General features: G+C 40.8%; 1 protein-coding gene and 1 pseudogene across 2 annotated transcripts; one reads left to right on the forward strand and one right to left on the reverse strand.

Moving 5' to 3' along the window:
- Positions 1-27,448: 27,448 nt before the first annotated feature.
- On the reverse strand, positions 27,449-33,456 carry LOC129852890 (peptidyl-prolyl cis-trans isomerase C-like; annotated as a pseudogene).
- Positions 33,457-44,048: 10,592 nt separating this feature from the next.
- Positions 44,049-99,264, forward strand: prdm6 (PR domain containing 6). 2 transcript variants are annotated; one of them, XM_055920453.1, is made up of 8 exons: positions 44,049-44,215; positions 44,642-45,146; positions 47,522-47,829; positions 76,071-76,198; positions 80,470-80,594; positions 82,872-83,214; positions 93,328-93,504; positions 97,317-99,264. In XM_055920453.1, the coding sequence occupies exons 2-8, from the start codon at positions 44,654-44,656 to the stop codon at positions 97,432-97,434; spliced, it is 1,692 nt and encodes a 563-aa protein (XP_055776428.1). In that variant the 5' UTR covers positions 44,049-44,215; positions 44,642-44,653; the 3' UTR covers positions 97,435-99,264. The 2 variants fall into 2 exon arrangements, with proteins under 2 accessions (XP_055776428.1, XP_055776429.1); XM_055920454.1 differs by having other exon boundaries at positions 93,328-93,514; positions 97,317-97,407.
- The last annotated feature ends 1,861 nt before the right edge of the window (positions 99,265-101,125 follow it).

The raw sequence follows: 101,125 nt of genomic DNA on the forward strand, positions 1-101,125 counted from the left end.
ATTGCAAATGGAATTAATTTAATTGTGAGAGGGTGCAGCTGGCAGTGTCAAATGGCTTGGGCTGGAGTTCTTCCCATTTCATTAACTGGCCACGTTCCAATTCCTGGCCCTGTAAATGCACTGTGACATCCAAGCATTTAGTATGCAGGAGATTATGAATGGGCACGATTATCAGTTAATAGCTCTGATGTGCTAGGAAGCCGCTCCCATCGACACCTTTACAAACCAATCAGCAGGGTCTTTAAAATGATATAAATACAAGTGGCGTGATGTAATGAAGTTGTGTTCTTTAAAGCACTCTGGTGGGCAGCATAATGTCTTGGTTGGTAAGTGCCTATCTCAGATATAACCTCATCTGCTCCCTTGAATAGTTTTACACTGATCAATAAACAGTTTCCCCTGGCCTTTCACTGGTGTCACTTGACATTGAGGGATGGAAATTTATGTCAGAAACTAGCTTGACAGTTTTCCTTTTGCTACTTTGGAAATTACTCAAACGGTGACGGCTACTGCGGAGGTCATTTTCAAACACAAAGTTCCTTCCCACTGGGCCCAAACTAGTTGAATCAACGTTTATTCGTCAATGTATTGTGGTAGTGGAATCTACATAGAAAATACATTGGATTTGAAAAAAAGTAATCTGTTGTTTTGAGGGTGAAATTTCAAACACAGGAGAATGTCATCATGGTAACCAAATTTCAACACAGACAAAGCTTGTATAAAATATGTTGAATTTGTACATTTAAAACAACGTCAGATCTTCATAGTTGTAACCACAAGTGGAGGCTGCTGACGGGAGGACGGCTCATAATAATGGCTGGCAAGGAGCGAATGGAGTGGCATCAAACACATGTAAACCATGTGTATGATATATTTGATACCATTTCACTTATTCCACTCCAGCCATTACCACGAGCCAATTAAGGTGTCCCCAACCTCCTGTGATATTCACTATGAGAAAATGAACAACGACAGGCTGGGCAGCACCTCCTACTGGATAATTGATCTATCTACAGCCACCCTTTGGTCTTCTATCCAGGGTTTTAACCAGGCCCAGCCCAGCTATGATATTTGTCACAGGCTATTACCAATGTGCGATCATGAGAATGACTGAGAACTAATTAGACCACTTAAAAACGAAATAGAGTCACTTTTGCTATCAAAGTATATCCAAAGGGTATAGGTTTAATAGATACATTAAATGTGACCATACTTTATCACTCATATGTAATCAATGATGCTATTTAGGCCTACAGTTCCTTCAGAAAGTATTCACACCCCTTGACTTGTTCCACATTTTGTTGTCTTAAAGCCTGAATCTAAAATTGATTAAATTGTGGTTATTTGTCACTAGCCTAAACACAATACCCCATAATGTCAAAGTGAAATGATGTTTTTCAAAATGTTTAAAAAATGAATTAAAATTGAACCCTTTGTTGTGGCAAGCCTAAATAAGTTCAGGAGTCAAATTTTGCTTAACAAGTCACATATAAGTTGTATGGACTCACTCTGTGTGCAATAATAGTATTTAACAGGATTTTTTAATCTCTGTACCCAACACATACAATTATCTGTAAAGTCCCACTGTCAAGCACTGTATTTCAAACAGATTCAACCACAAAGACTAGGGAGGTTTCACAATGCCTCGCAAAGAAGGGCACCTATTGGTAGATGGGTAATAATATATATTTTTAAAGCAAACATTGAATATCCCTTTGACACCGAGTCACTCAGTTGCTTGAGAGGATGGAAACCGCTGAGCGATTTCTCCATGATGCCAATAATGACTTTACAACAGTTACAGAGTTTAATGGCAGTGACAGGAGAAAACTGAGGATGGATCAACAACATTGTAGTTACTCCACAATACTAACCTAATTGACAGAGTGAAAAGAAGAAAGCCTGTACAGAATACAAATATTCCAAAACATGCATCCTGTTTGCAACAAGGCACTGAAGTAATACTGCAAACAAAATTGGCAAAGCAATTAACTTTTGTCAAAAATACAAAGTGTTATGTTTGGGGCAAATCCAATACAACACGTTACTGAGTACCATTCTACATATTTTCAAGCATAGTGGTGGCTGCATCATGTTATGGGTATGTTTGTAATCGTTAAGGACTGGGGAGTTTTTCAGAATTAAAAATAAACTGAATGGAGCTAAGCACAGGTGTAACAGATTTCGTCGTCTGAAGAAGAGGAATCGGACCAAAGCGCAGCGTGGTAGGTGTTCATGCTTTTTATTGAAAACTGAACACTAATACAAAATAACAAAGAGAATAACCGAAACCGAAACAGTCCTGTAAGGTGCAAAACACTAAACAGAAAATAACTACCCACAAAACACAGGTGGGAAAGGCTACCTAAGTATGGTTCTCAATCAGAGACAATGATAGACAGCTGCCTCTGATTGAGAACCACACCCGGCCAAACACAAAGAAATGCAAAACATAGAAAATGAACATAGAATGCCCACCCAAATCACACCCTGACCAAACCAAAATAGAGACATAAAAAGCTCTCTACGGTCAGGGCGTGACAACAGGCAAAATCGTAGAGGAAAACCTGATTCAGTCTGCTTTCCACCAGACACTGGGAGATTAATTCACCTTTCAGCAGGACAATAACCTAAAACCCAAAGCCAAATCTATACTGGAGTATTTCTTTTCACCTTTATTTAACCAGGTAGGCTAGTTGAGAACAAGTTCTCATTTACAACTGTGACCTGGCCAAGATAAAGCAAAGCAGTGCGACACAAACAACAACACAGAGTTACACATGGAATAAACAAGTGCACAATCAATAACACAATATAAAAATAAAAATAAAGTCTATATACAGTGTGTGCAAAAGGCGTGAGGAGGTAAGGCGATAAATAGGCCATAGTAGCGAAGTAATTACAATTCAGCAAATTAACACTGGAGTGATAGATAAGCAGATGGTGATGTGCAAGTAGAAATACTGGTGTGTAAAAGAGCAGAAATGTAAATAAAAACAATATGGGGATGCGGTAGGTAGATTGGGTGGGCTATTTACAGATGGGCTATGTACAGCTGCAGTGATCGGTTAGCTGCTCGGACAGCTGATGTTTAAAGTTAATGATGGAAATATAAGTCTCCAGCTTCAGAGATTTTTGCAATTCGTTCCAGTCATGGGTAGCAGAGAACTGGAAGGAAAGGCGGCCAAGGGAGGTGTTGGCTTTGGGGATGACCAGTGAGATATACCTGCTGGAGCACGTGCTACGGGTGGGTGTTGTTATCGTGACCAGTGAGCTGAGATAAGACAGAGCTTAACCTAGCATAGACTTATAGATGACCTGGAGCCAGTGTGTCTGGTGACGAATATGTAACGATGGCCAGCCTACTGCAGGTCGCAGTGGTGGGTGGTATGAGGGGCTTTGGTGACAAAATGGATGGCACTGTGATAGACTGCATCCAGTTGGCTGAGTAGAGTATTGGAAGCTATTTTGTAGATGACATCGCCGAAGTCGAGGATCGGTAGGATAGTCAGTTTTACGAGGGTATGTTTCGCGGCGTGAGTGAAGGAGGCTTTGTTGCAGAATAGGAAGCTGATTCTAGATTTAATTTTGGATTGGAGATGTTTAATATAAGTCTGGAAGGAGAGTGTACAGTCTAGCCAGACACCTAGGTATTTGTAGTTTCCCACATGTTCTAAGTCAGAACCGTCCAGAGTAGTGATGCTAGTCGGGTGGGCAGCGAACGGTTGAAGAGCATGCATTTGGTTTTCCTAGCATTTAAGAGCAGTTGGAAGCCACGGAAGGAGTGTTGTATGGCATTGAAGCTCATTTGGAGGTTAGTTAACACAGTGTTCAAAGAAGGGCCAGATGTATACAGAATGGTGTCGTCTGCGTAGAGGTTGATCAGGGAATCACCCGCAGCAAGAGCGACATCGTTGATATATAGAGAGAAGAGAGTCGGCCCGAGAATTGAACCCTGTGGCACCCCCATAGAGACTGCCAGAGGTCCCGGACAACAGGCCCTCCGATTTGACACACTGAACTCTGTCTGAGAAGCAGTTGGTGAACCAGGTGAGGCAGCCATTTGAAAATCCAAGGCTGTTGAGTCTGCCGATAAGAATGAGGTGATTGACAGAGTCGAAAGCCTTGGCCAGGTCGATGAAGACAGCTGCACAGTACTGTCTTTTATCGATGGCGGTTATGAGTTACCAACAAGACAGGGAATGTTTCTGAGCGGTCGAGTTATAGTTTTGACTTAAATCTACTTGAAAATCTATGGCAAAACCTGAAAATGATTGTCTTGCAATGATCAATAACCAATTTTACAGAGCTTGAATAATTTTGAAAAGAATAATGGCAACTTTTGCACAATCCAGGTGTGGAAAGCTCTTAGAGACTTACCCAGAGAAACTCACAGCTGTAATCGCTACTAAAGGTGTTTCTACAAAGTATTGACTCAGGGGTATGAATACTTATTGTATGTAAATTAGACGGTTCTGTATTGTATTTTCAATGAATTTGCTAAAAGTTGTAAAAGCGTGTTTTCACTTTGTCATTATGGGGTATTGTGTGTACATGGTTGAGAGAAAAAAGGAATTGAATCAATTTAGAATTCAGACTGTAACACAACAACATGTGGAATAAATATCAACATTTTAATGAGTTGTAGACAAATCCAGTTTGTTAACAAATTAATAATTTATATCTCTCCATCTCAGAGTTTGATTTGAATTAGTCCTATTCTTTGACTTAGATTTTTGGTTGAGATGGAGATCGTGAATCCAACCCATCAAACTGGAATTAAAGCCAGATTAAGTCAGTGGCACAGATTAAACTTTCTAAGCAGAAGATAAATCTCCTTCAAATGTTTAGTTTTGGTTGACAACCAAACACAATATCACTTTTTAAATACAATAAATAGCCTAAAGTGAAAGCTATTTTACAAACAAATGTACCATTGAACCTTAAAATGAGTAACACAACCATGGCTAAATTTTGAGGTTACTGCAACTATACATTTCTTCTTATGTAATCATATAAAGCATGTTCAAGATAGCATGCATAGGTCATCGCAGGTCTGTGGAGATCTTCACAATTGCTGTAATAATCTGTGCAGAATCTCGAATGGCATTGATCACTCGTACCATGTACTTTTACTGTAATCCAGGTCATTTGGTTCTGCTATTAGATTGATCTGTTGTATAAATAAACAAAACATCTGACATTGTATTCCCATTCGGAATTTGGTTGTGCTTTTAGAATTGATAACACATTGGAAATTCAACAAACGTTTTGTCTGTCTTTTTAAGTGGGTGAATATAGATTGTTGATCAGCGTCTCAACCAAATATTACCCAATTATCCACGTTGAAATTACATGGTGTGCCCAGTGGGTAGTCTCTGTCGATGGCAGCAAAGGTCTTAGAAGTGCATGACATGACAAATCAACACCTTGCACATAAAGCGTATGAAAATGTCTACCTCAGTATCAGAACATGAATGATGTGATGTTGTGAATGATGTATATTGAGAGACATAATATCATAAATGAAAATCTGAGCTGTAGTCAACATAAAGTGCCTACCATTCCTCATAGATGAGACTTGTGGTCTAGAGAGAAGATGTATACATTTTTGTAGGGAGGACCAAGGCAGTACCAAGCATCTATTTTAAATGTGGTACAATTGCTTGAGTTTACTGTAGTGTAGATAGCTTCGTGGTATCATCCCCACTGTATTGACTAAAACAATACTGTCTCAAGTCAAAGACTTGAAGACCCACTGAAATGGCGTCATTCCCAGCCAGTTTTGCCCACTGGGTCAGAGGAAGAACCATGCTCAGACCACCTCAACTCATCAGGAGATTGGACCTGACCAGCAGAGGAACATTTCACTACACTCGCATTAACATCTGCTAACCATGTGTATGTGACCAATACATTTGATTTGATTTGATCTTGAGGGGGTTCAGGGGTAACACATTTTTTAAATGTTTGTTTGTCTTGTCTCAGGACTTTTTTCTTTCCTTTTCTTTTCATGCTGTTTTTGTTGTACCCATTTAGTTTGTAAGTGTTGTATGTTCTGTTGTCTTAGCGCATAAATAGGATTGTACATACAGTTGTATACTTGGATGACAATGCTTCGTGAAAAAAGAGCCGATTTCTGGTCTCTCTCCATCCCTGATTGTTTGCAATACTTTTACATGTTGCTCTAATAAATTAATTTGCATCTCTTGCAGTTCAATACTGCAGTAATCGGTAGATGCCAGTCTGAGTTTATCCTTTCATACAGTAACATTTAATTGTAAATGTTTGACCAATAAATTGACCAATAAATTTGACCAAACGTCATGCAATGTAATATAGCTATTGCTTTCACATCATCGGTTGGCTTATTATTGAATTTTTTTTTTTTTTTGTAAATACCCTTAAACGCTAAATTTGAGTAACATAAATTGATAGTGCCAGGTGATAACAAGGCTAGCAGGGAATTGTACCATCGTATTGTGTTCTCCACACCCCATTCTGTCTGCTTATTAAGATTTCAAAGATACGAACACTAGTTCAGTAATTGCTTTCTTGAATCTGCCTTTAATAATTACACTTAGAAAAGCTGTAGTGAAAATTAGAGAGGCAGAGACTAATGGAAAACTAGATTTTTTCACTGAATTAGAGAGCAAGACAATCCATATATTGACAATCCATCAAGATGAAAGAGATCAGGAAAAGTGTTTTAGACTGTCCGAGAGAGGAAGGCAAACTGGTTCTGATGCAGTGTGGCATCTGCTGTGAGGCTCGCCGCCCGGGAGAGGAGGAGAGGAGATTCAGTGCAGATCAGACAGAGGAGGCATCAGTGTGTGTCTCACATCGTTCACCGAGCCACTTCAAGGGCCGCCATTCTCATCTTGGCCCAGATTGCAAAGTGTTCAGGGTGGGTGGGGTGTGTCGGTGGGCGGGAGGGGTGGGGGGGGGGGGGGGGGGGGCGCTGATTGAACCTGATTGAACCTTTTGTTTGATGATTCTCCTATTAGAAATCTAAATGAAAATGTAAATGTGGTTGTTAAGAAAGTGCATTTCTCTGGCTATTAATAATTAACTAAGTTCTTGGCAAATGATGGCTTACGTCAGGGATCATCAACTAGATTCAGCCGTGGGCCGATTTTTTTCTTGAACGGATGGTCAGAGGGAACGGAACATAATGAAAAATAATTTATTGACTGCAAATTGACCTCAATAATCCCAATTAGATATAATATTTGACTAAAACATCATCATTTCAAACCTTGCTCACATTTATATACGATCATCTCTCTATTATGCTTGGGAATACTTTGGAACAGATTTCCCAAATTGAAATAATTTGGAGCTGGGGTTTTTACGTTCTTTTATGGCCAACAATTTGAAAAAGTATATATATATATACTTATATACATATATTATCTTTGTTTGCTCAGAAAACTTGGGGGGCCAAATAAAATCATATTTGGGACCAGTTTGGGAACCCTGGCTTAAGCTTAAATTCACACATCTTTACAATAAATATCAGACAAAAATGTAGCAAACATTTAAAACGTATACAATCGACAGGGATAAATTATAGTCATTTTCTACTTCAGAATGTTGGACAAAGGAAGGAAAATAATAAATACAATATTATAATATGCTGAAACAAAAACAGACACTACGATTTTGAGTTATGTATATGTCACTGTTCCTCTTTCTTCAAACAGTGTTTTTGTTTGGAAGCCATCCATCATTTTCAGATGTGTATTTTTTTCTACCAGTAACATACTGAAGACAAAACGCAGATAGACAGTATATTGTGACTTACAGTCATGTCAAATTCATTGAGAAAAGGAAAACGGACATGAACAGACCAAATAAAGACCAATATTTTCATTGTGTAAACCAATTTCAATAGAGGATATACTGTAGAACCCTATACATTAGGGCCTACAGACTTTTTGTTCTCAGTGTGTCATTGTTAGACACAAGAGTCGGTCCGTACCCTTACAGGTAAATGTCTGTTTTGAAACTCCTGTACATCTGTTGTGGCAAGGTTACAAATTAAGTGATTATGATGTATCATGTATTAGAGAAAGTCTCTTTGTTCGGGGAAAAAATCAATACCAAAGCTCCTGGAGCAGCCCTTTTCCCTTTTAAATGTCCAGATAGGATGGGTCTGGAATTGCTGATTCCACATTTAGAATGACAGTGATTCATACCATGGTGCTGTCCGGTTAGGCCTCTAACTTATACCTGAGGGTCTGCCGCTGACATTTCATCTGCAACTTTGGGAAAGGTTAAGGGCTGGGGGTCTGGAAGCTGGCGGAAAGCAGGGAACCTTTACTATTGACTTATTTTTAGATTCTACAGTAGGAGAGAGTAGGAAAATAGTTTTCATACTGAGGAAGAAGTGAAGCTGATCATCTACAGAAATGATACGAGGGTTTTCTTTTTCTCAATCATGACAAGTGATATACAACATATGCAGGAGTATATAGGTCTTTAGACAGTTGCTGTATGGGGAATGCAAAATCTTGTGAAAAAGCTCTTAATGGCAACATAGCTAGCACCCAGAGATCAGACGATACAGTAGCAATTTCAAATGAAACCAATAGAATTTTTGAAACCGAAAAAAAGACGTCTTGCCTTCCTCTTCAAACATTGTTGATCCTTAACCTAAGGATCTATTGTGACATCGATTTGAATACAATTTGATATTAGATCAAGTACACAAAGTACTCCGAATATCGGCCTTATGAGTACTATTCAACGGAACAGAAGATAATCCGATATCTAAACTAATCAAGTCACGAAGTCATTGAATACACTGACTGTGTGGGGGACATTGATTCATGAATATCTGCACCAGATATCAACATCAATGTATCAGTATCTTACAAGTTAATGATAAACACCTCTACCAAAGTCTTGTATATCAGAGAGGTATGCACTAGACATCAATGGACATTAGGTGCAGACTGCAACCCTTTCTAGGCACCCCCACTCTGATTTTGACCTCTGACCCTGCAACCCCAGTGGCTCTTGAGTGGCATGGCTTTGGGTCATAATTAGGGTGGCCTAGGGGTTCCTATCTTGACCTTGGTCCCCGAACAGACAGGAACCACAAATACTACAGCTACTGTAGCAGAGAATCCCTCTTTGAGATTTAATTGGCAAGGGGTGTCGAAAACCATCCAAAATAGTGCCCTTGTTCCTCTGGATGTAACTGCATGGAGGAGCAGGGGGTGCATTGTGTTTCTCTTATCAAAAACAGCTTTAAACCTAGCATTTGCCCAACTTGATATAACATTTAGTTGATTAGTTGTTTTTTTAAGCAGGCAGGAGCATCCTTGTAATACAATATTCTAAATGTAAATATTGAAAATATTGGGGTTTGTAGTGTGTACTGTAGGTATCCAGAGTGCCCAAATAATAAAATCACAAGTGAAAAGGGAGATTGTATCTGCTGCTTTACTTCCATTTTCGTCCTGCTTTACGACCGAATTGGCGAGTTGATGGAATTGAAGTAGCTCAGTACCTTGAGTCGTTCTTGGGGACAGAATCTTGCCAGTCTATGATATTGTTTTTCTTTTTTGCCACCATTTCTTTCACCTGAAGGTATACTAATGAGCTACTATGGTACATTCCATCTAGGGCTAAAGAAGGTGAGTTCATAGTGGCCCCTTCCCCCAGCGTCTGGTCTGGCTATAGGAGGTGGTGGGCGGAGGCTGTGCAGAGCACAAGAGGTTGTACATCATGGACTGAAGGGTCACCCTGTGAGTATTTATCTTGTAAGCAGCTTAGCCCTACTGGAAACTGGCCTTGTCTACCGTTTGTCTTCATTCAGCACCAGCCATTGTTAATGACTGTCACCGGCCACACTACCTGTCCAGATACCTCAGGGTAGCCAAAGTGGGTGGAAAATACGGAAAATTACCAAGGCTGACAATGTAAAATATACAACCTATACAACCTAAGGTGAGAAAGCCATAACCATGCAACATTATGGGACGGTTTCTCAGACACAGATTAAGCCTAGTCCTGCGCTAAAAACCTATTTCAATGGAAAATCTCCATTGAGCATGCTTTTTAGTCCAGGACTAGGCTTAATCTGTGTCCGGGAAACTGGCTCTATGTGCCTGTCCTTTATTGGGATTTTTGCAACCTGCTATTTAAACAGGGGTACTCCATATAGTGATCAATTGAGAGGATGAGCAGACATTATTCTCCAAGGCACAGCTCCTGGTGTGTCTGACCTTATGTAGATATAGACATTCTAAGAATCAAACTTGGGTTTTTCAGCTGTCATGGTTTTAAAGGTGCATTAATCTGAGGTTTTCTGATGAGCTGAGGAGCTGACCCCGTCGTTTGGTGAAGCGGGGGAAACTGACAGAAATGTGACGAACATTTTCACAGAATGATGGGAGAGTGCTGATCCCTATCACTGACAAGAGAACATCAAGTCTTTGTCATATAGTACCCTAGTCCAGTCTTAGGGTACCCATCTTTATAGATCTGTAGCAAGATGCAACCTTTTAGCTATCTGGTTAGACATGTCATTATTAAGTATTTCACACACAAAAATTGGTTGGTAGTTTTTGCTTTCAAATTATTCAACATACTGTACCAGCACTATCTATTACGTATGTCACTAGTTTTGATCTGTTAATTTGTTGTGTTTTATGAATTTCCTTTTTATGTGAAACTTTTTTTCATTTGATTAAATGTAGTCAACATATTCTGTCTGTGCTACAACCTTTTACCTTTCTTATAGAAGCAATGTTTGTCCCAATGATGAAGCATTATATTTTTTTAACTATAATGTTAGGTTCTTCCCAATAAAACTTCCATGAGATATTATACAACAGTTCTGTATTTGAACTTGAGAGGATGTGTGGATGGGTCTGGAGGAGGCAGCGGGAAGATTACACATGGATACGTCCCAAATGGCACCCTATTCCCTACGTAGTGCACTACCCTTATGGGCCCTAGTCAAAAGTAGTGCACTACACAGGGAATAGGGTGCCATTTGGAACAGACACACAGTGAGCTGAGAGGAACACACAGTTTTTCTTCTTCATTAGGCTCTGTGAGAAGAGTGTTAAATAATATTAATGACCGGGATAGTCATTACTTACCTCCGTTTGTACCGGCTCAAGTGATTTTATCGATCACTGGGGAATGCAGCACAGTACAGAAGATTATTCTGCCTGATATTATCACAGGCTTAAATAAGTTGATTAGCACACCCACTATCTTTAAATAGATCTAGATGATGATGTTGATTGGAAGAAGCAGAGCACCATCCATCTTTTTGATCTGCTAATAACTGAAATCCATCACTGTTTCTATCAGGCCCAGGCTCTCTCCCTCTCCCGAGTCCACAGGTTTTGGAGAGCGGGCAGGCCCGGAATGTAGGACAACACAGACTGGACTATTATTTGTCAATGGGCTGTGAAACTATAGTTGCCATGGCCCTATATACTGTACTTGCAATTGACAAGGAGAAAAGTGAAATTATACTGAACAAAAATATAAATGTAACATGCAACAATTTCAAAGATTTTACTGAGTTACAGTTCATATAAGGAAATCAGTTTAAATAAATAAATTAGGCCCTAATCTACTGATTTCACATGACTGGGAATACAGATATACATACCTTTAAAAAAGACGTGGATCAGAAAACCAGTCAGTATCTGGTGTGACCACCATTTGCCTCATTCAGCGCAACAAATCACCTTTGCATAGAGATGATCAGGCTGTTGATTGTGGCCTGTGTAATGTTGTCCCACTCCTCTTCAATGGCTGTGCGAAGTTTCCGGATATTGGCGGGAACTATAGCACGCTGTCGTACACGTTATTCCAGAGCATCCCAAACATGCTCAATGGGTGCATGTCTGGTGAGTATGCAGGCCATGGAAGAACTGGGACATTTTCAGCTTCCAAGATTTGTGTACAGATCCTTGCGACATGGGGCTGTGCATTATGCTGAAACATGAGGTGACTGTGAATGAATGGCACGACAATGGGCCTCAGGATCTCGTCACGGTATCTCTGTGCATTCAAATTGCCATCAATAAAATCAATTGTGTTCATTGTTCGTAGCTTATGCCTGCCCATACCATAACTCCACCGCAACCACGGGGCACGCTGTTCACAACATTGACATCAGCAAACCGCTTTATATTTTTGTTCAGTATAAATTCCAATGTACCTGTCCAGTTTCATCATTTGAATCCTCTCTGTGTACAATCCTACAGGTATCCCACTATTTGTTGGGATCCAAAACAGATATTGGAAAACGATTGAAGAGTAAGAAAGAATGAAAAACTAGATCATTTTTTTTCTTCAGTTCATCAAAAATTAAACAACATTTTGGGACATACGGTATATGCAAAACAGCAGTCCATTTGACTAGTATTGCCCAACACTTGTATTGATATTTTGGGTCACTGAACCACAGGAGTCTTTGTTCTGAACCAGAGGAGGTTTTTGCTGCCAAGCCAACTGTGAACAGGGGGGCTTGCTTTTATCTTATTAAACACTTTGTTACTTGTAGCAATTAATGTAATGTTCTCCAGAAAAAATTGTCCAAAGCTTGCCGCATCTAATATGGCCAGCCCTGCTTGATTATGCACTTGTTGATTGGTCATTTTCACTGATGGTTGCTAGGGTGATGTTATTAGAAGGGTAAGCTCGCTGTTGGACGTAAAATCTCTGCAGAGCATGGCCGCTCAGTCGAGTCCATTTATTCCCAGGCCAAGTCTAATTACTCTGCCTGGCCTGCCAGAGGTACGGGCCGCCTTGATCCAAGCGCCACAGCTGCCCCAACACAGAACCAATAGGAAAAGATTAATTGTTTGCTTTGTTTTGTCCCCCAAGGGACCCGGGTCACTTAATAAAGAAAAATAATTCCTTCTTCTTCTTGATTCGCCTGCTATTCTGAAATTATTCCAGAGTGCAGACAAGGAGGAGGGAAAGCTTTGTTCTCGTTACCGGGTGGCCTGTTACTTTCAAACCGGCCAGAAAGCCTGAAAACAAATCTAGTTAATAAAGGGGGAAATGGATGAGGGTTGCAGGACATTGTTCGGTGAGAGTTGTATCATCATTTGCAGAGCCTATTTCCTCTAGATGACTCATTAGAGAGACCAAATTAACGCCACCCTCCCACTTGTTCTTAATTTGTAAAGCAAGCAGAATGGCAAAGGGAAAGGGTGCTGAATGGATGTGCAATTAGCAAGCATGGTTAATTGACCCTCTGTGCTACATCTGCTGAGTGAACACATCACAGCCTGAAACACATTAATGGCATGCAGTCAGGACACTGCAACTGAAGGTCAATAGAGTGTACACTTAAATGCAAATGGCACTGTAACCTGCCACAGAAAGCCACCTTTGTGTGGGAAAGAAGGACAGATTCTCAGGCTCATTCAGTAGCTTTGGAATGATAGTTGCAACTAATACTAAGACATTTCCCACGAGTGCATAATAAAAATAAATAAACATATCATAGCTAGTCCTGCTGACCACATGGTAATATAGAAAACATCCAACTATTTTTTACGCTCAATTTACAATACAGTTACAGCCTCCGAGAATGTATATCAAGTGCTATCTTAGAAACCACCGAAAACAGTCATGTTTCACACAAACTATAGGCCTACTCTATAGTACAGTATAGACACAGGACATTTTAAATGATATACAGTATGGTATACATACTGTATTGAATGTTTAATATCTAGCTATGTTGGTAACAAATGCAGTAATAATTCAACATTCTGTAATGTGTTTGGTCAATACAGCAGTCTGCTGGTTTTCTGTGGGCGATCAAAGAAGATCGATGCGACACTGGGAGGTCTATGACAGTGTAATGCGTTGTGGCATGCTAGTTGGGTTTATTAGCAGAACGTTTTTATTTTTCCTCTGCTGAATGGGGGCCTAAGTGCAGATAGGTCCGTGATAAATGCAGTCTTACACCGTTGATCCAATTCATTTGTCAACAGCGTGAAAAAGGTTAATCAGTATTCTCCAGCCAGGTTATAGTGGTCTCTCTTTTCTCCAGAGTAATTGTGCCTCTCTGCGCCCCCTATCAACCCGGGCCTCACCGGCAAGGAAAGCGGAGCAAGGCTTCACTGCAGACCAGCCATAACTAATTATCTGTGATTGCACAGAGATTATATTTCTCACTAAGGGCAAAAATACAGAACAAAAATCACAAATATTGTCAGCTCTCCCTCACAATTTATACAGAGAGGTTATTTAAATGTTTATACAAGTAACAGAATGACCATGAGAGAAATCTATTATTGCTTTGGAAGGTGCTCGCACAGTCTCACGTCAAAATTAGACGTTAATCAATGTTTCTAAAACTTAAAATTTCGAAGTTGTTCCCATCGTCCTATTTCAAAGTTAAGATTAAGTTCAGGCCTTAACTCTAATTCTTAGGCATTAACTTCCATTTTTTAAGGCAACGGTTAAAGTTTGGGATAGGCTTAAAACAAAAATAACTTTCTATTGCTGGATTTGAACTTGCAACCTTTAGAATCAGAGGCAGATGCCCATCCCAGTCCACAATGCCCTAACAAAACCGAAACCTACTTGACGATAACAGCGCTCACTGTTGCTCCTTGTGGCCGGTTTCCACGTCCTCTCCTGACATCCTCAGACATGGATGGACGTCGAATACTGACTTATATCACAGGTGACCTGGCTGGCCTTCCCACAGCGCACACTACGCCATTTCAACGTGAGTAATTGGGTAATATTCGGTTGAGACGTTGATCAATGAGATTACAACCTATATTCACCCACTCAAAAAGACAGCAAAAAGTTAGTTGAATTTCCAATGTGTTATCACTATATGTTCAAGCATCTAAAACCACAACAAAGCCTCCCGAGTGGTGTTCTAAGGCACTGCATTGCAATGCTTGAGGCATCACTACAGCCCTGGGTTTGATCCCAGACTGTGTCGTGACCAAAGAGGTGGTGCACAATTGGCCCAGTGTTGTCTGGGTTAGAGAAGGGTTTGGCTGACCGGTATTTTTTTGTCCCAATGCACTCTAGCGACTCCTTGTGGTGGGCCGGGCGCCTGCAAGCTGACATTGGTGTGGCTGGCATCCGGGTTAAGTGAGCAGTGTGTCAAGAAGCAGTGCGGCTTGGCAAGGTCGTGTTTCGGAGGGTGCATGGCTCTTGACCTTCGCCTCTCCCGTGTCCGTAGGGGAGTTGCGGCGATGGGACAAGATTGTAACTACCAATTGGGGAGAAAAAGGGCTACAAGTAAAAAATAATTATAATAAAGCACAACAAAATTCCAATGGAAGAACAATGTTTGATTTTTGGTTTAGTTGTCAAACAAGTGTCTATCACTACGCTTTCAACCATTTAAAAGCCCAGCAGTTCAAATGGGAATACAATGTCAGATCATTTGTTTATTTATACAACAGATTAATGTGTTATCACTGTTCTTCATCTAATAGCAGAACCAAATGACCTGGATCGAAGTTGAGATGACATTAAAATCAGCCTACATGTTGCAAGTGATAAATGCAGTTTGAGATTCTGCAAGATTATTACAGCAATTGTAAAGATCTCCACAGACCTGGCATGACCTTTGCATGCTATCTTGAACATGCACGTTTTATATGATTACATAAAAGTATAATATACTATATATATATATTATATCTCAGTTAAAGAATAGGACTAAATCAAATCAAACTTTAAATGCAATTTAAATAAAGTTTGATTTGATTTATTCCTATTCTTTTACATAGATTTTTTGGTTGAGATGGAGACCTGAATCAAACATATCAATTATGAATTTGTAGCCAAACTGGAATTAAAGCCATGCTAAGTAAGTGGCACGTATGAACTATCCAAGCAGAAGATACATCTCCTTCAAATGTTGACATTTGGTTGCGTTGACAACCAAACACAAGTCAATATCACTAAATATCATTCAATTTGAAATCAAGCAGTGCTGGAAACCCTAGCCTATTGTATTGTCTATTTTCAGTTGAATTCTGGGAGGAATTCAAACAATTGCCGTTGATGACTTTGCAAGTGCTACCCACTGGGCACAGACGTCAGTTCAATGTCTAGTTTTGATTTACATTTGGTTGTTGTTTGGAGTTGTCAACTAACGGGAATTGAATGTGAAATCAACAAAACATTTCACCATATCATTGGATTTAGGTTAATAGTCTGGTGAAAAAAATATGAAATTCCCCTACGTTGATGGCTTTTTGAAAATCCAATCAGTTTTCCATGTTGATTCAACGTCATCAGATTGATTTGTTTTGTTGAAATGACGTGGAAACAACATTGATTTAACCAGTTTTTGCTCAAATAGCATCATTGATGATTAATAAAGTATAGTTACATTTAATTTGCTCTGTTAACCCTACCCTTTGGAATTACTTCTATAGAAACGGTGAATCTATTTAGTTTTTAAGTGGAGATCTCTCAACAATCATTCTCACGATAGCACATTGGTAATAGTCAGAGACAAATACTATGGCTGAGCTTCATTAAAACCTTGGATGGGAAACCAGAGGGTAGCTCTAGCTAGATCGATTCACCAGTAGGAGGTGCTGCCCGGCCTATTGGTTTTTTTTCTGATAGTGGATATACTGTTGAAAATCTGACGTTGTTTTAAAGCTACAAATTCAACATATTGTATACAATGTTTGTTGATGTTGACATTTGGTTACCATGATGACATAATCTAGTGGTTGAAATGTCACCCTCTAAACAACAGTTAACAAATCAATTGTATTTTTCACGTTGATTCCACGTCACAATACGTTGATAAATTACAATGAAACAACATTGATTCAACCAGTTTGTGCCCAGTGGGTTACAATGGAGACTGGAGAACAAGGTCTTATTTCTACTCTATACTCCATTCTGCCTACCCCCTGACCTAACGCCTTTCCTTTTTAACAGCTATCGCCGCTGGAAATAAGGAGTTGGTTGTCAAGACAATTGCATGATTTTTTTTCTCTTACTTGACAACGTTCTATCATCTGTGAAGTTATCGATTTGCCAGTGTTTTAACCATCAAACTGGATCTATTTGAGTGACCCTGGTTTTTAAACAATTTCTTGGACAGGCGAGGCGTCACAGCAATTGGGTGCTTTTAAAGACAGTATTTCAATTTGTAGACAGTACTTCAAACTGCACTACCCCCTTTGAAGGGGAATCAGCCTTGTTTAGACCCCGTGGTGGACAGAGTTGTCATAGTGGGGGAGAAAAAAGAGCCGGTTTGCTTTATAGATTGCTGTTAGGTCAACAAAACTTTGGCAGCATTGATTAACTTGACAGTGAATACACCAGTACATTTATCACTAATGGCTGTGCTGTAGAAAATCTAATAAGAGGCGAACAATCCCCTGTGGAGCTGTAACAGGTTCAGTGTGGCCAGCAGAGCGTGTGCTGGAAATATCTGTCTCCCTCGACGCCTGTGTTGTGTGTCAGACAGGCAAGATCACAGCGATGATGCCCCCAAACACACGCATCATCTCGTCATGCCGCTCACTCGCTTGTTTCTTTACTAAACCCCCTCCACTGTAACCCTGCAGGGATTAAAGCACCACCAGACAGACAGCAGAATGGTGCCACTGGCCCATGGAACTGCTAAAGCAAAGGTGAGATAGAGAAGTTCATTCCAAAGGGGACCATTTTTTTTTTTTTTTTTTTTTTTGTAATACCTGAACATTACCACTCTGCTCTTTGTCTGTGGCGTATCTCTATGAAATGCAATACATCTTGATCTTCTCCACGTTGGTCTACATTGTTTGCAGGTTTAAGGCATGTTCGGAATGACAAAACATTTTCAACATTTGGAGGAGAGTTGAGCATAATTTGCATCTCCGGCTATAAAACACCCTGACCGTATGTCAGAGTTTAGTGGTCGGGGGAATCGATTTGCCATCACCTGGGCGTCAGGTTTGCTCTTAGGATTAAATTCCCCCCCCCCCCCCTCCGTTTTGCATAATGTATTGATCGGGCGCGGTAAACGAGCATCAAGCATGCGGCCAGAGGATGAATTGTTTACTCGCATAAAAATAACCTTTCAATAGGGGAAGATGCATGGCGTGGACCTCTGGTGGCATTCTGCTGCCCCAAGCAGATGGCATTCAGCTGTTATTGATCTGAGGCCTGCAGGCGAGTGGGGGGCAGGCTGGGCTGGGCGGGCACCAATACTGGGCCCCTCCATCCCCACTGATATCCTCCCATAGGCTACAGCCAGCTAAACAAAGGGAAACAACAGGGGGGAAGTTCACTATTTCGCACTAAGTTTTCATTAGAAAAACGATATACGTGGCCAGGAAGAGACAGGTGTGTGAAATCACAATTACTTTGGCCTGCCTTCCTCCTTCCCCATTGACATTGGGTACCAGAGGGCCATCACACACAACCCACAGCGGAAATTAAAATGTTGCCATGATAATATCACCATGGAACTACGCAACGCAACCTCTAAGGCAAACTGAAAGAGTTGTCATAACTGAGTGTGTTGCCGTTTTAATTACGGCGTTTGTTGCGGTCTGTTTACTAACCTCGAGGGTTAAGTTTAGGCATTAAATCAGAGTGATTGAACCCGTGATGTTCAGAGCCATAACTTGCAGTTTATGGTTAGGGGCTACACGAGCCCCTCCCCAGGTTCAGCCCATGTTTACCAACCTCGACGGTTAAGTTTAGGCATTAATTCAGAGTAGTTGTTAAAGTTTGGATTAAGTTTCGGCACTAGGGTTAAGTTTAGGCATTAAATCAGAGTGATTGAACCCGTGATGTTCAGAGCCATAACTTGCAGTTTATGGTTAGGGGCTACGCGAGCCCCTCCCCAGGTTTAGCCCATCCCTAGGTTAGGGGCTACTGTACGCGAGTTACGGCTCCGAACATCGCGGGTTCAATCCTGGTGCTAGGCACTTTCTTTTTTCTGTTCTAACCCTAACCCAAACTTTAGCCTGAACCTTCACAGTTTTAGCCCATCCTCACCCCCATCCCCAGCTCCATAGCTCGTCACGAGCCTACTAGATGGTAACTCCACCTTTTACCATTCTAATAATGCCTGGACAGTGCATAATCCACTGGAGTTTGAGCTGAGACTAACCACTATAATGGAATATTAGCTAAGTTTTAAAAAAAAGAGCAAATAACAGCAGAGATAATGAACATCTTTGTCTACTTCCTCCATGCTACAAAAATAAATTGCATATGTAATCCATCAGTTATGACAGATTTTTCTGATAGTTGTACAATATTTTAATCCAGTCGATGAAATATGGACCTATTTGTCACGATCGTGTGGGGGATTGACGGACCAAAACGCAGCAGTTGGAAAATAAGCCATCTTCCTTTTATTATGAAGAAGGCAAAAACAAAACAAAACACTGACACACTATACAAAACAAGAAAACGACCGTGAAGCTACTAACGTCGTGCACACACAAGCTACAAACGTTTAACATAGACAATTACCCACAACCAATGAGAGCCTATGGCTACCCTAAATAAGGCTCCCAATCAGAGACAACCGAAATCAGCTGTCTCTAATTGGGAACTCATTCAGGTAACCATAGACTCTCCTAGATAACTAAACATACATAGACAACGCTAGACATCTACACTCAACACAAAACCATATACTACATCCCATAACCCCTTTACCATATAAACACCCAAAACCAACAAAACATAAACATTCCCCATGTCACACCCTGACCTAACTAAAATAATAAAGAAAACAAAGAATACTAAGGCCAGGGCGTGACACTATTCCAAAGTGGTCTCCTTCACTAATGTAATATCAAATACATACTAAACTATGAACATACAGTATGTATTGTTTCAATTAAATCTGAATATTGACCAGCTTCCATTGGCAATCTGGGGGCAAAAGCAGTGTAAATGGAAATGATCCTCTAATGATATGGCTGTAATGAGGCCTTGATGCTCAGATAAGTTGGACACGGTGGAGTATCCATTGTCTCTCGGCTGAGTGGGCTTCCAGGGTTGAGAGAGAGCTCACCCGCAGCCCTCTGTGTCTCATCGTCACTCCTCTCCCAGCCCTTCGCTTCTCCCTGCACTCCCCTCCTTGCCTTCCCAGTTAATTAGTTTCAGAGGGAGCGGAGGGCTCCTTACTCCAAGCACAGGCCACACAGTGTATGACTGCAGAGAAGAAACATTAGTGAGACAAATACTGCCGGAAAATAGCAGCAGCACCATTCTGGTGAGGATGCAGAGAATATTCTCAGTCCTAGTAGTTGGCTGTTATAAACTGGTTGTTTCAGTGTGTTCAACAAATGCTGTTGTGTTAAAACCTTTTTAGAACCTTATACGTCTCTGGTTAGGACCAAAATAAAATATAGCAGGAGTTAATTTGGTCTGAGAAAAAATGCCCTATGTACTCCATATAAGATTATGCAGAAGCTGTTCATAATTTATTCACCTTTAATAGTAATAGAATTGCTGTGGATACTTTAGATGTTATGAATGCTTTGCTGTTGTTTTATTTGTGCACGGTTATCAGTGATCTGTTACGCACTGAGATAGTTTACACATGCACTGTACCCACAGGTTATCAGTGAAGTGGTGAGTGGTGGTGTGGAGAAGAGAACCTCTACTCTCTCAATGCTTTCAAGTGGAAAGCACTTACAGCTCAGTATCTCCTGATTTATTAAGCAGCTTTTCTTTTCTGCATTCTGAGCCTGGAATCCAGCTTATGATAAATGTGGCGCGATGCATAAATTTAACACAATGGCTCCCGCGCCAACCTTTCGTCTTAATGATTAAACATTGCAGTGATCGTCCGCCTAACTTTTTTCCTCCATCTTCCTCCATAAACTCAGTTTTTTCCAAAAGATATTCAAGTTTTTAGTAAACAGGAAGAATTTTTCAAATACATATTTTTGTTTGTTCATGTATTCCCATCCATTGGAGAGTGGGGGGAAAAGGTTGTGGGTATTTGTTCTGTCTGGCAGCTGGCAAAAAAGCCCTATTACATGGAGGTGTGATCTGGAGCTGCTGTGAAGAATCCTCTATTCATTTCTAAATAGCTCCTCAGGGCATGGTGGCCCTGAAGTCTGTGCAGTGTGGCCTGTTTGGCATTGTACACAGTCATAATCTCAGAAGGTTAGTGGCTCTCTCGTCCCAAGATGTGAGTGCGCTCTTCCGTTACTGCGGTAATTGGCTGATGAGGAAGCCCAAGTTGAAAAGGGAGTGTCAGTGTTCGATTTCCCCGAGAGCCTAAGTGAGGATATGTCACCATTTATGCTGCTTTCTGTGACACTGCTCCTAGGCAGAAACTCAGGGGAAATCATTAGGCTGTTTATACCTCTCCCCTGTCGAGTTCGCTTGCCTTTGATATTTTCACAATGTTTTCCACCGAGTGATGGTACCTCGCTGGGGTCAAGAGAGAACAAGTCCCTTTTGTAAATTTGTGACCAAATTTTAACTGTGGAAAGAGAAAAATCCAGACAATTGGTGAACATGGTGGTAAGGTGCTGAGAGAACCTGAGAGGCTGTCAATGCCGTCCACCTGGTGTCCTACTCACAATTTAAAGAGATGGAAACGTAATGATTTTATGTGTATGTTCCGCCACATTCTCAGTGTGAACTGAAAGCTAATGGAAACGGGGCTGAAATGCTTATACTCACAGGGTTTTAAACACTTTTTAACCACAAGTATGTTTTCAAATCAATATATGTTGAAGTGATAGTTCAACGATACATTTGCATAATCTTAAAAACACATAGAAAGTAGTCCATGTATGAACCAGGAGAGTTAGTGAGCCATTATTTAGGTTTGATAACTTAGCATTGCAGAACAATGGGGAGTGGTAGAGCGGATACAAAAGTGGACAAAATGATGGCTCTGGAATCACCAGAAAGGTGTTTTGAATCTTGTCAAAATATTTTCCCTTGCTTTGGACAACGACCTGCAATTTTGCTTAATTTAATTGCTCAAAGTGTACTTACTGATGCTTATAGCTCTGCCACAGTAACTCTTCATACTATCTGATAGTGCTGTCAAAAGGCTGTCAGAAGTGTCAATATGATAATACAGAGCATAATTGTAGCCTGGTGGACTAGGAGCGGTTGGTGATAATTGTCAGTGTATAACAGGGTGAGACACTGTCATTACTAAGAAGTCAATATGGCTGACACTGAGAAGAGATCTGTAAATGATTTCACTGTCAGAAATCAGTAGAGGGACATAAAAAAAAGCTTTTCAATAGCCCACTCTCAGTGAGTTTATTCAATGCTTGACAACGCAGTGAAATGAAACCTAGCCATGAGGGCCTTTCACAGGAACTCTATGTCACTGTTATACAGAAGGGACATGTTAGTGAAAACTAATGTGTATAGTATATGAGTATAGTTGTATTGCCTTGTATAAGCTTTACGAGAATGAAGACTGTGGAATATGACAGTGATTATCTGGCCCCGGCATAATCTTATAATAGACACATTCATACTGTACATTTCTCTGCTTTACAGTATAGCCTACAAAACCAGTTGTGTTTTTAATTCTGTGGCATGTGAAATCCACACATTAACAATATAATCAGATATCACTATTTGGTTTCATTTGAGCAGGGGGTGAACATTTCACATGAGAGTATACAGTACTGTAATTCCTAACTATCTTGATTAAAAGATACGAAGTAGATCTGTATAATTGATAGGCCATGTATTTGCGGGCAGAAAGTTGCACTGGTCTGTATGGTTTTATGGTTCTATCAGGCTTTCATTCTGCGATGCTGATTTGTCTGCGCTTGACCTTTCTAGCGTACTGTCCCATCATCCTGCACTGAGGGTCCTGTGGGAGCACTGCATGCTGCCCAGTATTGTTGCTAATGAAGCCTGTCATCCCTTCACAGCCTCTCCAAGCCCTGCAATGGACAGAGAGCCAACTTTTAGCCCATCTTCCATTGATCCTCTCATATATTCCCAACCAGCTCTGGACTGCTCTTACCCAGTTACCGAACTGGACTATTTTCCACTCTTGTGGACACGCTGCATGGTCAGACCTCTCATTACATGCCCAACCACTGAGATATGGTTCAGACTACAGATACACTACACACATCATGTATATGACTACCTGGAGTGAAGTACAGAAAAATACACTGGAACAGTTTTCAATGTAGATGCACTGTTGTGTTGAGGCCATTGTATACAGGTAGAAGTCATTGCATATGAAGATACCATGCGTTCAGGAATGGTAACTTTTCATTTCAGCTGGAGTGGAAAGATGGAGGGAGATGGAGAATACAGACGTTGTGTGTGTGTGTGTGTGTGTGTGTGTGTGTGTGTGTGTGTGTGTGTGTGTGTGTGTGTGTGTGTGTGTGTGTGTGTGTGTGTGTGTGTGTGTGTGTGTGTGTGTGTGTGTGTGCGTGTGCGTGTGCGTGTGCGTGTGTGTGTGTGCGTGTGTGTGTGTGTGCGTGTGCGTGCGTTCCATGGTGTTCTCATGAGATGTATCCTCTTGCTCTGACCTTTGTGTCCATGGCTGTTTTCTTCCTCTAGCCCTGGCAGTGTGGAGACATGGGAGTGAAGAAAACATATCACACTGTGTTCTCATTAGTTCACAGTGTTGTCAACTTACGCAAATCACCTGTCAACCCCAACACTTGCACTTGACCATTCATTTCAAATGTCTGGGTTTTCTACTGGCCCCCCAGAATGTATTATTTCATACATACCATATTTAGCCCATGAATGGATTTGTCCCCTAGCGACTCATTGATATACTGCAGTATTTCTTCAAGGCAGAACAACCCATTCCCATTGTATTCATTGATGACCAGTAATTATCTTGAGGTTGGAAAAATACCAATGCAAACAAACACTAGAACACATACTAAAACCACTTGAGACAGGTCCATAGAGAAGAAAATAACAACCCGTACAAATACAGAAATTCTAACAATAGCATTTTATTGTAGAAAATGCCCTTGCTGACACTTTCCTTTACTTTTACTGCATTGCAATAATTCATGATATGATATGATTGGATGGACTGTTTCTGATACATATATGAATTCCATGCAAACAGAAATTAGTCATTAGGACGTCCCCGGAACATCTCGAAATGAAGTCGACATGACATTGTGCCATTGTTCTATGTACATTTTGTCTAGTTCCCAGGTTGTTCCCGGGACATCCCCAGGGACAGTTTTAAGATGTTTTCGGAATGGTGTGTCATGGTCCTGTAGAGGTTTTATCTAGTCCCCGGTTTGTTGAAGGGATATCCCGAAGGACAATTCTCAGAACGTTGTGTCATGGTCTTGTGAAGGTTTTTGTCTAGGTTCCGGTTTGTTTCCGGGAACTTCCCCAAGGATGTTTATAGGACGTTCTTAGAACGATCTGTCATGGTCCCTTGGAAGTTTTTGTCGAGTACACGCTTAGAAAAAAGGATTCCAAAAGGGTTTTTCAACTGTAGAAGAACCCTTTTTGGTTCCAGGTAGAACCCTCTGTGGAAAGGGTTCTATATGGAACCCAAAAGGGTTATACCTGGAACCAAAAACGTTCTACCTGGAACAAAAAATTGTTCTTCAAAGGGTTCTCCTATGTGGACAACTGACTAAGCCTTTTGGGTTCCTTTTTTTCTAAGAGTGTACGCGGTTTGTTCCAGGGTGGCGTTTATAGGATGCTCTTGGAATGTTCTGTGATTGTCTCCTGGATGTTTTTGTTTAGTACCCGGTTTGTTCCGGGACACCCCCAAGGATGTTTATAGGATGCTCTTAGAACGTTCTGTCATAGTCCCTGGAGGTTTTGTTCCGAGAACGTCACCTGATGGTTGCAAAGATACGTTCTACCCCCCAAAAAGCTATACCCCTTGTTACTGTTGCCGAGGCCATCAAGATACACTCAAGAAAAACAATTGTATTTTTCATAGTGATTCAGGAGTAACATTGAAACAGAATAAAATGTGTCACCAACATTAGACCACTATATGGAAAACTCTGTAAATAAGTAAATGAAATCAATGATGAAGAGAATAGTCACATTAATTTATAACTAAAATACAAGTGCAGATGTCACTATTTTGCTTAGTGCAGAGATGTGTTATACAGTGCATTCGGAAAGTATTCAGACTTTTTCTACTTTTTGTTAAATTACAGCTTTATTCGAAAAATGATTTTTTTTTAATACTCATCAATCTACACACAATACACCATGATGACAAAATGAAAACAGGTTTTCAGAATGTTTTTGCTAATTTATTAAAAATAAAAAACAGAAATACCTTATTTACATAAGTATTCAAACCCTTTACTATGACACTCAAAATTGAGCTCAGATGCATCCTGTTTCCATTTAGGATCCTTGAGATGTTTCTACAATTGTGGTCCACCTGTGGTAGATTCAATTGATTGGATATGATTTGGAAAGGCACACACCTGTCTATATAAGGTCCCACAGTTGACAGTGAATGTCAGAGCAAAAACCAAGCCATGAGGTCGAAGGAATTGTCCATTAACCCCCGAGACAGGATTGTGTCGAGGTACAGATCTGGGGAAGGGTACCAAAAAATGTATGTTAACATTGAAGGTCCCCAAGAACAGTGGCCTCCATCATTCTTAAATGGAAGAAGTTTGGAACCGCCAATAATCTTCCTAGAGCTGGCCACCTGGCCAAACTGAGCAACTGGGAGAGAAGAGCCTTGGTCAGGGAGGTGACCAGGAACCTGATGGTCACTCTGACAGAGCTCCAGAGTTCCTCTGTATAGATGTGAGAACTTTCCAGAAGGACAACCATCTCTGCAGCAATCAGGCCTTTATGGTAAAGTGGCCAGATGGAAGACACTCCTCAGTAAAAGGCACATTGGAGTTTGCCAAAAGCCCCCTAAAGGACTCTCAAATCGTGAGAAACAAGATTCTCTGGTCTGATGAAACCAAGATTGAACTCTTTGGCCTGAATGCCAAGCGTCACGTCTGGAGGAAACCTGGCACCATCCCTACGGTGAAGCATGATGGTGGCAGCATCATGATATTGGGATGTTTTTCAGCGGCAGGGACTGGGAGACTAGTCAGTATTGAGGGAAAGATGAATGGAGCAAAGTACAGAGAGTTGAATGATGAAAACCTGCCCCAGAGCGCTCAGGACCTCAGACTGGGGTGACGGTTCACCTTCCAACAGGACAACGACCCTAACCACACAGCCAAGACAATGCAGGAGTGACTTTGAGGCATGTTCTTGAGTGGCCCAGCCAGAGCCTGGATTTGAACCCTGTTTTTTTTGTCATTAAAAGGTATTGTGTGTAGATTGTTGAGAATTAAAAATAAAAACATTTTTAGAATAAGGCTGTAACGTAACCAAATGTGGAAAACATCAAGGGGTCTGAATACTTTCCGAATGCACTGTAGGTAATGCACGTGTAGGTGACTTCTGAAAATGCTACAGACTTTGTGGCGCAGCAGAAAGATCAGCGTAATCCAAATTCAAAGGTTGTGATTTCATATCCCAGGGTGGTCACAATGAAAGGTCAGTACTAAGTGATTATGTCAAATGTAATCATATTGTCTTTGATTAAAGATTTGTACACTATTTTAGTTGAAAAGCATACCACTTATCTTAAAAGCCCCATAACATTTCATTACTTTAATTATAATGGTTTGGGACATCTGGGACCATCATGTGACGTCCTGACAACTGGCAAAACAAATGTTTTGAGAACATCTTACAAATGTCCTAACATGGTCCTCAATGACTTCCTGTTAATGTAACATGTGTGATATGAACCCTGGTCCACCTTGTGAGAAACCAACATCTTAACCAAAAGACCAAGAGGATTTCCCTTTTGGTCTGAGGGCCGACACTGATTTTGAAGTCACAGGTGGGGTTACCAATCACATGACCTTGAGCAACCATGAGTAACTCATGTCCGCTACAATAACTTACAGGGAACTACATGTAGGTCCACCAGAGAACGTTCCCTTGGGACCATCACGCTGCTTACTGCCCTGCTAACAAAAATGTGCCGTTAAGACATCCCCAGAATGTCATGAAATGGTTTCCTAAAGTGGTCAGGATGTTGTGTCATGGTGCCCTGGAGGTTCCCGGTTTGTTCCCGGTTTGTTCCAGGGACATCTTTGAGGAAGTATTTTTAGAATGTTATTTGGTTGTTGTGTCATGGTCCCCTGGCGGTTCTTGTCTAGTTCCTGTTTTGTTCCAGGGACAAAGGATGTCCTCTTATGGTCCTGAGGTTTTAATGTTCCTAGAACGTTCTCTGAACGTCAGTGGGATACCGTCTCACTGAACCCTCAAAGGGACCTAATAGGAACATTGCCTAATGCAATTGTGCACAATAATTTTTTATATTCATAATTTTGCAGCCTGCTAACTATTACATTTTCCTGATTAATCCTGAAAATGTGATATCTCATAGAGAAAATAAAAATGTTATGACCATAACAACGCAACATACTTTATTCACAAAGGGGACCTTATTAACACATTCAAATGCATTTAACGACATACAGCTGCTGTGATGACATTTGATGCATAGCATACAGTATGTGATAATGTGTGAAGTATTGCAGACATTGTTTATTTGTATCAACAATGTGAGAGAAAAAAGTTGTTTCAGCTTAGCATGACAAAGTGCTGAGTGAATAGTGCAAATGACTTACTGATCATTTGACAATTCGTGTAGAACAAACAACAAATTACGCCCAACAGTTTTAACATATTCATTATAAATTACATTTTCTCACGAATTAAGTATTTATTTTGTTAATAGTTAGTATACTCATTAGAGAGCCACGGATATGCTCTAGTAATAAATAAACATAAACAACAACTGCATAATATTTCTCTAGTGAAAGTGTAGTGATAACCTTCCCAACCCTCCACCTCCACAATAAATGGCTTTTTGACTTCAGTCTTCCCACTGTTGACAATGACACACTGTATAGGGCAGGTTTCGGTCATTTGTGTCTTGGAGCTCGATGGTGTGAACCACAGACTGAAAAGAGAAGATTAGAATATATACTAGCGATTCATTGTACCACTGTGTGCGTGCGTGCGTGCGTGCGTGCGTGCGTGCATTCATGTGTATGTATGTGTGAGTGACAAATTATTTTCCAATGTCAGTGGCCACAAAAAATGTTCAAACTCTAAAAACAAATTGTTTGCCTCCACTTACCATAACCTCCAGCATCTTCCCAAACACCACGTGCCTTCCCGTCCAGCCTAGGAGCCCTGGCCGCAGTGATAAAAAGAACTAGGAGCCGTTGGTGTCTGGGCCCGTGTTGGCAATACTGGCCCAACTGCTCCCAGTTGCTTCAGCTTGAAGTTCTCATCAGCAAATTGGTTGCGTAAATGCTTCTACCTGTGGCAACAAATGAGGAAACAGCATTTAGGGACTGTGTAGGGACGGATGAAGAGACTGGGACTGGAGACTATGGGTTCTGTTCAAACGTAGTGCACAATATAGGGAATAGGTGCCCTCTGGGATGGGCCCACTGAGAACTTTGGGGGAGTGTACGTAACCACCTTCTCTGCTTTGTTGATATACTATTCCCAACATTCACTATAAGATCAAATGTCTAAGACAGGTCAAATTCTATGTGATCTTTCTTACCTCCAATCGCATCTCCAGCTGGAAGTCAACGTTCAACATGAGATCAAATGTCTAAGACAGGTCAAACTCTATGTGATCTTTCTTACCTCCAGTCCCATCTCCAGCTGTGAAGTCACCGCCTTGGATCATGAAGTCCTTGATTGCCCGATGAAACTTACTTCCTTTGTAACCATAACCTTTCTGCAAAGACAATGATTTTGGAAATTCACATGACTGTATCACCTATCCATTTGCAAATGTGCAAGAGATATGCAGTTGTGTCAGAATATAGGCTACTTTAGATGCTATGTTCAGTCTACACTTTAAGAACAACATCATGTCAACAGTTAAATGGGAAGTTCAGGATTTTACAACTTGTGTTAGATGGTTCCTCACACTGAAGGATAAACTGTAATCTATGGGCCAGGAGAAACTGTAATCCATGGTTCGGTTTTCTCTAAACAGCCATGATCATAGACCTATGATCTATGGATGGATAATTGGTATTCTGATGCTTTCCTGTCTTGTTTACTCACACCACAATAACAACTTTTACACGGACAGCGTACAGTGGCCTACCTCCCCTGGTGCAAGACCCACAAAGGTATTCACAATCAGTGGAAGAAGGTCTTCAAACAGGCCAATCACAATCCTGCCAACCTCATGGCCTGTCACAGTGACATCAAACAACACCTGAAATAGGGAAACAAACACAGGAACTAATTATATAACTAAATAATAGAATAGATTGAATGGGAGTGGAATGTAATATAATGATTTTTCTTCTCACATTAACTTCAGTAATTGATTAATATACAGTAGAGTTCTTTTGAAACGTAAAACAGAAGTGATCATATTTAATTATTGTGGTGATATATTGAGCTGTGAACTGAAGAAAACTGTAAAGTAGGCATACATACAGTAGGGCCACATTTTATTTATACACTACTGCTAATGGATGATGAGTCATTACAAACATTTGAACGGCTGAGCTCTCTCATAAACATAAGCCTGAACTCAGGCTTTTTATAAAGTATATTTTCCTATATGGTGCATGCCAGGGGAGTGAGTGTAGCTTATTATGTAGACGATATAAGCTACTAGTCTACAGTAGTCCTACTCCTCCATTCCAGCCTAGCCAATTTGAATAAGTTTATTACAAAAACAGGCTATTTTTAGATCCATCTCCAGTGAACTAATGCTAGCTCCTAAAATTGTACAAGATTATAACGACACAAGGTGAGACCCAGATGCAGACACAGGAGGCAGATGGTTTGAGCTCTGATATTTATTATAATCCAAGGGGTAGCCAAAAGGCAGGTCAGGGACAGGCAAGAGTTCATAGCCAGGGCAGAGTCCAAAAACTCTGATACCTCATGGAGCACTCGAAAGGGGAGAGTCCCGTGGCCCAACAGGGAAGAGTGTTCCGGGCATACTCCACCCAGACCAGTTGTCGGCTCCAGGTAGTGGGGTTGGTCGAGACGAGGCATCTTAAGGTTGTTTCCAGGTCATGGTTGGCTCACTCCTACTGGCCGTTGGATTGGGGATGGAATCCGGATGACAGGCTGGCCGACGACCCAATAAGGGTGCAGAAAGAAGAGAACTGATGACCCTGGTCGGAGACCATGTCCACCGGGAGGCCGTGGATCCGGATCCGGACTAGGAAAAACCAGGAGCTAAGTGACAACCGCTGGTTGACTTGGCAAACAAGACGAACTGGCACAGACAGACAGAAAACACAGGTATAAATAAACAGGGGATAATGGGGAAGATGGGCGACACCTGGAGGAGGGTGGAGACAAGCACAAGGACAGGTGAAACAGATCAGGAAGTGACACAAGATATGTCGATAAATGTACCAAGACGTTCAACGTTAGAATGGGATAAATGCAATGTGCTGTTATTGCCCTATACACGTTATGAACTATGCCTAGTTAAATAAAGGTTTTTTAAATAATAAAAATGAAAATGTAGACTCTCGTTGACTCTTGTACCAGTATGTATTCAACACAGTAGCTGTTCGTTCATGAAGGCTTCCATCAAATTCCCTCTTGAGGCAGCCTGGGTTAGTGTGCGTAGATCTACGTGCATGCGTGCTCTTGGGTAGAGTCCGATTTTTTTGGAGCAACACGCACCTTTTGTAACATGATACCCTCGCAGGCCCATGTGTTCCTAATCCTCCGAATATCAACATACACAAGGTGGCGATAGCAGAGATTTTCTTGTTGTTCTCTTCCCATTTGTGGTAAAAGCAAAGAAGAATCACATTTAAAACATCATCACCACTGTTAGCTTATTTAAATGAAAACCAACTGCATATTTGAATAATGGCTACATGTAATGAAAGTTTAGGTTTGTTTTACATTATCTTGTGTGCCTGCCGGTTGCCTGCCAGTTGGCTGTAGGCTATGCCGCTAGCAGTTTGCTAGCTATCTGGCTAAAAACAGCAAGCAAGCTGGCCTTTTAGCTTCCCACGTGTGAGATAATCTGATTTATAATTGAATCATATGGCCCGGCAAATATTCTTCACTTGCCAGTGTAACCTATAACACTATCCCAGTATAATATGCTACTTGAATGTATTCTCTCCCATATCAGCTAAAAATAGAATGCCATCATTTTTGCTCAGAGAAAAAGCACATGGCATGGGGCTGTTTTTAGGTAGTCAATCAGGTAGTTATTACTTCTAAACAAAATACATTTTGGGGGCATTCTAATAAGGCTACACTGTTGTTTGGTTTATTGTTTGAACAGTCACAGAGATTATATTTGGTTATCAATGGAAAATGTTACATTTACATTTTAGTCATTTGCATTTACAGTAGTTGACTGCATACATTTTTGATAGGCTTTTTATTGAATGGCAAGCTAAACCAAGACAGCAATCTTGAAGTTGAGGTGATTTGGAAGTTGATTAGCTTCCCACATAGCCATGTGAAATAATCAGATACGAAATTCCCTTGCCCAGTGGGTATAGATCAGATCAAGGAATCAAGCAAGTTGAACTGCCTACACAACACTGCTACGCAATGAATGATATGGCGCGTTACAAACGTAATGTTGCACAGGAGTACATCGAATGTCAGAAGATACTACAGGTAGCCGCCCCTTTTGTGACGAAAAACGACATTGCGACACTACGCTACTCTCCGTAGGGTATAAACAGCCCTAGAATGTAGACCAACATACTTCAGCTCAGTGAGAAATGGCGGAAAGATAGATGCGCAGGAGCGAGCGCTCTACAACCCGACAGTGCATCCTGTGTAATTTCGAGCATTGCGAAACCATCATTTTAGGCATTATAAGGTGGAAGGCTATAGTGGGCTTCAGCCATGGTCATTATCTCTAGGCTATTTATTACACATTAGTTATTTAGGCTATTGTTCATAGGTCTACCTGCTGATTAGGCCTAGAAATTTGTTATAATGAAACGGCTTGAAGAGAGCTATTTATAGTTTTCAGTTTGTCGTGTTCTTGGAGTTTTCAGTTTGTCAATGCACTTGATTTCAATATCTTCCTGTGGGTTGAAGAATTTCAGCAGTGGCACATGCAGTGGAGATGGGTTTTTTTCAATTTCCAGTGCTGCTTGTTGTTCTGGGTGCTACTGCCATGCCATGTCCTTCCTGAAGAAGATTCTGAGTGGCTTCATCTGGGATATACTGGGTTAGGAAACGTGTCATGCCCAGTAGCCTCTGTAGATATGTTCTGTCTTCTAGTGGGGGCATCTTTGTGATTGCTGACACCTTGCTTAAACCCCATCTGTGCTGATGATGTGCCCCATGTATTTCACTTCACTCACCATGCACTGTATCTTGTCATCATTGAACTTCACATTCAGACGGATGGCTCTGTCCATTGCCTGCTGTAGAATGCGGTCATGCTCTTCTTTAAAAAACGATCTGAGTTAATCTGCTGAAATACCCTCGCTGGCACTTTTTTTTGCCATAGGATAAGCGATTAAACTGTTACCTCCCCTATGGGTTATTGAATGTGCAGAGAGCGGCTGATTCCGCATCCAACTTGATTTGCCAATACACATCCTTCTCATCTAGAATAGTGAAGACCTTATTGCTTGTTGGTTTGCATTGCACATCCTCTGGCGTGGGTATGGAGAAGTGTTGATGCTGTATGGACGTAGTCAGGTCCTTAGGGTCCAAGCATACCCTAACAGAGACATCTTTCTTTTCAGTTATGACTAGACTGCTCACCCACGCTTTTGGTTTTGTTACTTTGCTGACCACACCCTTCTGCTCTTGGTTGTCCAATGTCTCTTTCAGCCTGTCAAGCACAGCATATGGGATTTTCCTACATCCATGAACAACGGGAGAGACTTTTGAATCAATGTAGATGTGGTGCTGGCCTGGAAACTCACATAGTCCTTTGAACACAGATGCGTAGCGCTTGCGGACTGCGGTGTGCAACTGTTTCAACTTTTCTGATGAGGTCAAGCTGTACACAGACCTCTCTGCCTAGTAGTCAGATGCAGCTGTAACATAGACCTTTAGCTTGTTTGTGCAGTGTGCACTTACAATGTCATTACGCCCTTTGGTTTTATGCAGGTGCCTCCATGGGATATGAATACAGTCTCAGTCTCTTTTAATTTGAATGACTTGGTACATTTTTCTGCTAACACTGTCTGTGATGCTAAACACAATTGTCTCCTTTAGCATTAGATCCTCAATGTCTCTGAACTCACAGTTGCGTGCTCTCAGCCTCAGTTCGGTTATAAACGTGTCAATACCTGCTTTTCATTGAACTTGTGTTCCTAAAACGGATCTCTCCAACAGCATTCCTCCGTGGTGCACAATATTTTTCAAGCGCTTGCTCACCTCTGCCATTTTCTTGTCCTGTGGATCAGCATATGGAATCTCCATCATGTTGTAGATCTCCATCGCATCCTCGCCGATGCAGTGTAGAAAAACTGCTATTTTCCACCGGCTTGTCATTTAGCCCACTGGCTATGTAATACAGGTTCAGCCTTGTTCCCATTTCCACCAATTGTCAGTTATGTAAATGACTGCATTGCTGCTCATCCCAAGCTCATATCAAAGTATTTATGTTTCACTCACGTCCATTAGCGTTAGTAGTCTGCTGGCAAAGTCCACATTCTCACTCATGCAGCTAGCTACTGGAATTTTTTTCTCCCTCCATTTTTGATTGAAGATAATGTCCAATTACATCCACTCTTCTGACACTTCTGACCCCCCGGAGAATAAATCACTTTTTCCCGGGTAACCGGCTATTTCCCGCCAAAACCAGAAGTGTCCTTCAAAAGCATTATAAAGCATATAAATGGGCCTATGTCTGGATTTGATTAGAGCTTTGATCGAAAATTCAAGCCTGATTCTTCCTAAGCCTGATGAGCCATACATTAAATACATTTAATGAGCCCAAGCCCAAACAAGACCAAATGATTGTGCTGTTATCGAATACATGTAAGATACAGGCTACTGCACATGACCCACGACAGGAAAACATAAAAGCCAATAGATGTAGCTAGCTACACTTGAAGTCAGAAGTTTACATACACTTAGGTTAGAGTCATTAAAACTAGTTTTTCAACCACTCCACAAATTTCTTGTTAACAAACTATAGTTTTGGCAAGTCAGTAAGGACATCTACTTTGTGCATGACACGAGTTATTTTTCCAACAATTGTTTACAGACAGATTATTTCACTGTATCACAATTCCAGTGGTTCAGAAGTTTACATACACTAAGTTGACTGTGCCTTTAAACAGCTTGGAAAATTCCAGATACTGATGTCATGGCTGTAACGGGATTCTTCCATCTCTTCATCCGAAGAGGAGTAGCAAGGATTGGACCAAAGTGCAGCGCGGCTAGTGTTCAACATGTTTAATAAAATAACAAGTGAAACACTACAAACAACATACAAAATAACAAAATGTGCAGAAACCGAGACAGACCTATCTGGTGCAGACAATCACAGAGACAGGAAACAAACACCCACAAAATCCCAACACAAAACAAGCCTCCTATATATGAGTCTCAATCAGAGACAACGACTACCATCTGTCTCTGATTGAGAACCCACACTAGGCTGACATAGAAACAAACAAACTAGACACACAACATAGAATTCCCACCCAGCTCACGTCCTGACCAACTAAACACATACAAAACAACAGAAAACAGGTCAGGAACGTGACAGAACCCCCCTCAAGGTGCGAACTCCGGGCGCACCCCTAAAACTCAAGGGGAGGGTCTGGGTGGGCATCTGTCCGCGGTGGCGGCTCCGGCGGTGGACGAGGGCACCACTCCACCATTGTCTTTGTCCACCTCCTTAGCGTCCCTTGAGTGGCGACCCTCGCCCCCGACCATGGTCCAGGAACCTTCACCAACTCCCCTCTACAATAGAGGAGACAACTCAGGACAGAGAGGTAGTTCAGGACAAAGAGGTAGCTCAGGACAGAGAGGTAGCCCAGGACAGAGAGGTAGCTCAGGACAGAGGGACAACTCCGGACTAGTGGCAGCTCCGGACTGAGTGGCAGCTCCGGACTGAGTGGCAGCTCCGGACTGAGTGGCAGCTCCAGACTGAGTGGCAGCTCCGGACTGAGTGGCAGCTCCGGACAGAGTGGCAGCTCATGACTGGAGGGCAGCTCATGACTGGAGGGCAGCTCCGGACAGAGTGGCAGCTCATGACTGGAGGGCAGCTCATGACTGGAGGGCAGCTCATGACTGGAGGGCAGCTCATGACTGGAGGGCAGCTCATGACTGGAGGGCAGCTCATGACTGGAGGGCAGCTCATGACTGGAGGGCAGCTCATGACTGGAGGGCAGCTCCTGACTGGAGGGCAGCTCCTGACTGGCTGGCGTCTCTGGCAGCTCCTGACTGGCTGGCGTCTCTGGCAGCTCCTGACTGGCTGGCGTCTCTGGCAGCTCCTGACTGGCTGGCGTCTCTGGCAGCTCCTGACTGGCTGGCGTCTCTGGCAGCTCCTGACTGGCTGGCGTCTCTGGCAGCTCCTGACTGGCTGGCGTCTCTGGCAGCTCCTGACTGGCTGGCGTCTCTGGCAGCTCCTGACTGGCTGGCGTCTCTGGCAGCTCCTGACTGGCTGGCGTCTCTGGCAGCTCCTGACTGGCTGGCGTCTCTGGCAGCTCCTGACTGGCTGGCGTCTCTGGCAGCTCCTGACTGGCTGGCGTCTCTGGCGGCTCCTGACTGACGGACGGCTCTAGCGGCTCCTGACTGACGGACGGCTCTAATGGCTCGGGACAGACGGACGGCTCTAATGGCTCGTGGCAGACGGATGACTCAGACGGCGCTGGGCAGACAGATGGCTCAGACGGCGCTGGGCAGACGGATGGCTCAGACGGCGCTGGGCAGACGGATGGCTCAGACGGCGCTGGGCAGACGGATGGCTCAGACGGCGCTGGGCAGACGGACGGCTCAGACGGCGCTGGGCAGACGGACGGCTCAGACGGCGCTGGGCAGACGGACGGCTCAGACGGCGCTGGGCAGACGGACGGCTCAGACGGCGCTGGGCAGACGGACGGCTCAGACGGCGCTGGGCAGACGGACGGCTCAGACGGCGCTGGGCAGACGGACGGCTCAGACGGCGCTGGGCAGACGGACGGCTCAGACGGCGCTGGGCAGACGGACGGCTCAGGCACCGCTGGGCAGACGGCAGACTCTGGCCGGCTGAGACGCACTATAGGCCTGATGCGTGGCACCGGATATACCGGACCGTGAAGGAGGACACGCGCTCTTGAGCACCGAGCCTCTCCAACCTTACCAGGTTGAATGGTCCCCGTAGCCCTGCCAGTGCGGCGAGGTGGAACAACCCGCACTGGGCTATGCAGGCGAACCGGGGACACCACCTGTAAGGCTGGTGCCATGTACGCCGGCCCGAGGAGACGTACTGGAGGCCAGATACGTTGGGCCGGCTTCATGACATCCAGCTCGATGCCCAACCTAGCCCTCCCAGTGCGGCAAGGTGGAATAGCCCGCACTGGCTAAGCACGCGTACTGGGGACACCGTGCGCTTTACCGCATAACACGGTGTCTGACCAGTACGACGCCCTCTCACTCCACGGTAAGCCCGGGGAGTTGGCTCAGGTATCCAACCCGGCTTCGCCAAACGCCCCTTTAGCCCCCCCCCCCGAAGAAATTTTTGGGTGAGCCTCTCAGGCTTCCAGCCTCTCTTACGTGCTGCCTCCTCAATCCAGTGCTCCTGGGCTGTGGCTGCCTCCTTCTCCTCCCAAGAGTGGCAATTCTCTCCCACCTTTGCCCAGGGTCCTTTTCCGTTTATGATTTCCTCCCATGACCATTCCTCCTGGCACCGCTGCTGCCCGTTGCCACGCTGCTTGGTCCGGGTTTGGTGGGTGTTTCTGTAACGGGATTCTTCCATCTCTTCATCCGAAGAGGAGTAGCAAGGATTGGACCAAAGTGCAGCACGGCTAGTGTTCAACATGTTTAATAAAATAACAAGTGAAACACTACAAACAACATACAAAAAAACAAAATGTGCAGAAACCGAGACAGACCTATCTGGTGCAGACAATCACAGAGACAGGAAACAAACACCCACAAAATCCCAACACAAAACAAGCCTCCTATATATGAGTCTCAATCAGAGACAACGACTACCATCTGTCTCTGATTGAGAACCCACACTAGGCTGACATAGAAACAAACAAACTAGACACACAACATAGAATTCCCACCCAGCTCACGTCCTGACCAACTAAACACATACAAAACAACAGAAAACAGGTCAGGAACGTGACAATGGCTTTAGAAGCTTCTATAGGCTAATTGACATAATTTGAGTCAATTGGAGGTGTATCTTTGGATGTATTTCAAGGCCTACCTTCAAACTCAGTGCCTCTTTGCTTGACATCATGGGAAAATCAAAAGAAATCAGCCAAGACCTCAGAAAAAAAATTGTAGACCTCCACAAGTCTGGTTCATCCTTGGTAGAAATTTCCAAATGCCTGAAGGTACCACTTTCATCTGTACAAACAATAGTACACAAGTATAAACACCATAGGACCATGTAGCCGTCATACCGCTCAGGAAGGAGACGTGTTCTGTCTCCTAGAGATGAACGTACTTTGGTGCGAAAAGTGCAAATCAATCCCAGAACAACAGCAAAGGACCTTGTGAAGATGTTGGAGGAAACAGGTATATATATCAACAGTAAAACGAGTCCTATTTCAATCAAATTGATTTATATAGCCCTTCTTACATCAGCTGATATCTCAAAGTGCTGTACAGACACCCAGCATAAAACCCCAAACAGCAAGCAATGCAGGTGTAGAAGCACGGTGGCTAGGAAAAACTCCCTAGAAAGGCCAAAACCTATGAAGAAACCTAGAGAGGAACCAGGCTATGAGGGGTGGCCAGTCCTATATCGACATAACCTGAAAGGCTGCTCAGGAAGGGAGAAGCCACTGCTCCAAAACCACCATAAAAAAGTCAGACTACGGTTTGCAACTGCACATGGGGACAAAGATCGTATTTTTTGGAGAATTGTCCTCTGGTCTTATGAAACAAAAATAGAACTGTTTGGCCATAATGACCATTGTTATATTTGGAGGAAAACGGGGGAGGCTTGCAAGCCGAAGGACACCATCCCAACCGTGAAGCACGGGGGTGGCAGCATCATGTTGTGGGGGTGCTTTGCTGCAGGAGGGACTGGTGCACTTCACAAAATAGATGGCATCATGAGGCAGGAAAATTATGTGGATTTATTGAAGCAACATCTCAAGAAATCAGTCAGGAAGTTAAAGCTTGGTCGCAAATGGGTCTTCCAAATGGACAATGACCCCAAGCATACTTCCAAAGTTGTGGCAAAATGGCTTAAGGACAACGAAGTCAAGGTATTGGAGTGGCCATCACAAAGCCCTGACCTCAATCTTATAGAAAATTTGGGGGCAGAACTGAAAAAGTGTGTGCGAGCAAGGAGGCCTACAAACCTGACTCGGTTACACCAGCTCTGTCAGGAGGAATTGGCCAAAATTCACCCAACTTATTGTGGGAAGCTTGTGGAAGGCTACCCAAAACGTTTGACCCAAGTTAAACAATTTAAAGGCAACGCTACCAAATACTAATTGTGTGTATGTAAACTTCTAACCCACTGGGAATGTGATGAAAGAAATAAAAGATGAAATAAATCATTCTCCCTACTATTATTCTGACATGTAACATTTCACACACATTTTAAAATAGAATCAGGCCTATTTGTATAATTAGTAGGCTGATGCATATATATCTTTTATAATATTTCCCCTAATGTTATTAGCCTACCTCCTCTTTCTCTTTCTATTGTTGCTTAATTCGTTCCTTGCTTTCAACAGTTAAATTAAATACCTTTTGTTGTTCTTATCTTCATCATTTTAATGACATTCTTGAATAATATTGGACTGGAAATAGATGCAGAAGGCTTTACCATCTCTTTTACGAAGATTGAATGGTTATGGGTCTGATGAAATAGGCCTAATTGCAATAGCTTACCGCCATTGCATGTTCACTCTTCTTTCAAACTACCTGCAAGTTCTATTGGCTGCATTGTTTAACATTTAGCAAGCTAGAGCTTGTGTCCCTCCTCCCATAGGCTATTGGTATAAGATATGGTATAAAAGTAATATCCAGAAGCTATTCTAGTCTAGCTTTTCCTGCATGGGACTCCAAGAGCGAAGGAGCATTTTTTAAGGAGATAGGCCAGAAGAGCACTGGTGCAGTGCGTATTATTCAAGAGACAGAGGCTGCAAGTTAGAAGCTTACTATACATAACCAACCCTTCATGAATTAGCTAAATATAAGGTTAATACTGCATTTAATGTATTACCTGAAAGAGGTAGACTAGGACATCTAGGGCTATATCAATCTAGAACCGGATTATCTACACTGAACAAAACAAATCAAATCAACATGCAATAATTTTAACTGTTTTACTGCGTTGCAGTTCATATAAGGAAATCAGTCAATTAGAAATAAATTCAGTAGGCCATAATCTATGGGTTTCACATGGCTGGGCAGGTGCGCACGATGTGCGTTCCCAGTGCGCACGCATAGCCCGGTGCGCTACATCGCAGCTCCTCGAATCGGCCGGGCTAGAGTGGGCATCGAGCCAGGAGGGATGATGCCGGCTCAGCACAGTCGCCCTCCTGTCCGGGGCCCGCTGCTAGGGTCCCCAGTCTGGGGTCGGTGGCGAGGGTCCCCGCTCTAGAGGCGCCACCTAAGTGGGCCAAGCCAGAGGTGGAGCGGGGTCTACGTCCCGCACCAGAGCCACCATCGCTGTGAAATGCCCACCCAGACCCTCCCCTATAGGTTCAGGCTTTGCGGCCGGAGTCCGCACCTTTGGGGGGGGGGGCAGTACTGTCACGAGTTGGGGTGGGCATTCTATGTTTTGTTCTGTGTGTTGTATTTCTATGTGTTTGTTCTGGTATGGTTCCCAATCAGAGGCAGCTGTCAGAGGCAGCTGTCAATCGTTGTCTCTGATTGAGAACCATACTTAGGTAGCCTGTTCCGACCTGTGTTTGTGGGTAGTTGTTTTCTGTTTTGTGTATTGCACCTTGCAGAACTGTTCGTTTGTGGTTTTGTTGTTTTTTTGTTCAAGTATTCGTATTTATTAGAAGTATTATGAGTACTTACCACGCTGCACCTTGGTCTTCTCCTTCTCCCGACAACAGCCGTTTCACTGGGGAGCCAGGCCCAGCCAATCAAAATAAGTTTTTCCCCATAGAAAGGCTTTATTACAGACCTAAATACTCCTCTGTTTCATCAGCTGTCCGGGTGACTGGTCTCAGACGATCCCGCAGATGTAGAAGCTGGATATGGAGGTCCTGGCATGGCGTGGTTACACGTGGTCTGCGGTTGTAAGGCCAGTTAGACATACTGCCAAATTCTCTGAAACAATGTTGGAGGCGACTATATGGTAGAGTTATTAACATTTATTTCTCTGGCAACAGCTCTGGAGGACATTCCTGCAGTCAGCATATCAATTGCACGCTCCCTCAAAACTTGAGACATCTGTGACATTGTGTTGTGTGACAAAACTGAACATTTCAGAGTGGCATTTTATTGTCCCCAGCACAAGGTGCACCTGTGGACTGGTCATGCTGTTGAGTCAGCTTCTTATACCACACCTGTCAGGTGGCTGGATTATTTTGGGAAACGAGATATCCTCACTAACAGGGATGTAAACAAATTTGTGTTTACCATTTGAGGGAAATAAGCTTTTTGTGCGTTTGTAACATTTCTGGAATCTTTTATTTCAGCTCATGAAACATGGTACCAACACATGTTGTGTTTACATTTTTGTTCAATATATATTTTTTGAGTTGATGGAAAGAGAGAAAGACTGCGAGAGAGTGCTCATGCGTGTACTGATTTAAAGCAAGGATATTGGCGTGATAGCCTGTTTTAAAACTCTGCAGCTGCATTAAAACATTTAAAAAATCTTTACAATAAAAAAAAGGTAACCCCTGGAAGCCAGATGGAGATGGGTAAATTATATTATATTACCGTAGCATAGACTATGCTGCAGCAAATGCAGGCTACCTGCCACAAGAACAAAAGTTACCATGATGAGATGCTAGATCTACATGCATTGTGAACCATGCTCCATACTGAGATGGGCTGTCTGTCCCCACCCTGAACATTGATGATTTCTCATGCAGAGGCCGTAGAGAAGCCAGATTTAGACAAAGCATGTCATTTAACAGGTCATATAAATAATGTATTATAATTTACCGGTTTCTCGCAGTTATTTATCCCAGAAAAGGGGAGTGGTTTTGGGCGGTAAATTCCGGTAAATCTGGTTCGTGCCATTCAACCCTAGTCTGGACCAGGCATCTACTGCGCCCTTTTGCAACTTTTGGGACATCACAATTGTTCTGCGGTTTGAGGTTACACATCCAATATCTGCAGCCCTTGAATTGAGACTATACTTATACTCTCATTGCCTTTGGCTATTGTTTATTTTCCTGTATACAAACAAATGGAGAGTTGCGATTTATGTCTGTGAAGAGACAGCGAATAAGCTACAGAATTCAGGACATGGGTAGGCTATTTAGGCTATTTGATATTGACAGAATACATGTGTTTATGTTTTTATGCCCATGAAGACCAAAATGATCAAACTTCTTTGAACTAATCTCCAGTTCCATCTGAGATGGATTCAATAGGCCTAATCAAAATAGCCTACCTATATCGAAACGTGGAAATCCAAAAGCATGAATGAAGAAAATACTTCCTCCTACATTTCCCATGTTGAAAGTAATGCCTAGGGAAATATATAGCCTAGGCAACACCACCAATGAGAGCAAGCACTCAAATCGTGTATTGTGTCATGACTGCAGAGCTTGTTCATTGAAACAAATTAGCACTTTCAAGTATACAGTTTGTAAGAAATACTATAAATATGGGGAGGCTGTGGGCAATTGTAACACCTTGCATTTCTCCAATCGGAAAACGAGATGATGACACAGTACATGCCCATTTAGGTTATCTCCCTGCTTGAAAAGTCACAGACAAGTATCTCACCATTTGCACGTTTAATTGACAATGTTTTTTTTTTTTTTGTGAAAGTCGTTTTTTCAACTGGCGGTATTGTTCTTATACTGCCTTGAGCATGAATGTCCAATAATTAAAAATAGCATAATTTTCATCCCTGTATTTTGGCTATATAATTTAGTCGTCCTAAATATTAAGTAGCTACACATTTCTCAAAACACTTATAGGCCTGCTTGGGTGTCGAATAAGTTGAAATAAAGAGACTAACTCCCATCTGAATATACGTCCATATTAATGAATTATATACTCAGCAACCCGTGACCTTAGAGCCAAGATCAGGAGACACTTGGGGCATGGGGAGAGGTTGGCGAATTCTTTATCGGACTTCTGTCAAAGACGGCCGTCCATTTGTCTTGCATTCATCAGGCGAATTAATTAACAAGAAATGTAAACGTTTTAATTGAATGTCAAACAGAATACACTATGCAAATGAGAGCACAACAGTAGGCTATAGCCTGCTTTCAAATCAAGGTTACATAAATATATAAATAATATTTTCTATAGGCCTATGTCCAAATAATTAGCTTTTGTCATAGAACATGATTAATTTTGGCAGTTAATTTATTGATCCGGGCCCCTACTCCAATGTGCTTTACTTTAGGAAGCATTAATCAATGAATGAAAACACCAATGCTCTCCTTGTGTAGGCTACGCTTTGCTCTAGAAACGACGTTGCAGCTCAATTAAAAATCCAAGCATAGGACAATATCAATGATTTGGTCATGCTTATAGCAAACAACAACAACATGCCTACATAATAACCATTCAATAGGCGTATAACATGAGTTCATTATTATTATTTATAATTATTATAGTAATTATGATTATTATTATGAATACTATTAATAATATCCCTTTAATCATGCAACACCCCATTCATAATACCCCATTCATAATATTCTGAATGGCTGTTAAATGTATTGATAGGTTTGAGTGCTTCAGTGAGCTTGAGAGGGCTTATTAGTGCTCCAAACCTGATTGATGCATAAATAACTGACTTATTCCCATGTTGTAAAGTTGAGTTTGATGATTGGAGTTGAGGTAAATAGGCCTACTGGTGTGCAAAAATAAGGGGTTGAGGTTCGAATCAGTTTTTGTGTGTATAGCCTACATGAGCTAGGCTATTCGTCCCTCATGAAATCCCTCAATCAGTCCGTTTGGAGGGCTGTGTTATTTTTCACATTCTTTTACAGTGAAATTGCGCTTTTGTAGACAAGAGTTCATTTTCAGACGATTATGTTGGTGTTTTTCTTCGTTATCAATCTACAGAGGTCTCGAGATGACAAATGGCCTTGTCAAAATCACGCCAGTCAAAACATTTTACCACCCCTCTGGAAGGAATTGTGTAAAATGCCCTACATTTAGATAGGCTATACAGACACTGTACAAACAGTAATAACTTTCTCAAGCTCATGTGAAACGGTGGGAAACACGCTCTGGATAACAAGTGAAAGGAACAATACCATGAGGCAGTCTACATTATCTTGAGGTGCACCTATTTATTGAATCAATCGGCAAATGTCATGAAAAAGGGAAAGGTATATATGAATACATATGCCTAAGTAGCCCTTGCACACCTTGAACCCCAATGAAATTAAAACTTTCAAAACATGATTAACAAACGTTCGTATTCCTCATTAGCATAATATGTTTGTTCCTTATTCATGTGGTTGAAAATAAATCAAAGGTGCATGACTGCATGCCTCAGATCATTAGTTAAATACGCACCCTAATAGGCTATATATGCTAATACTGTTGGTCATGGGCGTTATCTATTTGAATTTCTAATTTAACTAAAAACTGTCCCACTTTCAACTATTTCAAGCCTAAAATCCAAGAATAGTTTTGGCAAAGAGATGCGGCAATACAATTTCGGGCCAGTGTGAACTTTTTCCTCCCCTGTGTTTTATGCTGTCGTAAAACCCACGTGCAGTTGCTCTGATCCTGCGAGTGCTCAGAGGAGAGGGGGCAAGAGCGGGAGGAGATAATATTGTACTTCAGACATAGAGCTTGAAACATACGCCGCGTATCCGAAGTCATACTATTATGGTGTAGGAGTCTGGGAAATACTATTGGAATCACCTTCGAGGACCAATCCCCTTTTTCACGCAACAGAGTAAGTCTTGTTAGGTCGATGCTCCCACTTGCCATTTCGTTGAAAAGAACATTGCTCGTAAACTCTGAAAAGTAGCAGACTGTCTACCATTGCCTTAGCGCAAGGATGAGTAGCCTATGTGATGGGAGGTTCACAGACCTGAAAAACTAATGAGGTTGACTTCCATTTACATTTTAGTGTTTGTACTGGTAAATTGCTTTTGGTCAGGTCAACTCGCTGTGTTAATTTATTTTACTTTCAAAATTGATTACACATGTTCATGCAATGTGTAAACTGTGCGTAAAGTGCGATTGTTAGATATTTTGCTTCTTTTACATATGTTGTATTGTGTAATAATTCACGTATTTCAAAGCAACATCATTTGAATGCTCAACTTGTCTCTTTCAAGTAGACTAAGTTAGGCCTACTGCTTACTGTCTCCTCTAGCTCCTGTTTGAGATGTTAAAACCCGGTGACCCTAGCGGATCTGCTTTCTTGAAAGTGGACCCGACGTACATGCAACACTGGCAGCAGCTCTTCCCTCAAAGCCAGTTGAAGAATGGAGGCATTACGCAGCTGCAGCCGCCGGACAGGGTAGCTGTTCCGGTGGAAAGTCTCCGTCAGCGGCCGAACCTGATCTCCTCCACATCATCATCGTCGGCTTTAACACCTTCCTCCACATCTTCATCGACTCCATCCGTTTCATCATTGGCAGGCTTATCTCAACTATCTGTGCCACAAATTGCACTTTTTGGACAAACTCTCTCTTCTGACATTGTCTCGTCAGACAACACCAACCTCCAAGCGAAAGAACTTTGTATATCCTCCAGCTTTAAGAATGACAAAGGGTCCAGATTTAAACTGACCTCCGATGAGTTAGACTACTACCTCTACGGACAGCAGAGAATGGAGATTATCCCATTGAACAATCACACCGGAGACCACAACAATCGTATGTATGAATGCCACACACATACTATTCCAGTGGAAATATTGTTTTCCCTTTATTTAAAGGGGGCATTATTTAACGAGGCTATACAGCTGTTAAAAGGTGACCTCATTTTAGGCCTATTAGAAAATGTGATTTGACTCTATGCTCGCAATTGAACAAATACACTTCAATAATTTTAATCTCGCTCCGCCCCATCACTCATTATCAGACTTTATGGGCTAATATAAACTAAGCTAGGCCTAGCTAGGCTTTCTATTGCCTTTTAATCAAGGGTCCTCGAGCACACCAAACTTCTGTTTTGGCCCATTAAAGTCATGCTTCTCAGCACTTACCATCAGCAAGTGCCCCGCGCGTGTATGGGTAGTATGGGTCAATTAGGCGTATGCATGGTTCACTAACTCTGATCATCTATATTCACACCAATTTATGTGTAGACTATACCACTGATGAACAAATATAGTATTTTTCATGTGTTTAACTGCAGCACAACTTGCAAGGGAGACAAATGTATTAGCTATAGCCCATTTACAACCGTTGATATAGGCTTTAACAATAGCCCACATGTCCTTATTTGTCTATGATTCCAATTTATAGACAGTTAAAGGGATTCCACAAATAATCATATTCTGATAAATATGATAAATAAGAAATAACACTGAGCTCGTCATTGATAGGCTAATATTAGGCCTTTAGGCTAAGTAAAAAAAGGCTTTTATCAATTTGTTTTCTTATTAGTGCCCAATAAAACAATCATTTTCTCTTTTCATTTTCTTCAAATAAACATCATCACATTATTTATATTTATTATTCAATTGATTTTGACATCAGAAAATCCGTCTGCGTTCTTCATCAGTCTTTTATTTTTTTTGCTTGAAGAATTTTAGCTTTTACATTATCGGGTGGAAATAGACGTCGAGGACAACCATCTCTATATTAAAGCGAAGTTTGAAATGGTGGTGTTTATTTAAGGTGATAAAACGGCCCATCAGCAGTAATCTCCATCGATATGTGCCACAAGGAGATGAGGGATGGGGGGACAAGCCACAATTAATTGCTGTATAGTTTTGTAGAAGAGAGTGGACTGAGTGTGGATCAGAGATCGATCTTTTCCATCGGCCGCTATTCATCATCCGAACATGGTATATGGAAGTCTCCCGGGGACAGCGAGACTGCTTTATCTACATTCGGTATTCTCTCCCCCATATTTCAAACCAATGCTATGTCGGTCATTTATAAAATAGCTGAAGTGTGTATTACACAAGGAAACATACATTTCCATTTACTTCATAATTTGTGTAATTACACCGACAGCCAGATAGGTTTTAATGTGTAGGCCCTACTTGAGTTTAGGCTATGTGTAACCTGTTAATAGGCTAAACTGTTTTTCTAGCTCAGAAGCCCTAACAGGACTTTTGGGGGTACTTAACACTTGAAGACAATTATATTAATCAGTCAAAAAGGTGTTGGTTTGTCTTAAGCCATTTCGCCAAATATTTCGGCCGTGTTGAAATTAAACTTTTTTACTGCATGACCAACGAAGCATGTTGCTGGTGCTGTTCAGGTATTTGAATGACTGTAACATATAGGCAAGTAGTCTACATTTTTTAACTTTATTATTTAAATGAAATTCATTACGTATTGCATGGGGAACAGTCTTGGAGTAGCCTACGATTCCAGTTTACTCCATTCATGTTTGTAAAACAGCCCCAATTTATCGCCAAAATTAACATATCAACAACATGACAACATCGGTGGGATATGTATGGTCTTGACTTGAGTTGCACACCTCTTTCAGTTCCAAAATGAATCCCCCCAGTATCATGACTCATGCCGCTATGACAGCAAGGAGCAAGGCCACACCATAGTCGCACCCTATTCTTAAGTTGATTTAGATATAACTTTTTTATTCATTTAGTGACAGAAGGTGCAATGTTTTTCAATCCCTCTGTAAACCCAATTAGGCATATATTTAACATAATTATGTTTGGTTATGCATAAACATTATTGTGGCCTCTTAAATGAGCAATACAGTATAACCAAATTATAATTTTCAAACAATGCAGAAGATTTGCATGAAAATCTTTTCAAAACATGTCACAAAATACTTATGTTGAATGATTGCTTAAAAATGTGTGTACTTCCTCCCTTCCTCCTGACCAATGACTCTTCTACCCATATATATATATATACATATATACAAGTACAATAAAGTAAAAACATATTTATATACATATATATCAAAATGCAAATAAGTTATACTTATTACACATACATATTTTTTTCCTTGTCAAAGTGTTAGTACATGTGATAGTAACCCATGTGTACCATGTGAGATGAGTTGCTGGTAACCCCCCTCTACCTGCTGTGCCCTGCAGGGTGTGACATGTGTGCAGATAACCGTAACGGAGAGTGCCCCATGCACGGGCCCCTGCACTCGCTGCGGCGCTTGGTGGGGACAAGCAGTGCAGCGCCGGCCGTGCCGCCCCCAGATGTCCCTGACTGGCTGCGGGACCTGCCCCGTGAGGTGTGCCTCTGCACCAGCACTGTGCCCGGCCTTGGCTACGGCATCTGTGCCGCCCAGCGTATCCCACAGGGCACCTGGATCGGCCCCTTTGCGGGAGTCCCCCTCCTCCTGGATAAGTTGCAGTCAGGAGGGGTGCGGAACACAAGGCACTTATGGGAGGTAAGTTCATGGTTCATGATGATGAAATTAAAATTGTGTAACATCACTCCAGGTACTGTAACAGTACACATGCGCAGGATTGGGTTGTGAAGTTTTGGACACATCCACTCGATTTTGTCTTTAAAGTGTGGCCCCGTGATATGGGTACTTGAAATGACCCTGAAGTGTTTCAGTATAGGAATAATGTCATGATGTAAGTGCTGCATACACTGATTGAAAGTGATTCAATGTGTATACAGTTCAAGGGAAAATTCAATGTCCTGTATACTGTAAGTATGAATACCTGCATTAGCATTTGGCGGTATGCTAATGATTTGAATCGGTTTTGTGTGGCAAGTGAAATTGATAGATAACTCCCATGAGGTAGTGGTGATAAAGGTCACTGTTTCCTCAGCTGACCAAAGATCATTCTCACCCGTTAACCACATCAACGGATATTTGAGGCTGAGAATTCAGAGCACGGGAGAAGGCCACGATACAGTGTACCTGCCAAAAGAGGTGCCTTTTAAACTAACTGACGCAAATTCGTTTTTTTCCCTCTAACATCCAACATACGAAAATTACAAAGAAATGAAGTGTGATGTTTTTGAATGGCATTTGGTTTGAATGGCGTTCTATCAGTTTGTCGCTTAAATCAATAGTTGATTTATCACTGCCAATTTTTACCGCATTAAAGGGTATATATATATATATATATACACTACCGTTCAAAAGTTTATGGTCACTTAGAAATGTCCTTGTTTTTGAAAGAAAAGCACATTTCTTGTCCATTAAAATAACATACAAATTATTAGAAATATAGTGTAGCCATTGTTAATGTTGTAAATCACTATTGTAGCTGGAAACGGCTGATTGTTAATGGAATATCTACATAAGCGTACAGAGGCCCATTATCAGCATCCATCACTCCTGTGTTCCAATGGCACGTTGTGTTAGCTAATCCAAGTTTATAATTTTAAAAGGCTCATTGATCATTAGAAAACCCTTTTGCAATTATGTTAGCACAGCTGAAAACTGTTGTTCTGATTAAAGAAGCAATAAAACTGGCCTTCTTTGGACTAGTTGATATCTGGAGAATCAGCATTTGTGGGTTCGATTGCAGGCTCAAAATGGCCAGAAACAAAAACTTTCTTCTGAAACTCGTCAGTCTATTCTTGTTCTGAGAAATGAAGGCTATTCCATGCGAGAAATTGTCAAGAAACTGAAGATCTTGTACAACGCTGTGTACTACTCCCTTCACAGAACAGCGCAAACTGGCCCTAACCAGAATAGAAAAAGGAGTGGGAGGCCCCGGTGCACAACTGAGCAAGAGGACAAGTACATTAGAGTGTCTAGTTTGAGAAACAGATGCCTCATAAGTTCTCAACTGGCAGCTTCATTAAATAGTACCCGCAAACACCAGTCTCAACGTAAACAGTGAAGAGGCTACTCTGGGATGTTGGCCTTCTAGGCAGAGTTGCAAAGAAAAAGCGATATCTCAGACTGGCCAATAAAAATAAAAGATTAAGGTGGGCAAAAGAACACAGACACTGGACAGAGGAACTCTGCCTAGAAGGCCAGCATCCCGGAGTCGCCTCTTCACTGTTGACATTGAGACTGGTGTTTTACGGGTACTATTTAATGAAGCTGCCAGTTGAGGATTTGTGAGGCGTCTGTTTCTCAAACTGGACACTCTAATGTACTTGTCCTCTTGCTCAGTTGTGCACTGTGGCCTCCCACTTCTCATTCTATTCTGGTTAGGGCCAGTTTGCGCTGTTCTGTGAAGGGAGTAGTACACAGCGTTGTACGAGCTCTTTATATATTTGGATTATTTAACACAACGTGCCATTGGAACTGGTTGGTGGTTGCTGGTAATGGGCCTCTGTACGCCTATGTAGATATTCCATAAAAAATCAGCCGTTTCCAGCTAAAATAGTCATTTACAACATTAACAATGTCTTCACTGTATTTCTGATCAATTTGATGTTATTTTAATGGACAAAAAAATGTCCTTTTCTTTTAAAAACAAGGACATTTCTAAGTGACCGCAAACTTTTGAACGGTACTGTATATAGTGTATATCTGTGCAGAAATATGATCTCAAGAAACAGTCTTCGGAGTTCACATATGATGTGGGGGTGTATAATTAAAGAACATTGTGGTATTTGGCCGTCATGGCTCTTCACCCACAAACTGGCTGTTGTAAAGGCCCCTGAGGCAGGATAGAACACTATTACTGCTTATATATGTATTGTGTGACAGAGCTTTAAACACTGGCTCTGCCAGAGAGGACTGTAAAAATTCCAATAGATTAAACAGATCTGAGGTGGGTGGAGGGAGGGAAAACTCAGAAAGAGAATCCAATATTCCAATCCACCCTCGGCTGCAGGGCCTCTTTCTTCACGAAACGCAGTAAGTGTTAAACTCTCCAATCATTATTGATAAAAAGAAAAACAGGCACAGATATACTCTCCTCAATACCTGCTCTGTGTTGTCTACTCTACACTTTTCAAGTGTCCAGTTAAGCCACTTGATGCCAATGTCTAATAAGCATATTCTTCTCTGCAATAAAATGGGATAGCATGGATTTTAGAACCATTCTCTGGAAGTCTGCCGCAATTACTTTGGGGAAGATGGGATTCATCTTTTTTTTTCTAGACGCAGACTTAGCCTATTCATAAACTTAAAAGCCTTGTCAATGGAGAAACTCCAATAAACATGTTTTTAAGTCTGGGAATAGAATAGCAGCCCTGTAAATTCTAGAGGGTGATGTCATCATGTGTTGGAATATGGCAGGATTAAGGTCACTTATGAACACGTATGTTGTATCATCTATAGGTTCTCAATATGTTCAGGGTACCCTACACAGCCCAGATTGAAATGCAGCATTTGGCTTGTTCAATTAAAAGGGCCATACAGTTTTAACATAGGCTTAACTTTGCAGTCGGTTTTCTTTTATATTTTAATGGATGTCATGTAAAAAAATATCTATATATGATTGAGAGGTACGCATAATAACAACATCAACAACATTGTTGCTGCTGTTAATTTGTTTGGTTCCGTGGAAAATGTAGGCCTACCTTGGCCATAGATTTTGTGGTTGACACATAGTGATTGTGGTTGTTCACCATTCCTATTAGACACTCAGGAATTGAGTGACCTAATTTTATGGAACTCTAAGTTCCACACAGACTGCCGGCATTTGACTTTCCCACAGTGTTCCCACTGGACGTGTAGCATGGCCTTGTGTTAAGACTGTCCACTCTGACGCTGGAATGTCCAGGGTTCAAGAAGGTCCCGTGTGCTTGCCATAGAACATAAAGAAATGGCATCTTATAACGGGATAAGAATGAAGTGATATAACTTATGCAACAACAACTACAGCATGGCCATACACAAGCCATCTCCTCAAAAGGAGAAAAGAATGGGAAGAATGTTGTGCGATGAGACTAAAATGAATCACCGTAGACGTGATTTAATGTGGCAAACATATTATAACAAAAACGGTCACGTGTCGGCAATGTAGTGGACACGAGATCAAGTACCAGTAAGGAATTGTGAGTGGGGAAGCTATACCGCTAAGTAACACAGTGAGGTTTGTTACAGTGGTGCCATGACCACAGTTGCGCTCACCTCAATGCCTGGGGTCACTGTGGTGTGAGTTTAGAGGGGTGAGTGTAACAGAGTTAACTTTGTGCCTTAAACTCACTCTACTGCTTGAAAGGTTGCCAATGGTGCTGCCAGACGAGTGCCTTTTCAGTGGTGCAACCGGTTACTACATTGTCAAGCAGGGTGTTCTTGTGTGTTGGCCAGGCAGAGGACACAAGATCAAGTACCAGTAATGACTACTGAGCAAGGAAGCTGTACTGCTAAGTAGCACAGTGATGTGGCCCATGGCTGGGCCTTTTAGTTGCCTATCTCCATGAGACTCAGATTTAGTAGACTTATATGTCATCATTCCTTGAAACTGCACCAGTGGGTGTTCTTGGGGAATAATATGCTGCTTAGGCCACAGGCCAGGATAATTATTTGTATTTTGCATGAGCCAGTGTGGAGGTGACATGTTTAACGTTGGTTCACTGACTCAGAAAGCTACATCATTTGTCATTTAAGTTATTTTATGGTCCATTTCCTCTCTGATTCCTGGCCTCCGTTGTGTGAGAAAGCATATCTTCACTCTTAGAAAAAAGGGTTCCAAAAGGGTTCTTTGGCATTCCCCACAGGTAGAACCCTTTTGGGTTTCATGTAGAACCCTCTGTCTATTATCTAAACATTGGCTGATTGAATGGATAATTATTATGCCCTGATTTATTTTATAGTTGTAAAATGTGAGTGCTGAAACAGTTTCAAGTGAGCATTTTTATGTTTTTAGTCTGTATGTCAAACAGCAGACAATTTTTCTTGGTTGAGTTTTTAAATGTCCAGTGTAGCTGTTTTTCTCTCAATATCAAATATTTTATAGGTAACAATTAAGTACCTTACTGTGATTGTTGTCAATTAAAATTGTCAAAAAGAAACAAGAATAGCTTCGAAGCAAAGAGCAATTTCTCAAGCAAGAATTTAGCTAGTACTGTATAGGAGGGGTCTGAAAACTGAAAACTAGCTGTTATTGGCAGAGAGGTTTGGAACTCTCTTTCTTATTGGTCTATTAACTCATTTAATTTTGGTGATGTCACCAGGCAGGCCAAAACTCAATCCCACCAAAACAGTCTGAAATTTCATGCAGTCTTTTCAAACAGTTCTGACAGTAAATGGACATTATCATAATTTTCACAATTTCATAGTTTTATTCCAACCTTATAGTGTGGAAATATATATAAAACACAGGAAATGTCACGTTTTTGACTGCACTGAGACTTTAATGATGTATTAAGATTAAGATTAAAATCACTTTATTGGTCAATTGCACACAAGAGCCAACTGAAATGTATGGTTTCCTAATCCAACATTTAAAAACTGTTTCACCATAAAGTTGGTCAAATTCAAACATTTACATACTTATCTGTCACATCATACCATACTATAGCAGGTAGCTGACTTGATGTCAGTGTTTGCTTCATTTTTACAGTGTATGTATCAGTGGAGACTGATGGGAGGAGATATAGGAGGACGCGCTCATTGTAATGGCTGGAATGGAATTAATGGAACAGAGTTCTACCTGTATTTGATACTGTTCCATTGATTCCATTCCAGCCTTTACAAGGAGCACATCCTCCTATGGCTCCTCCCACCAGCCTCCTCAGGTATGTATATGAGCTATACAGTGCCTTCGGAAAGTATTCAGACCCCTTGACTTTTTAAACATTTTATTACGTTACAGCCTTGATTCAATTGGTTTTTTTTACCTCATCAATCTACACACAATACCCCATAATGACAAAGCAAAAACATTCTGTTAGAAATGTTTGCTAATTTATTACAAATAAAAAACGGAATTATTACATTTACATAAGTATTCAGACCCTTTACCCAGTACTTTGTTGAAGCACCATTGGCAGCGATTACAGCATTGAGTCTTTAAAAAAAAAAAAAAAAAACATCATACCAGTCATCCAACATATTCTCATTCAGAGCGACACAGAGAAGCATCCAGGGTCAATGCCCTGCTCAAGGGCACAAATCGACACACAATACCCCATAATGACAAAGTAAAAAAAACTTTTTTTTTTGCACATTTCTTAAAAATAAAAAACAGAAATACCTTATTTACATAAGTATTCAGACCATTTGCTATGAGACTCGAAATTGAGCTCAGGTGCATTCTGTTTCCATTGATCAACCTTGAGATGTTTCTACAACTTGATTGGAGTCCACCTGTGGTAAATTCAATTGATTGGATTTGAAAAGGCACACACCGGTCTATATAAGGTCCCACAGTTGACAGTGCTTGTCAGAGCAAAAACCAAGTCATGAGGTCGAAGAAATTGTCCGTAGAGCTCCGAGACAGGATTGTGTCGAGGCACAGATCTGGGGAAGGCTACCAAAACATTTCTGCAGCATTGAAGGTCCCCAAGAACACAGTGGCCTCCATCATTCTTAAATGGAAGAAGTTTGGAACCACCAAGACTCTTCCTTCGACCTGGCCACCCGGCCAAACTGAGCAATCTGGGGAGAAGGGCGTTGGTCAGGGAGGTGACCATGGTCACTCTGTCAGAGCTCGAGAGTTCCTCTGTGGAGATAAGAGAACCTTCCAGAAGGACAACCATCTTTGCTGCACTCCACCAGTCAGGCCTTTAAAGTAGAGTGGCCAGACAGAAGCCACTCCTCAGTAAAAGGCACATGACAGCTCTCTTGGAGTTTGCCTAAAGACTCTCAGACCATGAAAAACAAGATTCTCTGGTGTGATAAAACCATGATTGAAATCTTTGGCCTGAATATCAAGTGTCAAGTCTGGAGGAAACCTGGCACAATCCTTACGGTGAAGCATGGTGGTGGCACAATCATGCTGTGGGGATGTTTTTCAGCGGCAGGGACTGGGAGACTAGTCAGGATCGAGGCAAAGATGAATGGAGCAAGCCTGCTCCTGAGCGCTCAGGACCTCAGACTGGGGCGAAGATTCACCCTCCAACAGGACAACAACCCTAAGCACACAGCCAAGACTTTTTACTTAACACTTATTTTTTCTGAACTTCTTAAAGCATTGTTGGTTAAGGGCTTGTAAAGTAAGCATTTCACTGTAAGGTCTACACCTGTTGTATTCTGTGTATGTGACGAATAACATTTGATTTGATTGATTTGACAACGCAGGAGTGGCTTCGGAACAAGTCTCTGAATGTTCTTGACTGGCACAGCCCAGACTTGAACCCGATCGAACATCTCTGGAGAGACCTGAAAATAGCTGTGCAGCAACGCTCACCATCCAACCTGACAGAGCTTGAGAGGATCTGCAGAGAAAAATGGGAGAAACTCCCCAAATACAGGTGTGCCAAGCTTGTAGCGTCATACCAAAGAAGACTCCATGCTAAACAAGGGTGTCCGCTGCCACCTTATCTATTCGTTATGGCCATCGAAATGCTAGCTGTTAAAATCAGATCCAATAACAACATTAGAGGCTTAGAAATCCAAGGCTTAAAAACAAAGGTGTCCATGTATGCCGATGACTCAAGTTTAATATTAAGTCCGCAAGCTAGATCCCTGCAATGTCTCATTGAAGATCTAGATAACTTTTCTGTACTCTCTTGACTAAAACCTAATTATGATAAGTGTACAATATTATGTATTGGATCTTTAAAAAATACAACTTTTACATTACCCTGCAGTTTACCTATAAAATGAGCTGATGGTGAAGTAGACATATTCGGTATTCATATCACAAAATATATAAATAAGCTCTCCACAATAAATTTCAATAGAAAACTTGTAAAAATAGACAAGATCCTGCAACCATGGAGAGGTAAATACCTGTCTATTTATGGAAAAATTGCCCTGATTAACTCCTTAGTCATATCTCAGTTTACTCACTTACTTATGGCACTGCCTACTCCTGATGATTAGTTTTTCAAATCATATGAGCAAAAATATTTTGCTTTATCTGGGACGCTAAACCGGGCAAAATAAAACATACCTATCTATACAATGAATATGAATTGGATGGGTTGAGATTATTAAATATAAAAGCACTAAATCTCTCTCTAAAAGCTTCACTCATTCAAAAGTTTAATTTGAACCCTAAATGGTTCTCAAGTAGTTACTAAATTACTAGATTACTCCATTGTTTAAAAATGTCCTTTTTGCCTTTGTGCAGATCGCCATGTTTCATTTTCGATGAATTGAAAATGATACTTTTTTTCAAAGTATCTCTCTTTTTCAAACAAGCATTGCAGAGCTGGCTACAATTTCAATTTCCTCCTCCTGAAAAGATAGAACAAATATTACAACAAATATTATGGCTGAACTCAAATGTGCTGGTTGATAAAATACCTGTATCTATGAGAAAGATGTTTGAAAAGGGTATTTTGTTCTTGAATTATACAATAAATTCGAATGGTAGCGTTATGTCCTTCATGGAGTTCTCAGAATTGTACGGGAAGGTCTGCTCAATCCAAGAGTACAACCAATTGATTACAGCATTACCCCTAAAATGGAGGAGGCAGGTGGCAGCGGGAGGAGGTAGGGAACTGGTCTGTCTGCCCAATATAAAGGATCAAAACTGGCGGAGGAATAAAAATAGCATAAATAGGAAAGTATACCAGTTTCATTTGAGGACCAGGATGTTGACAACTGTGCCATACAGATTGCAAAATGAGTGTGAAAGAGATTTTTGATGTACCGATTCCATGGTACAGGGTGTATGAGTTGATATATAAAACAATGCAAGATTCAAGGCTTTGTGCTTTTCAGCTACAATTATTATATAGAATTCTTGAATATTTGGGGCATAAAATCATCGAAGCTCTGCAGATTTTGTTGTGAGGATACAGAATCAATAGACCATTTATTTTGGTATTGCCCTCAGGTAGCCTGTTTCTGGTCTCAGGTTCAGGAATGGCTGAAAATGCATAGCATTGATGTAAAATTGACCCTAGAAATAGTACTGTTAGGAGATCTGGAGAGACCGGGTCAGTCAATTACTAATATACTAATACTCTTAGTAAAAGTATTTATCTTCAACTCGCAATCTGTGGATTCTATTCGATTAGATAGATTTAAATTGTACGTTAAACATCACAGCATATTTGAAAGGTATGTGTTGCATAGAAACCCGAAGTGGGTGGCCAGCAGAGATAGATGGGATGGGCTGAGAGAAGCTGAGGGTTGGGATGTGGAATTGGAATTGGAGACAAGTGGGAGTGGAGTTGCTGTGTGGGAGATAGAATGATGGTCAAAGATAAAAGTTAAAAAAATAATTTAAAAAAAGTATCTTTGAATGACACTGAGGGGCAGTGTTTTTACAACTAATGCCGACTTGCCTGAGGCTGATGCCGTGCAGGTGTTTGTACACATGCATATACACACACTCTCATTCAAATAAACACATACAAGAACACACACATACATGTAATAGTGCCAGACATGCACACAAACATATACAGTTGGCATTGCTGTTATGATTTTAGTTGTCCTTGATGTCCTTTGTGTTAAATGTATTATTTTGTTTTATATATTTTTTGCATTGTTGTTTGCTGTTTTCTTCTGTCTTTTCCTTTTTTCTCTTCAGTTCATTCTCTTGGTTGTTGGTGCATTGGGGGGTTCTTGGGGGTGGGGAATGGAATTCATTGTATTTTTTATTTTTCTTCTTGGGGGGGACTGTAGGAGGAGTCTCGAATGGTTGAGGGACAGCCATTGGGGAACTGTGGGGAGATCTTGGAGGGTTCGGGTTCACGTTTTTTAGCCTGGTGGTAGATCGGTCAACTTGCCCTTGAGCAGGGCATTGACCCTGGATGCTTCTGTGTGTCGCTCTGAATGGGAATCTGTTGGATGACTGGTATGATGTAGTTGTTGAGCGGCTTCACTGCAAGTATATTGTATGTTTCGAATATTTAATTATTATTTTTTATTTTTTTATGAAAAAAGTAAGACAATGCTCTAATCGCTGCCAATGGTGCTTCAACAAAGTACTGAGTAAAGGGTTGAATACTTATGTAAATGTAATAATTACATTTTTTATTTGTAATAAATTAGCAAACATTTCTAAAAAACAGTTTTTGCTTTGTCATTATGGGGTATTGTGTTTAGATTGATGAGGTAAACATTTTTTTTGAATCAAGGCTGTAACGTAATGAAATGTGGAAAAAGTCAAGGGGTCTTAGTTCTTTCCGAAGGCACTGAAAATATTATGGTTGTTAGTGTTTTTAGTTAATGACAGAAAGCAGGTTTACCATCGTCAAGCATGTCTATTTAATAGTAAAGTAAATGCATTCATTTGCTAATACCTTCACACCCCTTGACCTTTTCTACATTTTGTTATCTTACAGCCTGAATTTAAAATTCATTCAATTTAGATTTTTTTTGTCACTGGCCCCATAATATCAAAGTGGAATTATGTAAAGTTCCAGTCAAAAGTTTGGACACACTTACGCATTCAAGGGTTTTTATTTATTTTCATTATTTTCTACAATGTAGAATAATAGTTAAGACATCAAAACTATGAAATAACACATATGTAACCACGTAGTAACCAAAAAAGTATTAAGCATGTCAAAATAGATTTTAGATTCTTCAAAGTAGGCACCCTTTGCCTTGACGACAGCGTTGCAGACTCTTGTCATTCTCTTAACCAGCTTCACCTGGAATGCTTTTCCAAACAGTCTTGAAGGAGTTCCCACATATGCTGAGCACTTGTTGGCTGCTTTTCCTTCACTCTGCGGTCCAACTCATCCCAAACCATCTCAATTGGATTGAGGTCAGGTGATTGTGGAGACCAGGTCATCTGATGCAGCACTCCATCCCTCTCCTTCTTGGTCAAAAAACAAATGATAGTCCCACTAAAAGCAAACCAGATGGGATGGCGTTTCGCTGCAGAATGCTGTGGTACCCATGCTGGTTAAGTGTGCCTTGAATTCTAAATAAATCACTGACACTGACAGCAAAGCACCCCCACACCATCAAACCTCCTCCTCCATGCTTCAAGGTGGGAACCACACATGTGGAGATCATCCGTTCACCTACTCTGTGTCTCACAAAGACACGGCGGTTGGAATAAGAAATCTGGGATTTGGACCCGTCAGAACAAAGGACAGATTTCCACCCGTCTAATGTCCATTGCTCGTGTTTCTTGGGCCAAGCAAGTCTCTTCTTCTTATTGGTGTCCTTTAGTAATGATTTCTTTGCAGCAGTTCGACCATGAAGGCCTCCTCTGAACAGTTGATGCTGAGATGTGTCTGTTACTTGAACTCTGTGAAGCATTTATTTGGGCTGCAATTTCTGAGGCTGGTAACTCTGATGAACTTATCCTCTGCAGCAGACGTAACGCTGTGTCTTCCTTTCCTGTGGCGGTCCTCATGAGAGCCAGTTTCATCATAGTGCTTAATGGTTTTTGCGACTGCACTTGAAGAAACTTTCAAAGTTCTTGATACTTTCCGGATTGACTGACCTTCATGTCTTATGGACTGATGTTGATGGACTGTCATTTGTCTTTGCTTTTTTGAGTGTATTTGCTTATTTGAGCTGTTCTTGCCATAATATGGACTTGTTCTTTTACCAAATAGGGCTGTTTTCTGTATACCACCCCTACCTTGTCACAACACAACTTATTGGCTCAAACGCATTAAGAAGGAAATAAATTCCACAAATTAACTTTTAACAAGGCACACCTGTTAATTTAAATGCATTCCAGGTGACTACCTCATGACACTGATTGAGAGAATGCCAAGAGAGCACAAACTGTCATCAATGCATAGGGTGGCTACTTTGAAGAATCTGAAATATAACATATATTTAGATTTTTTTTTACACTTTTTTGGTTACTACATGATTCCATATGTGTTATTTCACAGTTTTATGTCTTTACTATTATTCTACAATGTAGGAAATAATAAAAACATAGAAAAACCCTGGAAATAGTAGGTGTGTCCAAACGTTTGTCCGGTACTGTGTGTATTTTTTATGAAAAATAATGAAAAAGTGAAATGTCTTGTCAGTAAGTATTCAGTCCCTCTGTTATGGCAAGCCTAAATAAATTCAGGAGTAAAAATGTCCTTAACAAGTCACATAATAAGTTCCATGGAGTCTGTGTGAAATAATAGGGTTTAACATGATTTTTGAATGACTACTTCATCTCTGTACCCCACACAAACAATTATCTGTAAGGTCCCTCAGTCGACTAGTGAATTTCAACCACAAAGAGCTGGGAGGTTTTCCAATGCCTCGTGAAGAAGGGCACTTATTGGTGGCTGGGTAAGGCGTACATTACTGATCAATTAGAATGAATACAATCAGTAGTTTGGTATACTATAGGTAGTCAATGTATGGCATTGTTGCAATCTGTGTCTGTGTCCTCTGATCACATTCAGGGCAATGAGCTGGAATAACAAGTAGTGGAGATTAAGAGAACTGATAAATTACTGAACTTACATTGATTTGCTGTAAAAGTGGACCAACTGTCATTGATTGCGTCTCAGGACCAGTTTTCCACTTCTTTTGGAAAAGGCCTGTGCTAGGTAGATTATGGAAGGTTTTGAGGAAAGGTAAACAGATCCACTGCACTCACTTTCAGTAAACCTAACATTTTAAATTATAATCATACAGTATCACTGAGAAGACTGCTTTTACTTAGCAGCCAGTGTGAAAGCCCTGTAACAACCTTAGGTTCAAATAGTATTTGCCATCACCAAGAGCGAGCAAGATGCATGAAAAAATATCTAAAGCCTAATCACTAATAGCCCTATATGAAACATTAAAACTAATTATCATGTAATGTCCAATGCCGTTTATATTCCACTGCACTTCGGTCTCAACCAGGGGTTTGGTAAGGCGTTGATATATTTTTTTGTGACATTTTAAAGCTGCCACAATATGTGTATTGATGCTCTCTTATACTGTAGCTACCTACCTCTACAGAATCTATTTGTGGCATATGTTAGTGTGATAGTCACCCCGAAAAGTCCTTAACCCTAATTCAACAGTCATTTTCTCTGGGTGAGGGCATGATGACAGATTTCAGTTGTGTCTGCCTTTATACCTCTGCCATGAATTACATTGAGTGAGCTTAAAGAGATGTTCCGGGAACTTTTGTAAACTTTTTTGCCAGTAGTTTTAAAATTAGCCCTCATGAGCCAAAAGTGGTCCCCGAAAATTGCGTACTATATGCACCACGAGATTATTCGCTCTCCCTCGCTGCTGTGTGTACATGTGCATGGAGTTTCCACTGAGCCGTTAGGCCTGCTCTGCAACCTCATTGGATAATGCTCGGTAGGCCTGGGCCAGCCTTCTTCTTTCACTGTGCAACCGCAATGGACCTGATCACATGATTGTGCCTTCTCTGGAAAAAACAAATGTCATGCATGTAGCTCTCTCACGCACTCACTCACTCCCTCAAGCCAGCCATAGAGGAAGATTACCAGCCATAATTGTGCTAAAAAACTTGGATGCTATTGATACTTATGATGTCAGGCCCAAGAAGAGAAAATTAGATCTAGATGTCGAATGGCAGGGCCGCTCATGAAAGACAAAGGCAGAAGGCAAAATAATAGATATTGGATGCTTTTCTGAGATGGCCTCAAGGAAGAGAAACACTGTTGCCTCATCCAGTGTTGAACATTCATAAAAGTAATCTTCGGGCAAAAGGTAAGAGACTAAGCTTCAGCATTAGAAACAATGTTGATATTTTATTCAGTTAGAAGCCTATTTTGAGTGTTTATGTAAAGAGGAACTGTTCTGTGTCTCCGTTAGCTAGGCTATCCAACAGTCTGTGTCATAGTATGCTTTCAAAGGTAATGTAGCAAGCTAGCTAGCTAACATGGTAAATGCATATTAGGGAACACCATACTGTCCGTCTAGCCAACTAAAACACATTTCAAAACATGAAATCCCTCTACTAATGTATGTTGTGTATTTTTGTAGATGCATAGAATCTCTTGTTGACTGGCTAGAAGGGTGGACATTGTTGTTGTTTGTAGCTACCAGTGTCTAGCTAGCAGGCTAAGTGGCTATGCTATGTTAACATCTGGTTGTCTGTAACTATTTGAAACAGTAGGTTTCGGTGCTAGCTATATTGTTATTATTAGGCTATACGATAGAGAATGATAGAGGTCTCTAGTGGCCAAAAGGCTGTTTTAGCATGGGCAGCGCCATTGAGGGCTTCCACCATTTTAATGTAATCACATGGGTGTGGCTTCCAACTTCATTGGCTGATCCCTCCTGATAACTCATGTCCATCCGGGTCATCAGGAGGGATCTGCCAATAGTGAAGAAGAAAATATACTTCTTCAAAATGGAGATTCCCTCAATGGCACAGCCCTGTCAGAGACTCTATAATGGTACAGATACAAAGATGAGTCCTCTATCATTCTCTATGGGGAATACCTAGTACCTTTTTCACTCTCTGCAGCTCGATTTCATATTTTGATCCGCTGCCTAGATGAAGCCAAGCCCCTGATGCAGTGTCAGTGTGTTACTTTGACTTTTTAGTATCCTTTGTAAGTAATGTGATCATTTTCCAGACAAGAATTACTGATAGAAGAACAGGGAATAGCAGAGCTGAGTTCAGACATGCCAGATGATCAAACATGCAAGAGGCTCTTGGCGTCAGGTAAGGTTTGATTTGGACTAGCTGTCATTTGTTGATGGAATGTTTCCCATGTTATGTGTGTCATATATGGACTCTGAAGAAAGATTTACAAGCCTAGCTTCATCATGTTCTGGCCATTTAACCTGTTGTGTTTTCTATTTGAAAAATGGGCAAGATGAGTATTGCTGATGAGGATGATGGCAGTTTGAATGAGGATGAGATCAATGACATTCACAACAGCATGTAAATATAACTGTGCTCTGTTCCCTGTAATGTAGCTACGGTTTTGTGTAAAACTAGAATACTGTGAGAATCATCACATAAGCATGCATGTAGGTCATGTGATGAATTGGCATCAACACTCTTATGGTCTGTAAGGAATATGTCTCTCTGGTTTCTGCCCTGTGGAATAAGAAGTAGGATGGTGGCTAGGACGATGGTTCCAGCAGTTTACAAACAATAGGTCTGACCCATCAGGGAGTGTACCTGTTAGGCCAAACATGATGCTTGTATATGGCTGGAACCATCTCCCTAGACGGCCATACCGTCAATTTGCAGTTGTACATATTACAATACAGTGTAGCCTATTGTCAGCTGATGCAAAGTCGCTTTTAAATAATAGCTGTCTCTAATTGAGTTTATGTGATGACTCATCGTTGATTCTGTCGAAGTTACAGCAGTGTAGCATTTACTTGACTCATCTATGTTTTCAGCATTGTATGGTTTCAAAGTGACTGATCGTATCACACAAATGTCAAATCCACTGACACACTCATAGCCAAATCTACTTAAGGTTTCACATGAGCAAAGGACCAGGTTTGAGAACAAAACCAGACTATGTTTTATATGTTGGTAAACCAGGTGCACAGCTGTACGTTCATGGCTGTCACTGTGTGCAAATTCCCACTCTTATTGTCCTAAAGTTTTGAAAAGGCTCTGCAAAAAAATGAATTTATTTTTGTTTGACATGTAACCCATTTCTGTGTGCTAAAGACTTTTCGTATGTGCAGGAGATGGACATCGGCAGTCATGACCCTCCAGTCCCACATCCACCACACCTTGACCTTCCTGCGGCCTTGGCAAAATGCCCTTACCGCACTGGAGTTGCAATAATCAAGCAAGAAACATATTGCTATTCACACAGACAATGTTCTTTTTCTGGAACTTTATTTTTCAAAAAACAACCAGTGGACTTCTGAACTTTACAAATAACTAATAAATTCACACATGAACAAATGTCAACATGGATTTTCATAAGACACCTAGACCTACCTATAAAGCTATGGCTGCAGTAAGCTCGAATATCCTTGTAGATGATTTATACACATTTCTAAAGGCCAATCATATGATTATGGCTTGCTTCCTATAAGGAAACACACAACACATATTATTCTTACACAATTCCTGTGTTTCTCACATATGTGACAATATATACTGCCAACGTGTAGTTCTGTATTTTGTGTATGAATGTGGCCTACTTCATATAAGACATATAGTCCACTTAAATTAGTTACATGTTTCAGCAGTACCCATATAAGAATACTTTTGATTCATAGAGACCCTTTCGAAAGTACCATACGTGGCACAGTTATACAGGTGTAACAGGATGTGCTATTGTGCTAGAAAATGTTGAATAGGTTACTGGAATTATATTGAATATTGATTATTCATGCTATCAAATATCCCTGCATTAGAGTGGGAAAGAGAGTTACGTTCAGAAGTTATGCATTTTTTGAATGAATTAGTCCGATGAAATATCCATTGACATTTTGCATGCGGAGCGCTATTGCAAATGCACCTCGTACTGTGTCATCATTTGCTCCCTCATTCTCTCGGTCCTCGGCCCTAAAGCATCTATTCCAGCCCTCGCTGCTCGACTTGGACCCTGGGCAGCTCGAGCCTGGCCCTGGGGTTCCCGCACCTTGTACAACCTGTCCTTGTCCTCCTCTCATCCGTGGACCAGGTCCTCTCCCTCGGCTAGTCTGATGACGAGCAACACAGTGTATACGTTGATTGTCAATATGGGAAGCTTCTAATAGACTTGTGATTTTTAGATTTCATATGTTAATGGTAAGTTAAAAAAAAGTAATTACTGAAGGTATGAATGGGTACTGCTAATCCTGTAGCTTTATTAGTATAATATTTTCATTAGCTACATATCCACTATGTGGAGTACTGTGAAGTATAGCTAGCTATAGCCAGAGCCTTTTATTTCCTGTTTCAAAATACATGGCTCAATATATGGCTCTAGCTATAACTAAAAAACTAGCCTAGCTCGACTAACAACCGGCGAAGTTTTCATAAAATACATCAGTTTGTAAATCTGTGTTTATAAAAACACTGTCTATAGCTTGTATACCTTGCCTCTTCAGCTGACATGTTGAAAATATTTACACAATCCATGAGACAACTCTATTAGCTAACTACTGTCTGCCTCTCGTCAATGTGCATCTTGCTAACTGTCACTCAAATGACGAGGGGCTGAAGCTCATTGGCTAGGGGACTGTCCCACGTGTGCCAAGCTTGCAGTATGTCCCAAAAATCTGTGTAGATTCCCTGAATAGGGACAATGGTGCCACACAGCTTCCAGAAAACAGTCGCTTTCAAACACATTGACACATCCAGCCCAAAGTGGGAGGTTTAAAAAAATACTGACAAATTCGCCAAAGTTCAGAAACGTCTCTTTAATCGTCTCTGTTACTACCACTGGCTCCAGAACAGTTTATTTAGATGCATCATCATCCTTTGGTAATAATGCTAAATGGCAATTATTGCTAAACGGTAATTATTGAATGAGTGGTTTGGCCTTGAACTGCACACACAATGAACTGAAAATGAGCATGTTCACTTTAGGTGTGTTCACACCATTGAACCGATACAGTGCGGCTCAAGTATCTCATTTGAAGAATCCATCATATGGAGCATAACTGATCCACATAACCCATTTACATGCCAGCATCGCTTGGGACATGGCCGTTAAGTGTTTCGGCAGATAAGATGGTGGTGGTGGTGGTGGGTAATCCTGCCTGCTTGGGGTCTGTGCCATCCCTGAGTGGGCCGGGTGGGACTCTCCCCAGCTCCCAGCCTCCGTCTAATGGCTTCGGAGGCTGATTTGCTTGATGTAATAAGGCCAGGAGGTCAAACGACTATCAGGCAGCCTTTGGGGTTGCTCCTCTAGCCAGGCATCAACACACAGCTGTTCCAGGACGATTTACAGCCCGGACAGTGACAGAGCCCAATCAGCGCGCCGTAAATGTCGGCCCAGGGAGATTGAGCAGTAACTAAAGCAGTGACAGGACACTGGGAGACAGATCAATGGCTGAGGGGCCACTGAGAACTAACTGTAAGCCACAGCACCTTCTTACCGGACCCAGGAAAAGGAAACATGAGGACCATAAATGGGTGTTATATGTTCTTGGATAAGTTCTTTGATATCTGACACGTTATTGGATTTCTGACTTCCTCTTCTTAACATTTACTGTATGTCATTTTCCCCCTCCTCAACGCTCCATCATTATCATGTATGGGACGTATATAGTACTACCAGAGTATAGTACTTCTAGTTACAAAGAAATCATTATTATGTTTTCTTTTCTGCAGTTAAAATCCGTTCTGTGTGGCGCCAGGAGAATTCGACATTTACTGACAGGGGTCATTCCACTAAATGAATGCCTTTTGATATTTTAACTAGACATGGAGAATTTAATAAATCAGATTTTGAATATAAAAAAGGCTTGCTAAAGTGCCAAAATTGTTCATTTGTCACTTCTAGGAAGATTTTAACCCACTTAATCCCCAAACTTCTCTAGGTTTCACCATCATTGTCAACCCCTGGTTATTTTATTGATTTGACAAAGTAATTTTGAAGATTCTTTTTTCATATAATTTCATTAGTGATTCATTTACGTCTGTCCCTAATTTTAAGGTCAACCCTGTTACGTGAACGGAACTCACTTTTTAATATCGAGAAACTATTCCTTTTTAAATATTATTTTCAAAAGAAACATTTGATCTAATAGTCAAATCATATAGTAAAAGCACGTCAATCCTGTTACCCATAGATAGACAGGCTAGAAATGTTTTAACAATTAAATGTTTTTGTGAAGCTTGTATTCAATTGCCACTCCCTGTTGCACAAAACAACCTTCCATCCCCCTGTCACAAGGAGATTTATGTCTGATTTAAGAAGAAATCGCCAACCCTGTTACTTTATTTGGAACTAAATAGGCACTTTCTATAGTCCTTTATAGATACCATGAAGATTTTTTTGTTATATTTGAGTTTTATTGTAATTCTGACATCGTTATACCAACACAGGACATATTATGGTATTGACATGGCAAGACCTGGCAGTTATTGTCTGTCTCTTCATCATGGTGTAGGTAAACTTCGTCCACTTGGCTTTGAAATGATTTGTTTGTTATCTAAACACAGTTGACAGATGGGTGTGAATAGGGTTGCACATTTTGGGGAATATTCAGAGGTGGAAACTTTCCATGGGAATTAACAGGAATATATGGTAATTAATGGAAATATATACAAATGAATATTAATCACATTTGAATGTAGATGTTTTTTGCATTGGATATATTTACCATATCATATGGAGACAGAAACATAAACCTTTTACCTTATCATAAGTAGACATAATTGCAAATTATTAAATCCTTCCAATATATATATTTTTTTTAACAATTTAGTTACAAATTGAACTTTAATTAAATTAGTTGACTCCTCACATGGGATGATTTCCCTGAACAACAAAAGAAAGGGAATATTGACTGATCCCCAATGATCCATCGCATCTCTCAAAAACGTTTTCAACATATGTAAAATGATAGTCTAAAAACTAAAGCTTTGGTTGTCTTCCTCTCAGGCTTCCATGTCTTCTCCCTGGACCTCCTCAATGTCCACCTCTTGAACATCAGACTCTGAGAACATCAGACTCTGAGGCCTCATCTTAACTGTCGCTTTCCAACCTTGTTGAGGATGGCTCGTTGTCAGGCTCAAAAAGCCTCAAATTTTCCCGGATGGCCACCAATTTTTCAACCCTTGTATTGGTCAGCCTGTTGCGTGCTTTGGTGTGTGTGTTCCCAAACAAGGACCAGTTGCGCTCTGAGGTGGCTGATGTTGTTGGGATTTGGAGGAGGATGGAGGCAACAGGGGAAAGAGCCTCAGATCCACAAAGTCCCTTCCACAAGGGAGATATGTTGGCACGACTGCCATATTGCATCTCCGTCCCAAAGCCCTTGCTTGGAAGTGTACTTTGCCAGACTGCCAAGAACCTTGCTCTCATCCAGGCCAAGGTGGCGAGACACGGTAGTGATGCCACCATAGGCCTTGTTGATCTCTGCACCAAACAGGATGCTCTTTCCAGCATACTTGGGGTCCAACATGTATGCTGCGGCGTGTATGGGCTTCAGGCAGAAGTCTTCACGCTTTTTGATGTATTTCAGAACTGCAGTTTCCTCTGCTTGGAGCAACAGTGAAGTGGGCAGGGCAGCACGGATTTCTTCTCTTACATCTGCAAGCAGAGTCTGAACATCAGACAGGATGGCATTCTCTCCCTCAATCTGTACAATAGCTACTGCTATAGGTTTCAGGAGTTTCAGGCTGCTTACCACTCTCTCCCAAAATACATCATCCAGGAGGATCCTCTTGATGGGGCTGTCCATATCGGCAGACTGAGATATGTCCATTTCTTGGAGAGACTCCTTCCGCTCCAGGAGACTGTCAAACATGATGACAACACCACTCCAACTGGTGTTGCTGGGCAGCTTCAATGTGGTGCTCTTAATCTCCTCCCTATGCTTGGTGAGGTAGATTGCTGCTATAACTTGATGACCCTTCACATACCTAACCATTTCCTTGGCTCTCTTGTAGAGTGTATCCATTGTTTTCAGTGTTATGATGTCCTTGAGGGGCATATTCAATGCATGAGCACCACAGCCAATGGGTGTGATGTGAGGGTAGGACTCCTCCACTTTAGACCAAGCAGCCTTCATGTTCGCAGCATTTTCTGTCACCAGTGGAAATACCTTCTGTGGTCCAAGGTCATTGATGAATGCCTTCAGCTCATCTGCAATGTAGAGACCGGTGTGTCTGTTGTTCCTTGTGTCTGTGCTCTTGTAGAATACTGGTTGAGGGGTGTAGATGATGTAGTTAATTATTCCTTGCCCACAAACATTTGACCACCTATCAGAGATGATAGCAATACAGTGCATTCTCTATGATTTGTTTGACCTTCACTTAAACTCTGTTGAACTCTGCATCCAGCAAATGAGTAGATAAAGCATGTCTGGTTGGAGGGGTGTAGGCTGGGCAATAAACATTCAGAATTCTCTTCCAATACACATTGCCTGTGAGCATCAGAGGTGAACCAGTTGCATACACAGCTCGAGCAAGACATTCATCAGCATTTCTCTGACTATGTTCCTCCATTGAGTCAAAAAACATATGATTCCATGAGGAAAATGAGCTGTTGCTGTTGATAAGGTGTCTGATTCATAATTTTCACCTCAAATAGAAGTAGAGGGACTTCTGTCAGAGGTTGCTTGTTGTGAGCGCTGAGGGAACTTTATGCACTTAGCCAGATGATTCTGCATCTTTGTTGCATTCTTCACATATGATTTGGCACAGTATTTGCAAATGTACACAGCTATTCCTTCTACATTAGCTGCAATGAAATGTCTCCACACATCCGATAGTGCCCGTGGCATTTTCCTGTAAAGATTAGATTTTTTTTTTTTTTTAAAACCAAATACAATTCCATGTACAGATAAATAGTTAAACAGTTAGTTTAAACAACTCCTTTGTAAGATACATGTTTTAAAATTAAACATGTATGGAAACATGAACATTCCTCAGTTAGCAGGCTCAAGCAAGCTAAAACCCACATGGTAGCAAAAAGTAACTAGCAGAAATTGTTAACAAGTTAGAAATTATTTAAACACACTTTGCTGTAGGCTACTATTTACTAGTTAACAAAATATGTATGTCATATAAAATATATTCACCCCACCCAGTATTGTAATCAAAACTTACCAGGAAGCATGTAGTCCTTGGCTCAGAAAGTGTAGTAGTGTGGGCTCAATAGCATCTCATTAGTGTGCAAGATCTTGAGAATCAGCTGTACATGTGATGGAAGAGTGCACTGTGCATGCAGAGGGTTGCAATTCCATTGAATTGGGGATAGTTTAACCAAAATATGCCACAAAACCTAGAATTGCCTTATGTGTATCCCACAAAAAAAGTTCACTGTTATAAGCTACCTTTTTTGATGAATTTAAGCAAAATTCCAAAAATTCCCAGGTTTAACTTCCCATGTAAAATTTCCAGAAAGTTTCCGACCCTTTACAACCCTAGGTGTGAATATCAAAAGAAGAAAAAGCTCTTCTGCTCCATTTTACGATTTATCTTTATTTCTTCTTTATTTGCTCGACACATCAGTAAAATCCCAATCCCACAACAACACATACAAACAACTCCCTTTGCTTTCAGAACATCAGCAGTTACTATAAAGTGGCCTTTAAAATGCTGTATACAGAGATTTATAAATTTGGCAATTTCCTTGATTATCGCAATCATTTACAAAATTGATTGCTCCAGTGAGCTATAGACAGATTTCAGCAGTGCTATTGACAGGGTTCACCTCCGTAATAAACAGGCCGCTCCTCAATAAAGTGAGATGTCACTACGCCAGGGCTTGTTTAGCATGCAGAGAAAACCGAAGGTCACGTATGCAGGGAAATGTATAATAATGGAGGGGCTGAACTGTTGACATTGATAGCATACAGAGGGTAAGTCTTACGCTGTGGTGTTTATTGGACATGATGGGAAGAAATACAACAGGGTGTGCATATGTGTGTGTGTGTGTGTTGTGCTGTCAGATCCTGTCGGGAAAAAAATACACAACACGGGAGAGACACAGCACTGCTCGAGATGCTAAATGCTGTTTTCAATGATGTTGAGTTTGCAGACACACACTTTGCCTTTGCTTTGCATTTGTAACCCTCTGTGTCGACTAGAGTACAATGAGGGCTATTAATCAGTGTGTGTTTTCTGGGCTGCCCTGTCCTATGTGGGTCGTTCCACCAATTCGGTGCCTTTTGAGAAGTGTGGAAGCATGTAGTCCTTGGCTCAGGCTCAGGCTCAGGTCAAAAACAAACATTTGATTTCACCTAATTTTACTGAGTTACAGTTCATATCAGGAAATCAGTCAATTTAAATCAATTTTAAGATACCTTAAATAAAAAAGTAGGGGCGTGGATCAGAAAACCAGTCAGTATCTGGTGTGACCACCATTTGCCTCATCTCCTTCGCATAGAGTTGATCAGGCTATTGATTGTGGCCTGTGGAATGCTGTCCCACTCCTCTTCAATGGCTGTGCAAAGTTGCTGGATATTGTCAGGAACTGGAACACGCTGTCGTACACATCGACCCAGAGCATCCCAAACTGCGCAATGGGTGTCATGTCTGGTGAACAAGCCATGGAAGAACTGGGACATTTTCAGCTTCCAGGAATTGCATACAGATCCTTGCATCATGGGGCTGTGCATTATCATGCTGAAACATGAGTTGATGGCGGCAGATGAATGGCACGACAATAGGCCTCAGGATCTCATCACGGTATCTCTGTGCATTCAAATTGCCATCGATAAAATGCAATTGTCTTCGTTGTTCGTAGATATGCCTTCCCATATCATAACCCCACTGCCACCATGGGGCACTCTGTTCACAACGTTGACATCAGCAAACCGCTTGCCCACACAACGCCATACACATGGTCTGCGGTTGTGAGGCCAGTTGGACATACTGCCAAATTCTCTTAAACGACGTTGAAGGCAGTTTATGGTAGAGAAATTAACATTCAATTTATCTGGCAACAGCTCTGGTGGACATTCCTGCAGTCAGCATGCCAATTGCACGCTCCCTCAAAACTTGAGACATCTGTGGAATTGTGTTGTTGTTCCCAGCACAAGGTGCACCTGTGTAATGATCATGCTGTTAAATCAGCTTCTTGATATGCCAGACCTGTCAGCTGAATGGATAATCTTAGCAAAGGAGAAATGCTCACTAACAGAGATGTAAACAAATTTGCGCACAAAATTTGAGCGATATACACTTTTTGTGCGTATGGAACATTTCTGGTATCTTTTATTTCAGCTTATGAAACCTGGGACCAACACTTTACATGTTGAATTTATATTTTTGTTCAATGTAGATGATTGTTGTTCAATGTTTCTTTAGGAAAAACAAGGAAGCGTTTTGTAAGCGGTGCGTAACTGGCAGTGGGGAAGTCAGGTGCAGGAGAGCAGAAATGGGTAACAGCCGGAGCACTTTAATGATGAAAAAAAAAAACGGCACCCAGAACAGCAACATACAGGTTGAAACAATCCGTCGCCAACCAGTCAGAAATGCACAAAACACTTACAACAAACAATTCCACACACAAACATGGGGGAACAGAGGGTTATATACACGTCAAATAATGAGGGAATGTAAACCAGGTGTGTGGGAAAACAAGACAAAACAAATAAAAAATGAAAGGTGGATCGGCGATGGCTAGAAAACCGGTGACGTCGACCGCCGAACGTCGCCCGGACAAGGGGAGGAACCGACTTCGGCGGAAGTAGTGACAGGTTTCACCATATTAAAATGAGAGTGCAGTTCACGTACATAACAGGGTTGATCCTAAAATAAGGGACATAGGTAAATTAATCACTAATCACATTAAATAAAAAATTGTCTTCAGAAATGACTTTTGTCAAAGCAACAAAATAACTATGGCTTTACAATGATGGTGAAATTTCGGGATTAAGTCGGTTAAAATATTTCTTGAAGTTACACATGGTTGACGGAGGGATATGATTAATGATTCATTTTGGCCTTTTAGCAAACCTTTTTTCATATTCAAAATCAGATGTATTGAATTTTCCATGTGGTCTATATTAAAGGGCACTAATTTAATATAACAAGCTTTTAAAATGCAATATTGGTGCACAATTTATACAGAAAATATCAAAGGGATGCAAAAGGAACTCACTTCGTGGAACGACCCATATTACACTATGTGGAGGAGATTGGGGCCTAATACGTATTGTAGGGATCAGTGGCTTCGCAAACGTGTCCCAATGTACATCAGATAGAAGTTCATAAAGCATTCAAAAAGCGCCATAAAGCCTGCTTAATGCATGCTGTTATGCATTTCCAACGTATCGTACATAAATACTGTGTTATGTCAAATCCAATGTCACATGAAGGCCAGAAAAAAATATCATGCAGCCTTTTGGGACAACGCTATGCATATGTTGTCAATCATTATGCCTTCATGCGACATGCGATGATTTTTTTAGTCCAGGCGGCACACAGACAAATATGGATAATTATTTGTGCTGACAGTACTCCATGTGTTTGTTATCGGCCTAATATAACACATTGGAACAACATGACCCGAGACTCAGCAACGCTGATAGAAGGAAGGAATACAAATGAATCTATCTTCTCAAAAGGAGTGAAAAACGATTCCACTCCAAAAGATATTTGGATACTGCAAAGCAAACACAAAAAAAATATCAACATAAATATCACATCTGTAAACATCACTTGCTGTTGTCCAGCTGGACAGAAGAAAAGGAGAGAAAAAATACACATTTAACAGTGAGAATATTTCTCACTTAGAAAGACGGACAATGACTTATTTTCCCCTGGATTTGGGAAGAGGAGCTTGTACTCAGCGGGACACCCTGGAAGAGCTCCAGCATCAAAGTGTCTGGATCAGACGAGTCAAACAGTGTGCTGCTCCACAGGCCAGGGAAATGAATGGACTGTCAGGACTTTTTCCAAGTGGACCAAAAAAAAAATATGTTGGGGTGCATTGAAGGGTTCAGTGGCTGCTGCTTGTGATCACAGCACAGGCTCGGTTGATGAGAGGCTGCTCTCCTCACTGCTTCATCGGCCTGTGGGATCTATAAGCACTATAGTAAAGATGACAGGCTGGCTTCTCCATCCAAATACGATTTTTAAAATGTCACTTTTTCACCCTGCTTCTTTCCAAATAACAATAACCTGATGTTGAATGTCACTACATTCTGTCCCCATTGCAATATACGATGAAAAAAAATCCCAATTCCATGACTGCTGTATGGCAGTGATATGACATTGATCTGGCAATTTCTTTTGCCATTTCTTTTTGTATTATGGAAAATTACCAAATGTAAGATTCCACTTTGTATTTCCCATCACCCTTGTCTATTATTAAGTGCTCACCACTTAGTTTAAATTGTGACTGAGTCCAGATTTGAGGAAAACTAGTTTAAAAATGTCAGCTGTTGGATAGAAAAAAAGGAAATAAGTAAATAAAAGTATAATTTTCTTAATTTCTTAATGTCTATCTACAGTGCACAATCATCTCTTGTCTCAAGATGGACATGATAATTTAGATAAAGCAGCTGGAGGACCTGTCTTGTACTTGTGTAACAAACATCTCCAATGTAACTAATGTCTTAAAGGGAAAGTTCACCCAAATTAGAAAATCACAATTGGTTTCCTTGCCCTGTACAAGTCTATGGACAAGGTGTGTGAGCAATCCATGCTTTGGTTTATTTTTCTGGGCACTGTTTCCACATGCTAACGTTTTAGCATCTGTGGCACAAATCTCACTCAAGTCACTGGACTGATATTAGCATTTTTTGCGCATCATGTTGAAATGATCGATAAGTGACTTTGTTGAGGTTCACAATCAATTTGACATACTTTCGGAGGATTTTGACATGTTGTACAAAAAAAGCTAATATAAAATGCTAAAATGTTAGCATGTGGAAACAGTGCCAAGGAAACTAGATTGCTTACAGGGTAAGGAAGCCAATATGTAATTTTGTAATTTGGGTGAGCTATCCCTTCAAGTATTCTATCATGGTGTCAAAGCCAGAGATGGTTCACCAGAAAAGCCACAAGGATAAGAATGGAATGGGATAAGGAAGGGGAATCACAGCCGACAAACTAGATGTCAGAGATTCAATGGGGTCAGTGGGGTCTTGAAATCTCATCCATTTTGCTGGTGGCCAGTGACAAGGCTCGAATCCCCTAACTGCCTAGATGCAAACTGAATGAACTGCGGCAGGGGATAAAGCTGTTTTATACATTTCGAAGTGTAGGACATTGTACATCACTATTGTCCATGATTATCCCCCCCCCAAAAAATCTTCCAAAATAAACAATTAAAATGTTTTATTCAGGAATTATTATATTGCTTAGATACGGTCCTTACATCTTATATTTATGTCTCTATGTTTTCACTTCAACGTACTTATTAGTCAACCAGCTTTTCCAATATGAGCAGCTTTTTTGCCATGAACATGATGAAATGGCCAAATAAATATATATTGTTTTCTCATTGTGTGGCTATTTCAGATTGGTTGGTTGATATATAGTGACTGATATTGGGGGCACATATGTTAACAGAGCTTTAAGTGAGAGTGAGAGAGCGAGAGCGAGAAGCCTCGTTTATACCTGGTGCTAAAATGCGTACTTGGTCCTGATCTTGTCCACATTCTGATTGTGCCTATATTTTCAGATATGCATCTACACATGGTATTAAAATGTGTCTCTTATCTATCCACTATGTCCACATTGTGACCAGATTTCCTGGTCCCTCACTGTATGCAAATTATTTGACAGATATTCTTTAAAAATATTATTAATTTACACATATCGATGTCATAAGTCAATGGTACCACCTGTCAATGATTTTAGAAGTGATCATGATGATGGTTTAAATGGTTTCACTGTCCAGATGTTTTATTATTGTCACACACCGGATACTGTAAGTGCAGTGAAATGTTTTATTTTTTTATTTTTACAGGGTCAGCCATAGTAGTACATCACCCCTGGAGCAAATTAGGGTTGAGTGCCTTGCTCAAGGGCACATCGACAGATTTTTCACTTTGTCGGCTCAGGTATTCGAATGCTCTAAACCGCGTGTCAAACTCATTCCACGGAGGGCCGAGTGTCTGTGGGTTTTGCTCCTCCCTTGGACTTAATCAATGAATTAAGCTCACTGATTAGTAAGGAAATCCCCTCATCTGGTTGTCTTGGTCTTAATTGAAAGGAAAAAAACAAAAACCAGCAGACACTAGGGCTCTATGGAATGAGTTTGACTCCCTGCTACCCTATGTCTACACTTGTGAAATATCCAGACACAATGCGTGCCCGACTACCTCCGGAGGTGGGCAGGAAGATCGGATCACAATCAGAACATCGTCTACATCTGTCTACAAATGTGGGCACAATCAGGATGTGGACACAATCAGGACAAAGGACGCATGTTAGAACCTGGTATAAATGGGGCTAGAGAGAGGAAGGAAAGGAAGCCACTCAAATATTTGAAACCAAAATTGTATGACATCCTTTTAAAGATGGAATCCGCAATAAGTGGAAAAAGCGCCACGGTCTGCCTCACGGCCGGTGTTATTTTAAATTTTTTTACAAAGCAGAGGTTGGGGGTAAAACAAATGTCATTACTTATGCTGTTGTTCTATCGCATGTGCAATGTTGTTTGCAGCAACTTTGTTGTTGTAATATCGCAAACTGACATGGCAGTTCCACCATTAAGGATTCCAGTTTTAACTCACACCATCAACTTTAGATGCTGTTAACCTAGAGCAAATCATTTTCATACTTAAACGATACTCTAGAGCAGGGCTCTCCAACCCTGTTCCTGGAGAGCTACCCTCCTGTAGGTTTTTTCTTCAACCCCCGTTGTAACTAACCTGATTCAGCTTATCAACGAGCTAACTATTTGAATCAGTGTGCTAGGTTAGGGTAGGAGTGCATCTACAAGACAGTAGCACTCCAGGAACAAGGTTGGAGAGCCCTGCTCTAGGGCAAATCATGTTTATACTTATACAATGCTCTCACATGTACACTGTTTACATTTTACAACAACATGTGGAGCTTGGCAGTCCGTCACATTCCTAATTCCTGTGTGTGTCATTGTTGAAAGTTGTGTAGATAACAATTAAAGGGTGCTTTAATGAATCATGCTTGTTGTGTATCTGTAGGAAGACTAACTACATAAACCCCCATTGCCTTCCAGATCTATGACCAGGAAGGGACGTTACAGCACTTTATTGACGGCAATGAGCCGAGCAAGTCGAGCTGGATGAGATACATTCGCTGTGCACGGCACTGTGGCGAGCAAAACATGATGGTGGTCCAGTACAGGTAAAGACTGCATGGAATGTGGGTGGGAAAGTACCATGTTACGTCCACCAGAAATTGAATCATTTAGAAAATGTATTAACATTAATATCACTCCATACCATGTAGGCCCAACTGTGAGTAAAGCATGTGATCAACACTATGTATTCAGGCATAAATTATTATTCACACAGCAAATTTGACACTGTCAGCTGCAGTCTATGCATACAGATGCCATATCTTAATTTGATCATCCTGTTGTTACAGGAATATTCCTGCACAGCGGGGAATTCAAGCTTGAAGTCTATTTGAGGTTTAAAAAGGCTCCTAAAGTTTGTAATTTCCACTTAAAAATGTCCGACTTGATTTGCCCTAACAAAGAATGTATCAACTCCTACAACAGCACCACTGTTGGCCAGTCTCAATGTCAACAGTGAAGAGGCGACTCCGGGATGCTGGCCTTCTAGACAGTTGCAAAGAAAAAAGCCATATCTCAGACTGGCCGATAAAAAGAAAAGATTAAGATGGGCAAAAGAACACAGACACTCGACAGAGAAACTCTGCCTAGAAGGCCAGCATCTCGGAGTTGCCTCTCCACTGTTGACGTTGAGACTGGTGTTTTGCGGGTACTATTTAATGAAGCTGCCAGTTGAGGACTTGTGAGACGTCTGTCTCTCAAACTAGACACTCTAATGTACTTGTCCTCTTGCTCAGTTGTGCACCTCCCACTCCTCTTTCTATTCTGGGTAGGGCCAGTTTGAGCTGTTCTGCGAAGGGAGTAGTACACAGTGTTGCACCAGATCTTCAGTTTCTTGGCAATTTCTCGCATGGAATAGCATTCATTTCTCAGAACAAGAATAGACTGACGAGTTTCAGAAGAAAGTCCTTTGTTTCTGGCCTCTTAAGAATCTGCCCCTTTTCCCCCCAGTTTTAGCCTAAAATGACACGCCCCAATCTAACTGCCTGTAGCTCATGCCCTGAAGCAAGGATATGCATATTCTTGGGACCATTTGAAAGGAAACACTTTGACGTTTGTGGAAATGTGAAAGGAATGTAGCAGAATATAACACATTACATCTGGTAAAAGATAATACAAAGATAAAAACCAACCATTCTATTGTATTCTTTTGTACCATCACCTTTGCAAGACAAAGGCCATAATGTATTATTCCAGGCCTGGTGCAATTTAGATTTTGGCCTCAAGATAGCAGCACTGAATGTGCAAAGTTTTAGACTGATCCAATGAACCATTTACATTTCTGTTAAAAAATGTTGTAACAAGACTGCGCAAATATGCCTCATTTGTTTATTAATAACTTTTCATGTTCAAAATTGTGCACTCTCCTCAAACAATATCATGGTATTCTTTCACTGTATAAGCTACTGTAATTGGACTGCAGTTAGCTTTAATTCTTGTTAATCTTTCTGCCAATATCAGATATGTCTATGTCCTGGTAAATGTTCTTGTTACTTACAACCTCATGCTAATCACATTAGCCTACGTTAGCTCAACCGTCCCATGGGAGGGACACCGATCCCAGCACAACAGTTTTCAGCTGTGCTAACATAATTGCAAAAGGGTTTTCTAATGATAAATTAGCCTTTTAAAATTAGAAACTTGGATTGTTAACACAAAGTGCCATTGGTACACAGGAGTGATGGTTGCTGATAATGGGCCTATGTAGATATTCCATAAAAAAAATCTGCCGTTTCCAGCTACAATAGTCATTTACAACATTAACAATGTCTACACTGTATTTCTGATCAATTTTATGTTATTTTAATGGACCAAAAATGTGCTTTTGTTTCAAAAACTAGGACATTTCTAAGTGACCCCAAACTTTTGAACGGCAGTGTATTGTAGTCCATGACTATGAAGAGGAATAACTTAATACTGATGATCTGTGGACTAGATCCAATACTTTTGCTGTCTTGACACATTATTGTACCAAACTAGGCCCATATCCATAAAGCTTTTCAGAGTAGGATTGCTGATCTAGGATAAGTTTAGCCTATTAGATCATAATAAATAAGATTCCATGGACAGAGGGAACCTTTTCTGAGATGCTTTGTGAATACAGGCCCTGGTCCATAACTATGAGAGAGCTATGATTAGTGAAAACCCTTGAGACTTAGTTCCACATCATCATATACATGTACTCCTAATGCCCGGACACTCCTGTTTCCCTCCTCTGAGCCGTGTGGGGATGTCCTCCACAGGCAGTCAGCTGGTTTGAATTCCTTATGTTATGATTTGCAATATCTAAATGGAATTCTCTTCAAAGCAGCTCGTGATTGATTGACCCTGGGATGGCTGTTTTGTTTTTGCTCTGACAATAATGTCCATTGGCATGTGCTTCACTTTGCCTGCACTGGGACGTCCCGCCGTTGTCTTTATGAGTCATCCAACCACAATACTAAATACATGTCAGCAAGGGAAATATTATCCAAAACTGAAAAAATGCCTTTGATGTGCTCCACTGAGCTGAGATTTGCACAAGTTTTGAAAGTGACAGCAGGCTTGTAAGAAATGGTTTACATTTACACTCTTTCACCCGCCTCAAAGTGTGCAAGACCACCTATCGCTTAGAAAACAGCCCTCTGTCAGCAGCCAACTGAGTCATTTAGTCCCAGTACATTTATTTGTGTGCTCCAGTGTTTATGTTAAGTGAGGCCAAACTGAGAGACGGAACATTACAAGGGTATAAAATACATGGAATATTTGTGCTTTTCTCAGGTTATAAGATGTGTTTGATTTATGGGCTTGTCTTTGCTTCATATTTATGTTGTGGTGGAAGGAATTAATACAAACTCACAGGCTTCAGGAGCTAGGCCAAGACCAAAGAAGCATTTCTGTCAAATGTTTATATATATATTTTTTTTATACATAATTATTTGAAATATATGGATATGTTATTTGCTAGTGAAGCAAAATCCTGGAATGTCAGCATGGGGGCATATTTAAGATAGTGACAAAGTAATGCATATCCCACTGCCATGGAAATGTACAGTATAATGCCTATTCATTTCGAACCTGATTCATTAAATAAGCATTGCATCACAGCTGCCATGTTTCTTCTTGTAAAACCTCAGCCTCTCACATGCGGAGTTTTTCAACTCGCCAAAGAGGAAATTGGATGTGATGCTTGGACGTGATTATATATTCTGTCAGACACAAAGCAAAAGGCATACTGAGGGCCTCTAATGCTTTTGTTTGCATTTACTGTCGTACATCGTTTGTACATGAAATTATTGTGTTGTGAGTAGTTCACACATACACATTGGGCACACCACATTTCAACATCGAAATTTGGGTAATATTTGGTTGATCAATGAGATTTCAACCTTTATTAACCCACTCAAAAATACAGAAGTTTGTTGAATTCCCAAAGTGTTATCTCTATGCTTTCAAACATCTAAAAGCACAAATTCTAATGGAGAAACAATGTCAGATTTTTGGTTTAGGGCTCAATTCAATCCGTATAGCCGAAGTTTAGCGCTATAGCTCGCTTGAAATGTAAAGGTAATTTTCAATTGAACAGATATATGCAGTGTTTACCGTGAATGAAGTCCCTGTGAATGCAGGAACAAGTTAAAGAATGTGACTAAATCAAATCATTTGATTAAGTCCTATTCTTTAACTTACATTTCTGGTTAAGATGGAGACGTACATCCAACATATTAATTATTAACTTGAAGAATACATTTGAAATAAAAAAAAATTGTTGAACCCTGGGTTGAATTGAAACAATAGCTGTCGATTTCGCAAATGCTATATTGGCCTATTAGATAATGACTTTTAAAGTATGGTTACATTTCATTTGCTCTATTGAACCTCCTTTGGAATTACTTTGATAGCAACAGTAAATCTATTTAGTTATTCATTCTCATGATAGCATATTGGTAGTCGTCAGTGACAAATATCAAAACCAAGCAGTCCTGGGCTTGGTTAATACCATGGATGGGATAGCTGTAGATAGATCAGCTTTCCAGTAGGAGGTGCTGCTCAGCCTATTGTTTTTTACTGATAGTGCCTAAAATGTAGAAAATCTGATGTTGTTTCAAAGGTACAAATTCAACATATTTTATACAAGCGTTACCTATGTTGAAAATTGGTTACCATGATGACATAATTCTGTGGTTGAAACTTCACCCTCAAAACAACTTTTTTTTCCAAATCCAATGTATTTTCCATTTGGATTTCACGTCACAATACATTGACAAATTACATTGAAACGACCAATTTGTGCCAAGTGGGTAGATTAATTGACAGCATTGTTTTCTCTACTGTACAGATCATGTATATTCTACCGGGCATGTATGGACATTCCAAGAGGAACAGAGCTCCTTGTCTGGTACAATGACAGCTATACCTCCTTCTTTGGTATCCCTCTACAGTGCATTGCGCAGGATGAAAACTGTAAGCATCTCTTTCTCCTTTCTCATCTCTTCTAGTCATCTCTCTCTTCCTGTTTTTCTATATTCAACTAATTTGTTTCATTCTTCTGTCCCAATTAACATATACAGGAAATAAGACAAAAACATACATACAGTATACAGTACATTACTCTGCTCTGGGCCATTGGGTTGGTGTGCAGTTGTTGCTGTTGTCCCTATTTCATCTGAACATTAAAAAGGAATATGATCCACATACAGCCATCAGCATGTACTGATTTAAACATTATATTTTTTAAATATCCAAATATAGTATGACTCCTATAAAGATATCTAGTATTTCCATGTAAGAATACTAGAATGATATTGTACATAACATTGTCATGAATAGGACTTAATGACAGACATAACAAATCTGGTGCCTAGCATAACCGAACAAAGCATATTTGCAAAAGGACTACTGTCCAAAAAGTAGTAGGTTAATGAAAATGCTATAATTTACTTTGGATTTCAGTGTGTAATTTTATTAAAGACAAAAAGTATTTGACTGGGCATAGCTGCGCCAAGCCACAAAAACTGATGCAAATAGTGGACCCTTAAATTTACTTAAGCCTGATTTATATGGCTGAACCAAACAAACCTTGCCAGTGCAAACAGGATGACAAATTATTTTGTCATATTGTGGCGAATTAAACCAATGACTCAATGTTGATTTTCAACGGACAGTACCCGTTAGTTACGTATCACAATTTTCTATTTTCTAAGCTGTTCTCTCATCGAAGAGACAATCGGTTAGGTTTATTGAAACAATAGTATTTATCTCCCCCAGACATTTTTGAGGGATTGTCTGTTAACAGTCTTTGTAGGAGCATTTGGGAAAATGAATGACTATTTTCTGTCTTAACCAGCATTTTGCCCCATACTGCTCTGTCTGGTTTCTTTGGAACTCACTGGCCACTGGAGGTCTTGGACAACCGACAGGGCCTGACAGTTCACTGTTTACATGTTCAACATTTTATTACTTCAGTCTAGTTGGAGTCCTGTTTAGACAAGTGCCTTTTCATATAAACTGTTTTAAAAGTGTATAGTATAATTTGATAGATGCAGTATTGTAGCCTTAAAACGTGGCAAACAATGAAGAGGTCGAGGAGGGAGAGTGCTGTGAACTCCTTGCAAATCAGCATACCCTGCATGAATCAATATATCTTAGAATAGCTCTCTTAAGGGAGAATCTACCCACTGCAGACACTGAAGCCTGGTTACACATAGACCTCTTCCCCTAATACAACCCACATGAAGGAATAGTGTGTGCGTGTGATAGCAAATGAAAGCTGCTGGATTGGGGAGGTTCAGTACTATGAGTTTGCCCTTTAATTAGTCAATGCCCTCTACAACATGCACAACTTCAGAACCACCTCCCAATTGTCTTCATGTACATTTTCACACGTTAGCTTCAATCACACTTCCTTAGCCTGATACTGCACAGCGTTACGAGATCTAACATTAAAACAATGCCCAGAAAAATGGAAGCTGTATTAAATAAGAAAGGCCTAGCCCTACTCCCACATGTATCACGTTACAGTTGTGTAAATCTGTGTTTATGTACACAGCATGTCGCAATACAAAGAATGTGGGATGTGGTTCGTCCACCCATGAGCTATTATGGCTCTGACTTCTTGAATGCAGTCAGAGATCAGTGTGTAGTGATGAAGGATCGTCATATGTTTCTTATAACAACAATGAAACTTTCTTGCATCAAGTTGTTGACGCTTAGGATGCACAAAGACTGCAGCTTTTCTTTTCTGCGATCCAGTAGCTGAGAGAGAATAGATCTCATCTGTGTTGTTATGTTTTGGTCATGACTCGAACTCACCCACATGGTAAGAAAAACAACAACAAGATAGTCAATGACAGTCAAACTCAGAACCAAGATAAAATAAGTATACATTTAGCCTGTTGCATTTAGCCGAAGTGAAATGAAGAAAGATTAAATTAGTTAAGGATGTGGGATGACAGTATTCTATTAGCTGTAGCTAGGGAAACATGTATGTACGGAAATCTATTCAGTATAAAAGTTTTGTGTAAATACAAATAGGATACATAAGCTTCAAAGCAATATATTTTTCCAATGTCTTTATTTTCAATATTAAAACTCTGACCTTGTGAATTAGATTGAACGTTACCCCATTCCAGTTGTATAAGGGTGCTAAGGCACAACATACTAGCTGTATCCTCACATCACATGCTGATAGTGGTTTACATGACTGTATGTTCCATGTTTTCTACTGTTTTCCTCCTTTAGTGAATGTACCAACCACAGTCATGGAGGCCATGAGCAGACAAGAGACGCTGCAGCCGCTCAGTAAAACAGGCAAAGGTTTCTCCGTGGCCCTGCTGCGCTCCATGGTCTTCCCCCACTCGCCCTGCTCCAGAAGCTTCTCCCTGATGGACAAGGGTGGCCACACGGACTCCGGCTTCAACCAGATGAGCTCTAAGAACCAGCGAGTCCTAGCCAGCCCCACCTCCACCAGCCAGCTGAGCACCGAGTTCAGTGACTGGCACCTCTGGAAGTGCGGCCAGTGCTTTAAGACGTTCACACAACGCATCCTGCTCCAGATGCATGTGTGCACACAGAACCCAGACAGGTAAGGTAACAGCCTTTGAGCCATCTCATAATATGAATCATCATAATGCTTGATATATCCTAGTAGTCACAGACTCTTACAGACATTTAGGCGTTCTTCTTGCTTTGTGTCTATTTTTAATTTCAGAAAGTTCTGTTTCCATGGGGTTCATTGGGGGAAATTTAAAAAAAACTTGCCATGCTATTGTATATAGTGTAGTGATGAATGGGGTTGGTTGTCACACTTTTTACTCGTGTGTATTTCTCAGCACTGGTATATCTTACAAGACTCTCTTCAATATTAGTAGAAAGACCAAGGTCTTGGGTTGAAATGGGGACCCTTTTTATCCTCACATCTTATTCCAACATGGCATTATAAGCCATCAAACACACTGTCCACTTGTGACAACAAGCCCCATCGTGGGGTTGGTTGTCACACAGTATGGGGTTCGTTTTCACACTGTTTGCTAGTAGCTTATTCCTTTTGTAACAGGAAGTGAAGCAATATAGCATACAGTCTTATAAATAGCCTTTCTTTGATAAAAATGTTATTTCGAACACAATTCAGCATTTTATGCCTCGTAAATAGCGTGTCATTTTGAGTACATTTCTGTGTGCATGCATGTGTTTGCACATGTATGTGTGGGTGTGTGACAGACAATATGTGTGAAAGAGGGAGGCAACGAAGGGAGCTCTTTATAGCACAAACACAAAAGAGCTTGGAATTGTTTCTGTGTACTGGCCATGGCAATGTCCCGGAACAATATGGTTACATTGGCTTCTAAACTGCTTTTACCCCCAAGCCATGAGACTCCTGAACAGCTAATCAAATGGCTACCCAGACTATTTGCACCCCTCACGCTGCTGCTACTCTCTGTTATCATCTATGCATAGCCACTTTAATAACCCTACCTGCATGTACATAATTACTTCAACACCTGTGCCCCCGCACATTGACTCTGAACCAGTACCCCCTGTATATAGCCCCACTGTTGTTATTTACTGCTGTTCTTTAATTATTTGTTTTTCTTATCTCTTACTTTTTTTCCCTTAACTGCATTGTTGGTTAAGGGCATGTAAGTAAGCATTTCACTGTAAGGTCTACACCTGTTGTATTAGGCGCATGTGACAAATAACATTTGGTTTGATTTGGCATTGGGTTGGATTGTGACAAGGACATTTCCATGTAAAAGGCTGAATGAGCACTAACATAGGAGCAAATCAAATTTCATGTCAAACGAAAGCTAATAAATAGTCTGGGCTATATTTTTGAGAAATGAAGGCATATATACAGTTGAAGTCGGAAGTTTACATACACCTTAGCCAAATACATTTAAACTCAGTTTATCACAATTCCTGACATTTAATCCTAGTAGAAATTCCCTCTTAGGTCAGTTAGGATCACCACTTTATTTTAAGAATGTTAAATGTCAGAATAATAGTAGAGAGAATGATTTATTTCAGCTTTTATTTCTTTCATCACATTCCCAGTGAGTCAGACGTTTACATACACTCAATTAGTATTTGGTAGCATTGCCTTTAAATTGTTTAACTTGGGTCAAACATTTTGGGTAGCCTGCCACAAGCTTCCCACAATAAGTTGGGTGAATTTTGGCCCATTCCTCCTGACAGAGCTGGAGTAACTGAGTCAGGTTTGTAGGCCTCCTTGCTCGCACATGCTTTTTTAGTTCTGCCCACAATTTTTCTATAAGATTGAGGTCATGGCTTTGTGATGGCCACTCCAATACCTTGACTTTGTTATCCTTAAGCCATTTTGCCACAACATTGGAAGAATGCTTGGGGTCATTGTCCATTTGGAAGACCCATTTGTAACCAAGCTTTAACTGCCTAACTGATGTCTTGAGATGTTTTTTCAATATATCCACATACTTTTCCTTCCTCATGATGCTATCAATTTTGTGAAGTGCACCAGTCCATCTTGCAGCAAAGCAACCCCACAACATGATGCTGCCACCCCCCTGCTTCACGGTTGGGATGGTGTTCTTCGGCTTGCAAGCATCCCCCTTTTTCCTCCAAATATAACGATGGTCATTATGGCCAAACAGTTCTATTTTTGTTTCATCAGACCAGAGGACATTTCTCCAAAAAGTATGATCTTTGTCCCCATGCGCAGTTGCAAACTGTAGTCTGGCTTTTTTATGGCGGATTTGGAGAAGTGGCTTCTTCCTTGCTGAACAGCCTTTCAGGTTATGTCAATATTGGATTTGTTTTACTGTGATATAGATACTTTTGTACCTGTTTCCTCCAGCATCTTCACAAGGTCCTTTGCCGTTGTTCTGGGATTGATTTGCACTTTTTGCACCAAAGTACGTTCATCTCTAGGAGACAGAACGCGTCTCCTTCCTGAGCGGTATGATGGTTGCGTGGTCCCATGGTGTTTATACTTGGTTATATTGTTTGTACAGATGGACGTGGTACCTTCAGGCATTTGGAAATTGCTCCCAAGAATGAACCATACTTGTGGAGGTCTCCAATTCTTTTCTGAGGTCTTGGCTGATTTATTTTGATTTTGTCAAGCAAAGAGGCACTGAGTTTGAAGGTAGGCCTTGAAATACATCCACAGGTACACCTCCAATTGACTCAAATGATGTCAATTAGCCTATCAGAAGCTTCTAAAGCCATGACATCATTTTCTGGAATTTTCTAAGCTATTTAAAGGCACAGTCAACTTAGTATATGTAAACTTCTGACCCACTGGAATTGTGATGCAGTGAATTATAAGTGAAATAATATTTCTGTAAACAATTGTTGGAAAAATGACTTGTGTCATGCACAAAGTAGATGTCCTAACCGGGTTGCCAAAACTATAGTTTGTTAACACGAAATTTGTGGAGTGGTTAAAAACGAGTTTTAATGACTCCAACCTAAGTGTATGTAAACTTCTGACTTCAACTGTATATTTTTCAACAATTTTCCATCACCCAAAAATGTGGAATAAGCAGGCTTTGATTTCTGGTCAAACAGATGGAGAAGGGGTCTTGTAAAACAGTATAGATCAGTGCAGTAGAGTTTAGTACAGTAGAGAACACTAGAGTACAGTATAATTCACTGTACTGTACTGAATTCTACTGTGATGACCAAACCTGTGAAACATAGACATATATGATTGGTACAGATCTTGTCCGGTCCGGACCCCTAAAAATGCTAATATTTTTTTATATTTTTTATTTTTAAATATATCCCTTTTTTCTCCCCAATTTCATGATGTCTAATTGGTACTTACAGTCTTGTCACATCGCTACAACTCCCGTACGGATTCAGGAGAGGCGAAGGTCGAGAGCTATGCGTCCTCCGAAATACAGCCCTGCCAAGCTGCACTGCTTCTTGACACACTGCTCGCTTAACCCGGAAGCCAGCCGCACCAATGTCGGAGGAAACACTGTCCAACTGGCAACCATGTCAGCGTGCATCTGCCCGGCCCGCCACAGGAGTCGCTAGAGCGCGATGGGACAAGGACATCCCGGCCTGCCAAACCCTCCCCTAACCCAGACGGCGCTGGGCCAATTGTGCACCACCCATGGGTTTCCCGGTCGCGGCCGGCTGCTACACCGGGATCAAACCCGGGATCAAACCCGGGTCTGTAGTGTCTGTAGTGACGCCTTAGACTGCTGCGCCACTCGGGAGGCCCCCCAATGCTAATTCAAATGGTAGTTACCACATGGCTTGACCTAGGTAACAGACAATTGTTCATAGATATTACCAAAATGAAAACATTTACAAAGAAAATACCAATATATATTTTTTACTTTCACCTATGAAAAACTCTAATTCCACTCACCTCAATGTTTTGTCATGCTGACATGAATTGACCAGGTGGATGAGTTATTTCAAATAATTCTCACATTTGAACCTTAAAATGATTACACAGCGTCATTTAGATTGGGAGTAATTAGCACTGTGACAACCAACCTCTGAGTCTCCCCTATACTGTATCAGATACAATTAATTGTTCCTATCAGTAATTTGCATGCCTATGCATGTGGTCTTTCTCTCTCACAGTGGTTTCAGGGTTCAAATCCAGTGTGTAACATCTCCCAACTTAATTAAATACAGTGGGGGGAGGTGTATTGGACATTTTTGCTTAGCACAATTTTTCTTCAGAGCATACAAACCTATAAATCAGTTGCAGCTGTCACAAAGAAATACCTACCCTAACTGTGATGCGGAGGAAAACAGATGCCACTTATTCAATAAACTAATATTCATACAGAAGAAAAATGTTGCCTGGATATCCAGGAGTTGAAGTCAATATGAGCGTTTGTCAATACTCAACTTTATGACCCTGGGGTGCAGATAAAATTTAGCTGAACAAGGGAATCTGGATCTGTTGATATTTGGATGCACAGCCTTTGCACCCAGTAAATGACCCAATGCATCTGTTTAAAATGTTCTCGGCTGTGGTTTATGGGTTTTGGCTTATACATATTTATTGATGTTTAGTTTATATGTACATTTGGGAGAAAGATGAATTGCTGTAGTATATCAGCACTAGAAAAATCATTTTGCTTATCTGTTTAGCTGAGATCCTACAAAGGAGTGCCCGAGAAGTTTTTCCTATTTCCTCAGTCACTTGGAATGTATCCCTCAATTTTAAAGAAATACAGTATCTTTATGATAATATAGTAGATCAAGGAACAAAGCCTGTTGTTTCTGTTTACGTTGCTACTTATCCTTTCATTTAGTATTCATCCTTCAGTATGTGTCAATAGTATTTATTAATATTTCATATCTAACAGAACAATACAATACTGTACAGTATTTCGTTAAGAAATGAAGCATTTGAGGATAGTCTATCACTTACCCAAATAAGGTGTGCAGTAACTATGAGCATTCATTTTTAAGGATATTATGTTTGTTCTTCTGCATTTCCAATGAACGATAGGATGGTTACTGCTCAGGCTTTGTTTTTTCTGTTCTTAGGGCGAAAAGGCCAGGGATCGCCCTACTGAGAGTTTCAAATGGGAAAGAAGTGGTGGTGTGTAGCACAGAAGGGCCTCTACCTCAGTAAATAACGTTTCAATACTCTAATCAGCAATGAGCACTTGATATTCTAGTGTGGTTCTGTGTTGCTCAGTTGGCAGGGCATTGAGCTAGCAATGCCTGGATCGTGGGTTTGATTCCTGCGTGGCCACCCATATAAAAATGTATTAATTCACTGTTGTAAGTCGCATTGGATAAATGTGTCCGCTAAATGGCTTTTATTATATTAGTACTACATATGTGTACACTCCTAACTTTGTTGATACAGAAGATTATTCAGTTATTTTGTTGATAACTCTTGAGTCTAAAACCACAGATGCTCTACTGGTTTGAGGGCTAAGGATTGCTATGGAAAATCAAGAGCATTGATATACAGTATGTAGGCTATGTAGATAGTGGATGCGGCCCAAATGGGACTCTTTTCTGATCAAAAGTAGTGCACTGTACAGTATAGGGAATAGGGTGCCATTTGTGAAGCACACTTAGTTGTAGATTTAGATCATGCTGAGACGTCTACCAAACTTTAGCCCACTAGCTGGGAGTAACAAGATTGTAAAGACAAAATATTATATTTATTTATGCATAAATGTAACATCTCCTGAATGGTAAAATGTGCACAAGGGATACTGATACAATTACTTGAAAGCAAATTAACTTTAAATAGCATCTTTACTCAACCCTAACCAGTAAGGTAACGTTATTTATAATAAGGGTTACATGAAGAAAATCGGACCTCTCTGAAATGAAAATGGATGGCCCTCCATTCAGCAAAATATATTTGACCTAAATTATCCCTGAACGATTGAAAAAAAAAACAAGTGACCCTCCCCTATACCCCAAATAATAATTAAAACAAAGTGGATGGCAGAGAACATGTTTACTGTTTACCCTCACTTCTTGGACAGACCAGAGCTTTAGATATGCAGTTTTAAAGCTGTTCTTTGTCCTGTACGCAGTACATATTTTGATAGTGCACAGGGCTATGGGCCCGAAGGTTGTGGGTTCGCAGACAAACGTGGACAAGAGTAGAGGTGAAAATATCTCCTTTAAGCATTGCATGAATCAATCATTGTATTTGCATGTCAGAGAAAAAAAATTATTGTATCATTTTATTTTTCCTAGCCACCGTGCTTCTACACCTGCATTGCTTGCTGTTTGGGGCTTTAGGCTGGGTTTCTGTACAGCACTTTGAGATATCAGCTGATGTAAGAAGGGCTATATAAATACATTTGATTTGATAAACAGGTCATGCAATTATTTGACATCTTAGTAGCACCTTTTTTAATACCACAAAAATTACCGAAATTAAAGGTCAAGAATGGACAGAGATGATAGGCCTGTGTTCATCTTATCATATTTCTCCAATGCAAAATCAGTGTGACTTGTTTGCAATGAAACTGTCCCTGTTTACAAATAATTGAATCTGAGATGTCATTAGGAATCTGAGCATGGTACTCTCAAGGGTTAGGCCTACCTTTCTACCCCAGACAGAGTAGGCCTACCAAAGCAGAAAAATGTAAGCTTTAACTGCAGGCTACTCCTCTTCTGTGGCTTAACCCAACAAGAGAAGGTCACAAGTGTTTCCCTAAAAGCTGTCTGGGTTTAAACATCTTGTCTGAATGTGACATCATTTGAAAAAATTGTCTCCTAGGCTATAGGCTGTAGCTCAGCCTCTGAATGTCAAAGAAATTAATGATATGAAACAATGATATCCCCATATGCATCGGGCATAAAGCATCGCGGATCAAAGTGCTGTTATAGATAACTTTATATAATCAGATCCATTTTATTTTCCTCAATCTTAAGCATTTGCCATTTTCTTTAATAAAAAGTCAGCCTATGGCATACCCTCTCATACCCCCTCAATTTGAGACTTGGTTTTAACTTAACAGCCCTTCACTGACATGGATGTAGGATATTTAAAGAGTGCATGGTGAGTGGAGGAATTGACCGACAAACCTATGGATATAGGTCTACATCATGGGCAAAAAAACATGAAGTTTTAGCAAGCTATCAAAGTTGACCTCCAGTAATCCTCATTTTCGTGCTCTCCTTCTCAAACTGAACAGAACATAGGCTATAGGGTAGTCTGCACTTCGTAGCCTATATGCTATGGATCCTTTGATTGAGACCACAGTAAATAACCTATAGGTGTACTTGATATTGCCCGCCCAGAGGAGAATCAGAAATGAGGGGTGGCATCGGGCACACATCGATATATAGCCTAATAAGAAACTAATTCTAAAACACTGAGAAATGTAGACATTTTATCAATTACATGGCCATCCCTGGACTAGACTTTAAAAAAATAATAAACCCGGCCCTTGACTGAAATTTAAAAAGCATGACCCTCTCCTATTTTCCTCCAGGTATCCACTATGTAAATGGCGTTCCACCCCTAAAGGGAGACCGGGGTTGGTTGTCACAGTGCTTATTACTCCCAATCGAAATTGCGCTGTGTAATAATTTTAAGGATAGAGTGTGAATTCTTTGAAAAAAACCTCATCCACCTGGTTTATTCATGTTAGTATGACAAGATGTTCAGGTGAGGGGAATTTGTGTTTTTCATACAGTAACATTCGAAAGTTTGGACACACCTACTCATTCAAGGTTTTATTTTATTTTACTATTTTCTAGATTGTAGAATAATAGTAAAGACATCAAAACTATGAAATAACACACTTGGAATCATGTAGTAACCAAAAAGTGTTAAACAAATCAAAATCCATTTTATATTTGAGATTCTTCAAAGTAGCCACCCTAGCCAAAAGTGTGACAACCAACCCGTTCTCCCCTACTGACCTGGAGTGTGGGATAGCTCAAAAATTGATATATTTATATAGTGCAGAAACGTAGTTTCATCCCACCAGATGATGACCAGGGCCGTATTCACAAAGCGTCTCAGAGTAGAACTGCTGATCTGTTAACAGGTCCGCCCTGTCCATGTAATGATATTAACTAGGATCTAAACAGAAAAACTGATCCTAGATCAGCACATCTACTCTGAGACATTTGTGAATAAGGGCCGTGATCCTTGCTGTCATTGAGAGATATTATTTGTCAAACAGTCCCCACCACCACTACTTTCAGAGGGCTCTGGGGTGAAGTGTCCCCTAGGAACCGATCTAGGATCAGCTTCCTCTTCCCTAATCCTAACCATTAGTGGGGGAAATGCTAAACTGACCCAAGATCAGCATCTAGGGGCAACTTCACCACACACCTTTTAGAACAGATGTTGCTTCGCTCCGGTTTGTCTGTTTGTTGATAACAAGGGATATACGAGTCACTTGAATCATTGCAATTATGCTGAACTCACTAATCTTTTCAATGCAAACAGTATGATGCTACTTTTTCCATTGGGTCATGTTTTGGCACAGTTGGCACAATATAATGGTTAGACTTTGAAAAAGTGCTGTCCTCGTCCATCAATTTAGTTTATCCTCTAAATCCTATCCTTCACTCATAAACCCAATAAGCTTTCAACTGGTAGAATACCATACAATAGAATACAATACAACCTTTATGAGGTGTTTGTTTTGTTCCCTGCTCATTTGATTACCATGATTGGTTGACGAGGGCCATTATCTCAACACTAGAATGTAATAGATTGATCAATACATGGAAACTAAGACTGTGTGTGTGTGTGTGTGTGTGTGTGTGTGTGTGTGTGTGTGTGTGTGTGTGTGTGTGTGTGTGTGTGTGTGTGTGTGTGTGTGTGTGTGTGTGTGTGTGTGTGTGTGTGTGTGTGGTGTAGATATTTTCTGTGGAGTGATTTTCTAAACCATTGATAAATGTATTGTTCAAAACCAAGACATATAGCTGCAATACCAAAGGGGTTTCCTCTCACAAATGTAAGTTATCTCACTGGGGAATAACTGCTAGTTGCTGAGCGACAAAGAGCTTTACATAGTCCTGTATTATTTTGAAATAATAAATATGTCTCTATCAAGAAATTGATAGCTCAAAAACAGATCCCAAGAAGTGGGATCCAATTATTCCAAATACTCTCATGTTGTTATTATAAAGACTTTAGATTATAGACACATTATCAATAGATTTTTCATTATTTACATAAGCAATTAATTGAATATCAAGCAATCAGTTACCTGTTAATCTATTAGAAACCTGAGCAATTACTTTCATACAAGTATTTGTGTACATGTATTTTTTCCTTCGTTTTTGTGCGTATGTGCCTGTGTGCGTGGCCCTGCAGAGGCTCCCTGTGTTGTGTTGGTGATGGAGGTGTTTATCTGTGGGGCTCTCCCAGGCTCACTGCTGTAATAAACAATAACCTGACATTAATCACACGGCGCGGCCCTAATAAATTATATCCACACATTAATCACATTAAAGTATTCACAATCAATGCACCTTCTCATAGAAAAACCTCAAAATAAATTGTGGTCTAAGTCACTGAGGCATACTTTATAGAATGGGACTGATAAATGAATAGAACCCCCATGGAATTGCAGCTTTATGTGGAAAACTGCAAGTGAGAATTTTCCCATTATATTACACTATTTTGCTCTAATTACTTTCACTTTCCCCCCACATAATACCGCTAGCTATGGCTTCAGATTCACAGAATATGCATTGTTTATATTGCCTATTTAACAACAAAATAAAGAACATTGTTCCTAACTTCTGCACACTGTTATCGTCTGGTGTTATCATGTGCTGTTAAACTCTAGGCTGTCTAAAATCACACCATCTAATTGATGCAATCATTGTCGTTTGGGAAAGGGAGTAATAACTTTGCCCTGGAAGGTTTGTCTTCTCTCTGAAGGAATCATGTGATTGATGGCACAGTTGAATAGTCAATTAGTCTAATTACTCCTGTAAGAGCATTTCTTTGTGGCCTCTGTCAATAAATGTGTGATTTGTTATCATGCTCCACTTATTCATTGGGATCACCGTGAGAATTAGCAGAGATCATTAGAGCTCTACATGCAGATAGGAACAACAGACAGAAGGAAACAGAAAAACACAACTATACCCAATGTTCCCAGTATGTTGTGCACAAATTGATAGATGGCCGAGTCATGGACTGGGGCCACATGGTTGATTAGGGTCATGCTGCCATGGTAACGGGAGCTTGGTGTCCTCCTCTACCCCTCTGTGTTTGTGTCTGCAGACCTTACCAGTGTGGACACTGCTCCCAGTCCTTCTCCCAGCCGTCGGAGCTGCGCAACCATGTCGTCACTCACTCCAGCGACCGGCCCTTCAAGTGTGGCTACTGTGGCCGGGCATTTGCAGGAGCCACCACTCTCAACAACCACATCCGGACACACACTGGGGAGAAGCCATTCAAGTAAGTAACAGTGAGTACCATTGCTTCCTCCAATGACACCATTACAGAAAGCACAATGAATGTTTATGGCACACTGTCTACTCTTATTGTCGCCCCCACCATTGCCCACTGTGTCTGAAAAGGCCTGTGATAGTTGAATACTGATATACACTTAAGGTTAGCACACACACAAGGCCAGAATACACTTATTAGATGAGGCCAGAGGTTTCACAATGCCTACATGGTACAAAAAAAATCACTTCAACTACACTGCAAATTGAAATATTTGCTCACCTTTTTTTGAGTGTATCTCAGTGGCAAGGCTGTATTTGAAAGTGGAATCCTCGTCTCTGCTACAGCACATATACTACTGGTCAAAAGTTTTAGAACACCTACTCATTCAAGGGTTTTTCTTTATTTTTACTATATACTACATTGTAGAATAATAGTGAAGACATCAATACTATGAAATAACACATATGGAATCTTGCAGTAACCAAAAAAGTGTTAAACAAATCAAAATATATTTTATATTTGAGATTCTTCAAATAGCCACCCTTTGCCTTGATGATAGCTTTGCACACTCTTGGAATTCTCTCAACCAGCTTCATGAGGTAGTCACCTGGAATGCATTTCAATTAATAGGTGCCTTCTTAAATGTTAATTTGTGGAATTTCTTTCCTTCTTAATGTGTTTGAGCCAATCAGTTGTTGTGACAAGGTAGGAGCCTTGAACTTTTAAAGTTTTAAAGCACTATGATGAAACTGGCTCACATGAGGACCGCCACGGGAATGGAAAACCCAGAGTTACCCCTGCTGCAGAGGATATGTTTATTAGAGTTAACAGCCTCAGAAATTGCAGCCCAAATAAATGCTCTACAGAGTTCAAGTAACAGATACATCTCAACATCAACTGTCCAGAGGAGACTGTGTGAAGAAGATACTTGCTTGGCACAAGAAATATGAACAATGGACATTAGACCTGTGGAAATTTGTCCTTTGGCCTGGAGTCCAAGTTGGAGATTTTTGGTTCCAACCGCTGTGTCTTTGTGAGATGCGGTTTGGGTGAACGAATGATCTCTACATGTGTATTTCCCACCGTAAAACATGGAGGAGGTGTTATGGTGTCGGGGTGCTTTGCTGGTGACACAGTCTGTGATTTATTTAGAATTCAAGGCACAATTAGCCAGCATGGCTACCATAGCATTCTGCAGCGATACGCCATCCCGTCTGGTTTGGGCTTAGTGGGTTTATCATTTGTTTTTCAACAGGACAATGACCCAACACATCTCCAGGTTGTGTAAGGGCTATTTCACCAAGAAGGAGAGAGATGGAGTGCTGCATCACTTGACTTGGCCTCCACAATCCCCCAACCTCAACCAAATTGAGATGGTTTGGGATGAGTCGGACCGCAGAGTGGAGGAAAGCAGCCAACAAATGCGCAGCATATGTGGGAACTCCTTCAAGACTGTTAGAAAAGCATTCCTCATCAAGCTGGTTGAGAGAATGCCAAGAGTGTGTAAAGCAGTCATCAAGGGAAAGGGTGGCTATTTTGAAGAATATAAAATGTATTTTGATTTGTTTAACACTTTTTCGGTTACTACATGATTCCGTATGTATAATGTATGTATACATTATATATGGATGTATAACCAAAGGAGAAAAAGGAAATAACCAAAGGAGAAGCTTCAGGGGCATTTCTGAAAAATGCTCTGTGTTAACTGGGCTCTTTCATGCCAGATGCTTCCCCATATCTCTGCCTGTCTAAATTGATGCTGTTAGAGATTTCTGTAATTAATTGGGCAAGTTAAAGGCTCACACAGGCTAATAGATTTTCTGTTCATCTAATGGACGTTATATGCATGTGACCTTGTTGACTGAAAATCATAAACAAATGCTATTGAAACGGTCCCCGTAAAGCACACCCTATTGTGCCAACATTAGCTTTAATACAGTCACATATTATATTACCCGGTCCTATAATAAGACATTGTAAATGCATTATTACTGTGCAATTAACTCTATTAAATGAAGTGAGATAAGTATGTCATGATTTCATACTGTACTCCACTCTTACAAAATAACAAAGAACCTGCTTGATATAAGTATCAACATTTACATGATTGCCAGGACAGCAATATTGACATTATATGAGCGTATCCATCGATATTGAATTTTCATCTTATAGATACAGGTAACTGACAAAATAAGGGAAACACCAACATAGTGTCTTAATAGGGCGTTGGGCCACCACGAGTCACCAGAATAGCTTCAATGCATCTTTGCATAGATTCTACAAGAGTCTGGAACTCTATTGGAGGGATGCAACACCATTCTTCCACAAAAAATTCCATCATTTGGTGTTTTGTTGATGTTGGTGGAAAACACCGCCTCAGGCGGCGCTCCAGAATCTCCCATAAGTGTTCAATTGGGTTGAGATCTGGGTTGAGACTGACTGACACGCACACTCATGCTCTCTCACGCACACACACACTTTAAACCCCCTATGTTCAAAGTCACTGAGATCTCTTCTAGCAATGGTAGAATTTTGCAATTTGCATTTTTATACATGACCCGAAGCATGATGGGATGTTAATTGCTTAATTAACTCAGGAACCACACCTGTGTGGAAGCACCTGCTTTCAATATAATTTTTATCCCTCATTTACTCAAGTGTTTACTTTATTTTTGGCAGTTATCTGTATATCAGTGCGTGGATCCATAGTTTTTCGCAAGCTTGAAAATGGCACGAAACTGGGATGAAATTGAATTTACAGCGGCTACTGTCCTCTCATCAATGTAGATAATAAATCCCACCAGATTGTCACCATGTAGCCAGGGATAGTGGTGTGAAAAGGTGACTGATTTGAGGCCGACCAATCAAGTAACGAATCAGCTTTCTAATAAGCAATCAGTGATACACAAATGTGTCATCAGCACTTCAAATGCTCCAGAGAGGAAGAGGCACACAAAGACATTAATGAATACACCACAGTAATCTTTAGCTAATCAATAGGGGCTGAGTTATTTTCATTGAGCTGATATGCTTGATAGATTAAAGCTGGCATTTTCTGTTAGTCAGGAATGCTCACGTGTTTTCAACTGCAAAACGTCACTAAACGAATTCCGTGTAGTCTGCAACTTTGGCCCGTTCACTGGCTCTACTTTTACCTTAGGCACAAACAGCAAATTCAGTAAAACTAAGAGGACATTACCGCATATCTACCGCTTTTTACTGTTAGCAGATTGACAGAAACGGGTGCATTCTTGTCACAATCTGGAAAACATGATAGTAGAAGGATCTAGTTTACTGAAAGGGGTGATTCTCACAAATTGCTATGATGTAACTAATGATTAGATACAGTTAGTAGAACAGAATGCTATAAGAAGCTGTCCTTACAGAATTACTACTCTAGACACCAAGCCCCCTAACCAAGTGCATTAGCAGCACCCAGCCCCCTACATTGCACACGGTCCCTTCTTTCTGGGATGCGAAGCACAATACTTCAGGAGAGGCTCTCTTTGATAGCCGGCCTACCGAAAATCTCTTTTTGTTCTCTATCTACTGGATGTGACAATGATGCGCGCCTTATCTAGACAGGCCCCTCGAGGGGGGGCCCCCTCCTCTGAGATTATTGACAGGGCCCAATGTTGGGAGGCATTGGGGCCTTCGCCCATCATCGGCATCAAGGCCAGAGGACTAGGCTCCAATTACAGCCCTCTGGCCCAGTCAGATTCCCAGCCACTTTGGAGTGTCAGTTGCCATTAGGATGCCGAGTGATGAGGTGGCATGTACGGCTGGCCTCTCTGAGTCGTTTTGTGTTGTGTGTTCAGGTGCGAGAGGTGCGACAGGAGCTTCACACAGGCCACCCAGCTCAGCAGACACCAGCGGATGCCCAACGAGTGCAAGCCCATCAGCGGCGAGAGCAGCGAATCAATCGAGGTGGATTAGCTGATTGACTGGCCGGAATTAAACTGCAAGGAAAATCATGATTAAATGTCACGGACACTTAAACAAAACCAAAGATTTCCTCTGAGAAACTCTCAATCAGCCCCAGAAAACCAAAAGCAGTAATAAAATAAGTAAGATGTTAAGAGTTATTGATCTTGGCACAGAAAAGGTACCAGGAGGGGGACTATGGGGGAGGGGAATGTTGGGGGAGTGGGGATGTTGAAGGGAGGAGAAACAATTATTTATTTATGACTGGGGAGTTATGGTTCTCAAAGAAGACCTGAAACTGGGACAGCAAAAAATACCAAAAATGTCCACTGTATGTAGCTTTATATCTCAGTTGTCTTATTCTTTGTATCCTAATACCAAAGGGAAAGGAATGTTGGGGGGAACTGTGAGGGTAGAACATGCCTCTACTGAGAATGCACAATTTCTCTTAAATTGCACCACGAAGCATGATTTAGGAGGGGACTGTGTTTCCACCACAAAAATAAGAAACTATCCACAGTATGAATTGTGAAAACTAAATTATATTTATCTTCTATTGCTCTCATGTCATGCTTCGGGCACTTTTTAATACTGATTATTTAATTGTTTCAGTTCAATCTGATGCTCCTAAATATAAGAATGGAGACTATTTGAATATTAATTTTGTGTAAAAAAAAAAAAAATACTATACAACTTCAGATTCTTGTTATTAAATGTAAAACTGATAGTTCACAGATTAAAATAGACATTTTGTCCAGAAAAAGAAGATGAGTTTTCATGGCATCTATTAAGAAACTACTGTATTTCAGGGCAAGCATTTGTTTTAGATCCAGGTTGGAAATCAGTCAAATAACATCTGGTTTGTCCTTAATCTCAATGTATCAGTTATATCTGGTGATACCTATTTGTCACAGGCACAATTGTAAGCTTTCCTATACCTGTTTAATGGTGACATTCATTTTAAGATTCAAGGGCAAACTACATTATGATTTGAAATGTGCTGCATTTTTTTTTTTTTTTTTACATTGTTATTGTGATTGTTTTGTTCGTTTTACTACGCAATGTAAGTTCTATTTCATCTTGGATGTACATAGTCTCGTAACGATACACTTCTAACAGGTGAGGAAAAGCACGACAAAGCCCAAAGAGGTTTGAGCCTGAAATTAGAGCATTAGGAATGGATTCACTTTGAGACCAAGTCATCAGACGTGTTGATGCAAATCTTATCAAATCAAACTGGTTTATTGCTGTATTATTATGGACATGATGATTTGAGTTGAAATAAGCAAAGCAATTTAAAATCAGATTAAAAGAAGAAACGTGTATGATAATCATCTGTATATGACAGGGATCATCAACTAGATTCAGCCACGGGCCGATTTAGTTTTTTCTTGAGCGGATGGTCAGGGGGCGGAACTTAATTACAAATTATTTGTAGACTGCAAATTGACCGCAAGAAGCCCAAACAGATATAATATTTAACTAAAAAAAATCATTTCAAACCTTGCTTACATTTGTATACGATCACATATCTATCTATTATGTGTGGGGAATACTTTGGAACAGATTCCTAAAATTAAAATCACAGAGCAGATTTGCTGGTGTTTTCAGTCTTTTAAGTCAGAACTTGGGGGTCAGATAAAGTCACCCACAGCCAGCCAGTTGGGGATCCCTGGTATATGAGAGAGACTTCTACAAAGTGTGTTAAACTCTGACTTTTCAACATTTGGACTCTTGTTTGCATGATTTCATCCCTTCCTTTTTTTTGTTTTATAAAAAAGGGCTCAAACCATTCCTCTGTAGAAATTAAAACAGTGACCCAGTTTTGAATATTATCAATAATTCTATTGATGGTTTAATTCATTGCTTCTTAATCTGTTTTACTTTTGTGAATGTTTGTCATTTGTATATCAAATCACAATCATTATATTTTGTAATGTGTTAACATCACACTTATCGTCTATCACAGGTATAATCAGTTTATAGATGTAAAGGTATGGAACTTTGAACAATGCAATATCCCTACCGTTGCCCTAAGAATTAGTGGTATTATTTTAGTACTTTAAAAAAATGCCTGTGATATTTTATGGAGGACAATGCTATACTATTCTATCTAAAACAAATAACATTGAATTAGATTTTTTATCATGGGGTTTTGAAAAATGGCAATCGTCTCTGAAAACACGATACATCACTTCCAGCCATCACAAACCAGAAAGTCTGAAATGTTCTGTTTTTTCAACCATGATTTTCCTGTCACTTGATGTTTGTTCTTTACAAAGAGAGTCTGTGTGTTTGTGTGTGTGTGTTGGACATAGCGGTAAAGCGTTTTCTCAGATTCATCTTAGCAGGCGGTGATGTATCAGTGTGTCCGCGGGGTGTGCTCCCTGCCCGTGGCCCCTGCGTTGTGTGTCTGTAAGGTCACGTCCCACAGCGCCGCTGGTTCTAGTGCGCGGGCAGCTGTCGAGAGGTTATGGATCTGACCCCGAGAACATGAACTCCGCTTGCTCACACCGCCCCTGATTTATTAGGCCGTCCATACACCTTTCAAGCATGGCACTTTTTTTCTCTCTCAACCCCTGGCTGAAATCATCAAGTAAAAACAGAATTCAAAGCAGCTTTTTCAATAAACCTATCCACAAGTCTTTCCCCCTTCAGCAATGTGTGGGTGTTGCTGCTCTGAGACCTGTGCTGCTGTTAAAGAGAGCCTTTCATATGACTGAGTCAGGGTAAAACTGCTTTCATTTCCCATGTTGTCCATGCCACTCAAACAGAACATGTAAATGATTTGCAATGCTTATTTTGGCTCAACTTGCCCAATCTTATTTGGTGAGGATAGACAAGGTTAGGAATTGCCATCTATATACAGGTCTTTTAAGGCATTATAAACTCCTCACTTGGTTTAGTGCTGGTAAACACTGTCTGGTGGCTATATTTGAGACAGGATGAGGATTTGAGTTCCTGAGCAGTCTGGACCCATATTCCAATAAAACACGTTAGAGTTGAGGATTAATGTTCTAAGTTGGGCATTATTTCTGTGTTCAACGAAGTGGAATCAAAATGCCATTATCTCTGTTAGTGCAGTCAAAAATGGGATTTTCTGCCGTTCAAATGTTTGGCGTCACTTAGAAATGTCCTTGTTTTTGAAAGAAAGGCAAAAAAAAAATTGTCCATTAAAATAACAATTGATCATTAATACAGTGTAGATATTGTTCATGTTGTGACTATTGTATGGTTTTCTGGTTTTCTAATGATCAATTAGCCTTTTAAAATGATAAACATGGATTAGCTAACACAGCATGCCATTGGAACACAGGAGTGATGGTTGCTGATAATGGGCCTCTATGTAGATATTCCATAAAAAATCTGCCGTTTCCAGCTACAATAGTCCTTTCATCATTAACAACATTAACAATGTCTACACTGTATTTCTAATCAATTTGATGTTGTTTTAATGGACCAAAAATGTGCTTGTCTTTCAAAAACAAGGACATTTCTAAGTGACCCCAAACTTTTGAACGTAGTGTATATAATAAGAGCTGTTTAAAAAGACTGCCTGACATTTCAGCCTGTTGTGGTGGGATGGAGTTTTGACATCACCAGGTGGTAAATTAGTAAATAGACCAATAAGAGTTCCAAACCGCTCTGCCAAGAACAGCTAGTTTTCCCCTCCCCACCCAGACAACTCCCAGACAGTCCTAGA

The sequence above is a fragment of the Salvelinus fontinalis genome, chromosome 4 (assembly GCF_029448725.1).
Source record: "Salvelinus fontinalis isolate EN_2023a chromosome 4, ASM2944872v1, whole genome shotgun sequence".
Classification (NCBI taxonomy): domain Eukaryota; kingdom Metazoa; phylum Chordata; class Actinopteri; order Salmoniformes; family Salmonidae; genus Salvelinus; species Salvelinus fontinalis.

Excerpts from the sequence above, each read along its gene's own strand:
- prdm6 (XM_055920453.1), top strand. The coding sequence starts at position 44,654 with ATGTTAAAACCCGGTGACCCTAGCGGATCTGCTTTCTTGAAAGTGGAC. Across the intron at positions 80,595-82,871 it reads CATTGCGCAGGATGAAAACT|TGAATGTACCAACCACAGTC; the intron begins GTAAGCATCTCT and ends TTCCTCCTTTAG. Across the intron at positions 83,215-93,327 it reads TGCACACAGAACCCAGACAG|ACCTTACCAGTGTGGACACT; the intron begins GTAAGGTAACAG and ends TTGTGTCTGCAG.